The sequence below is a fragment of the Bactrocera tryoni genome, chromosome 2 (genome assembly GCF_016617805.1).
Source record: "Bactrocera tryoni isolate S06 chromosome 2, CSIRO_BtryS06_freeze2, whole genome shotgun sequence".
Taxonomy (NCBI): Eukaryota; Metazoa; Arthropoda; class Insecta; order Diptera; family Tephritidae; genus Bactrocera; species Bactrocera tryoni.
Genome location: NC_052500.1, coordinates 78,998,783 through 79,118,902, shown reverse-complemented (window position 1 = coordinate 79,118,902; position 120,120 = coordinate 78,998,783). Strand labels below are relative to the sequence as shown.

Below are 120,120 nucleotides of genomic sequence, written 5' to 3'. Positions count from 1 at the left end.
GACGAAGCCTATCGGTACCGCCCACATTAAGGAGAAAATACATATCTCGGAACTTACTTGATAAGTGGTTGATAAAATTCTACTTATTCTAATTATACTAATTCCTATACTAATTCCTATACTACATTGCAGAAATGGAAAGTTACACGCAAATTTGAAAAGGTGTTTCAGAGTGCTTGGAAGTGCAAAGCCAATTTTAACACGAGCTTCTTAAATATATTTTTATAGATAGATTTTTTCTCACAGATAAAAATCGATTTGTTTTACGAGAAACCGCCATTTTGTCAAAACATTTTATTACATTATTTTACATTACTTTAATGAAATCTGTTTGGTTTTCTAAATTTCAGAGGATTCAGTTCAGAGATAGAGTGGTCACCGCAAAACGTCTTTTCTGAGAGGAGCTTCCGGCGATCAGCTGTAGTTCCTTTCCAAATAAATATTTTTACTAATACTAAGTCTTAAAATACAGTTAAAAGATACCAGAATATGTATATAAATTGTTGGATCCATAAATCTAGCAATTTTCTCAGAAAATATTCTAGAAAATTCGTTTTTTTCGGTCTCCTAAGTGTATTTAACCCTTAATTGAGTATAAACCCTTAACTTACTCCTTTTTTCCTTTCAATTGCTGCCATACAACTTTTGCCTTATTTTCTACAATTACCAGGCAATTCGACTCGCTTACCATATTTTTGAATAAAAACACTCACAATTTGTTGTTTTTTTTTTAATTTTCATATCCTTTATTTCATGAAATACATCGCATTAATAAAAATATTACAACACTAAAGAAATAATTTCGTTTTTTGTTGTTTTCAAAAAGTATAAATAAGTTGAATTGCTAATAAAATGTTTAGATATATTATATAGTATGTAGTATGTTGCTTAACAAAAATGATATAGACACACCGTTATAGTGTTTGAGTAATATTTCTTATGAAATCGTGTTTACAAGATTTTTTATAATTTTAATTAATATAAAATTAACAAATTTCGTTACACATGCCACAATAAATTGATGAAATAATTCAAAATAAGCATAAAATGAAGGACTTAATTACAAAAAAAAAAAATAACTAAGAATACACAAGTAAAAGTATAATTAATAAAAAATGAGTTAAGAACAAAAAAGTGTTAGCGCATTTTTTCGTTGAGTTCTTCTTCTTCCTTTGCAAGTCGATATTTTTAATTTTATAAGATTTCATGTTTCGTTTAAAAATTGTTTACATTTTTAGCTCTGCTTTGCGGCGTTCGATAAGTTTCGTTACCTTTTTCAACCTGCCTTTGTTTTTATATGCTTCTGTTTGTTGTTGTTGCTTAATAATTATCGTTCTCCTTTGCAAATAAAAAGTTTAACATTTCAAATATGTTTCACCCCCCCTCAGTTAGCGTACAATTCAAACATCTGTTTTTGCTTAAGTTTTTAAGTGATTAATAATTCGTTATTCATAAACTGCCGTTAGTCCCCCCAAAAACTGTTTAGGGCTTATAATTATACTTCATCGCCAAACTCCAAAGTGTTAATGTCGTCTTAGTAAGCACTAATGTACTAATGTTGGACAAAAAATATATATAAACGAAATTTTTATTTCTTTATATTCATTTAAAAAAATCTATAACCAATTTCTATAAGAATGAGAAATAATTATAGATCTGATTGTCCAGGCCCTGAAACGAAAATGATAAAAAAGAAAAAGTAAAAACAAATTAGTGATTTTTTCATAAAATATCAAAGAGTCTACAAAATATGTATTCAAACATAAAAAGCTTATTTAAAAAGGTTGGATAAAATGTCAAGCTGCGCGGACAAAGACAGAGTGTAGGGTACAATAACGGTACAGGCGTGGATGCAGCAGCACTACGTTGGCACACAATGACAGTTAGAGAAATATAGTCCACGCTAGCGTAGTTTGTGCGTGCGCTTATGAAAATCTGACAGTTGTTTGACAGCTGTTTGATATTTCATAGTCGAAGACACCTTTTCGGTTTTATTTGTTGTCATAGACAATATTTTTGTTTATTTAATTTTCTGTTGAAACATACATCGTGGTAGAAATGTTGTGGCACAGATTTAAATATTTTAAAATTATTTTTAATTATTATTATATTAATGTACATATGTATGTATGTTTATTAAGGTGGATAAAACAACGAATATTTTTCTTCGCTTGTTACTCTAAAAACCAGGCACTTAGACAGCTCTACGAAAAGCTTTTCAAGTTTAAGAACATTATTGTTTCTACAAAATAGAATGAACTATTTTTTAAAGTAAATAGTTGGAGGTGAGTTATGAATTTATTTAACTGATAATAAGAAGAAAATTAAAGCCGTAAGTCGTTACAATTAAGAGCTCATAATTGGAGAAATTTTCGAAGCGGCGCCAAGAACCTATTTTTCGGAGTACCAAAGCAAACAAAATATTTGGGTTTCCTGGACCCACCCTAATGTATTTATGACCAGGGTTACAAGAAAACATTTTTAAAGTTTCAATTATAAACTTGAGATTATTATGTTTTTTTTTAGTTTTTAAATCTGTTATTGGATTTTAATTTTAATAATTTTTATTGTTAATTTGGTTTTTTTTTAGTTTTTGTCTTTAATTTTTCGGTTTTTAGAATTTAAAAATTATTTTTCGCTAATATTTTCAGTATAGCTTTCTAAAAATAATTTTAAGTTAAATTTTTATTCTATTATTATTTTTAAGCAATATTTGTAACCCTATACATGACAGTTTCTACAAATATATGTATATTTTTTAAAACTAAATTTTTAATGATATTATAATTAATTTTATCTAAATATTGTCAGTTCGTATTATATTTTCAATGACTTTTTATGTATATTTAATACTCTTTTTAATAGATATATTATATTTTTATTATAATTTAAATTTTATCTTATTTTTATTAAAGTTTATTTTAATATGCGTATATATTTTATTTATCTCTTTTTTGCTAAGTAATTTTTCAATCAGTTTTTCTTTAGATATTTTTTTCTTTCTTTTTTAGCTTTTTTAATATATTTTACATTTTATATATTATTTTCCTTGATTTCCTTAAAAAAAAAATTTTATTTAAATTTCATTTTTATTTTGTTAAGAGCATTTACATCTTTATACTTTGAGAGGTTCTTCAGTAGCAACGGAATTAAATTAATTAAATAATTTTTCTTTTTTATAATTTAATTTTCTTGAATTCTATTTATGATTTTTTGTTTGAAAACTGCATTTAATTAAATAAGTGCTTCAAGTGCTTCTAATTTTCAAAATTGTTTATTTTGATTTTCTTTTTTATTTTCTTTAATTTTATTTATGTTTTTAAAATTAGATCGGATTTTTTATATAATTTTTTATATGTATATGTTTTAAATTAAAACATAAATTGAAAACAATTGTATTTAATTAAAAAAATATTTTTCAAATTTTACTAATATATTTTTGTTGATTTTTTTATATTCTTAAATTTATTTTTTTTGTATATAATTTTTATTTTTTTTATTTTGAATACAATTGTATTTAATTAATTAAAAATATTTCAAGTATTTATAATTTTTCAAATTTTTTAAATATATTTTTTAATTGATTTTTCTTTAATTTTATTTATGTTCTTATAAATGTTTAATTATTATTTTTTTTTTTATTTTTTTATTTTTTTTTATTTTTAAATTATTTCGCTTTAATTTTATAATATTTTAATAGTACTTTTTAATTTTAAATTTTCTGCATTTTTATAAGTCATTTGTATAATTAAAAACAAAACTTAAATACTTTTTTTAACTTTAAAATAATTTTATTTAATTTTTTTTGTTTTAACAGTTCTGTAAAAATTAAAAATTTTTGTATTTCAATATTGTTTTTTATTCTTTTTAATTTTACAATATGAACTTATTATGAGCTTTTTAATAATTTTTTAATTTTGATTTTTCAAATTTTATAATTTTATTTATTTAAATATTTTTCTAACAGTACTATTGAGTTCACTGTATTAATGCTTTGCCAAGGGACTTTAAGGCACAGTGCGCAGTGTAAAGCCAAAGCGCATATAAAAATAAGCCAGACAAACAAAACAGCGACACGTAAATAAAGAGCTTTGTATGAGAGAAAACTTCACCTTTTTAATTTCATAAAATTATTATTTTTAAAATATTTGTTTTTGTTGTTTTTTTTTCATTATATATCTCGCACTTAATATAATACAAACATTATTGCCTTCATGTTCAAAAAAATACTCAAACAGTAAAGCCATTCACAGATAAAGAGAATAGAAAACCATTAGAGTTTATTATAAATAATTATATTAGAATTGTTATACTAAAATAGAATTAGAAGAAAATTAGGCGTTTATAAAAAAGTTAATCGGTTTTAGAAGGAAAACGTTGAAAAAATAATTAAAAAAGAAAACATTTAGAAAACGAACGAACGAGTATCGAATGCGGTTATATAAATCAAGTCAGAGTATAGTACAGTGTTTATTTTTCAATTATTTATATGAGGACTATAGAAAATTTCTAAAAAGAAAAATTTTTCATTCGTTTCGTCGGCAATTCAGTGAGATATTTTTTACAGTTCCTTTACGCATTTTCACGTACAGTAGCCAAAGGTGGAGCTCTTCTCTCCATACAACAACAAAAAATCATTTTTATTTGGGTAGAATTTTTTTCAATAATTACAAGAAGCATTATAAAAGCCTTTTTGCCTTAAGCAAAATATTTGCGATAAAATATGTAGACAATGACGTTTAAAAATAAAAATTAAAATATACAAAATTAGAGACTCTAAATGCCAATTTAATTGAATTTAAATCGTCACATTAAAGTGTTAATTACAGTACAGTTAGCCAAATAACAGTTCAATATTATACAAACCTTCAATTGAAAAATAAAATTCCAATTATTTTTATTTTTTATTTTTAACTTTAAATCTTTTTTTTTAATATTAATTTCAATTAGTAAAATAAATTTAAAGATGTTGGAGAAGAGTTCAAGAATTAATTTAATTAAAAGCATTGGAATTAATAGTTAAAAATACAAAATGATTTGATGTGTTTCTAATAACGATATGAGACTGACGATTTTTATGAAAGCTTTTCTTTTTTTCAAGTTATAGTAAAGTGGAAATTCTAGTCATTTGACGTTTCGCAAATATTTTAACTTTTTTTTGGAAAATGTGTTAAATTTAAAACATTGGGCCACACGCTGCAGCAGCTTAACGCGTAAGCTTGTTTTCGTAAGAGAGTCCACAGTAGGTAAAATGTTGAGAAAAAAGTTTATTAGCAGCTATAAAAAGTATAAATCGTCCGGGAGGAAAATAAAAATCAGAGACGGTAAAAAACACATTTAATTTTTTTTGATTTTCTAGAAACAAAATAGATTTTAAACATTTTGAGGCGAGGAAGTAATGAAGCAATAATAAAGTTTAGCTCCATAAAAACCCAGCGGTCATATTCAACATTAATAACTCTAACTTTTCATATTTATGCCTGAAAGTATGCAATGTTGATTACACGTAGATATTGCGCGCTAAGAGGTATACAACAATTTTATTGAAATGAAAGTTTTTTGAAATTTTATTTTAAAGATTTTTTAGACAACTCCTTCATGCCTTTTCGCATAACCAAATTAATTTAGTAGATTGAGATTATAATTAAGAAACCAGTTTTACCCTTTCGCATTGGCGACTACTCCATCAGCGATGGGCTCGAATAGCGATCAGCTGTTATATTTGCTTGTGTGCTTCATTTTGCATATTTTCAATTTATTTATTTTTTTATCAATGCACACAACCAATTTTACAGCCTAGACAACAACCGGCAGAGTTAAATACAGCGAAAATTTCAGTGTGGACAACAACCCGCCGAGTTTCAGATTTTGTATCGAAAAGTCGACCTAAATTAGCGCTATAGTCATGCAAACGTCGGTTAATTGATCAATTAACTCCTGTGCGAAAAGTCTATGAGGAGTTATATTCACTTATGAAATTTTTTAGAGCAGTTAATTTCTAATAAAATTTTTGCAATTTAAAATGTAAAAAAGTTACAAAATTGTTCAAAATAATTCGCCTTAAAATAATCAAACCTTAACCGTTAATAGCTTTCCGAAAAATCGTAAAAGACCATTTTGCAGAGCTTTCAATTTTCTATGAATTGAGCTATGTTTTCAAGTAGTTGGAAGCAAGCTATGATTTTTTCCTGATAATAAAATTTCCCGTAAAGATTAAGAACACATGCCTGGTGAGGTGCCTAAGAACCTACTTAACTACTACTACTTAAGAACCGAAAAACAAAATATTTGTTTTTTACACCCACTCTAATATACATATATGTATATACTACTATTTAAGAATACTCTGCGAAAATGTAGGTGTTGGTTCGTCAATTATATCGGAGATATGAGAGAATTTTTAATTAATGTAATCAGTGGCAAAAACTTTAAATGTGCTTTTCTCGAAATGCTGTTTTCAGAGTCTTTGAGGTAAAAGGCTGTTCCCTCGACGTGAAGTTTTCACACGATCTTCATAGATATATTTTTCTGGTATTAATCGAGGAATTTGGACTTTTGGCCAACTTCGAATAGTTTCTAGTTACCTGGAGTGCAAATGTTTTCATAAAAAACAAAATTTTTACTAGTCCTTAGCTCATTGCATATACTGATTTATGTTCATAAGACATTTTTTTGTGATTTTAGGATTTATGATAATTTTAAGCAGAAAAATCTGCTTCATTGCCAGACACCATTTTTTGAGGGTCCTGCTGGATATTGGCTTTGGGATTAGGCGAATCTAATTTTTTTGAAAACGATTAAATTTACAGATTTTTTATTTATTTATTAAAAAAATGCCTCTTCTCAAAAATCTAAAAAAAAGTGGTTTTCTGACCGGCAAGTGGATATAACATTTTAATTTAGTGAATTATCAAATTAGCGGCATTGCTAATTGACTCAATTAAGAGCTGTAGATTTAATCACAAAATGCCTCTTTATAAAAAAAAAAATAAAAATGTTTAATAATAAAAAAAAATTAAAAAAAACGTAGCATTCCCGACTTGTAAGTGGAGATAACCTTATAATTTAGTGTATCATCAAATTGCCGACATTGCTAATTGTCTAAATTACTCGCTGTGGATTTTCTCACGAAAACATTATTGGATGATTGGCACAGGGAAAAAAGCCAGCTTTGCGTAAACTATATATCTATGCAAAACAAAAATTGGAGAACAAAAAATAATGAAAAATTTTTTTTTCTTTTAGATACCTTAGGATTTTGAATGAGCTTGGCAAAATACTTTGTTCGTTGATGAAGAAAATTTTTGGTTTAACGTTTTATGATAAATTTTGGTTTCGCAATTTACAAAAGACGGCCGAATTGCTGTTTACGCGCTTTTTCTTTGTGCGTACGCTTGTGTGTGTGTGTTTGGCTGTTTACGATTGACCTACAATTTTTACACTTGACTGAGGTGTTTTTTGATTGCATGACTTGATTGGTTGGACGATTTAACGATATTTTCTCGATTTAGCTCTGTACATATTTACATAGAAGTATTTATGTAGTACGTGATTTTGCACGATATACACATGTGTGCATGTATGTGTGCTTGTATGAAGGCACTGAGGTAACGAACGAACGAATGAACGATTTTTTTCTTTGTTTTTTTGCTGGTCGACTGTATTATTGCCGGTGTTTTAGTTAATTTTTATATTTTTTGATTTTTTCTCGAAATGTTGCAGATTTTACAATTTTTATTTTTTATTTGCTGTTCATTTTTCTTATTTTTTTATTTTGCTGATTCGTTTGTTTTTGGCAGAAATGTATACTTTTTATGTTTGTATGATTTGTGTGACTGTGCGGCTGGTTGGGTTATTTTGAGAGCATGAATGATTCGGCAAAATGCAAAATCTGGCTGGCTAAATGTAAAATTCTGCTTACAAAAGTGTTTTGCATTAAAAAAAAAGATTAACGCGGCTATCACTTTATGTTTTTATGAAATATTTAAAATTACTTTTATTTACAATAAATTCAAAGTTGAGCACACTCTATGCGCCAACTTTGCTATGTTTAAACTTTTTCCATTAACTGAGTACAAAAAGGCAGTGTTTGGGTTGCTTGAACTGTGCGAGTTGGTGCTACCACCCAGCTAATAAAAAAACTAGTAAATTTATTAAATTGTTGGCTTGCATATGTGTGTCTCTTGCCTACAGCGCAGCTGTCGCAATGAGACATTTTTTTTTTTTAATTTTTGATTTTTTAGATTACTTTGGTGCCATGCACCAGAAGCGCATTCCGCCTTTCACAACAGATTTCATTTCAAATTTTTAATTTGCATCACCGTTATTTGTATTTTCCTACAACTATACTTTAAACAGCTATTTTACTTAAGCATTTACGATTTCCCCCAGTTTTGACGACGCTCGCCCGTTGTGTATGTGCCGCCACCCTAATGAGCTCGCTAAACTTTGCGCCAACGACTCACCGAGCCCTCGCGCGATTGCGAGAGACAGTCGGGACTTTTGCTATTTCGTGCGAAAATCTCCGGCGACTCGGTTACACGCGCCAAATCGCGATTTATCGTTTTCGAGCTGAGCACACGTGGACAACGCACGGACCAAGGACTACGCCGCTGCGCATCTTGCATAGCGCGATACGCTTTTGGGGGCATGCCGTCCACGACGCTGCCGTTCGCGTGCGTCCATGTATCATAGTAGTCGGCATAGCTTTTGTCGTTTTTGATGTCGTTTGGTGTGAGCGCCGGTGTCGTCTCGACCGATGTATTTTCCAATGAGTCCAGCTCCTCTTCAAGCACACGTTTGGCAGCTGCCTGCAGCTTTTCCATGGGCATTTGACGCAAATGGCTGCTATCGCGTTTCAATAGCAGACTCTGTACCAATTCATTGACTAGTTTATCGCTGACGCTAGTGTTACTGGACGGTTGTCCCATAATCGGTGAGGCTGGACTGTTGGGTGTCGAGGGATTATCCGCATCGATGCTGGTGTTTTTACGTAGTGGCAGTGAGAGACGTTCGCGTCGTTGTGTCATAGTTTCGGCATCGGCAAGCGCTTTCGGATTCTGCCGACGTGTGATGGATACATTGTGTACGATCTTGCGGCGGCTTGGTTTGAAGTGATATTCGTCGGCGAGCTCTTTGCTTAGTTTTTCGTCTTCGAGCGGATCGTTGTCATCTTGCAGCAGCTTAAAGAGTCTGGAATGTGTGGCGGCGCGTTGATAGCTGCTCATTTTACGCAGTTCGGGGAAGCTTTCGGATTCGGTGTCAGTTTCGGAAAGTGGTTTATTCATATCCGTAACACCCGAGTCATCCTCTTCAATTTCTGACTCGGAACGTTGTGAACTGTTACGTGACAGCGTTCCTCTGGGTGTGCAGCTCTCTACCGAGAGTGAGTGTGTTTTGCTATCGTCAGTTTTCTTCACTGTGGTTGGCGTTTCCACTGCACCAGTTTCGAAAGCAGAGATTCTATCGCGTACGGAAATCTTAACCTCTTCCTTCTTAAGACCCAAATCAGGTAAACCGTTAGGTAAAAGCTTTCTCTCTACAATGGGCTCCACATAAACCTCGGGTAAGGTCTGCTCGAAGTTTGTTGGTGTTTTATTGCGTTCCGTATACACTTCCGTGGTGTACGGTTCAGTATCAACATCTGTGTTCAGTGTATTACTTGTTATTTCCACACCTACACTTTTACATCTAGTCTGATTTATGGTTTGTTGTAGGCTATTTTCAGTACAGAAGCTGTCGAGCCCGACACTCTTGCCTCTTGCTGTGGCTTGTTCAAGGGTTTCTTTGTAATAGTTGTTTACTGCATTTTCGATGCTTTCTTTTTCATTTACATTCGCGTTTTCTGTCCCGACTAGCGAGTTTCTATTTGAAGATCGGCCTTTTCTTGGTTTTTTTTCGGCGTTCACTTCCTTCTGCTCATCAATAGACGTAGTGAAGAAGGCCATAGCTTTACGGTAATTATTGCGTTTGACATTTGCCTCATCTGTCTCTTCAACGCGTTCAGTTTTAGTGCGCTCCTCCGCCACCGGTTCGGTATTTTCATTATTATGTATCCATTGTTCGAGATCTTGGTATGGCTTGCTAAGCTCATTGGTGTCTACCGGTGGCGCCCAAACATTTGCCACAACAGGTTCGTGTAGAGATGCTACATCCCAAATGTCACTTGAGCTTTTATTAATATCTTCAAAGTTTTCTGCTTTATCTACTGCGCCTTCTTCCACTGGGATCTCATTAAATTGTGCTGCTAGAGCCTTCTCTTCCTCCACAGCTGGGTCAATGTATTCGGGTTCTTCACCTTTCGCGGCTTCTAATGCTGCCCATAGACCCACGTTTACAGTTGGCTCGTCGGGCAAGTTAGCGTGGAATGGTTTAGGCAGTACTTTAGAATAAGGTGTTTCATCGACAGAATTATGGCGCTCACGGTTGGCCCAGAAAGATGCAGATTTATAGAAATTAACATCGTCCGTGTCTTGATCTTTAGCTTCGATTTCAGCCCAGAAATCGATCTCTTCATCGGTATCAACTTCACGTGGTTCTTCGGGGTAAAGTGTGGGATCATAGATATGTTGAGGGGTCTGCGTTGTTTCGGTATTGTTTTCAATGTTTGCCCAGTAATTGCTTTCTTCTACAACGGCTTGTGTTGAAGGAGCCACTGCATTGTTGGTTATTGAATATGGTTCAGTTGTGGCAATTTGTTCTTTGTTATTTTTTATGTTGGCCCAGAAGTCGACTTCCTCAGCAACCGTTTGGGCTGAAGGAGTTTCTACGTTGTTGATTGCTGATACTTTTTTTGTTGTAGTTCTGTCATTCTTATTATTTTCAATTTCAGCCCAAAAGTCTACTTCCTCAACAATCTCTTGAACTGGGGAAGACTTCACATTATTATGGGTTGATAACTCATTCGTTGTAGTTGTAATATTCTTATTTTTTTCAATATCGGCCCAGAAGTCGACTTCCTCAACAACGGCTTGGACTGAAGGGGCCTCTACATTGTTGAATGTTGATAACTCATTCGTTGTAGCCGTAATATTCTTGGTCTTTTCAATGTCAGCCCAAAAGTCGATCTCTTCAACAACCGTTTGTGCTGATGGAACTTCTACTTTGTCGTAAGTTGAGTATTGTTTTGTTGTGCCAATTGCGGCTTTAGCTTTTTCCACAGAAGCCCAGAAGTCTTCCTCATCTTCTTTCTCCTCCACTGGTGCTTTTGGTTGAGACAGTTTTCTGCTAACATTCGCTTTTTCATACTGAACCTCTTCTTCATCTGCTTCTGAATCATCGTCCTCACTCTCGATTGACTCTTCTTCTACCTGTGGTGATGGAGGCGGTGTATACAAATCTGCTTGTAGCGCTGTTGGTAGAACCTTAGTGGATGACTTCATAGTGTTTGATCTATGCATAACTTCACTTATTTCTTTACGTTCGTATGCATTTTCTGTCTTGAGTTTGGTTTTCTTTTCAGTTGTCTTAGTTTCCTTGGATTTTTCGATCTCTGCCCAAAAGTCAACTTCTTCCGACTCGACTACAGTTTCTACCTTGTCTTTAATATCTACCGTGTCTCCAAATGTGACCATACGGCCAGCATGGACCTGAGCAGGGGCTTCATCCTTCTTGATATCTGTGTTTACCGACTTTTTTTCTACAACAACATCTTCTGCTTGCATTTCCTCATGTGTTTTTCGCGTTGCCGCCGCAAATGTGGACCAGAAATCGTCTTTAGCATCGGCTAATTTTAATTTCGGCACCGGCTTCGGTAAATCCTCGTTTCTATCAGCCCAAATATCATCCACCTCTGGGTCGGGCTCTGTTGTAGTTGAGACGACAACTTCCTCCTTTACTTCTTCCTTTTTGGGTTCCTCCTTTTCCTTTAACTTGCCCCAATAGTTCGCTGATGTCTCCATCATTTTCTGCGCTTGCAGCTTAGTTGCACGTAGTGTAGCAAAGAAGTCCAAATCGTCGGACGGAATTACTGGCGTAACTGATTCTTTCGCCACAGGCTCTTCTTTCATCACTGGCCCTTGTTTTATTTGTTTCGTACTTATATCTGGTTCCTTTATTTCTTGTTTTACTTTTTCCTGTATGGTCTCTTTGTGCGTCACACTTTTCAACATCGCTATATTATTGGTCACATCATCCCTGATAGTTTGACCCATAAATTTGTTGCGCGCATTTATTGAGAATGACACCGAAACGTTTTCGTTACTCGATGCTGCGCTTGGCGGCTCTGGTGTTGGTAGCTCTTCAATTGGATATGCTGCTGAGACGCGTCGTCCGTCGGGCTTGCGTTCCATTGAACTCGAACGTGAAGACCCACTCAAGCTTATCGTTACACTTACTTCACAATCATCATCGTACTCATAAGCTCCTCCTGCTTCATTGTCGGAGTCATTTTGAGGTTCCGCAATGACAAATGCAGTGCTGCGTTTACCTTCCGAAGACGTGCTATGGCGTCTTTCTTCAATTTGTGATTTGCCGACCTCCACAGTGGCTACATTCTCATCGTTGAATGAGAACTTTAATGGTAGACGTACGGTAACCGAGGTGGAGTCCTCCTCTGCGTCGTCATTGTTGTCATTCTCCTCAATTTGCTGCTCGACAGCGTCGTCACGCTCAACTGTTGTAGCATCACTGGCATTAGAACCATCACGTTGTATGATTGTATTCGGCTTATCGCTGCTATGTTCAATTTCACTCTCCTCTTCGTAGATGACACTCAGGTTATCATAGTCCATATCATCGTTTTCCTCAATATATTCATCCAACTCAAGCTCCTCAGCGACATCTTCTTCATTGTCTTCCTCATCGAAGATATCGCTCTCGCCGTCAGCCGTTGTCACATCGTCTTCATCATCGACTTCGTTTATGTTTATATTACCATTTTTGTAGATGTGTATATTTGTGACAGATTTTATTGCCTGCAAGCCATTCGTTTCGACACATTTGGGCGTCACATCCGAATCCTCATCACTGCTGCTTTCGGAGTCCGAACTCACTTCGGTCTCCGAAGCTAAAGTTACAATACCTACCGGTACTGGCGATGCGTTATCCGTCGGTGATTTTTCGCCGAAATCCTTATCACGCTCGCCGGCATAGTTCTTCTCGACATCTTTGCTCATATTTAGATTATGTTCGACAACTTTGGACATATTCGCCAAACGTTGTGACAACATATCAATAACGGAACCCTCACGTTGTTCGCGCCTCAACTCTGGCGGCCTCATCTCATTGTCACTCGTAGCGACCTCTTCGATCACGACAGCATCATTGCGCTTTGGCGGTTCACTTTTTTCGATTTTTATGTGATGTTGCAATATAACCTGTGAGGGCATATCATCCGTGCTGGGCGTAACAATGATGTCGGGCAATACACTGCTAGCGCGACTCGACGTCGTGCTCTGACTGTAGCTAGGCGCTACCGGGTAAGGGTATGGGTATGGCGGCACATAAGCGGGATATGCGGCGCTTGCATTGACTTCGTGATAAGCATTTTGCGAATCAAATTCATTTGGGGTTTGAGCACGGGGCGTTTGCATATAAGCATAAGGGTTGTGTGCTGGTGGCGGCGGTGGGGGATAGTAAGGATAATAGTAAGGATAGTGTGTGGCATATGGAGTATGCGACGCGGCATCGCCGCTTTGTTCATTAGTCTGTACCTGTGTTGAGGGTGGTGGTGGTGGTGGAGGCATGCTATATGGGTACGGCCATGCCGGATATGCCTCACCGTTAGTCGGTGGCATTGGCGGCGGATACCAGGGATATGGATATGCATAGCCATAGGCGGGGTAAGGATGTTTGGATATGGGATAGTTGCAAGAATCGGAGCTGAGCGATGATATAGAGGATGAGGATGATGTGGTGGATGGTGCATGTGTTGTGCTATGGGTATTTGTGGTTTCGGATGTGCCTTCATTATATTCATTCACATATTCAGTACAATTTTTATTTGAAATATTTTTGCTTTCATTTTCTTTGGCTTTCAAAGGGGTTTCGTTCAATTCAACACGATCTGTAGCTGCCAACTCGGCTAAAATATTTTTGATTATATTTTTTTTTTGTTTTTTTTTTGAAGTTTTGGGGAGAAAATTTAAGTCAAGTGAATGGAAAGGAGTAGAAAGAAGAAATAGAAAAGAGTATAATTAACATAATGAATGCTAAATAAATGTGTAAAAATGTATCGATTTTGAATTTCTTTTTTTTTTTGTTGATTTTTAATACTAAAAATAATTAACCAATATATGTAACATACAAACAAATGAATGCAGTTAACGTGTGCGTTGAATGTGCGAGTGATTGTATGATGGGAAAATGTAATGATTACTGGGTTATTCATTTTCTAACTCATACACGAAAAAAATCTAAAAATAAACCATTTAGGGGTATAACAAATGTTTGGGATACACTGTTTTTTATAAAAATTTTTAGGGGTTTCTTCACTATTGCTAATTTGTAATAATATTTTTTCTAAGTTTTCATTTTTAATCATGCCATTAATTACTGCAATTTTAATGTTCTTTTATACAAATTAGTTTGGAAATATTATTTATGTATAAAGTTTGGTTATGTATTTAATATTATTAATAAAAATTAATAAAAAATGTAGTATATATATTTATTTTTTCAATTTTACAACCCAAATGGATTAGTTTTAGATTTTTTTGCGGTGTAAATAAATATAAAAGACTAATGCATAAATATAAATTACAAAAGAATTAATTAAATGACAAACGTTCGAAAGATAAGCGCTTCATTTCTTAGTAATAACTTTAAGGCACAACAACGGTGTCAAATCTAGTAACATTAATATATTATACGTATATTTATATATGTATATTGATTTAAATAATAATTTATTGCAAAAAAAGGTGAAATTTCTCTTCAACTCATAAGAAGTTACTAAACAATTATATATAATAATAATAAAAATAATAGAAATAAGTAAATAATAGTTTATAGTCTAATGCAAAACAGTTAGTGTGTCTTTCTTGAATTATATTTTTTGTTTAATTCGTATGTATGTATAGTATTTTTATTGTTTATTTGTAAATGTTTGCTTTGTAAGTTTTTAATGTTCATATGTATATGTTTGATTGGTTGAGTGAAACGGCATCAGCAGATGAGGTCCTCAGGGAGAGAGGAAAAAAATTAATTTTCATTTGGAGCCATTTTTCTAATTATATGACGTCTCAGACTAAAAGTTTCAGGGAAAGTTAACATAACGAGTTATAGACACTCTGCCTGTCGCTACCTCTACACTACGCACAGAAATCCTTCAATGCTTCATAAAAATTAGTGTTTATAATCCCAAAACTTCGGTATTGTTTATAGTACACTATACCAATTCTCATGTTTCCGATAGAAGTCTTTTTTGACAGAAATTACTCTATATCTATTTTGATAACATGAACTGAAATTAACTTAAATATCGAGCTATCTTCCTAACTAAACAAGATCTTGGGTTAAAAGCTTTATGAAGAACATAAAAAATAAAATTACGAAAAAACAATATTTTTCAAATTAACAGTTGTCTAGCTTGAAAAAATGTAATTTAGACATTTTGAATTTCGATATATTTTGGGATTTGAAATGTGCACAAAACTAACAACTATGGGGTTTTTCAATAAGGACGCTACAAAAGTAATCCGATAAGAACAGCAAACGACGCCATATTTTTTTCAAGTAATTTAACATTTCTCCTCAGTAAAATTTGCCATTTCATCATGGAAAGATATACGATCCCACAACGAGTCGAAATTATTAAAATTTACTACCGAAATTCGGAGTCAGTGGCCTTAACTTTAAGAGCGCTACGCTCAATTTATAGTCGTCATAATCGCCCTGTCAGATTAACAATTAAGCTTCTAGTGAAAAAATTTGAATCCACAAGCACAGTACAAAACTTTCCCATGGCAGTGAGACAAAGAAGTGCCGGTAGTGTCGAGAATATTGCTGCCGCTAGCTAATCAATTGAGGAAGATCTAAATTCGTCTCTCACACGTCGTTCTCAAGCGTTGGGCATCTCTGTAACGTCGTTGTGGCGAATTTTGCGAAAAGATTTTGGCCTACATCCTTACAAGATCAAATTAACGCAAGAACTGAAGTCGCTTGACCACCAGAATCGTCGAAGGTTCGTGAATTAGGCTGCGCAACAACTTGAAAACTATCCGGATTTTCACGAAAAAAATCATCTTCAACGATGAGGCTCATTTCTGGCTGAATGTCTTCGTCATTAAACAAAATATTTGTTAATGGTCAGGCATCAATCCACACGTAGTCCATGAGTCACTATTGCATCTCGAAAAAATTACGGTTTGGTGCGGTTTATAGGCTGGCGGCGTTATTGGGCCGTACTTCTTCCGTGATGATCAAGACCTCCCGCTTCCGCGCAATGATAACTGAATATTTTTGGATCGAATTGGATGATATGGACGTGCGATCTGGCGCCGTTATACTAATTCCGGTGGGGCTACGTCAAGCCTATGGTCTATGCCAACAAGCCTGCGACGATTGATGAGCTTCATACGAATGTCGAACCTGAATTTGCAGCAGTATCGGCAAGCTTGCCGTGATGGCCTTGCAAAAGAAATCGTGTTCCATACATAATTACATCGAATGTACTTTTATAGGAATAAAGAATTTCTTTGATATTCCAAACATTAAAAGCTTTTGTAGCGCTCTTATTGAAAACCCCCTTAAAAACAAAAATTGTGGTATCTTAATATAAATGTAACATGTTTTAAGGGAATTTCTGAGTGATGTGGTCAACAGTTCAGCTAATCAATATAAGAATTCGTGGTAAATAAGACGTCATCAGCACCTTTTGGCGCTACAGCTCCTTGTGAGCTTTGGTCTCCCGCGCATGTGGACATCTAGTTCATTTGCTTTATAACTTTGTTTGCAAAGCTTCTTCATGTCTTCCTCGATTACGTCGATCCAACTTGATCGTGGTCTTCCCCTTACTTTAGTTCTGAATGCTTTGGCCTCTACAATTTTCTTATTGTGTCCATTCTCGTTACCTGATCGATTCATCTTTGTCGCTGCGCTTTGATAAAGTTTAGAATATTTTCACCTTTTACAGCATAAGCTGGTCTAGCTCATGGCTCCAACTTATACGCCACTCGTCACTATCTTTTAATGCTCCAAAGATTTTTCTTAAGATTTCACTTTCAAAGATTTTCAGTTCGATTTTGGCCCTTTCAAGTAGCGCTAATGATTCTGCTCCCTGGGACAAAACTGGTGGGAAATATGGTTTTGTATAGCGCCAGTTTACGTTGCCTATTGTTTCACAAAGTACTAAGACAAATTTTGTATAATCTAGTTTCGAGATCCAGAAAGGCTAATCTAGGATATTAAGGGACGAAATGACAAAAAAAATTTAAGGAGTTTGACGATCTCCGTTCGAAAATTCGATGTAAAAACCTCAGTACAGGATCCGAAATTCTTCTTCGCAGAATTCTTAGTATACGTAAATATCAGACTATATACTGTTAACAAGATTTTAAAGGATTAATTCAGACAGTTTGTTATTTGAATACGAATCCACTGTGGTTATTTTGGGTTTTGGTTATTTTGAAGTTGTCTTCTCAGATTTTGATTCTAAACCCCTAAATCCTGTTTAGGTACGTACGGTTCAAGCCAAAACTCAAAAAGCGTAGACTTCTTTGAGATTTCGGCTCTTCAAGTTTTGGTAAGGTCCGTACAGAAGTCACTTTCACTTTGTTTAAGAGTTCGGTTTTTAGAGTTTTGGCTAGATCTAGGCTCTTGTTATCTTAAAAGATATAGCATATACCTAAAATTTTGAGCCTTTTCCCCATTTTATTCCCACAATTCTGTCCAAACCTCAACCGCTGATCTCACCGTCTTGTAGTAGTTAGCATAAGTTATTTACGTTCGACACAGAGATTTAATGAATCAATTAGTTAATTAAATCAGTTATTTTTTTTATCAGAATTACAAATGTAATATCCATAAATTATTGATCAATGAGGGTGTAAAAGCACTTACCAGCATTTTCTGGTGTTGTCATCGCTTGCAAAATTTTAAACGATCGACTTGGTATTGCGCTACCGGTGTATTTTTTCGGTTCGGGTACTTGCTGTTCACTAGGGTGGATATATGGTTGTGGCATGTCTAAAATTATATAATTATTAAGTTTTCAAATGCACAGAATCACAAAAATAATATACAAAAACACATTTCGTCAACAAACTACAACAACACTACAGTCCAATAAGCTTGCAAAAAGCTCACCATTGTTATTGTTGTAAATGGTGTGCTGCTGTGAGCTTTTAAAAGCATTACCTAAAAGAAAAGAAATTAAAGACGCATGTAAATATATAATTTCAAAATGAGGGGGAGAGCGGTAAAATTTTGTTGGAAATATGTGTGTGTGTAAAAATGTGTGCAGTGGTGTAAATGTGTTTTGGGTAGTTGTGGTGTGCGTGTTAAGAATATTAATGTGCTTTTTATTAAAAAAAAGCTACAAATTTCCATTCACCAAAAACCATTAATAGTTTTATGAAGCTTAAATCAAAGGAAGCTTAATTAAGGAGGTAACAAGTGTATTCAAATTTAATTTTTTTTCTCATTTTCGTATTTCAGTAGTAAAAGAGTAGCTAACTCAGAAAACCGCAAGCTTTTTGAATAACAGCGCCTTAAAAAGCTTTGCAGCAATCAAATGAGTTTTAGGTATAAAAAAAGCCAATTATACTTGTTTCACCTTCCTGTTAAGACTCCCCACTTAGTTATTAAATTATTATACTATTTACAAAGTTATTGTGGTGATGGTGCCCCCAAACTTATACAACTTTTCTTAGTTGAGCTTTCATATAGCTCAGTTCACAAAAGCTTTCACCTTTAACTTCCACTTTTTCTTGTTTACATTTACTTCTCAACACCATCTTTACCGGTATCTGTGTGCCCTGTCGTTTTTTAAGCTTTTGCAGGGTTGTAACCCACCTTGATTCCATGCCTGTGGCGCTTGTGACTGTTGCTGTTGCTGCTGCTGCTGTGGTTCGGCGGCGATTTGCATGCGTCTCATTTGATCTACATTCGGTTGTTGACGCGCCTGTTGGGCGCTCATTTGTCTCGCGTATTGTGGTCGTTGTAATTGTGGCTCTACGTCGACATGGCTTTCTGCTTTCCTATCATCGCCGCTACCGTCGTCAATAGTGTCAGTGATTTTTTGCAAAATTCTAAAGGATTTCGATTGTATGGGTGACGAGCGTGGATCGCTAGAAGAAGTGGGCGAGTTGCTGGTTAGATGTTTTAGTGATGATGTCAATTAGTAGCGCATATTCTCTTGGTTAGTAGTAAAAGAATACAGACTTGTCGAACACAAGCGGTGATGCGATTAGGTGACAAAGAATCGTGTGGTGTGTGTCTAAGTTAACAGTGCTATCAATAATTATAAGTGCTCTGTGAAAGTTTCGACAAGTTTCCTAAACTCTTAATATTGGTTGGTACTATTCTTATTACACGTTTAGGAATATTGTTCTTTATAAAAACAAAATATGAAGCTTTATACTCAAAAGGTTATGTACTTAACTGAGCTTTCAAAAAGCTTTCGAAGAGTTTATTTATAATTTAGTAATTTTTTGATATTTTGTTTTCTACAAACAAAGCTTAAAAGCTAATACTCAAAAGCTTATGTGTTTAATTGAGCTTTAGAAAAGCTTTCGAAGAGTTTACTTGTAATTTAAATGATTTCTGATATTTGACGTGTTCTATAAACAAAACCTAATACTCAAAAGCTGTTGTGCTTAACTGATCTTTAAAAAAGCTTTCGAAGCGTTTACTTATAATTTAATTATTTTTTGACATTTTGGTCTACAAACACAACTAAAACCCTAATAGTCAAAAACTGATAAGCTTAATTGAGCTTTCAAAAAGCTTTCAATGACTTTACTTAGAATTTAAGTGATTTGTGATATTTTGTTTCCTAAAAACAAACCTAATATTCATACTCATAAGCTGATGTGCTTAACTGAGCTTTAAAAAAGCTTTCGAAATGTTTTGTGTGTTCTAAAAACAAAACATAAAACCTAGCACTCAAGAGCTGATGGCTTAACTGAGCTTTGAAAAAGCTTTCGAAGGGTTTATTTATAATTTAAGTGATTTCTCACATTTTGTGTGTTCTAAAAACAAAACATAAAACCTAAAACTCAAAAGCTGATGGGCTTAAATGAGCTTTCAAAAGCTTTCAAAGAGTTTGCTTATAATATATGTAAGTGATTTCTGATATTTTGATTAGCTTTAGCAGCTTAAGAATTTACTGAAAAGTATTGAAAGCTTTAAAGGCCTCAAACTTTTTAAGGACACAAAGTATCATGCTGACAATTTTTTAAAGGCCAACGAAAATTTTCGAAAGCTTTGTAGGCTTTCTGGCTTTCTTGAACTTTTAAAAAAGCTTTCTAGGCCTAGTGACTTTCTTGAACAATTGAAAATCTTGTTGTAATCTTTTTTTCTTGAAAAAAATTGAACTAGAATCGCTTGTATACCGAATTAGTAAAGAGTTTTAAAATATTAGACTTAAAACAATAATGAAATTTACAAGTTCTCAGGGCTGGGAGGAAATGTAATTGTTGGCTGAAATGAATTTCTGAAGAGTGGTATTGGTATTATAATCCTGCAATTCAAAGACATTTATTGTCAAAAATTTATGAAAAATTCAAATATTAATTGTAAGAACCCATTTTAGAATCAAACGTTGAAAAAAACTATGCTGCTGAAATTATTCAAAATTCAGTGATTTAAAATATGGTTTTAGGTTATTTATTTTTAGACTCATGAGCTCACGTTAAATATGATTTTGTGAAATTAAAACTTTTCAACTGTCAAATCAAGTGTTTGTTGACATTTTGTCATGCTAAACACACAAACTGTAACAAGACTGACACTTGACATATGACACAAGATACATACAATTGTTTTACATCTCACACGCTACCTGAGACGATTCATTCTGTACCGTATTTCCGCCTCAAGTGGACAATCGTAAACTACCAGATTGTAGTTTTCACTTGATCACCATTAGCAGAGGCAACAAAAAAATACCAAAACAAAGAATAAAAATGTTAATAAAAAGCGTAAAGTTAGTGAAAGCTTTCTAAAATATGTTTGGTTTACTAAAAAAAAAACTCGAATGAAAGAATATATGGAAATGCGTGCCATCGAAACAATGAGTAAACTGAGCCGATCGAATCGTCAAATAACGAACTTTAAAATGCGAGCTTTTTCACAAAGCTTTCACACAACAGCTTACACACTTACTTTTGCAAAACGATTGGTGATGGTGAAATGGGGCCACGTGTGCCCTCACCCTCCATAGCGATGGGTATGACGCGCGAGCGATTAGCGCCACCACCAGCGCCGTTATTGTTATTCGTATATTGCTGTTGTTGTTGTACAATGCGTGGAGCATTCAGTTGCTGTGTTGGCGACATCACACGCTGAGCTGATGGCTGTTGATTGGCGCCAGCTGAGGATGGGAAATTGTTGTAACCTTGATCAACGAATTGATTGGGCGAACGCACCACATAGCTGCTCGGTGCTGTGCGAGAGATTGCGAGTGCATAAAGCGATATTACATGTTATCAGAGGTTACTTACCAGTAGTGATGCCACCATAGCTGACATTGAAGTTCGGTTGCTGTGATGTAGTATTCGTCGGTGTCTGCTCCAACTGGATGGGTATGATGCGTTCCTGTGATAAAGAATAAATGTTTATTGTAAAACTACAAACAACAAAGTTTCGAAAGTCACTCACCCTTGGACCAGTTTGTTGAGTTGCCGCATTATTGACAATAGGGTTGGCATTGATTTGCAGACGTAAGCCAGTGCTGCCAATGCCATGGCTACCGAAATTCGTGGGTGCTGCTACAGCAAAACCGTTACCCTGCTCAGGCTGATAGCCGTAGAGCTGAGGTTGCGGTTGTTGTTGCTGTGGTTGTTGATAGTATACTTGCTGCTGCTGTTGTTGTTGTGACTGTGGTGGCGGCGGCGACTTAATGCGATTCAGCGACGAAGGCACCACATTGCCATTTTCCTCGGGACGCGCCCATTCTGGCTGATCGTTTGCCTTCGGCTTTGTGCTCAGCCAAGGCACCGTGGAGCGTAAAGGCTGTGCTTGTTGTTGCTGTGATGTTTGTTGTTGTTGGGGTATTTGACGAATTGGTGATTCGCGTGCTTGCTGTTGTTGTTGCTGAAATTGACGCACAACATTGGGTGCCTGCGGCTCAGTAGGTGCTGCCAGGGGCGCAATATAGAGCGAGCCGACATTGGACTGAAATAAATGCGGAATATAGAGGTGAATTATATGCTTAATAATCGTGAAAAGAAAGAGGAGTGGAAAATTCATATGTATGTATGTATATATTGTAGTTAGATACGAAAAAGTCGAGAGTGATTGCGAAAAACACCCAGATCCACGTTTTTGTCCAGCTATTGGCGACAAAATTTTTCTGGTCGTGATTACAGTACTATCTCAAGATTTGTTTACCTCAACAAAATAGCGATGATAATTCAACTGGTGAAGATTTTAAGAGAAAGGATAAAACAGGTCTATTCTAACTTTGAAAAAAATACTTGAGACGATGCCCCGTTACAATTCTAATCAGCTAACCTAAAATGAATCTGCAAAGTTTGAAAGCTTTTCCATGAAAAACTCTGCGATCTATAAAACTTCAAACTCTCTTCTGAAAAGCTTTTCGAGCAAAGCAGATTTTAAGAGAATAGATAAAACGGCATACGTCTTGCCAATTTTTAAAACTTTTGCTATTAATGGCAGTCTGCTGGACCCACACACCTTCAGACACTTTTCCTAAAAGCTTTTCGATCTCAGCAAATTTTGAAAGAAAGACTTGTTATGTGTCTATCCTAATTTTTGAAAGCTTTACTAAGGCTATGTTCATCAGCTCAAATTTTTTCTTCATTATCTGATTTCTAACCTAAAATTAACCTCCAAAGTTTGAAATTTTTTTTGTCAAAATCTTTCCGATCCACAAAGTTTAAAACTCGCTTCTTAGAAGCTTTTGTAAATTTTTCTGTGAAAAGCTTTGCGATTTACGAAACTTCAAATTCGCTTTTTAAAAGCTTTTCGATCTCAGAAGATTTTTAAAGGAAAGAAAAAACGACTTTATGCTAATTTTTGAGAGCTTTACTAAGAATGATGCCATAATACTTACGGTATATAATGTTTATCGGTTCACATTTTCCTTCAATATTTTCAATCACCAAAGTTTGAACATTTTTCTATGAAAAGCTTTCAAAATTACAAAGCTTCAAAGACTTTTGTTAAAAGCTTTTCGATCTCAGACAATTTTAAAAAGAAACATAAAACCGTTCTAAGCTAATTTTTGAAAGTTTTACTAGGGATGATGGCTTGCTGCAATATTCCAAGAAAAAAAAATTGTTTCCACAAAGTTTGAAAATACTTCTATGAAAATCTTGCGGAACTACAAAGTTTCAAACACCTTTATTAAAAGCTTTTCGACCTCAACAACGCATTCGGCTGTGGGACATTATCTGCTAAGAGCTAGACCTCTGAACTTTAAGGAATACAGTAAGTTGAAAGACGTCCACTGCCGCGATCTGGACCTAAAATGTTAAGAAAAATTCACGAAGATCCTCTATACGATCAAAATACACAAATTTTACTAATAAACCATCGCACAAAGCTTTTATCAAGTTACGTGAGCTTCAACCTAAAGAAAGCGAAAGTTGTATGACTCAATTTAACTGGAAGTGGTGTTATGTATAGTATCAACGACATTAACATTGTAAATATTTCTTTCATGCGCCAACAAGCACAATGCAGAAATCAATGAATCCAAATTTTTTTAAATAAGCACGTACAAAAGTGTTTGTTTGATTCAAGTGCCAATTGTCATAAAACCATCACATCAATTCCGATAATAATTGGTGACAACTACACCAAACTGTTCATGAGCTTTAATTAAGAACTACTAATAAGCATCCAAAAATACGATTGAATAATGAAATTATTGTCAAATGAATTTACAGCAGCTGCGTAGCTGTACATATATGTGAAAAAGCAAAAGAAAACAAATTCATAAAAATATCTGCGAAGAAATCTTCTTTAATTAGATTCTATATTAATGAACATACACACAGAGTGGAAATAAAAACCGCGCGCCATTGATAAAAATAGATGCTTCCGCAAGCTTTGCATTTGTCGACGCAAAAATATTCATGAATGTACCGCTATATTTTACACTATGTTATTGGGCCTATAACTATGTTCATGCATTTTCATATTTTATTTAGGAAAAACATATGGAAGAGTATTAGATATATGTAAGTACCCGAATGCAGCTGCATTTTGATAATTTGTGGATTTCACCAACAGAACTGACCCGACTTGGTGCCAAACCAATTTTTGATACCCTGTTCTGATGTGACCGGATACCAGTGAACCCGTTCTGCATCGACCAGAACATATGTGTAATATTCAGAAGAGGACAGGTCTGGAGTATAAAGCGCTTGTGGCAAAACTTCCCAGCTGTTGTTTTCCAAATAATTTTTCATTGGTCTTACAACATGTATCGAGCGTTGTCGTGTTAGAAAATTATTGCCTCGTATCTAGTTGCGAATATATAGACATATTCCAGCAATTGCTCGCTTTAATTTGATGAGTTATTGTCGGTAGTGTTCATTTCACCCGCTTGTAGATGCTCATAATGCAGCAATTCGCTGCTGACCCCCCAAAATCCAAACCATTACCTAGGCCTCATGGATATTGGGATTTGATTTTGATTTGGCTAGTTGGCCAGGTTTCACAAATGATTCCTTCCGTTTAAGGTTGCCGAAATATGCCCATATTTCATCATCAGTCACACTCTGATACATAAACGACTTTTCTGTAGCGTTCAAAAAGCATTTTTGACGCCTAAAGGTTCTATGATCTCTAATTGTGTTTGGCAACCATCTACATCGAGTAATGCTTCCCGTTTCTCATCCTTAAACTTTTTTGACCTCCAGTTCGTTTTTCGAAGCCAAAAGCAGGTGCAAGTTCTTCATATAATCCCACCAAAACTTTGAACTTCGCTTAAGATTTTCTTCTTACTAAAGTAATGAAGAAGAACTCCCCACAAAAAAACTTTTTCAGGCACAAAGCTTGACATACTACATAATTGAGGGGGACAAATTGTTATCATTTAAGCCTGAAATGAATGACATACTACTGTGATCAAATTGAAAGGTGAATTTTGTCCATTTCTCCTTCAAAGTAATCCCCCCGCTGCAATATACTTATGCCAACGAATTTTCCAGTCATCACATCACTTGGAAAAGTCCTCCGTCGTGATGGCCATCAGAATCTTCATCGATTCGGCTTTTATATCCTCAATTGAGTCGAAACGGTGTCCTCGGAGTGGTCATGTGAATTTGCTGAATAGCCAGAACTTACACGCAGGTAGATCAGGCAAATGCGGTAGTTGCGGTACGATATTAGTTGAAAATGTAGCGAAATAATCACGAATAAGATGGTGCATTATCGCACTTATTTGCTCAATAAATTCAGACATGGTAAAAATCGAAGCATTCACTTTTAGAGTCTCACAAAACGACGCGTATCTCACATAATAATGAATATTTTGAGGCGAAATTTAGCATAAATATCACTGAAAAAGTCAATCGATTCGAAAAACACGCGAAGTATAAATTAAAAATTCATCTTTCAATTTCATCACAGTATTATATATGTAGAAAAAAGCGTCCAAGGACAGTAGCTTTCCAACACATGTTCGGAATATTGGAGCAATGGAATAATAATCAAACTACGCCATCTCTTGACAAACCTTATGTTATTAATAGATATAGTTATAGACCAAATATAACCAACATTGTGGTATTGTGGGTGCTTTTCTGTGAAAGCTCAACGCTAAGTTTTTGGAAAAGTTTGTAAAAATGATCTCTCTAAAAAAATAAAGAAGAGGTACTAGATATTTTCATTAAGATCTTAGGGTTCGACTTAATCTAACTAGGGAGCTTTGAAGAAAATGTGTAATAATTTCATTTAATTGGAAAAATACTGTTATTTATATTATTAAAAAAAACTTTATTCGAGAGACTTTTCAAAAGAATATGATAAATTCTACGGCTATGATGTTCCAGGCTGACTACTGAGCCTGAAAATATGATTACGAAAATCGCACATAGACAGTGGTAGATCCGGTCTTTGTGCTACTAAAAAACACACTTCTAAAGTTGGTTCAAGCTTCCAGAATGTCCAAAAATCGGCATTAGCTAAGATCCTAATAAATTCTCGAGCATAATTTTATGTGTTAATATTTCACTTACCGGCTTGGGACCCTGATAGGCCGAAGCTGGCTGAGTTTGCTGCTGTTGTTGTGGCGAGACATTGTTATATATCGCAGTCGTTTGTGGCTGCGACTGTGGTTGTTGTTGTTGCGTCGGAGTACGTTGAGTGCGCCAGGGCACAGTTTGTGCCGCTGGCTGTGAGTTGGGAGAAGTGTTGGCTGTTGTTGGCTGTGCTGGGGCTCCAGCGCCGGTCGGTGATGAAGTATACAGCTTTGATGGTTGCTGCTGTGCTAGCGGTGAAATAGCTGGTGGCGCTCGTTGTTGTTGCGGTGGCTGCTGCTGCTGCTGTGGTTGTGGACCGCCATATCGGAAGGGACTATCGGTGGCGCGTTGTGGCGGTGTGCCACTTTCAGCACGTGGACTGTCCGTTTGACGCGTGTAGACATGGACACTTAGCGATTGTGGCGGTGCAACGCTACGGAACTCAGGGCGTGGCGATTGTTGTTGCTGCTGTGGTTGCGGTTGTGAAGGCGTTGCAACCGACAAGGGTGGTGTGATGTTGTTATATTGAGGCTGTTGTTGCTGTTGCTGCTGCAATGGCTGATAGGATGGTGAGTACGTGGGTTGAGGCGGTGTGTATTGTTGCTGTTGCTGCTGAGTGGAGTTATTGCTGTTGTAGTTAAGTTCAGGTTGCTGGGTAGTCGTTGTTGGTTTCTTATAACCTGTTGTATGATTGAGAAATATATATTAGATATTAGCGCCTCAGAAAAATATACTGTATTTTGAGGTTAGTTTTCGGAACCATTAGAATTCGGTTTGGTAAAGGATTAGCGTGTGACTTGTGAGAGTTAGCGGCGCCAGCACCATTTAAAGTGTTAGTGGACCCAATCGGTTTGCTGAAATACCATATTAATTAGTAGTAAACTTTGTAAACTCTTCCAAAAAGTGGAAACCATGTGTGTACCAATATCATACAAGTATATAAGTAGACCCGCAAAACCCAAAGCAAAAGTATTCTATTATATTAGCATGTGTCGGGCGTATTGTGGTTTCGAGGTCAACTAGGTCTTCCATGAACCCTTTTGCTTCTACATACTGAGTAGTTGTGTAATGTAAAATAACTTTTTAGTCGATGCAAAAACCACCAAACAAGGACCAAGGTTAAACCCATACAAAGCGTTGTTGATGTGTGGATGAAGTGATGAACCGTAAAATATATAGCGTAATTTTCTACGCGCATTTCTCACCATCGACATGTTCGTTGACATCGTTGTTGTTATTGTTTTTCACATTGTTGTTAAGACTGACCGTAGCTGGCTCACCGCAACCGGCGCTAACGGCATGACCATTAGCGGCGGTATTCGGTGAACTAGCACGATCATTTTCACCCACCATGGGACTCTTGGAGCGATCGCGCACATACTCATCCTTCCAGAAGGTATTCTTCTCCACCGGCGGTGGTACTTTGCGCAATGCCGCCATTGGATTTGGCGGTATTTTGATTTCCGGTCGGAAACCCAATGGTGGCGGTTCGAAACGTTGCGGTGTGGGCGACTTGCGTTGCGCGTTGGGCGAACCGGGCGCACTACCCGGTCCACCGCCATTCTGTGGTGGTGCTAATGTATTGGAGGAGCTAGGTGGTGGTGGTGGTGGCGGTGCCGATGTGCCATTCAATTTCTTACCCGCTACTCCGATTGGCGCTGGTGGTGGCGGCGGTGGCAGCACCTGGAACGGCATACCCATGCCGGCGGCGCCGATTTGCGAAGCAGCATTGCCGCCACTGCCTGGCGATTGCGGCTGTGTCGGTCTGTTTTGTTGTGAGGCGCCCGTGGCGCCTTCGGCTTGTGCGTTGCGCGCCAAACGCTTCGCCATGCGCTCCGATTTGATTTGTGAGAGATCAATGCCGCCCGGTGTGTAGGTGAATGGCTTCTTGTCTTTGGTCACCATTGCATTCTGTACGCAGGCGGGCGCTTCGTAGCCCCGTTGAGCGGAGCCGCCATACCTGTGAAGGAAATAAAGTGAAGAGAATTTGTGGTTAGAGAAGTGGTAATATTTTTGTTGAGAATATAGTATACATATAATATTTCAAAATAAATTAATACAAACTATTTTAACATAAGTAAATGTCCTAAAATGCCATTGTGATTAATTATTATCCGCAAACAAAATATAAATTATAGCTTTTTAATCTCTAAAAAAATATTTATGTAAACATGAGTTCCACTCATTACGTTCGTTGACGTCATAGAAGTTTCGAAAAACTGTGCACACGCTAAGTATTTCTTTTATACCACGCAGCCTCACATCTGACGCGTGAACTGTCAATTCTGTTTGTGCCAACTATTTCTTTCGATTTTTTTGAATTTTCCCCAGATAAATCAGCAAGTTTGGCTAAAAAGCGCAAACACGTGCGTTGCGGATGCGTTGGTCATTTCTTTTATTGTTGTTAAAATTTTTTGTCTTATTTTTTTTTACTTTTGTTTTGTTTTGTAAACTGCAAACCTTTGCGTTGTTAATGTTGTTGGTGTCAAAACATAGCGCTTTAGCTGTAGTCACCTAATACTTATGTTTAGTACAGTCAAAACTTCGACAATTTGTGCGACTTTATACTATTATGTTCTGACGCATTTTAACCAGACGACATGCATCCAAAAGTTATAGCTATTTGACAGGTTTGACATGAAAACTAATGCCATATGTTTGCGGTTTCAAAAGCATGATGGATTGGTTTTAAAGGATTGCAGTGATTTAAATTTTTTTTCTGAGTGGATTATATTACACTTTGTGATGTATTAACGGCACTTACTGCTTGTCTAGATGTTATTGACAGCCTTTGAACCCGTTTGAGGTGTGCGTTTTGAGGTTATCTCGAAAATCAAACGTCATTCAGCGCCTTCGTAGATGGTCGGTTGTACTTCTGTCGGAAATTCAAACGCAACTTTGAAATGTTCTATCAAAAAGCAAAAACTATTGTTTTGGTCGGTATCTGAAACCCTAGACCTTTTATTTTATTAAAAAATAAATATAAAATGGGGTAGTACACCCTCTATAACATCTCTAGTTTTTCTCCAGAACGTTAAAATGTTCCTTATGACATGTTTTAACAAAAGGTTGGTAACTGTAATTTCAAGTTTTTTTTTATTAGATGACAGTACATGCAGCGTCTAATACACTGGAAATTGACGACTTTTGAATAAATATAATTCAACTTTCATAGAATTCTTCACTAAATCGTCCCCTTGTTGTACGGGTTTTCATTCATACTTGTAAAAGGTATATTTCCTTTTTCTTGTTTTAATTATCGTCATTTTCATTTATCTCAAGGGGAACAGTCAAAAATAGTAATTTTTGGTGATTAAAAAATTGTTATTAATATTAGTAAATTATTTTAAAATCTTTTTAAAACAAAAAAATGTTTTTTTAATTTGTTTTGTATTTTTTTATTTGTTTTTCATCTGTTTTATTTTACAGGCGCTCGGACTCTTAATTAAGTATATAAGATTCATATAAAAGGCTTATTTTTGGATCATGGATTGCTTGTTCTCGAAAATATTCTCTTGGAAACTATTCGGATGCTTGGAGGATATAATTATTGTTGTAGCGAAGAATCTTCGACAAATAAAAAATTAAGGTTTTATAATTACTGAAATTTTAATATAAAGTAAGTTCATATTAACGATCAGCTATTATACTCGCTTGGGGTTTTCTTTTGGTATTTTTTCTAATGATTGACAGTCATCAGCTCATTGCTACTTAATCATTGCACACAACCGAATTTACAGTCTAGACAACAACCTGCAGAGTTGAACTTAATTAAATTTACAGTGTGGACAACAACCTGTAGAGTTTCATTACAGTTCCAGCTCGATTTGAATTCGAAATTAATATAGTAAAATGAGATTTAATTTTGTATTCCAAATCGAAGTCTAAATTAGCGCTTTTGTCGACCAAAAGAGGGTTAATTGATCAATTAAGCAGTTACATGGGTTTACGAGTTTCAAACAATCGTGTTTTTTATTATCTTATTAAATTCTGCAACACTTCTAGAAAATTACCTCAATTTTTAAGTTGACCCGAATAATAGTTTTGGAGATTCATCCTTGTGAACTTGTGACCCACTTTTATAGTCAATAAAGTCTTTAAACTCGTTTTTTTCAGAACTGTGTTTTTAAAGATTTCTCGAGAACTACTCAACTGATCTTCATTAAATTTTCCAGGTCTTTGAGATACAATTCTTAAAAACTTGGACGAAGTATTTTTTCCGATTACAACTATTTGAAAAAAAAAATGTTTCGAAATTTTCATTTTTTTTTTTGTAAAAATGTCTGCAAAAAATCCAATTTTCAGTTTTTTTCCTTCAAATTTTCATTTTAAATGATCCTGCCAACGCGAGTGAATCTTTTTTCGAGGAGTCACCGGAAATGGCGTCGCAATGTCAGAGTTTGAAATATTATTTTTTTTCCAAAAATATCAGAATTTCTTTGTTAATAGTATATGTTTGTTACAATAAAAAATTTTAATAAAATATTTCATTTCTTATGCAAGAAAAAAATTGCTGAAAAAAGCCTGTTTTCTACCCAAAGAAACTCATGTAAACCCTTAACTCCTGTGTTTCAAAGCTTCTAAAATGCTTCTTTCATTGGAAAATAATTAATTATTCCAATGCTACCATTAAATTTCCAATACTTCCACAATAATTTTTACATTTTAAAACATACATAATCGACTAAAACAACTTATATTTGCGCATATTTTACTCGCAGTTCAATATGACACAGCGTCATTAACGCAGGGTTAAATAGCACCAAACTCGTATTAAATTTGAGCCGCCACAAGACCACCTAACCAAAATATTGACATGCAACAGTTGCTTGTTTACCTTTTGCTCTAATTGGTAATTTGCTAATTTCGAAAAAATATGCGCAATTTAATGACTTTAACGAGGAAATTAGGTTTTTCTAACTGTTGCAAATCAAGAATTGCGGTGGCGCGTTTGTACAGCGCCGAAGTCTGCCACAACTACAACAAAAACAGTTGTGCGACAATTGGCATTACCATAAAATTATAGCAAGACAGCTAATGCGGGCGATAAAAAAAATAACTGTATGGAAATGAGTTGCAATGACCAGACAAGATATCGTAGGAAACCGCTAACCGCAAAACCGACAATTTTAATACAAATGTTAAGGTTGTGCGCTGAGTATATACATATTATATATATCCGTAGTATACTGCAGGGCTTAAGCTGTATGTATGTACATACATACTGTATTATCTATGTATGTAAATGAGTGAACTGAAATGTGGGCCGATTTGTAGGCTTTCATAGGTATTGTATATAAAAATGGTATATAAAACCTCTTTATATATTGTAAAAAATAATAAAAACCGTTATAAATAATAGTAAAAAAATATGCTTCAAACTCGACTTATGTTCATAAAACTATTATTTTTTATTAAGAAAAATCAATTTGAAAATATATTAATTTTTTTAAACGAAATATAAATATAAAATATTCCACACTTTGTAATAATTAAATAATAATAATTAGTAACGCAATTAAAAAGTGTAAATTAACGTCATTACAATTGCCATACACCTCAACGACGCCATGACGCGCCATAATTAATTACATATGAACAATTCAATGTCATAATAATCGCCAACTATCGGCAACTATATTTCACTGCTTCCAAATGCAGATAAATAATCCTGAACGAGCTGGCACTCATAATTCAAACACTAATACATACACATATTTTAATTCAATTTTAATTCGAATGTGGAAATTGCATAAATTAAACATGTTCCGCGCCCATTTATGGCTGTTTTGCGATATGATTTGACAGGTGTCACTGAAGTCAGTGTAGAGGAGGGAACTACTTGTACATACACATTGGTTCCACTCTACTGGGTATTTCCCGCTCAGCTGTGAAGTATGAAAGTTATTCCGTTAATCAAACGGGAGCCATATGGTGGCTATAGCTTTGACAATACTGGCGTCTGTGCAAGTGGATTTCGGACAGATATGGCAGCATGAATTTTATTTTACTGTGTACATACATACAAGTACTTACATATGTGTATGTACAAGACAATGCATGTGTTTATGGCATTTTTCCGTTAAATTTAATATAGAAATAATATAAATAACTTGAAAAAAAATTTCAATTTTGAATGTGGTTGAACTTGAACTAACGAAATAAGGAAGCTGAGAAAAGATGAGGTGGCATAAACATGGAACTGACTATAATTGGCGTTATGCGATGCTATCCTTATGTGTACATATACATATATTTCAATTAAGGCTTTTTTATGTTTTGATTAATTTTTATAAGAATGCTTGGGGGATTTTCAAAATATTTGTTAAGGAAATTAAGAATAATTATGAAAACTGAAGGACTGGGCAATGGGTGTCGCTGCTTACAATGTCAGGATTTCAAACTGGCTCCTGTCAGAATCGTTACATTGCGGCTCCTAGCTAAGACTGATGTATGATCCCAATCATTCCCTTATGATGGACTGCTTTATATCCATGCTCAGAAGTAGGTGAATGGTAATACAACGACTATTGCTAACGAGGTACCTGGCGGTAGGTATCAAACGCTAGAGGTAGAGACCACCGAATCATAAAACTCAACATGAAGGTCAATAAAAGAACGAAGCAGACTGGTATATCAGTCCAAACGTCGGTGGAAGAAGAGGCTGCTACCACCGGTGGGCACAGTGATCTTATGAGCTGTATCGTTTGTTTTGAAATTAAGGGTTAGGGACGCTTAGGGTAGCCATGAAATAGTATTTCTCACATGACGATTTTCTTCGTACAGTTTGCTACGAGCCTAAGATCGAAAAAATCAAAAAAATGGCAAAATAGCGACGTTTCAAAAAAGTTCAATTCTACCCGAAATTTTGATCACTTTTGGCCTGTTAAAACTCGATTTTTGATCTTATCAAATAACTGTTATTAACATTGTAGTGAAAACATCATTTGTCTCCGAGTAATCACTCAAGCAATATTTAATTACAGCTATTTAAACTGTATTTAGAATTACCAGAGCTCACACTTTTTCCCATTTGCCGCAAATACAGTTTAATAGTTGCCTAATTCGGTCAAACACATCGCAGGTGATAAAACTGGCAACCGTTCCAAGTATGACCAAGTTTAACCAGTCCCACGAGCTTTGCTTATGGCTACATATTTACATACATATATGCATATCTAAGCACCACGAAATCATAATCATTTAAATAAAGCACAGTATTAGATTTAATTTTCGCAAGAACGTAGGCAGACAAGCATATCAGCTCATTATTTTTTATGCGGTGCCGCATGCTCTTCATACATTCATAAATTCATATAAGGGGTGATCGAAGTAGAGATAGTTTTTTCAATAGCCTTTTTTGACAGATATCGTATCAAGCTGTCATCGGCTCGCTCTTTGGGCTCTTGAAAAATTTCAAGAAGGTCCGACGTTTTCGAGCAAAATTTTGTTCGGAGATTAGGCCCATTTCTGGCTCAACAGATATGTAAACAAGCCAAATTGAGGCATTTGAGACGAAGAGCAACCTGAAAAGATTCAAGACCTGCCGTTTCATTCAGAAAAAATAACGGTTTGGTGTGGTTTATAGGCTAGTGGAATCATCGGTCCATAAAAATGATGCCGGTGAGAACGTAACCGCCCCTAGCGACCGTCATCGAGCCATAATAACCGACTGTTAGATGGCTGAAATTGAGGCTCGTGATCTCGGCGACATTTGGTCTCAACAAGACCGCGCCACTCATCGAAAATTAAACACAACAAATGGACCATCTGAGACGTAGCCGCGGCCAACATTTGAAAGAGATAATCATCAAAAAATAAATGCCAAAGAATGTTCTTTCGAATAATAATAAACATTCCACATTAAATTTGAGGTTTCTGTGTTGTTTCCTTAAAGTAGTAGGAAACCTCGAAATGGATCACCCTATATATACTAACCAGTTTGTGCTTAGAACATTATGCAGTTGTAATTACGCGCTTTCACAAGCCGTTAAGCGTTTAAGTGGAAATGCGAGCGAAGCGCGGACAAATTTACTGCAGTTGACCATGAAATGAGTCTTCAAATATACATAAACAATATACATGCATACTTGTATATATTCTTATGTTAACTGCCATTATGTGTCGAGGTGCATATCTTCGTTTGATTTGTTACACTTGTTTAGCGTTGTAAACAGCCGGCTTTACTGGCTCTAAGCCAACAGGTTCTCAGACACATTTCGCAATTATTTCGCGCTTTTTTCACTCTTTCACACACATAAAAGTAGGAAAGTAGTTCTATCGTAAACTACTTGTAAGCGCAGACGGACACTTTGAGGTGGCAGCGCCACACCAAGCAGCAACCAGCTAGCTGCCACAGGCCACCGCTGTGAAGCGCGCCAAAGTTGTAGTTGCACACTTTTTCTAGGTAATGCTTTGGTGGCACCGAAAATTTGGGTCAACAGACTGGCAGCATCAGCTTTATAAAATTATTAATATACATGCATACATGCATACATATACACATATATACATACATACTATAAATAAAAATGTGGCAAACACTGCGCTGTGTGGCAATCACAATTTGTTTGCTGATTTTATGGTTGCCACCTGATGGCCAATGGCTTTAAGCGCCGCTTTAATAATAAGTTTTCATGGCGTTTAAGCAACAACTGTATTTATCGCACTTTTAATGAATATTTTTTGCAATTCCTATTCTTTTTTATGTGCTACAAAACAAGCTATTTTGAATAGTTTGCAGTTGATTAAAGCCACATAATTAAAAAATAAAATATTTGTATTTAAACAAGAAATAACGTTAACTACATTGGCACCGAAATAAAATAATACCCTACACAAGTGTTTTTTTTGAACCAAAAATTGTATAAAATATTGTTATATTGATTAGCATGGTTCCTTTGTATGACAGCTATATGCTAGAGTGACCCGAACCGAACAATTTGTTCCAAGATTGTACCGTTGCCTCTGTCGATGATCTACGCCAAATTTCGTGAAAATATCTCGTCAAATAAAAAAGTTTTCCACATAAGAACTTGATTTTGTCCTATCAGTTTGTATGGCAGCTGCTATAGTAGTCCGATCGAAAGAATTTTTTCGAAGAATGTATCATTAGATTTGGCAATCATATATGCTAAATTTAATAGAGATATCTTATGAAATAAGAAAGTTTTCCTTACACGAACTTGATTTCAATCGTACAGTTCGTAAGCCAGGTATATGCGATATCGATCCAATCTGACTAATTTGTTTTGAAGATTGTAGCTATGCCTTGGATAATTAGCCTTGACAAATTTTGAGCAGATACCTCATCAAATAAAAAAGTTTCCCAGACAAAGAGTTGATTCCGATAGTTCAGTTTGTATGGCAGTTAAGTGCTTCGTGGGAAGAAAAAGACCTGTGGAAAATTTTTGATCGATGTCTCAAAAACTCAGGTACTACTTTGCGTATATTGCGGAAGGACAAGCGGACATGGCAAAATCGACCCAGCTCATCACGATGATCATTTATATATACTTAATAAGGTCTTTGACATTGATTTCTGGTTATTTCTGTAAAATGTTGTTGGAAAGGCTACCACATAACTAAATTTAAGTCACAAAGGCTCACATAGCCCCAGAATTTTGATAAAGTAGAATATATTATATATAGGTAATAATAAATAAGGCCTTTATAAGTCGATTTCAAATCATCCATGTTAACTGACTCATAATCATAAAAAAACTTGCATATTTCCGTAGGAATCTTCAACAGTTTAATATTCTGATGCTGGGAGATATAAATCTGATATTTATTGAATGTTAACTTACATAAACAAGCCTCTAAGCCCTATCGGTATCATTTCCCTAAGCTTTCCTATTAGTTTTCTCTTTTTGCTGCCTAATATCACAGTTCTTTGAAAACATTAAGTTATTGAGAAGAACAAGTATTTTTGTGAAGAATATGCTCGATGAAAACTTTTATATTCCATTTCCAGTGATTTCGTAGCAATAGAAGATTGTATAAACGATAAGCTGGGGGTTTTAAGGATATTCCTGAAAACTAGAATTTCCTATATAGATATGGTCTAGAACCAAATCGAGTCGCAAAAGCGTTAATTTTATGATTTTCCTCAAGAATAAGTAAAACTAATTTGAAGCAAAAATAAAACAAGACGTAATACAAGCTGAAAAAGTTCATTTCTAAACTTCTCATTATTCCATTCGACCCTCAGAAATCCAGAGATGATAACCATAAAATATGATAATCAATGTTTTTCTCATGGATGTTCTGATGATGATTTAAGAAAACTCATGATTTTTGAGCAAAACATGGTATAAGAACTCAAAAAAATTTCTTTTTAATGGTTAGATCTGAGTATGATTTCAGAATACTCCCAATTTTTGAGCATTTTGGTTTATGATCTCAAAACAATAACAACAAAACACTTTACTTCCATCTAAGTCCCAACTTTGAAATAATTAATTTGATTAAATATGCATATAACAAAAAACAAGCAATCGTTTAAAAACATACTGGCATTTAGAACACATCGGTAATTAAAAAAGACAGCCGAGCAAAGCAAATAAATGCCTGAACCCTATTCGACCTCAATTTTAATCATCTGCCTGATTGCCTCCTCCACATAACCACCGAAGAGCACAGCGCAAAACATTTGACTCATACCTCGGTACATTTGTTGTTCTTGATTTAATATGAAGAATTTTGCAATTTATTTCTACATGTTTTTCTTACATTTGGCATGAGTAATAATTTTTCACCGCCACCATATTTCACGGACCAACAAAACAAAGTGAAATGGAAAAATAAATTGTTGCAACTGACTCTGCAACTGATGAAAGCAAATAGCCAAAAAAAAGAAAATAGCACAAAAAATAAAAACAAAAAAAAAATAAAAACAGAAAAAAAACAACAAAAGCATTAAGAAAATTAATTATTTGTGTTTTCGTCGAAAAAGTGTGGCAGCTGGCGTATAGAAGTATCAATATTATGCACTTTGCACTGTGGGAAGGTGTAGCCAGATATTTCCATTGGAATTGTAGCGAAAATTTGTAAGCAGATCGTACGTGTTCTTTTGATGGTTTTCCTTTCTGGTATGAGTAAATATTATTTCACTTTTTTCGTCTATTGTTTTGGTAGTCGATCTGTTTAGTCTGCCTTATGTTTGAGGCATTTCAACAACGCGCAGCGATTTCCTTAAGAAATGCCTTACACAATTCTTTACTCTTTGTTGATTTCAGTATATTTTTTTTTTTTCAAAAAAGATCCAGCCTTTTTGTTTTCTTTTTCGCGTTTTTTTGGTAATCAACAATCTCTGCTAACCTTGAACTTTTGAAAAAAAAATTATAACAAATATTTATTTGAAAAATATTAAAAATTATCGGAATATTGTAAAGGCATTCTGAGTAGTTTTTTGTTGTACATATATATGGCAACACAGAATTTTGAGTTACTCTACTATAGCTCTGAACAGATCCTCAAGGCAAAAGAATTTTTTTTGTCTCATCATCGAAAACTTCTTCAGTGATACATATAAGTATAAAAAATTCGTAGTTGTAAAGCGGAAGAATGAATCTTTCATCTTTCTATCAATACTATAGACTCTCTGATGTACTGAGATAACTTCACATACATGTCTAGGCTTTGATCTTCCCAGCGTAATTTTCTTTTTGTAAAATTGTGATAATCAGTAAAGTAACCTATGCATAGGTTATCAAATTTTATTTCGTCGATTTTTTACAACATAACTTATAGTTACAAAAAGGAGGAGGAGGGATGCTCTCCGAAAAGGCAACCGTTGCATTCTTGCGCTTAAAAATATCTGCGATTTTCTAGAACTTTATTTCACTAACGAACGAGGTTTTCAAGAATTGGCCATATTTGAGGATTAGTGGCAAAATTTAAAAATTACTGAAGTATATGTGTCTATTTCTTTCATAGATCACCATCTCAAGTGGAAACCCACAATAAAAGAGGGCACCAAAAGCTAAAGCCCCTCCATATTATTTTCCAACACATCTACATACTTTACGCTACCACTGTGCTGCTGTTCCTATTAACCGTTTCACTTCGCATGTCTTATGCAAATTAAAAAGACTACTTCATATCTTTTTTTTCCAAGCACTTCATTAAACATTTTTTATCCTCTTTCTATAAATTTCAGTGGCACACAGTATTGACATTTCTAATTTCTATGCGCCACTTCCTGCGGCTAACAAAACTCAAGTATCCGCTTTGACGGCCACTTTTTTGTTTTGAAAATCGCCAGACCCGTTATGAAGTGGTTTGAAGAGTGGATAATGTGCCAAGTGGTTGGGTGCTGTGCCGGTAGTATGCTGGGTACGAGCGTTCAAAAAGCTAAGACTGACGCAGCTGAGCACCAGGAAAAAGTAAACAAAGCCGAATGACACTTTTGACAGTTAAATTATGCAAATCAACTGATATGATAGGTGCTTGTGGTTTACAGAAATCAATTGAGTAGTGAAATGCTGCTTTGTTTGCCTAGAAAAAAAGTGAACAATAACGAAAACTAATATTGCACACTCATTGCTGAGTCAGTGTATTTGCTGTGACCTATTTTCTAGTGAGTTATCTATGTGTATATAAGTAGTATAGAGTATATATAGAGTTGTGTATACATATGTATTTGAAAAAAAATCTGAAATTAGTTTTGAAAACCACCGATCATAATTTTTGCTTTACATATTAAAAAGTAAAATGATTTATGTTTGTCTTTTATACACATATTATTTTTTTATATCCAGATATGTATTCATCATACAGTGTTGTCACACAAAAACAGTGCAATCTCTTGTATTTAAAAATAAATGCATCCAAATTATATTTAAAAACATCGTATATATTTCACACTTTTCGAAAATTATGTTCATTCAAGAGGTCAGCGCTGACTAATCAGCTTGAAGGCGACGTATGTGCTTTGTGCTTGTAAAGCTCCTCCCAAAACGGCACCACCCAGAAGAAGCGTCATGTCATTTGGCACGTCGCCTTATGACCAAAGAAATTTTGTATACTTATTTTTCATAATTTGTTTACTTTTATGTTTGCTCTGGAATTGCACTTAGAGATTCTTTATATATTCGAAAAAAAGGCAAATTTCTTTGGTGACATATGAATGACTAAATGTTGTTGACAAATACTATATGTATTTGTACCTAGGGTATACGATATATGGTATATGAGTACATATATCGATGTTCGTAAGTGTATGCCGTAAATATATAATATGTATATTCAATTCATTGTTGATTTACGACTCTCCGTTTGCGAATATGATTTCATAAATAGAAATCCACAATCACCAAGAAATTACGCCTTTCGAACAACTCATTCCTTAAACGTAGTATTTTCGGCTATTGCATTTTTATAGGTTTTTTTTGCCCTCTTGTTTAATATTTTGTCTTATGGCTAATTTCATTTGGAATAAATATCGCAAATTTGCCAGCTGGTGCTCTCTTGCTTTTGAAGAAAACCTTAATATTTGCTTTTAATTTTCTCCACGAAAAAAATACGTGAAGGTGTTTAAGAAAAATTTTTCTCATGTTTAAAAAAAGCTATTCAGTTTATAAAATCAATATCTATATACAATATAAGTCGATATAAATGAATGCACTATCGCCACAGTATGTGAATTTGTTACACCTCTTTACACGATCTTCTTCTTTATTGGCGTAGACACCACTCACTCGGTGATAACCTTAATTAAAGCAAAATTTTATCACCTAAAATGGACTAATGTTTATAGATGTGTAGTCTATTTTTGAGTACCTTACATTTTCTAATCTACTCTAATAACTGTTAATTGTTCAATTAACTTTGTCAAACAATTTAGCGAATTACCTTCCAATTAATACATATATTGAGCTTCTTGGAGAGAAAAGCACTTGGGCAAAATTTCAGATAAATTTTTGAGATATGGATCTGAATTTTTGACCAAGTCCTTTTCTCCCAAAGAAGGTGCTCATTTCTCAGAATCATCTAAATTGGACCACTATAACGCATAGCTGTCATACAAACTGATCGATCAAAACTATCTACTTGTACTTAAAACTTTTTTATTTGTCTAGATATATATCTTCACGAAATTTGGCAGGCTTTATTACTTAAGGCATCAGTGCAATCTCTGAAGAAATTGTTCAGATCGGATCAATATAGCATATAGCTGTCATGCAAACTGATTGATCAAAATCAAGTTCTTGTACGGAAAACTTTTTATTTGTCGAGATATCTTCACGAAATTTAGCACGAATTATTAACTAAAATAATTATTCAATATTCGAAGAAATTGTTCAGATCGGACCACTAAAGCGTATAGCTACCATACAAACTGATTGATTAAAATCAAGTCCTTGTATGGAAACTTTCTTATGTGATGAGATATATGTACGAAATACGGCTCGCATTCGTACTCAAGATAATACTATAATATCCGAATAAATTGTTCAGATCGGACCACTATAATATATAGCTGCCATACAAACTGAAAAATCGAAATTCAATCCTTATATGAAAAAACTTCTTTATTTGACGAGATATCTGCACGAGATTCGGCTCGGATTCGTGCCCAAGACAACGTTATAATCTCAGAATAAATTGTGCAGATCGAAGCACTATAGCATATAGCTGTCATACAAACTGATCGATCAAAATCAAATTCTTGTATGGATACTTTTTTATTTGAAGACATATCTTTTTGAAATTTGGCATCGATTATTGTTAGTTCAAACCAAAAAAATTTTGAGTTGAAAAGTCAGAATTTTATTTTGTAATTTTTGTTATTTTTGGTGATTTATTTATTATGATTTCATTAATTTCGCATTTTTTAAGTGCAACTCAATTCTAACCATTAGCTTGGAAAAATGTGCTTCATCTATAAATAAAATTACAACAACGCCGCATAGAGACTTCCACTTCCCTTACTCATCAAGTTTCGATTTTCTTCCCATACTTGGTCCTTTTGGTTGTGCTGCTGATTCCACAGAAATCTGTGATCGCTAAAAATAGTGCAGCGACACTTAAAAATACGACACTCAGTGATTGTGCGACCCATATGTAATACTGATTCGTCGTGCAATTATTTTTTCCACTCCTTTTTTCACAGCGACCAGCATCATCCACCATTTAATGAACGCCATTTAATCTCGTAACACTCACTACACTTCAAGTTGCATTTTGCTTGCCCAAACAAAGGCTGCAACAAAGAAATGCGGTATACTCGAACGGCCTGAGCCATAGCAACCGAGCAGCATATACATATAAGTGTATGTATATATATATATATATGTATATGTACTCATATATTTTCAAGTGTGTTCACATATGCATATACTATACATATACATACAAGTAGATATGTAAGCTTATATACATAAATAGATGTACACAGTAAAGCAAGTCATGACTGTAGAGCAACAACATGTTGCTGTTGCAGCTACTGCTCTTGGTGTTATTGTTGTTTGCTGCTGTCGTTGATTGGCATCACCCATTTGTTGTTTGCGCTTTTTTTGTTGGCGTTCACATTTTTTTCCTTTTTTTTGCCTTTTTAATGTTTCTTTCTTCTTGGAAGGCATTTTTAAGCGTTCAATGGCATTTCACTTAGTGTCGCTTGCAGTGAGGGGGCCGCCTTGGCGCTTTATAGCCCGCGAAACTTTTGCTTTTCTTTATTTTCCATCAAACACAAGACCACAGCGGCACCCTCCGCTTCACCCACTCACAGCCAACAACACTGACTCACAGCGATTTTTCAAGATCAAGGGCGTCATAAAAAAAGAAAGCGAATGCGTTGCTCAGTACATCTGTGTATGTATATGTGAGTGTGTTGTATGTATGTGTGGTGGGGGGTTAGAAGCAGTTGACTGTTGTGTCGCGCAAGCTATTGCATCTGCAGTACATGACATAATGACAGCATGCGTTGCTATAAATAGATGCACGTTAACAAGTCGGCGAAAAATGAGTGGCGAAACCACAAGATGGCGTTTTTGTGGTAGACTGGGGAGGGAGTGCACACATTCGGGAATGTAATATACAATATTCGAATAATAAATGGCACAAAGAATTAAAAAATAAAAATAATTTTCAAGAAAATAATGTTTGGTTTTATTATCAAGAATATTTTTTTTGGTAAAAGTTTTTCATACCACATTTATTCATAATTTTTGATATGAAAATAATTTGGCATATTTACGGAGACCTTTGGAAGAAGATATATTCCCTTTCCAAACTCTAAACTGTATTTTAATGTTTATTTGCAAATTTCAAATTTCATAAAAGTTTGCTTGCTAAGTGAAGAACTTAATCAGAAAACAGACTGTAAACAATCGTATCCATCCAAAATAATGCAAAAAAATAACAAATATAATATTATAGGTAAAGTTATTCATATTAGAAGAGGGTCGAAAAAGTCTTTTCGTATTTTGTCAGTAGATATCGTTGAAGACGTATATCACCGGTACCGATGCTACTGCTCAAATTGTGTTTTAAGCTTCATTTAAAAAAAGAAGCTCGATGTTTGGCTCGAACCATTTCTGAAGCGAATGGTGACAAGAGACGAAGGGTGGATCAAATACGACAATAATGTGCGAAAAATAGCATGCTCCAAGCGTGGTGAAGCTTAACAAATGGTCGCAAAACCAGGAAGGACGCCGCGAAAGGCTATGCTGAGTGTTTGGTGGGATTGGAAAGGAATCATCCACAATGAGCTACTCCAGCCTGGTCGAACGATTGATTCTACATTTTATTGTCAACAACTGTTGAGATTAAAGCAAGCATTCGAAAAAACGACCAGAACTGATCAACAGAAAGGGCTTCGTCTTCCATCAGGACAACGCTAGACCGCACACATCTCTGATGACTCGGAAAAAACTGGGAGAGCTTGGCTGGGAAGAAGCCCTGACCTTGCATCATCGGACTACCATTCGTTTTGGTCAATGTTGAACTCCATTAATGCAGTAAAGTTGGCTTCAAGAGAAGTCTGTGAACATTACTTGTCGCAGTTTTTCGCCGAGAAACCAGAAAAGTTTTACACTGATGGAATAACGTCTCTAGCGGAAAAATGGCAAAGAGTGGTCCACCAAAATGATAAATACTGATATTTGGTTCATTAAAGTTCATTACAAGTATACAAAAAAATAAGTTGAAGTTTGACTAGAAATACTAGAAATATGAAAAGGCTCTTTCGACTATCCTATATTATATTTTCAATTTTATAAACATTTTTCATTTTAATTTCGAACATTTTTTCTTCACTTAGTAATATATTTACATTAGTTGCTTATTTATTTATTCGAAATTTTGAGATAACTTTTGTTTAAAAAAAAAAAATTTATTAAAATTTATCATATTAATAATATTTTTCAATTTTTTCTCGAAAATGTTTTCTTCAGTTAATTTTATAGTGTTAAAAATAAAATAATTTATATTTAACAAAAATTTGTTTTTAAAAAGAGAAATAATTTGTTGCCTACTTTTGGTTAATATATTTAATTAATTTTCAGCTTTGCCTAAAATAGTAGTAAAATTAAAAAAAAAATAATTTAAATAAAATCACATAGTAGCAATAATTAATGTAATTAAAAAATATTAACTCATATTATTATAATAATTCAACTAATAATTTTATTCAAGTTTTTTTTATATTTGAGGAAAAGTTGAAAATGTTGTTTTTTGTTCTTTTCAATTAATTAAAAACTATTTTGTTTTTTTTTTTTGCTTCTCTGGTAATTACATAAATTATAAAAGTTATTGTTTTTTGCTTCACTTGTTCCGTAAAAAAAATTTTGGGCCCACCAATAATATAAAAAATAAAAATAAAAAAATTTTCATACCCACCAATTATCAACAAAATAACAGAATAGCAACAGAAATCAATCAAAGAAAATTTAAACATAATAATTCATTTACATTTTCCGCTAATTTTCATGAATACATCTTCACCACGAATAAATTGCACGAATTTAACAATAAAACCTTTAAACACATACAACAAACCCATACCCCCAATCTCAATCAAGTAAAATGTGCGCACTTACAATTCGCTCACACGTTCACCCTGTGCCGCTGCTGCTGCGGCCGCCGCCGCGGCCACTTGTCGTAGCAGCGCTGCCGCTGCGCAATTCGGTGGCGCCGTGCCATTCGTGTGTGCGGCTGGCGCTGCTGTGCCAGCAATTGTTGCTGTTATGTGCTGACTTGGCGGTGTAATTGTTGTTGTTGTTGATCTCGCTGGTATGCTTATAATGGTTTTCGACGCCACTGTTGCTGGCGCTGCCGCGGTTACTGCCGCAGTCACCGCGCTGTTGGGTTCACAATGGAAGCCGCGATCCTCGCGCACCATATAAGCGGGCAGCGTTTCGATAATTGCATTCGCCTTGTCGTTGTAGGAGCCCAAAAGTTCGCGATATTTCGAGTAGACAATGCGCTTCAGTTGCGGATTTGTGGCTGCATTCGCCGGCGCGGCACTCTGTTGCATTGTCGTGGCCATTTTCACACTTGTGGGCGTCGGGTGTGCTGAGTTTTCTTGCAATTAAAATTCACTAGACTTAAGCGTAGTTGTTATTGTTTTTAGCACTTGTTGTTGTGCGCAATTTCTCTTGCGTTCGGAAAATCACAATGAATTGTTTTTGTTGTTGATTTTGCGTGTGCAGTGCGTGCTTCAAAGTTCACTGTAGATCACTTATTTTGATTATGATTATTATTTCTTGTTGTTGTTGTTATTATTTGCCAGCGTATTCACACGTTGCTGACTTAATCACGTATTTAAATTAGTATTTTATGATTTTCTTTGTATTCCGGTTCAATTGATTTTATTACTTTATAATCACCTCCTAATTGTGCCGCCACTCATCACTGCCTTTATTGGTAATGCCTATAAATTTTATTATCAGTTACATATGTCCCAGTGTACGTGCGCATATCTAAGCGCTTCTAGAAAATGCATCGTCCGTCGTTATACACAATAATTAAAAAGTTGAAGTGTGGGTGCCGCCGGATTCCTTTGTTACAATAATATCGCATTTCAACGACATTTGAGCACAAAGCGTTCATGATTTTTTTAGAAATGCATACTTTAATATATATATATAAAGTGTTATATATGTATGTATATCGTTACCTAAAATGCAAAACAACGTATCATCAAAAGGAGCGAAATTGATTTTTTATTGCTTACGGTTCATAGCATAAAATTTTCAGCTGCCGCTGTCTGCTATAACCAATATATAACCATTTTATAACCAATACATATCCATTTTATAACCAGTATATAACCATTTTATAACCAAAACACAATTTTTTTCAATATGAGTGGTTTCTGTTATATCATTTTCCCTTCGCCTTTAAACTTATGAAAAGTGAAGTTACGTTATTTTGCATTTTACGTGACGATATATGTATATATATATTTTTTTTTTTTGAGAAATATTCATACATATGTATATACCGATAATTCAGCCATTAAAAGCGCTTGATGACAAAATTTTTCAAAACAAAAAAAGTACTAAATTTTGCAAGTAGAACTTTATGACTTTTGGTTGCCTTTATAAAGTCAAAATTATGAAAACATATACATATATTTTATTAAAAATTTTTATAATTTAAATTTTTATTGAGCTATTAATCGGTACAAATATAGCGTATTTTCGTATAATTATTTCTTTTGGCATATAAATTAATATTGTGTTTATTTCAAAAATAATTTTTTAAGCGCCTACAAATTGGTTTACTGCTAAAAATTATTTGGACACTTGTCTTGCCTTTGTTGGCACTGGTTCTTACTCAAATGACATTTGTATTTAATTTTAATTGTTTTAAATAAAAAATAACAAATAATCGAGAGATTAAAAGCATTGCTTGTTCTAGACCCAACTTGAAACTGCGCAAAAGCCAAAAAGTAAGTAGATGCAGTGAACTCAAATTGAAGCTTAACACAAAATGGTTCGAGTCGTCTCCCATACTTTTTAGGCAACTAAGCTTTCTACATTTACTTGTACTCAGCTTAAAATATTAGCTGAAAATGAGTCGAAAGCCAAAACTGGGTTCCAATCGGAAATTTTACCTGAGAAAAGTGCTAAAAGCCGAAACGGCGTTTCAGACAGAATTCATTAAGTTCGTTCAATACCATACCTTTCCTGTAACCCCAAGCTTTGAGATCACTTACTTTTGGCTATGATCTATCTCTTTGTATCTAGAATGTTTAAATATAACCATTTTGTTATAGAAAGCTAATGCGTTCAATCAGTTAGATTCCAAGGAAGATTAGTTTAGCTTAGAAGAGATGGCTGATTCCTTCACATCACGTAGGGATCACACTTAGACTCTTATGTACAGTCTATTGTAAAGCCAGATGATAAACTACCGTGATTGGATATCAGCTATCGACTATCAGGGTTAGATATTCAGAGCGCTTGAACCTATCACAAATCCCCTTAGGTGCTTTATTGCTCATTCCACTTTTTCAGCTGGATGTCTAAAGGTATGAGAACCGTGGTGTGTTTGCCTTGATCTTGCAAAGTGTTGAGTCGATTCTATCTCATCTTCTTCCAAATCGCTAATGCAACTGGTATCCGGTATAGTATTAAATTTCCGCATGAATACCCATTGTGCAGTGTCCAGTTAGAATTGCTGCAACCATTGAAAGGAGGGGGTTTGCTGAGGGTAAAAAGTGCACTCGATTTCCTCTGATTTACCTTCCGGCAGAAATGTCAGCATGGCTACTAGTAGAATACCAACTCAGAATTTAAGGGAACGCTAAGTTAACAATTTTATCTGTACGGGATGTCCCATAACAATTGCTTTAACCCAAGCAAGACTTCATACCGAATCACTTGGATCACGGACTCGCCAAACCGAGCTCCTTCTCAGCCCATATATCGGCGAGGTGTTGTGTGAGGGAAGAAGTCGTTGAAGAAGAGGGGCAGTGAGCCTCTTTGCGGATGGGTCAAAGCTTTGGGCGAAAGCTGGTGGAGGGATTTACTGTCAGGAACTCTCTATCAATTCCAGCTCTAGACTTCTTGGCTATTGCAGTGTTTTTCAAGCCGAGCAGTAGATTTACTGCTCCGAAGTGCAGCTTCCTTTAGAGAGTGTCCATGCACCCAGATGGCAGGGCGGCGATATTAGCCTTGAACTTATTTATAGTGAGTTCAGTGATGTTCAAGGATTGCCTAACCTCGCTATCGCCATCTCACTCCGAACTGGTGGGAATGGAAATTAAACGCCAGTGTTTCTATAGCTTCACAAAGGAGCCCAAATAGCAGTCCATGTGCGATCTCTCTATATCAACCATCTAACCTAATCTAACTTAACATAACCTAACCTAAAAAGTCTATACGATTAACTATATACTCCTGACAAAACCTTTCTTGCTGAAATTGCTGCTTTTCAGATAAACTAACGGTACTTTGCGATAATTTCTTAAATATCATACCAAAAATTTGTGAAACCATTGTCGGCAAGATCAGCAAGCCAAATGATCTTCATTACACGAAGTGATCTTTATGGTACATAAAATTGACAGCTGTCAATAAATAATACTTACAGCTGAATCAAATTACCAGCAGGATATCGCACTGTTGCTGCTTACAAATGGATGTAAAATTCACGGAAAACCATAACAAATGCGTGTAACGGCAACCAAAGCCTAACAAATGGTTAGGCAGCAAACGTAAAACGCATCATAAAAGCGTGTAATAAATTCGCACTCATACGGAGCTCAAACGCGGCAAAATACATACATACAACTCGTATAATAAGCGCATGAGGTAATAATAAGCTTAAAGCATTAAATACACTCGCCTGAGCAAAGAGGATCCTGACATGATCATTAATGAGGGAATATCAACATTTTATTGATTTGTGCGTGTGTGTGTGTTTTATAGTAATGCAGTATACTGTTTGGCCTCGTTTTTGTCAAATCTTCAATTTGCGGACATTCATTTTTGCGCTGACAAATAGCGCGAAATTGATCAGTATGATCGGCAATGATCATGCTATGTGATCTTCTTGAACCCCAAATAAAGCAAGTAACTGTGTTTGAACTCTAATTCAATTCAGCTAGCCATTTGAGGCTGTTCAAATTTGAGGAAATACTGCTGACTCATAGTATACGGTTGGAGTATGATTTCAAAGTGCCAGGCGACATACGCGCAACAGCTGATCGTCACACATATGTACCTATACGCACTGCGGTTTGCTTGCTTGTAAGTAAAGTGTGTGGGTATTTTTTATGTTTTCTTTTTTATCACAAAAGCGTACAAATTATTCATGATCACATCACGTCATAGTGCCCTGATCGCTTACCAAACCAAGAACAAAATGTAGAAAAAAAATACGAACTCAATTCAATGCGATCATGAAATGTTCTAATGAAGTAGAAAATGCGATAAACATTTTTGAGCGTGAGATGGAACCTTTTAGTGTGATTGGTCGCACATTTTTCATTTTTTTCTTCTGCTACTCGCTTTCAATGCCTTGTGGCAAGGCATGAATGTCTTGAGTGTCTGTCGGGCTGAACTTGGCTGGCATTTACTTAGTGGTTGCTTGCCTTTGGGCTAATAGGGCAGTCAGAGCAAACATTGTTGTTGTTGTTAGGTATGCTATGCATGTGTGTGTAGGTGAGTAGGTAGGTGGCGGCGTTTCTGGCACAAGGTGAATGCGGTTGCCAGCCGCCAGGAGGCCAAATACTCGAGTATTGAGTGCGGAGCGTGCGATCTATTACAAAGCGCTGATGTCTGCCAGGCCACATTCTTCTTAAATACAACAACCAACCAAGTATATAACTAAGTATATTTATGCAATACATATATATTTATTTATGTATGCCATTTGGGCCGCTCAATCGGCGGCACATTTAGTCGGTGCGTGTGGCGTACTTACACATACAAACATATGTATGAACATAGCTATGCATTTAGTGCCAAGCGGAATGATTCATCACGTCCATTCATATCAACAACACTGTGCTGCTGCCTGTAACGCTGGCCCGCCTGCTCGACGGACGCGCACTCAGTCATCCATTGTGCTTCCTCACCTCTATTATCGTCTTTTCAAGCATAAATACAGACAAGCAACAACAACACGCAATAAATAAAATTAATTTGTATGAAAAAGTGCAGTGCGGCGCTGAGAACTTCCACATACATACATACATGCATAGGTATAAGTACAATTATGCATAAACAACATCAACTACAAACTTCGTATCTGCGGGAAACTGCAGAAAGTGTTTTTTTTTTTCATTTTTCAAGTAGAAAATTTATTGCATGCACCCACACACACACACAAGTATATGTGCGCGCACCTTTAATAAACTCATGCATGCATTTATTTAAATAGTTTATGTGGAACATTTGCGTTCTCACGCAGCTAACCGCATTTTTCGTGATTAATGGGCATGAAAGCCAAGAGAAAATAAAAATTTAGAAGGAATTTGTGCTCTTTTTAAAGAAAATAAACAAAAAAAGTTTTACAAGTTTTCTTTTCACTATATTTTTTAGCATAGTGATTATGTGTTGCTAATTTGATAATCGATTTTTTAATAATAATAAAAAATTTAGCCAATAATTTCAAAATCTCGGCCCAAAAACAATATTTCTTTTTAGTTTTTGCAAGAAATGTAATACTTTTTTAGTAAATATAGCGAATACAATTTTTTCGAAAACTTTTTTTTTTATTTTGATAGAAAACTAATACTTTTTTTGAGAAAGTGTTCAACAATCTAATAGTTTTTGGGTAAATGTAGCAAAAAAAAACTTCGAAAATTTTCGAAATTGGAAAATTCGAAATTATTTTTCTTTGGGAAAAAATGTAATATCTTTTCCTGATTAACTCTTCAACTTTCTCAAAAACCGAAATAATAAACAGAACTAATTAATTACTTATACATATATATACATTTTTAATTTATGTTTATCCGTTATCTTTTATCGAATCATTATCATTTCTATTGGTGAATTTAGTGAAAATAATGAAGAAATTCGCTAAATTTTGAAATTTTTGTATAAAAAAGGGAAGAATGCTACGCAAGCCACCAATGAAACTTGTTAAGTTTACGAAGATGATGCTGTATCAGTTCGTGTAGCACAACAATGGTTCGCTCACTATCGTTCTGGAAATTTCGATGTGAAAGATGCATCTCACTGTGGTCGACCTATCGTTGAAAAAGTCGATGAAATTATGGAAAAGGTTGACCAGGACCATCACATAAGCAGTCATGACATCGCTAAGGAACTTAACATACATCCTCAAACGGTTTTGAACCATTTAAAAAAAGCCGGCTGCCAAAGGAAGTTCGATGGGCACTACATGAATTGTCTGTGGAAAATTTAATGAACCGAATTTACATCTGCGATTCTTTGCTGAAATGAAATGAAATCTAACCATTTCTGAAGCGAATGGTAAGATAAGACGAAAAGTGGATTAAATACGACAATAATGTGCCAAAAAGATAATAGTCCAAGCATAGTGAAGCTCAACAAATGGTCGCAAAGCCAGGATTGACGCCTCGAAAGGTTATGCTGAGTGTTTGGTGGGATTGGAAAGCAAACATCCACTATGAGATGCTCCAGCATGGTCGAACGATTTATTCTACATTTTACTGTCAACAATTGATGAGATTGAAGCAAGAAATCGAAGAAAGAAACGGCCAGAACTGATCAACAGAAACGGCTTCGCCTCCATCAGGACGACGCTAGACCACACACATCTTTGATGACTTGGCAAAAACTGGGAGAGCTTGGCTGGGAAGTTTGGATGCATCCACCTTATAGCCCTGACCTTGCACCATCGGACTATTATTTGTTTCGGCCAATGCAGAACTGCCTTAATTGAGTAAAGTTGGCTTCAAGAGAAACTTGTGAAAATTACTTGTCGCAGTTTTTCGCCGAGAAACCAGAAAAGTTCTACACTGATGGAATAACGTCTCTAGCGGAAAAATGGCAAAAAGTGGTCTACCAAAATGGTACATATTTGGTTCATTAAAGTTCATTATAAATATAAAAAAAGTTGAAATTTGATTAGAAATACGAAAAGACTTTTTCGACCACCAATATTTTTTATTTTTATTAAGTTTTTTTATTTCAAATACTGTTTGGTTTTAAAAATTATTTTATTATTATTCTTAGTTAAACAATATGTTCTTATTTTCTTTATTTTTTTATTTTTTTCTGACATTTATTTTGTTTTTTTTTTTGATTTCAGATATTTTTATTAAGTAAAATTATGTATTTTTATTTTACATTTTTTTTTATTTGTGTTTTGATATTTTCTTTTTTTATTTTCAGATATTGCTTTTTATCTACTTTTTCTGCTAAATGTTGTAAAACCAGAAATAATTTTTCATAGAAACGTTTATTATAAAAATATTTCTTTTCCACAAAAACATATACATACCTAAAATATGTAATATTTCAAAATTCGAATATTTGAACCATTTTTAAAACATATATTATTATTTTTGGTATTAAATTTAATATTTCAAATAAAATTATTTTTTAATATTATTTTTTAGTAATATTAATATTAATTCAATATGGTGAAGCATATTTAGTTTAAAAAAGAAACTACTTCAAATTTAATAAATATATAGTCCGTTTCTAAATTAATTTCCTCCAGATATTTTTTCTTTTTATAACAAACCAAAATTGTTTATATATGTATATTACTTATTTCATTTTGGGTTTGTTTTTTTACCAATATTTTTTATATTTAAAAAACAAAAAAATTATTTTATATCAAAAAAAAAATATTTTGTATAAAAATATATAAAAAATTTAAATATTCAAAAAGAAAAATTTTAATAATTTTTATAAAAATTTTTAATAATTAAAAAAACAAAAATTTAATAATTTGTTATACAAAATATCTTTTTTAAAACATGAAATAATTTTTTTGTTATTCTACTTTATTTATTTATTTAAAATTTCGCATGTACTGTGATATGTAATTTTTTGCTCAAATCATGACTTATTTATTAAACAAAATTATATTAATCATTTTTAAACATAAACTTCAGAGAAAGGGTTTTTTATCTTTACTTTTTTATACATGTACATATTATTATTCTTTTTTTAATATCATAAAATAAGGGACATTTTTCTATAATTTTGCCTTTTCCTGCGGTTCTATCTTATATCACTTGCAAAATGTGTGTATGTGCATTGGTTAAACACAAAATAAATCTCGACGTTTTAAATGAAAGTGCAAATAAAATAAATATTTCAGTTTCTTATTATTATTTTTTTGTTTTGGTTATAAAACACCAAAAATGTTATCACCGGGCAGCACTCACACACAATAAAATTTATCAGTCAACAGTCAAGTTGGCGAACAAAATTACTCTTACACAACTCGCAAAACGGTAATTTGCAATTTTTTCACAATCTCAAAAAACGCACAGCATTAAATAAACCAAATTTAAACAATTTCGCGCATTAAAGCGTCTTTTTTTTGGTTGCAAAAATCGCCCGACGAAGAATCGTGGTAAATTTTTAAATGATGTTGACACTTGAATTACGCGGACTTACGCGCTGCGACGACAAACATCAACAGCTGGCAAACAAAAAAGCTGAACTGAATTGCGAACGCAACTTAAACGAACTGGAGTGAAGTGGAATACCAGTAAAGAAGTACGGAAGAAAGACAGTTGAAGCGCGAAAAGGCGAACTGCACGCCGCGATGTGTGGACGCGCAATGAGCTGAGACGCGCGTCGAGCGTAGCGTCCAAGCGACTACGACGCCACAGTTGGGGCGCAGTGACGTTGAGACATATCAGCAGCAACAAAAGCAACAATACGAGAATCAACAACAACCATACGAGAGTCAACAACAACAATACGAGAGTCACACAACAAGTTGAAGCGCGTCTGAGCCGCAGCAAACGGCGTTACAAGCAGGGCTCACACACAACTTGGAATGTATATGGGTGTGTGTGTGTTTGTGTCGCTGAACGTTGTCAGTAGCTATGCGGGTTTTGTGTGTGTGGTTTCATTTCGTGTGCTCTGCGCTTGGCTATAAATTGATCTTGTTTTGTTGTTGTGCATTATTGGCGTTATTGATCATGTTGCAATTGCTGTTGTTGCTCTGGTTGCTGCTTGATGGTGACTCGAAATGTGGTTAGCTTTTTTTGTACCCATTTGAGTTGTGGTTGTGGCCGCTTTTAATTTCGTTTCAAAATCGTTATTGTTGCTATTTCCTTTATACATACGTACATATTGCTGGCTGGTGCGCTTCCTTTGTGGCAATGAGGCGCGCGATCACTACTTTTAGCAAACAGTCATGGACACAGCGCGCTGCATGATGACGCCAACGTCACGGCAGGAAAAGTGACCAAGCTGTTAAATGTTTGGTGTCCGGTAGACTTACACACACACACACATGCACGTATAAGCGCACACGCACACCCATGCAGGCGGTGGCAAAAAAGGCAGTGGAAGTGGTCGGACAGGCCGAAAGTGGCATGCAGGCGTGCAGACCAGACAGACGTCCATTGCTGGGCACGCAGCCGCCAGAAGTTGCAACAAAGCAGCAAATTGCTGTTGCTAATGCCCAAGTTGTGTGGACTGTCTGTCGTTGGCGTTGTGCGCTTGCAGAGATGTTGGTTGCGGCAACAGTTTTGGTCAACAGCTTAGGCTGCGCAGCACAAACGTCCCACTTGCTACAGCAGCGTTTGGTGTGGGCAATTGCAACTTGTTGCTGTGAATTGGGTTGGAGTTCTTGCATAAATTTGTTAAATAAAGAGTTTTATTTCCCTGAGTTGGCTTAAATTTTATTGAAATAAATAAGAGAGCGACACTTGTGCTCGAATCGGGTTTTTTAAGACCTAATATACATAGTGAGCGATTTTTATAGAAGCATAGAATAGATGTCTAAAATATATATGGTATATCATCAATCCATGAAAGTTAACAAGAGTTTGTTGTACGCTAGGCACTGTAGAAGTAAATGTTTTATTGAGTTCCGGAAATAGGAAAAAAATTATTATTTTAATTATAAAGAGCCATATCTGTCTATCACGGCGACTAAGCCAAGAATTTTGTATTTGATTGCTATCGTCTACTCCACATGCTAAATAGACAGCTAAAATGAGCTGCCTCGTCATATAAAAAGTAGCTGAGAGCAACTACCCTCTCTCTTCAATGTAAACATAAGAAATGCATTTGCAATTGATATATTTTTTTAAGCTGTAAGAAGGGTTTCAAATCGTCATGCTACTTGAGTGGTGTATCCACTAAAACACATTCCACTTTCTTTTATAGATTTTTCCTTACTCCAAGACCTTTCGTGTTACTTCAAAGCAAGGTTTCCAAGATGGAAAATTGCAGATCAGTTTCTACACTGCCTGCGTCCAGCGCTGTCTAATGCTTTGTAGCCAGCATCAAGCTGTTTGAATCACTTTCTATTGACTCGAATACTTTGAGGCCGCGGAGTGTTCATTCATATGCCAATTTAGATGTCAAGACCTTCGAATGTTATGAATGACGAAAAATTCAGGTATCGAGACCCTCAAATGTTATAAATGAAGACAAGTTTGGAAAATTATTTCGAAAATATTTTGAAATTTTTATAATTATGGAAATTTGTTCTATTTAATATTTTTCTTAAATAATTTGTATTTATTATAAATAAATTTTAGTAAGAAAAAATGAAATTTTAATTCTTTGTGTTATAGTTTGTGATTTATAATTATTTTAGACTTTTTTTTTCAGTATTTTAATATTTATTTTTAAATTATTTTCATATTTTTATATCGTTATTATAATTCCTAATTGTCGTTTTTTGTTATTAAATTATTATTATTCCTAATTTTAATTTCTGTTATAATAATATTAATTAATTACTTTGCGATATTTGTTGTTTTTTAATTTTTATATTTTTTATTTTGTTTTAATTTTATTATTATTATATTTTTTGTTTTTGTATTTAATTTTAATATTAAATTTTTCCTATTTCACATTTTACTTTAATTTACTTTAATTAATTGTTTAAGCATTTTTTAATTTTTTAATATATGTATATTATAAAATTACCTTTTTTTATTTCATTATTATAATTCCTAATTGTCGTTTTTTATTATTAAATTATTATTGTTTTGATGTATTTTTTTTAATTTCTTTAAAAAAATTTTATAATAATTGTAATAATTATTATTAATTTTAATTTTTATTTATTATTTTAATTATTTTGCGATATATGTTATTTTTTTTTTAATTTTTAATTTTTATTATTTTCAATCTTAATTTCTTTTAATATTAATTTATTATTTTAATTATTAAATTATTTTGTGATAGTTTAGTTATATATTTTTTAATTTTTATTGATATTAATTTATTTTAATTTAATTTTTATTATAATTTTTTTAATTATGGTACTTAATATTCTTGTTAATATTAAAATTTATTTTATTATATATTGGTATTTGAATTTTTTATTTATTTTTTTTTATGAATTTTAGTTTATTATTATTAGTATTTTGACGTATTTTTAATTAATCTTTATATATTTTTTTATTATTATCATTATATTATTTTTATTAAAACTTAATATATTTTTTTAATCAAAATTATATTATTAATTTTTTTTTTTTGGAATTCATTTATTTAATTAATTTTTTAATAACAATTTAGTCTTTTTTATCCATATATAAAATACAAGTTTTTTACGCACAATCTTCTACCCTTCCACTTCTCCAATATTCGCTGCCACCAATTTCAACCTTAAATATCTGTCAAATTTTCAATTTTTCAAGTGAACACGCTTCATTACAAGCAATTTAATTTTCAACTGCGTTTATGTTTTCTAATCTTTAACTTAGCCAAGCTATTTGGTGTTGTTTCCCTTTGTTGTTGCTGCCGTTTGTGTTACATATTGCTGTTTTTCTACGTTTTCAGTCACATAATTGCTGTTAAGCTTTTGTTTTGTTGTTTTTGTTTACTAGCTTTTCGTTTGTTAAATTCATAATTTCGCTATCACTTGAATTGTTTTGATTTCGTTTCATGTTTTTGTTTATTTGTTTCGTTTGCAAACTTATATTGTTAAGTTTTTGTTTGATTGCGCTTGTTGGTGTGTTTTTGTTTGATAAATTTCATTTATCTCTTGTGGCGTGTAGTTCCTTTATTTTCTCAACATTTCGCAAATGTAACGTTTATGTGCAACTATTTGATTGAATTTTGTAAAGAAATTGTGAAAGAGAAAATGAAAAAAAATTAAAATATTCATATTAGGGTGGGTCAAAAAAATTATTCATAATTTTTTATTTTTTAGAATAAGAAAAAAATAGGAAATTGCAAATAAAATTAAGAAACTGAAATATAATAATATTAATTCCTAATAATATGGAGAGCAGAATATAAAGTGTAACAAATTATCCTTTTTTTTTAACCACCCTAATACACATGCTATATATGTATGTTTAAGAAGAAACTAAAATATAGTAATATAAATTCCTAAAAATATGGATGGTAGAGTATAAAATGAAAAAAAAACGTTTTTTTTAAGCACCCTAATACACATACTATACATGTTTCAGAAGAAAGTGAAATATAATAATATTAATTCCTAATAATATGGAGAGCAGAGTATAAAGTGAAAAAATTAGTTTCGGGTTTTTTTTAATCACCCTAATACTTAATATATGTTTGTATGTTTGTCTAAAAAGTGATAATTTATCGCGCTTCGTCTCGAGACTGATTGAAGTAATTAATCACCTTTTTTGTGCACACAAATATGTTATATGCAGTTGTTGTTGTTTTTATTTATTTATTGTTATTAGGTGATTTGTAACAGTATTATCTGGCTATTACAACTGCGAGCGTCTATAGTAGAAAATTAATTAAGCCAGCTTTCGCTGGGCGCAATAGTTGGGAAGTGTGTTGTTACTAATTTATTTTTTTTTTTGTAATTTTGATATTTTTTATAATTTTTTTATATTTTTTTTCTTAAATTTAAAATTTTTTAAGTTTTTTAGGTTTTGTGTTTTTATGATTTTTATTTTTTATGTCTTTCACAATTATTATTTTTTAAATTTTTTTCTTTATTTTTAATTTTTTCATTTTTTTATAGAATATTCCGATCTAAATATAATATAAATAAAAAAAACATAAATTTAAACGATAAATATTTATATTTTTTGCTTTTGTATTTTTTTATTTTTAATATTTTTTGTAAACTCTTTTAATTTTTCCATTTTTCAATACATATTTTTTAGTTTCGAATTTCATTAAGGCAAAACAACAACAGCTGCTAAAGTGCACCCTCAACATGATTAATGATAAGAAGCTACAAGGTGTCACTAATTAGTTGGCAATCTCAACGTTAAATTCGCTTTTCGCAACAATTCCATAAATGTTGGTTTTTAAGACACCGCAATTTTTGGTATGACTTTCGCACATAATTGCGCTTACCTTGCAGCTGTATGTCAATTTGCCGCTTTCAAGCGTTATGAAATCACTGTCTCGCGGCCTTTCTTAGTTAAAGCAAAGTTCAAATATTTCCATTTATTTACTTATTTTCTTCGTTCATTTTGTACGAACTCAACTCCTTTTTTTATTTTTATTTGTTTATTTACTGATCTAACTGCGCTCAGACGCTGGATGTGTGGAGCAAGCTATTTTATCATTTGCCCTTCTAGGCATTAGCTAAGCTGTTACACTTTCATAGAAGTCATTTAAATGAGGTACACACAAGTAGATATTATGATCTAATATTTATATGGAAATAAACTTTGTCAACATCAAGCAAATTCCTCAGCGTGTGCGCAATTCTCGCAATTTTTCTTCATAACTACATTCCTATATTTGTATTATATATATACATATGTATGTATACATAGCTACTTCTGTACATTAAGTTTGAGAAATTAAGTAATTTGCTTTAGTAGTTCACTTAGTATGCTTGTATGTATGTTTACCGCTGACGAAAGGTAGTATACGCGGAATATAAAAATCAAATGAGAAAGCAAATATTTTGTTTTTTTGCCCAGAAAGTGCGAAACTTGCTTAAACGGGGAAGCGGCACTATGAAAAGTGATGAGTGATAAAATTCAAGAATTTTAAAACGTACACACGTATTTCAAATTCCAGCCAGTAGAGACAGAGGAAGAGTATTATACATTTACTCAATTTTATCTATCGGGTTGTCGAAAAAGTCCTTTCGTATTTCTAATCCAACTTCCACTAATTTTTTTTTATATTTATACTATTAAATAAATAAGTTTTGGTCGACCACTTTTTGCCAATCTTCCGCTTATTCCATCAATGAAAGACTTTTCTGGTTTCTAGGCAAAAAACTCCGACAAGTAATTTTTACAGACCGCTCTTTAAGCCAACTTTATTCCATGGTTTAAGGTCAGGAAACATTGCTTTTATATAAATTTTCTAAAATATATGAAATTGGAAGCAACTTGAAGCTTTGTTTTGAAAAAAATAATGTCTTAGTCTCATATACATATGTATGTATGGGTACCATAAATCCAAACCTATTACAAAAAGGTGTTATAAAGTTATTAAACCTTTCGAAGCTCATGAATCAACATATAACCTGTTTTAATCCACATTTGTTTCAAAAGTCAAACGGTGATTTTTTGTTGCTTTATCGGTAGAAAAAATTTTAAGAAGTCGATATGGATCGGTTTCGGTTACATAAATCTTACGCGTGGACTGGCTGTTGGTGATTGTCACTGTGAACAAAAATTTCATGAATTAACAGAAATTTCGTAACTTACAATTGTTTTCAGGGTAGAAGCGCTAAATTCACAACGAAAGCAAAAGTAATTTCGTTTTAGATGTGACCTTTGGACCTCCTCAACAAAATTTGGGATCAAAGTAGGTTTAATTCTTGAACCTTTTGCCGTTAATATTTGGCCAAACGTCAAGCAAGTTCTTAAAATAAGGATTGGAATTATAAATTTTTATTCCAAAAACAAAGTATATTTAAGAAAAATGTTATTCTTGGTAGTGTTACTAATTATATTGGGTAGTCGAAAAAGTATTTTCGTATTTTGTCAATAGATGTCGTTGCAGTCGTATATCTCCAGTGCTATCAATCACATATCCATATAGTGTTGAAGAGGTGAGATTTTACGCTTCGTTTAACCAAAAAAAAAAAAATTAAATTCGGGGAAGTTGAAAAAAAATGTTAAAAAACGAGTAAAAATAATGAAGAAATTCGCTATATTTTGAAAGTTTTGTGTAAAAAGGGGAAGAATGCCACGCAAAACCACCAATGAAATTTGTTATGTTTACGAAGACGATGCAGTTCGCTCGCTTCCGTTCTGGAAATTTCGATGTGAAAGATGCACCCCGCTCTGATCGACCTATCGTTGAAAAAGTCGATGAAATTATGGAAAAGATTGACCAGGACCGTCTCATAAGCAGCCATGACATCGCCTGGGAACTTAACATTCATCATCAAACGGTTTTGAACCATTTAAAAAAGGCTGGCTACAAAGAGAAGCTCGATGTGTGGGTACCACATGAATTGTCCGTGAGCAATTTAATGGACCGAATTAACATCTGCAATTCTTTGCTGAAACGAAATGAAATCGAACCATTTCTGAAGCGAAAGGTAACAGGAGACGAAAAGTGCATCAAATACGACAATAATTTGCGAGAAATATCTTGCTCCAAGCGTGATGAAGCTCAAAGCCAGGATTGGCGCCTAAGTGTTTGGTGGGATTAAAAAGGAATCATCCACTATGAGCTGCTCCAGCCTGGTCGAACGATTGATTCCACATCTTATTGTATTGAATATTGTATATTATTAAAGTAAGTAATCGAACAAAACGGCCAGAACTGATCAATAGAAAGGGCTTCGTCTTCCATCAGGACAACATCTTGCACCAACGGACTACCATTTGTTTCGGGCAATGCAGAACTTCCTTAAGAGTAAAGTTGGCTTCAACCAGAAAAGTTTTACACTGATGGAATAATGTCTCTAGCGGAAAAATGGCAAAAAGTGGTCGAGCAAAATGGTATCTTTACAAAGTATAATGACTGTTTACGTTTGAAGTTCATCTCTATTGCACCACCGCAGTGTTTCTCACAACACTATGTACACAGCCTAAACACGCCAAAACAAAACCATACATACATATAAATATAAATAAATTGTATTCTACATCGAAAGCGCTACTCAATTTCACTTTCATTTAAAAATAGCGCTTAACTCACGCACATAATTTTTCAAAACAAACAAATATATTTTCTTAAATTTTAAACATTGTTTCCTACTCTGAAATTTATTGCTTTTGCCCGAAATTCGCGCATAAAAAATACAACAAATCAGCCGAATTCTATGTAATTACTTTATTTATTAAATTAAATGTTTAAATACACGTATTTATACGCCCACAACAGACGGCCGCGCAAAAGGCGAATGAAATCAACACCAAAACGAAAACTAAAGCAAAAAGTAATTAAAGAGTGGAAGAAATTAACAACAAAGCACAAAGTAAAGCACCGTTCTTGATATTGTTGTACAAAAGTCATTTTGGTTATGATATACAATATGTATAGCATAAACAGTTTTCAAAAAAATTTATGAGTAAGGTGGTCTTGCTTTTGAAGTGGAGGTGATTTTAACTAAGTCTTTTGGTTCGCGGCCTCAAGAAACTTGGACTTTTAGCATCATTTTCTGACGGCAATTCAAAGTATTATTCTAATAAGCAACTTTTTTGTTTAAAATTGTTCTTCGAATACACTATTTTGCCATTTAGACTCTAAAGATTATTCGTTTTCTATATTTTCGGCCCAAAACTGTCTGGGAAATATACTCGACTCAGTTATTGTTCTTCATATACATTTCCTTAGTGGTTATTACTAAACAAAGCAACTAACAAGATTATAGCTCGTCATATTTATTATTATTTTTTTTTTTTTTTGTGATAGACTAAATTGTCAACAACATTTAATTTTATATTTGTCAATGACTCTGCACAACACCTGTTTGTCGTCGCATTCCGTCAAGCGCTTAACGAGTTATGTCTGCCTGTTCGTTTGCTTGTAAGTTTCCGGAATAGCAAGTGTTCCGCAGAAATCGCAAACGGTTGTGGTGTCTAATAGTCGTAGGCAGCCGTGGGCGTTAAAAATGTATCGATGCAGAACAGAATGTGGCGCTTTTCGACGCCTACCAACGCTGCTGACAGACTGCATTTTAATAACTCTGATTGCTAACGGCAATTTGTTGAGCAGTAGGTGCAAATACAATCAATTAAAAGTGTAAATTGAATGATTTTTTCCAGTAAAATATGCGATATGTTATAATAGAGAGATAAAGTTGATAAAAGTTAAGGCTATGAACAGATGGAGAGTTTGAGTTGAAGCATACATTTTGAGATAAAGTTAAGGTTGCAGTCAATGTTAAGACACAGATAAAGTTACTGCAGAGATAAGATTAAGTAGGTTGAGATTTTAGATCTAGAAATACGTTTATGAAGAGAGATTAGGGAAAGGTGTAAACTTTTATAAACTAGTAAGAAATGGTCGAAAACAAAAGAAGAGTAAAATAAAAATTAAAGACGCAAATAAAAGTTAGATAATTTAGCTAAATTATTATAGTAGTTCAAGGTAAAAAGATAGATCATGATATAGTTAAGTCATAGATAATGTCAAAAGATGAGATAAAGACGAAAGAAAACAGTTATTTAAATAAGAATTAATATATAGAGGAAAAAATAGTTAGAGAGAAAGAGAAAATAGAGAAGATGGAGATAATGAGCATATATAAATGTTTGTATATATAAATAACGGTATTGGTAGAGTTAGAGAGCTAAATTTTTAAAAGATAGCAATATAAAGAAAGTTAGTACAAAGAACTATATAAATTGCCCTAAAGATTTTGAAGATAGAGAAAGCTCGAGGGAGATAAGTATAGGCTTTGTAATAAAAGAAGTGGAAATAAAAGAGAAATTAGTAGAAGTGCAGCTACTCAAAAACTTAAATACTTAGGAGTAAAAATAAAGTTTAGCGCACAATAGAGCTAAGGTCGCGGTACATTCCTCATTTATCAATCTAATCTAAGGATAAAGTTTCTTACATTCTTAAGAAAAAATTATAACGAGTCTGCAATTAAAATATATAGATACGAAAAAATGCAGAAATGCTAGTTGAAAATTTAATAACCCTTGTTTGGTGTGCATGTGTGGTTTTCAATGAGGCAACACTTTATTCGGAGCTGTTCTCTTTGACAGCTGTAATTTAATTTATAACCACGTAAACGTTGTCTACGACAATAAAGAAGAAGAAGAACGTGATTTATATTCAGTTTGATTCGTCATTCCATAATATAAAAACTTACTCGGGAACAACGTTTGCAAATCGTGTAAATTTATTGCCAAAATAATGATTCGACTCGAGCGATATAATTTTCGTTCAACCATGAATCGGTTTCGCACCACGTTGACTGAAGTGGCTAATGCTTATACTCATACTGGATGAAGCAAATGAGTCTAGTAGTGAACGAGGGCAAGACGAAATACCTCCTGTTATTAAATAAACAGTCGTCGCCCTCGCGACTGGGCTTCCACGTCACTGTTGACAGTCATAACTTCGAAGTCGTAAATAAAAAATTTCGTCTATTTTGGAACCAGCATCGACACCAACAACAACGTCAGCCTCGAACTCCAATGCAGAATATCTCTTGAATGTTCTGCAGAAAATTTATGGTTTTTTGTGCTTTGGCAACGGCAATTATCGCATCCGATGGAACGATGAGCTATGCGAGTTATACGAGTTATACGACGACATTGACATATTTCAGTGAATTAAGAAACAACGGCTACGCTGGCTAGATCATTTCGTCCGAATGGATGAAAACATTCCAGCTCTGAAAACATTGGACGCAATATCCATTGGGGGAAGCAGAGGAAAAGATCAGGTGGGGAAGGACCTGGCTGCAATTGGTATCTCGAATTGGCACCAAATTGCGAAAACAAGAAAACACTGGCGCCCTGTTGTTAACTCGACTATAATCGTGTAAGCTGTGTCTACGACAGTAAAGCAGAGAAGAAGAGACGCCGTACAGTGCGCACGGTAGACGCTATTGCTGCCGTGCAGCACAGAATCAAAAAAAAATTCGAAAGAATCCATTTTTTGGTAGTATGCTTATGTTAATAAACAAAATTTTCGCATTTGGAGTGACGATGATCCGCAAGCTATTGTTGAGACGCCGTTATAATCACTGCTTAGCGTGCTCCATGGGCAGAGGAAATCATTGATACATATTTCTTCAGAAATGAAGTATGTAGATCATAATGTTACAGTCAAAGGGGAAAGATATATGTGGCGTGACCTCCAAGATCTTGGGGTTTAGACTATTTTTGTGAGGTTATGTAAAGTCGCTTGTATATGCAGATAAGTCTTGGAAGAGAATATTCGACGCGCTATTGCTGGCATGCGGTCTCAATTACTACAAAAAGTTGTCGAAATTTATTCGAGCCAGTCGCGGCAAACACTTGCCCGAAATAATTTCAAAAACATAATGTGTGTCATTATATATATTTATGACTAAGCAAATTTCATATTTTGAAAGCAAAAAAAATGTGCAATATTTTGGTTTAAAATAGTGCCCGTAGTGTCGAAAATATTGCTGCCGCTAGCCAATAAATTGAGGAAGACCAAAATCAGTCTCTAACAGGTTGTTCTCAAGCATTGGGTGACGATTTCTGTGACGTCGTTGTGGCGAATTTTTTGAAAAGATCTTGGCCTACATCCTTACAAGATCAAACTGACGCAACAATTGAAGCCGCTTGACCACCAGAATCATCAATAAAAAATTTAAATGAAATTGCAGCAGTATCGGGCGATTTGTGTTATTATACTATATACATCGATTACCAAATACATATCAATATATTTTTTGCGCAACACGTAAAATCTTTTCACATGTAGTATACTGAGTAATTGGTCTATATAATACTGTCGGACAACTGAATTTATTAGAATTAGAAGTTTAATTTATATCTACTTGTATAAATGTCTGTATTTTTATGAGCTTACCAAAGCTTAAATGCATAAATCTGCAATAATCCGTGTCACAACTGCATATTGTTTACCGCACAAAGCCCTACAATAATTCACATTAACTTTAAGAACAACAAAAAATATATTTTTGTTGACATTTTCATAGCCGTGCTAATTTTTGCGATTCATTTTGAGTGATTTATGATTTTGAACATAATTCATGGCCGCACGTTTAGCCATGATGATGGCGCTTGAACTTCGCCGGGACTATGCACAATGAAAATATATTTAAATATAAAAATAATATTATTTTAGGCAACAAGTAAAATGTTAATTTTTAAGTAAACACGGCGTATAAATATTGAAAAATGTATGGATTTACACACTTGCTAAGCGAAAATGACTACAAACGGCTGAAAAATTCCATAACTGCAGGCGACAAAAGTCAATAACAACAAGAAAAAAAACAGTAAATGTAAAAAATTTAAAGTAAAAAGTAAAAAGCGCGTTAGCATGCGCAGTGCTGGCCGCTCGTTTGGGAAGATTTTCACACATAAAAAATATGTTTTGCATGCCGCATGCGCGACTGCGCGCATTTAAATTGAATGTGTTTTTATTAAAGGAATTTATTATTGCATTTCTTGCGCTTACATATTCTTAGTACTTGTCTACATACAGCCACAGCGACTGTTGTTGTTGTTTACCTTACGAGTACACATTTTATGAGCGGTGTTAAGGTAATACAATACATCAAAATGTCGTAAAACGTAAATATTTGCAAAAGTTTACAAGATGCAATGACAACAAATAAAGGTGGAAGGTGGCTGCGCAAAGACGAGCTGTGAAAATATAAACCAAACTTCTCGCAAAAATACAATGTACATACCATACATACATACATATGCACATAGTATTACCACCATTCAAAGCGCTTGACGAATTTCATACCGAAAGTTCACGGCGTGAAATTATGCAAAGAAAAGAGCGAAAAAATATATTTCAAAACAAATACGCTAACAAAGCCAAAGCCGATATGTAAGTAAAAAAAATTATATTTGCACAACTTTAAGCGATCACGTGTCGCGGTCTAACTGATCGACGACAGGCCATATCATGGATCGCCTGCCCGAGCAGACGCTCGTTGCAATGACCAGAAAGTAAGCAGTCGCTCTACAACAATCCTTTCAGCTTGCGACGGATGAACGAGCTAGTCGCCGGACCATGTTCACTGTCGCAGCCTAATACCAATGCATACAAACCCTGTAGGAAATTTGATTGAGTTTTTGAAAATGTTGTGGATCTGAAGCTAGTACTATGGAGTCGCTTCTATTTATAAAAAAACTGTCTCAAAAAGTACAAAATTTATGATTAATTCGAACAAGCAACATAAAAAAGAGAGCTCTTAAAGTGTATAAAGCTAGCTTGTTAGTACTAACTTGATGACTGAATACAGGATACATTAAGTTTGCCAAGAAGTTTGTATCAACCATAAGGAAACGTCGGAGACCCTATAAAATATACGTTGTTGTTGTTGTTGTTGCAACGGTCCTAGTCCCCGTTAGGATTCAATAAGTTGTTATCGAGGTCATCCAGCGGTAGGCCCAGGAAACGTGGTGTTTCGACCGGGTCGTAGAGTTAGCAGGGCATGCAAAGAGGTGGTCAAGAACCTCCTGTTGCTCTAAGTAGACGGTTCCGCTACAAGCAGGTCACTGCAGGGATGATTTCTGCGAAAGGACCCCGGCGGAAACTGCTTGGAGAGGAGTTCATTATGATCGTTAACTGAAAGCATTCGGACCTCACTGTGAAGGTGTTCGATGGGAGATATCAAGAGGTATCCCATTGTAGTCTGGAGTACAGTGTTCTGACATGCCTGTAGCTTCCTCGTCTGCGCTTCACTGCATACAGGTGACCAAACTGGTGCGGCGTAGATAAGAACCGACCGATTACCTTGTATGTTGCCAACAATGTTTCTTTGACTTTTCCCCATATGCTAGCGGCTGGCGGCTTGAGAATTTTGTTGCGGCTCTGTACTTTGGCAATAATCGAGGTCGTGTGACTAGTGAAGGGACACAGGCTGTCGAATGTCACATCTAAAATCTTAGATTTATTGATTGTCGATATAATAGTGAAATGCGACTACAGTTTTCGAAAATATTTTTCGGATCGAAAGACTATAGCACATAGCTGTCATATAAACTGATCGACCAAACTTAAGTCCTTGTATGGAAAACTGTTTTATTTGATGAGATATCTTAAATTTGGTCTGGATTATTTCTTAAGGCAACTGTATAATCTCGGAAGAAATTGTTCAGATCGGATCACTATAGCATGTAGCTGACACACTATTTGTATTCAAACAGATCGAATAAAATAAAGTTCTTGAGTGGAAAACTTTTTCATTTATCGAAATATCTCCAAGAAATTTCGCATGGATTATTTTTTAAGGCAACGGTATAATTTCCGAAATATTTCTTCCGATCGAAATCAGCTATAGCATATAGCTGTCATACAAACTGATCAATCAAAATCAATTTCTTGTTTGAAAACTATTTTACTTGTGATGAACACAACACTTTTTGTTTTCATTAACTATAAATTTAAAATTTTTATTTCATATATCCACATCTTCCCTACAGGGTCGCTTTACAACCGTGACCATGCAATGTTGCGGTTATTACCACCGCCGCGCCATTTGTGCGGTGTAAAATTACGTTTCACCTTAACTTTTATTTGTTTTGAAGATTTTTATTTATTATATTTTGTTGTTGTTTCGCCACTTTTCTTGAACGAACGAACGAATAAAGCATCTCACTTGGCGCTAACCGCAATCGGACGCGCCGCTTCGCATCGCCGCAGAGATTCATCAAAAATTTACACTACATTTGCATTACATTACCACATTTATGCAAATTCCGTCGACACAAAAGAAGGCAAAAGCAAAGTGATCTTCGTCGTTGTCAATAAAAGCCGTTCGTTCAACGAGCCGCCGCCATACAAACACTTTGCAAATCGTCGCAATATTTGTGCGAACATTTACGACATTTGTGTTTTGATGAATGCTTTAATGAGTTATGGTGTAATGCTTGGCGGCAGCAATTTGCTCTTATTTATGGCGTTGTTATTGATGACAAACCGTGTGAGTTGCATTTTCGGAATTACTATTATCATAATTACAGTTATATTATGCAGTTATTTCTTTATCTGGCTGCGAATTCATGTTTGGAGTGGAATGCATGCATGCAGTGGTGTTCGGCGAAGCTGAGAACCTTTAAATGTTTTCACTTTGCTTCAGTTAAGCTCAGATGTGATAATACTTAAGGTCAAAGAAAGAGCATTACCGTTAATTACTTAGCTGGATAGAGTCTATACATATGTACTAATGACTTGACAATGGACGATGAAGTTTGTGCGGGAATATAATGTCCAGAGCTAGGCATAAGGCAACCTTTTAAGTTGCCAGACTACTGTAGTATATTTCAAGCTGAGGTCTTTGCGAAAGCAGCGGAGCTGGCCTATAATACACCTGCAGGCAATTCCAGAGTCAACATCTATGTAGACAGCCAAGCGGCAATCAAGCGAGTAACCTTATATCGCATATCGGCCAGAAGTGGCTTGGGAAGCACGGCAGCAATAGAAAGTGTTGTCAGAAGTAAGTAACTTCACTTCTAGACGGGATTGCAAAGAATGGTGTACAGCTAATATCCAAAAACGTGATCAACATTGGGAAACCCATGCATTGCCTCTACGACGATCTCGATAGAAGCATGATAAAGAAAATCAAAAAATTCTGATTGGCACTTGTTACAAGAGACTGTAGGAACATGATCGGAATACTAACTGGTCACTGTCCGGTGGCGACACACGCCAGCAGAATAAGGTTGTGAGATCTAGAAGACTGCAGCAAATGTCTTGAGTAGGGTACCAGGGAAACAATGGAATATTTCTTGTGTACTTGACCCGCATTGGCAAGACTACGCTGTAAGTATCTAGGGTCCCCACGGTTTGATACACTGGTAGAGGTATCGATAGTAAGGCCGCAGAGTCTGTTAAAGTTTGCTTCAAGCGCAGGCAGGATAACTACTTCTCTTGGACCTAGAAATTGAATGCCATCTAGTATCACAAAAGACCAAAACTGGTGTATGCGTGGTTCATTGGCGTACCTAATTTTATTAGAAAATTTAAACGTTAATCAAATGGGTAAACACTTACGATTACTCAGCTGTCCTCGAATAAGTAACTTGTGAACTCTATTTAGCATATTTTTTCTTACTCTAAAGTTTTCCGAAGTGTTGATTTTTAGTCAACCGCTCGAGCGGGTAATTCACGCTTAGTCACTTGTACACAACTTTTGTAAAGTAAGCTCAACTCTTGAATTAAAGTAGTGTAATGCAATTTTGGGAAAATATTAAGACCGAACTCCAACACACGTTGACGTAAGAGTTGATTATTCATACGCCGGCGATTATTCAATACTGCATTTTTCAATTCGAAAATGCTTCAATAACTCAATTTGTGCTAAATTTTTGCGCCGATAGCCTACCGCTTATGTAATTAGCATTCGACATCGGTTGAATGATTGCAACAACACAACTCGATTGGGCGAACAAAAGCGAATTAAGCACCAATTCAACGCAAATGAGGATGGAGTTTTGTATGAAACGCACATTTCCCTTGTTCGTTTGCAAGACAATGTGGCATTTGTCATCTCGCTGTTGTTACCGGCACATTGATTTGCCCATTCGTAATGAGCTCCACGCATGCGCATACGCATTGGCAACTAACAACCGTGACGGCCGCAACAAAAGAGGCTGCAGATGCGGGCCGCATTCAGCGCAAATAAACGAAATGAAAATAGTTACGCACAAAACACGATGGGGTGTGTTTCGAAGGCTAGCCAACTCTGGCTGTTTGGTCGGCTCCGCTGGTCTGGCTGATCAATGAACCACCGTGTTGCAGGCACATTTTTCATAGTACATAATCACCTCGCGACCGCGACTAGCTGCGCACATTTATTATGATTATTAATGTAACTCGCTGAATACTGATACGAGGCGATTGCAGCACAAAGTAATGATTGAAGTGCTGGGCTTTTTCGAGTGGACAGCCGACAACATGTGCGACAAGTATTTGCCAAGCCATCAGGCGATCAAGTCAACAGCTGTGCAGGCAACCTTTTAACCAACATACAGCCAATAACATCGGCAGTAAAATCATTAACATGGCATGTATGTATGTATGTATGTACCTTAGCGCCCAGCTTAAGTCGCTTGCGAAAGTTCATAAAGAGTGAAAGCTTCACGGTATTGGCGTCCGCCAAAAAGTGCAAAGTCGCGAAAATATAATACGAGTACCAGCATGTGTAAGCATGGCATAAATACATGTACATGTACATATGTACATATGTGTACATGTTTATTTGTTTTGAAAATAATACACAATCTGCTGGTTGATAGCGATTATAAATTAACGAAAGGAAAATCACTGCTTTACTTTTGGTGCATGTAGTTACAAAAACAAACAAGATGCTTAAATTTTTGACAGTATGCGCTATACATAGATTGTTGTTAACATTAAAAATTGCTAAACCCCAAAATTTCGGGATCCCGAAAATATTCGGTACTGGTCGAAAACTTACATATGTATATAGTTTCTTAAAAGATGTGAAAATGTTGATTACTAAGCTTAAAAGATAAAAAAAAATTTCGGGACTTGTGGGGAAACTATAATTATTTATAAGACATGAGCATCCATATGCCAATTAAGAAGAAAGAGAAGAAGATGAATATCTGTATGAGGGTCTGTCATTGTCGTTATTATTAAAAATTATTAAATCACGAAATTTCGGGGTCCCAAGAAACAAGAAACATACATATGTATATATTTTTAATATTAGAGGTGAACGATGTTGGTTATAACGCCAAAAATTGGAACAAAATCAAATTGGTAAATCAAAAACTAAAGAACAAGTGTTTTCATTTAGAAATCGTCCCCAGTCAATTAATCTCAAAATTTGTTTGGACCTCCAAAAAGTAATGAACAAAACGCATGCTTTTTAACTTCAAACAATAATTTCAGAATCCCGAAAAATTCGATACATATTTAAAATCACGTATTTGGTTGCATGTAAGCTTTTCCGTTCTCAATTATCATTATTATTTATTTTATTTAAAATTTCGGTACACTGAAAAATCGGGATTTTGTAATTTTTAATAATAACGGTAACGACAGACCGAAAATTTTTGAGATCTTTTAAGCTTAGTAACCAACATTTTCACATCTTTTAAGGAAATATATAAGTTTTCAATCAATCCCGAAAATTTTCGGTTCTCGAAATTTCGGGATTTGGCTATCCTAATATCAACAATAACTCCAGCATATAAACCTGTCCGTGCTCAATTGCTATATAATTTTTAACTCCATACAAAAATTTCGGGATCCCGAAAAATTCGGAATTGAAACGAATTTAAATGTTTTACTGCTTATAAGCCCCTCCGTGCCCAAAAGCTATTTATGCCCCCATTAAGCAACGATATTCAAGCAACATTGGTTGTTGTAATACATGTTACTTTCGTTGGCGCCACATACATACATATGTACACAAATGTATCGGCAACTCTGCAGCGCGCTGTATCTTATTGTATATTGAATCGAACATTGTGTGTGTGAGCTCATTTTATTTTAGTTTTTGATCGTTTCTTGTAAATTTATTTTTCAACTACAATTCGCTTAACTACCGACCACCGTTCACCCACCGGTTATTTATGTTGGCCAAAACAAGTATCGGTTACATCTACCACATTTATAGCCATTACCAGCGCATGAGAAATTGTCGTGGCTGATTAGGCGTGTCATTGCTCATTACTCAATTTGTTGCAGCATTATGTTGCATCCCGAAAAAATTTCACTTGCATGTTGCAGGCAGCTGTGGGAGCTGTGCCCAGCAGCAGCGAGGAAAATTTTGTAATTTAAAGGTAATGTAAATATGCATAATTATCCGTGTGATTGTTTCGGTCAAAAGTTTCGGTTCAAGGAGAAACTCGTGGCTGCGCAGTTATTTGTTTATGAATAAGATCAGATGATAAATTTAAAAATATGTTTTCTTTGTATATGTGGAAAGTGAAAACGACACTGAGAAGAGGTACGATGTAGATCATTTTTTGAAAGATTCTTCACATGAGGAAATTTGAAAAGAGCTGAAGTCGACTTAAGCTAAGTCAAACTGTGACCACAACTTTTTTTTCAAATACAAATCGGTAAATCTGCGACAGAGACGTTTGATATGATCAAGCATGCTTACCGAGATGTTGCTTTGGCAAGGAGTGGTGTGTTTCGGTGGCTCGAGACAAAGAGACAATCTTCGGAGTTATTCGAGTCCGACAAGACATTGCAGCCGATTGGAAGTTGTACCAAGACAACGCCCCGGTTCAAGCCGCCTTTCTTGTGAACAGCTACCGGTTAGCTGCTAATAGTAATACCCAGCCACCGACAAAGAGCTGCAGGCGAAGCTCAAAATGCCTCATGCGCCCAATGAACCTTTGGCGAACAGATGCCGCCTTTAAATAAGCGTCCACAATACGGTTTGCACCGAGGGGGCACCTACTCACGAGAGAGAGACAAAAAAGCGACATAGATCACATAACGACCAGCACCTAACATGCACAGTGGTCGAAGAAAGCCTTGGGCTCATCAGAATCGAGGACAGTAAGATTCTTATTATGGTGTACTGGAAACCCGAAATATATCAGACTGAAGCCGTTCTCATCTCCGTCTCGTTGAAACCTTGGCAGGCCTTTAAGTAAGTAATGAACGTCGCCGTATTTTTGGCCGTACAGGTTCAGGAGATGAACCCCTGATTAGTACCCGATCCCGACTTAGAACATAAGCTCCCATAAGCTCCCTGCTTACATAGTAATAGTATAATTTTACATTTCATTACATACATATATGTATATGATTTTTATTTTTTTCTTATTATTTTTATTATTTTTTATTTACACACAGTACACTCCCACACATTCTTGAGCGCACATTGCATTCCACTTCATTAAGCACACATTCACTTTCTTTGCACATTCACTTTTTATGCTGCGCCGTAGGTACATAAAAGTAGTATACACAAACGTATGCATATACAAATGTGTGTTTATATTCACTTGTTCTAAATAAATGCATTTTAATTCTTATGCATTGCACAAGTCAATTGGAACGTGGAAGTGCATGGATATCGAGCGTTAAGAATCAAGATCTGGGGCATCCAAGCCACTTACAAACGCACAGGCATATGTAAATATACAATACATATATGCTTTTACATACATATGTACGTTTTTATGCGTCTACAGTAGCAAGGCGAGATCGCTGAGTAAGTGCAACAGATCACACCCACATTTGATTACGTAAAGACTTATATATAACTTGACTTGTGCGAGTATATGGAATATACATACATACTACATATACAAGTATATATACATATGTATGTACATTTAATTTTCCTCTTATTTTTTCTTTGTATATTGTGTGTATGAGAACATCACTCATTTACTTGTTTTAAGTGTGTCTATGAAAACGCTACCAAACCAAAGTTGATTAATGTTTTGGTGTAAATCTGTTTCACATAATTATTTAAATTATTCATTTGAAAACACTTAACAAAGTTTTTAAAATGCAATCGAAATTCCCTGTAGAAAATTCGCTCGGGACCTGAAAATCACAACACTATATGGAAACTATATTGAAAGTGCGGGAACTTCTACATATGGAGGATGGAGCCATGTTTAGAAGTTCACGCAAGTAAGAAAAGTTCACTGCGTGTCACTCACGATTCTTTTACATATGGCTCAAGCAGCTCACGATTTCCGGTCTTAAGCCACGTACCCTCTGGGTAGCCAACAAAAGCATCTGTTTGAAGGCGAAACATCCCTCCCCAGGGTTGTGCGCTGGGTTTAGGACCCGCCACATAAGAAACATCCCCTAAGAAAAGAAGAAAACTGCCTCGGATAAGAGACCCTTTTTGATGACGACCACTGCAAACGTATTAAGGATTCCCGCAAAACTAATACCGTTGTGTAAACTGTAGTTGACCAATACGAAAAACTCCGTCAGGATCGGGAAGGACCTCTCCGCGTCATTCGACACCAAACGAGGTTTCAGGCAAGGCAACTTCCTATCGTGTAATGGTCTTCAATCTACGCCTAGAGAAAATAATTAGAGCTGCAGATTTAAATAGAGAACAGAGGTACAATATTCTATAAGAGTGTAAAGCCACTGACATATGCCAATAATATTGATATCATTGGCCTCAACAACCGCGCTGTTAGTTCTGCTTTCTCCAGGTTGGACAAAGAACCAAAGCAAATAGGTCCAGTAGTGAACGAGAGCCTACGATAATTACGTCTTCCTTGGAACCAGTATTAACAGCAACAACAATGTCAGATTCGAAATCCAATGCAGAATAACTCTTGCCAACAGGTGCTACTTCGCACTGAGTGGGCAATTTAGAGGTAAAGTAGCCTGTCGACGTACAAAGACCAAACTCTATAAGTCACTCGTTATTCCCGTCCTTCTACATGGTGCAGAGGCATGGACGATGACAACATCTGATGAGTCGGCGTTACGAGTTTTCGAGAGAAAGGTTCTGCGAAATATTTATGGTCCTTTGCGCATTGGCAACGGCGAATGCAGGAGTCGATTGAACGTTGAGCTATATGAGTTATACGACGACATTGACATAGTTCAGCGAATTAAGAAACAGCTACGCTTGCTTGGTTATGTTGTCCGATGGATAAAACCACGCCAGATCTGAAAGTATTCGACGCAGTACAGTATATTTATTCATGTACAGGTAAGTGGAAGATCCGATCGTACCAAGTCATTATAAGTTCATATTGCTTACACCCCGCACCACAGCGCGCTCAGCCTTAGAAGTTGATAGAATAACACATATTTTCAAAAACTTTTCGTGTTAATCGAAAGCAATTTAAGTATAGTCCAAAAGAAAATAAAAAAAAAACTATTTCTCTATGTATCTAGCTTAATGGTCTGTTTTGGTGCTTTTCTTGAAACATGTTGAAAGTTTTGTTTACAAAAAGTGAAAAACCGAAATTTGTTTACGAAACATGAGTCAATGAGTAGATGATTCACTCAAAGTATACAGAAAACATATGTAGCTATATAAAAAACTATATGTATACATATCGTAAACAAATAAATTAGTTAATGGTCAAATGCCTGCTGTGGAGATTATAATTAAGCAGGAAGTACTAAAAGTTGTTTAAAAACTAAAAGAAATGGTAAAAAGCAGGAATCGTAAAAAACTCGAATGAAAAACGAAAGTGAGAGTAATAAATTGCATTAGATTTACATATTAGGAAAGCTCTTGGGTAAATTTTGGGATTTTTTTTGAGTTTTCAGGAATCAAGTTTTTGGCTTTGAAGATTCTATGAAACACTTGCTTATAAAATGTTTATTGTAATGTTTAACTGTAATTGTGATCTCGGCGATATATGGTTTCAACAAGACGTCGCCACTTCCCACACATCGCATGAATCAATGGATTTACATATACTATATTTCGGCGAATAGATAATTTCATGTTTTGGGCCGGTCGATTAGCCACCAAGATCGTATGATATCAAACGGTTAGACTTTTTCCTGTGCGGATATGTAAAGTCTAAAGTCTATGTGGACAATCTCGCTTGAGGCCTTGGAGTAAAACATCACTCGTGTCATTCGTCAATTACCAGTCGAAATGCTCGAACGAGTCATCGAAAATTTTACTCAAAAGATAGGCTATTTGAGACGTAGCCTCCGCTAACATTTGAAAGGGGTAATCTTCAAAAAATAAATGCCAAGGAATGCTCTTTCGAATAATAATAAATATCACCCATTAAATTTGAAGTTTCTGTGTTTATTCTTCAAAAAAAAAAAAGGATATAAGGAATAGATCACTCATCTTTTTCTCTCATTTACCTCACGAAATTAGTTTCGTCATAACCCTGACCTATTTTATCTTTCACTTCCTTCCGCACGCTTAACATCACAGACCGTTTCTGTTTGTTCTAGTGACCTCTTTTAAACACTCATTTCCACGTGCAGACACTTTGATGCTTTCAGTATCGAAGTGTCAATTGTCAATATGCGAAATTTCTATCAAAATTTTTTTTCAAATCTCTCTGCAATCGTGTACGCTGGCTCATTGTCAAGACGCTGTGCATATGTTGATTTTATTTACTTAGACATTTTTATGACCTATTTTGCTTGGACAGCGAAAAATTAGCAAGTTATTTATGTTTTTTCTGCAAAGAGTCGAGAATAAGAATGACTAATACCGGTGCTTGTGTGCGTATGTATGTATGTACTTGTGCAAAAATAACAATTAGCGAAATTGAAACATTGCTTCAATAATTCAATTATCCGGCGAGAACTTTTGCTGTCATTCGCTCACTGACAAGTGTCAGTTGCCAAGTGTCATTATCTTGAGTGAAGTACCACAGCTGGTAGGGTTTTGTATAAGCCTTTGTGGTTTTTGAATATTTATATAATATTTATGCGCGTTTGAATGTTTTAGAGTATTATATATATATCTGAACTGCATTCCATTCGATATTTCACTGCTCACTATTTTGGACTGAATTGAATAATATGAACATCTCCAACTCATTACATACGTGTAAAGCTAGATCTCTACAGCAGACTTTTTAGGCCAGTTTTCTTTTAGTAACTATTCGGTTTAAGCTGATTAAAGCTTAAAAAGGTCAAAGCTCCTGAAAAGCTCAAGGGTCCTGAAACGCTTACCGTTGGAGTCACAGTCTCCTAATCGATTGTTATTCTATTTTTATTTAGCAAACCAGTCGTTTCGGCTTATACTAGATGTTTTTTCGATTAGACACTCCCAAGTTTGAATAACCGATTTGTTTTTATTATATATATATTGGGTTGTCGAAAAGTTTTTTCATATTTCTAAACAAACTTCAACTTATTTTTTCATATTTATACTAATAAATCAATAAACAAAAATGTACCATTTTGGTCGACCACTTTTTGCCATTTTTCTGTTGGAGACATTATTCCATCAGTGTAAAACTTTCATCAGCGTAAATCGAAATTTCCAGAATAGAAGCGAGCGAACTATTGTTGTGCTACCCAAATTGATCGAACAGCAACACCTCCTTAGACTTCACAAATTTCATTGGTGGCTTGCATGGCATTCTTCCCTTTTTTATACAAAAATTTCAAAATATAGCGAATTTCTTCATTATTTTCACTCATTTTTGAATAGCTGTAACTTTTTTTCAATTTCCTCGAATTTATTTTTTCTTCGGTTAAATGAAGCTTTAAACCTCACCTTTCCAACCCTACTACGACACAATGTGATTGGTAGTACTGGTGATAACGACTGCAACGACAACTATTGACAAAATACAAAAATACTTTTCCGACTAACCAATATGTTGGTTATATTGTTTATATTATTTTTTTAACATATTATACAGAACATTTTCGATTTTCAAAACTATAATCATTCATTCATGCTTGAGATTAACAGTTTGGATGACTAATCGAAAGTGAAATAGTTTTAGTTGAAATTTCTTTTTATATATTTTATTTTTAGTTATTTATTTTTATACTTTTTCCCAGCATTTTTTGTGTTTAAACTCGTTTTACTTTGAAAAGTCCCATATACTTTTTATTTTCAGTCTCTCTCCCACTCTCCATTGTTCTTAACCCAAAGGAAATTTGTATTTTATGTTGTTTTTAATGTTTCGAGTTCGTTTTCGCTTTTCTTTTTTGTAAACACGTGTAGATTAAAGAACAACTTTCTGCGCCAACTAAATTTTAATAGTTGAAGAAATTTCTTTCTTATTTTTAGAACTAATTTTCTTTTCAGATTTAATTTTTTTATTTTAGCATTCTCGTTGTGTAATAATTTGCTTAAATTATGTGACCTTGAATTCGCACTTCACCGGAGAAGTGAACTGGATTATATCTATATGATTCATCAATGGATTTTTAGAATAAACAAAAAACATGGAATATCAGAAAGACTAAGTTTATTATGAAGATAGATATTGTATTTTGAAGATCTGCAAGTAAAAGTGAATATATTTTATTATTTAAATTAAAAACTAAATTTTCTAAACATTTTTTTCCATTGAATAATAGCAACAAATATGTCATGGCATAATCAACTAAAAAAAATTATTTAGAAATTCTGGTTCAGGTCACAGTTATTTTTCAAAAATATTCCACTTGAAATATTTATAAATTTTTTTTTTATTTTTTTATTTTTATAATTTTTTTATGCCTTATTTACTTAATATTTTTTTTTTTTTTTACCATTTTTTTATTTCATGGTAAAAGCTCATTAATTTTCAGCAACTGAAAAATTAAAGCACAAAAACAATAATTATGAAACTGTCAGAATTTTAACGCTTCTTATTTGTTATTGACTGCTTTCAACATTTGCTAATTGTTTGCGAAAATAAAAACACTCACTAAGCACTGACCTAATTTAAATTGAGCACAAATATGCATATTGGTAATTTGTAGCAGCAAATTTTAAAAATAATTTTTGGTTAGAAATAGAAATGACGAGACATTAAATATAGATATAGTTTAAACACTATGATTTTTGTTTATTCTATTCGAATATATTTTTTCTTAATTTTGGAATATTGTTTGTTTTTATTTATAATTATTAATATTAATAGTTATGATTTTATAAAATATTTTTTAATTTGTTCAATTCACAACCTGTCGTAAAGCATCGTAAAATCGTAAAATTATAAAAAAAACAAGTGTAAAAATTTATAATTTTACAATTTTCCGATGCTTTACGACAGGTTGTGAATTGAACAAATATTTTTTGAGGTATATATATTTTCTTTTAATTAGAGTTGTTGTGGAATCCGATAGTTATGGGAATCGGAATTGAAACCGATAAAAAAAAGTAGTGGATGTCATGAATGCAGATCTTATTGATTTGATGTACGAAACAGAATTTGTATCATGGTGTCATAAAACCATTTTTTATCGGTTTTGATATCAGAAATAAAGCAAGAAGATAATCGCTAACAAATTTGCGTTGCTATTTCTGTGCGCTGTTAGGCGGTTGAAAAACGTCTACTCCCGTTGATATCCGTATGCCACCTCTGCTAAAAACCCGCAATATTGGTGCCAATTGAATTACAGGTGGAATCGTCGAGGCTTCATTCTGATGATATTTAACACCATAAGAAATGCATCTTTATTCAGTCGTTAATGTGATATGAATCGGTAAATTAAGCACGTATAGTAACACACAAGTAAATACAAGCTAAATTCCACTTACGATTCTACTTTCCTTTTAAGTTTTTCATTTTTTTCTGCTTCTAAAAAAAAATTAAAAATTGTCGAACTCATTGCAAATTTTTTTTTAAATTGCTTTGACAAGATTAGTTACATTAGTAAATAGCTCATTCGAATATTCGTTTTGCGTATGTTCGAAAAAACGAAAATCCAAAAGGTTTGCAATTCTGACAGCTAAGCAAATCTGTCTTGGATTCCACAACACCCCTGAATAATTTTTAAGAGAGTAATCTATTCTAGCGGACCGAATTCGACAATTGAAAAAATAATGAAATCGATATTTTTTACTATTCACTTTTATATCATTAGTTTATTCATATTTTGAGAGTACAATTCCGAATTTTTGATTAGTACAAGTGTCATCATCACAAAAACCTAAAAAATTTAAAAATATTGTTTTCATAAATGGGTGCCTACTCGAAATAAACTGCAGATTTTTTTACTCGTTTTTTTTACTTTCTGGAGTTGAAAAATTTCAGGTTTTACTGAATCATACATAGAGAGTTATTAAAAAGTGTCTAATATGTAAATAAAGACTAAACCGGCCCAGTTGCCACGACATGAAAACGGCTATAACTTGAATTTTAAATACCTTATAAAAATCCAGAGTAAAATATGGAAAAGTATTTTTCTAACTTTAACAATTTTTAATAAAATTCGGTAAAAAAAAGAAATGTTTGAATTCCTTTTAGGTTTTCATTTAAAAACGAAATTAATATTTTGACAAATGTAATGATTCTTCAAATAGAAGTTTTGCTAAGTATTAAAATTTAAAGCACTGAACTAAAATTTCAAAAATTCCGCGCCGTGTTTATCAGATAACAATATTTCGAATAATTGGTTTTTTGTGCGGAAAATTTGAAAATATCCGATAATTTTTTTTTATTCACTCATTTTCTGATTTTTGATATATATATGTAAATATGCACTTTAATAATCGATTAATCATTTCGAAAATTTTTAGAAAAAAATCACTATATTATGATTGTCGCAAATTTGACTTCAAATATTTTTTTTCTGCTGAAAATATAAAAAGATTTTTTGTTTTATTTTAGAGGATTATTTACTCGTTTTCTGTAAGTTTTCTGTAAGTTTTTTAAGGGTTTTTTTAAATTTTTTTTGCATAAATTTTTTGTATACTTTCATATTCGGTGAATCATTTGGAAAATTTTTGGATACCCTTAACAATTTATAAATTTATAAAAAAAAACTTATTTTTTTGAAGCACAAATGCTTTTAACAACATCCTTATAGTCACTTTTTCTTGTTCTACTGTTTTTGTATAAATGCTATAAAATTATTTTATTTAAAACTATAACTAAATATACCCAAAAATAAAGTAAACACTCCGCACTTTCTTATTATTAAATGTTTGAAATCTTTCAACAGTGAAATTCCAAAATTATTCAATGACATTTACTACAGAATTAGGTGCATTAGTAAATAAATTTGTTTGAAAAACTTTCTCTAGATTTTGTCATATTTTTAAAATTTTTTTTCATCAACAAGTTTTTATGTCGTTTTTTCATCAGAAAATTCACTTCTATGAAAAAATAGTTTCAATGAAATGTCAACATTTGGTAATAAGATTTTTTACTAAACCTCGTATATTACCGATTATATGGTGAACAAATTGGTTTTAAATTTATTTCCTAGATTTTTCCGCATTTTTATAAGTTTTTCTTTAAAAAATTATTTATATTATTTTATGAAAAAAATAGTTTAAAAATTAATTTCGACTTTTCTCCATACCATTTTATACCAAAATTCAGAAAAGTGTACTCAATACTTAATTTTAACTTACACGCACCTGTCACGTGCATAGAATCGTATATTTCAAAATCCGCCTACCCAAAGTTATCCACTCGCCGGCCATATTTCAATTAATTAATTGTTTATGCGACAGTTTTGCGCGAATAAAATTTTCCCATTTCAACATTTAACCGGTTGAGTTTAGGAAAACAAACTAAAATTTGCTATGGCATTGCCCTAAAACAAATTCACACACACGCACACACTTCAAGGTGGAAATGCAAACACAAAACTGAGGAGCGCGCAATTTTTAATGAGTGATATATGAGCGAGTGTGTGTGTGAGTGAAGACAGTTAAATGTCAAATAATGCACTGGCTGAGTGCAGTTGCCACTAAACATGCTAGCAATGGTATTTCCGGTGCGAAATAATGTGAAGAGAGAATAAAAATTAATTAATTGAAGACAAGGGTTGCGCTAATTAAATAAATTTTTAAATGCAAAGTATTCGGTAATTAAATATTTCCTAAAATGATTTTTGACAATGTGCGTAGTTATATCATAAATTTAATTAAAAAAAAATATTTAATTAAAAAATTTTAAATTTTAATTTAATTTTTATTTTTATTTTTAAATTTAATTATTTTAATTATATTTAATTTTTTAATAATTTTAATTTATTATTTATTTTTTTTTTAATTAATTTTAAAATTTTATAAAAAATTTTAATTTTTTAATTTTTACTTAATACTTTAAATTATATTTTAATTATAATTGAAATTTTTTAATTTAATTTTTTTTTAAGTATTTTATTTTCAAAATATAAATATTTTTTATTGCCCAACTTTCACAAATGTATGTCTTCCTGTTTATTTTTAATCACTTTTCATTTAATTTTTTAATGTCTTAATTTATTTTTATTTTGCTAAAACATCGGGCGCGCACACGCCGCCCATAAACCCACAATAGTTCGACACTTAGCCAGCGCAAGTTGGTCGGGCGGGGCCAGCTGACGCAACGCATTAACCGTCATAAACACTGCGCTGGCATGTCGGCGCTGGCGGCCCTGAGGTAGTGGGCGTTGTTGGCCTTCAAAGTGAAGAAAGCCACGACAAAAAATAAATATTATATAAAAATACAAGAACCTCACACAGTATTATTGGCAGCACTATTTGCCTCCTGTGTTGGCGTATGTGAGACGCGGCGCTCTTTACAGAACACACTTTGGAGGGTAAGAACTGCACAACTCGATATTGAGGTTTTAGTAAAATGTAATATAATTTTTAGGTTGAAAAAGAATGTGATAAACGATGAAAGGGAAGGTAAGTGGCAGTTAAAAGTATTAAATATGATTTTCTTATACTCTTCCCACTATTTTCATTAATATATTCTCTTTATAAATATATGTTTTTATTTTTTTTTAATTAAAATTTCCGCAACTATTCCGCGAATTTTGTATATTTTTCTTTTAATTTTTCTCCAAAATTTTTTTGAAAATTTTGATTTACTTTTTTCTTTGATTAAATGATTAAAAGTATTTTTTATAATTTACTCACCCCGCTGAATTCATTGCTGACCGGTTTGTTGTTGCTTCTAATATTTAGATGCGTTTATGCTGAATTTTTTTTACTCAAAGCAAAACTTTTGCCAAAAAATCGTTGTTTCACTGCTTTGGTCGGTGTTTGCGTCGATTTCGTTTTTGGTTGACAACAGTCAGCACAGTCCACCAGAGCAAGCACTTTTTCCTTCTTTCAGCCGTTTGCAGTTAATCTCACTTCGTTTGCTAGCTTTACCGCAATTTATCTTTCAAATAATCTCATTAGAATTCTAAGTACCGCAGCGTTGTTATTTTGCGTTACGTTTTTACTTAATTTTTTTTTAATATTTTTTTTATTTATATTATGAGCCGAAACTTATCACCAAATCACTGAAAATTCACAGGAAATATTATATAGAAATTCGCCAATAGTGGGCGTGAAATGTAAGAAACAGTTTGCAGGTTGCAAAATTGTCTTCAAACTATTTTGGGCGTTTTGTTTAAGTTTTTAGTTTTAAGTTAATGTGCTTTGTTGTTGTTTGTGCTTTTTTGGTGTATTTTATAACCTTAAATGTCGTTGATTATCAAGCCTCAGAAATACAATTGAAAGCCAAAAAGTACATATAAATTGCAAACACTTTTTCCTATAACTTTAAAATGCCTTTAAAAAGTTGTTGTTCACATAAAATCAAATTTCTCTTGTAATTCTCAACCGCTTTACAGATTTCAAATTTTTTTTTGTCATTTTCAACAGCTTTATAAATTTTTAAAAAGTAATTAGTATTGAAAAATTTATTTAATAATAAGAAAAACGTTCAATTCGTCTGCCAAGAAGCTGTAATATCCTTCACAAGTGAGTGAGTATTTTAAAAAATATTAAACTTGATTTTAAACGATCAGTTTGTATGGCAGCTATGTGCTAAAGTGGTCCGATCTGCACAATTCGCTCGGATGTTATAGCGTTGCTTTAGATAATAAGTTTTGTCCAATTTGGTGAAGATTCATTCTTAGGATGGTCAATTTGTATGACAGCTATTTTTTATAGGAGTCTGATTGAAAAAATGTGTTCAGAGATTGTAGCGTTGCCTTGGATAATAATCTATGGCAAATATCACGAAGATTATTTCTCAAATAAATAATTTGTCCACAGAAGAACTTCGTGGAAAACTTAATATGTACTTCAAGATGAAATTATGAAAAAAGGGAAAATATTTGTACAGTTGTATCAATGTTATACATTATTATTTTTGTTTTGAAGGATAAAGAACGGGATCATGTGTAAAAGTTCTCGCAAATACGAAAAGTTCTCTGAGCGCCATTTACTTGGGAGTGGCCAGAAACGATTATTTTACACAGTATGGTTCAAGCCGCTCACGATTTCCGGTCTTTGACCTAAGAACATCTGTTGGAAGGCGAGACAAAACATCCCCTCCACAGGGTTGTGCGCTGGGTTTCGGACTCGCTACGTAAAAAATATTACTAATGAAAAGAAGAAAACAGCCACAAAGGTGCAGGCTGCCGTGTTTTTGTTTTTTGTTTATTTTTTTCAATGATATATCTTAAAAAGGGTAATTGAAAAACATATTACTCCTATTAGAAAAATGATTTTGCCTATGAAAGAAGAATTTTAATTTTCAGGTATATTCTGAACTTCAATTTGGAATGAAAATGGATTTGCTGGTTTGAAACGTTTTTGGTTCCTAAATTGTTAGAAATTTAGTTTTTTTTATAAAAGATATCGTCTTTTCAAACCAATTCGTATGATACAGAACAAGTTAAAAGTGAAAATTATAATTTTCAGATTTCAAAAAATGTGTTCAAAAAAAATAAAATTAAATTTAAAAAAAATTTAGCCAAGTTCTTCTTCTGAATCTAACTTCATTCAAAAGTTTTAATTATATTAATTTTTTAGAAATCATTTAAAATTTATTTAAAAACTATAATTCAATGAAAAAAATATTTTTTTTAAATTTTTTTTAATGTTAGCTTTAAAAAAATTTTAAAATGATTTTTAATAAATTAATATAATTATAACTTAAAAAAATTTAATTAATTGAAAATGATTGAAATTAATGATTTTTTTTTTTAGTTTTAGTTTTAAAAAGAAATTTAAATATTTTTTTTATAAATTAATATAATTAGAACATAAAAAAAATATATTTTTTGAAATAAAAAAAATTTTCAAATAAAAAAATATTTTTTTATTAAATTACAGATTTTAAAAATATTTTAAATGAAAAATTATTTCATAATTTTTTTTTAGGTTTAGTTTTAAAAAAATTTAAATGATTTTTAATAAATTAATATAACTAGAGCTTTTGGATAAATTTAGATTCAAAGAAGAACTTGACTTAAAAAATGTTGAATTTTTGAAAAGAATTTTTTTATTAATTTGTATTTCTCTAATAAAAGTTTTTTCTTAGAACTTGTAGTATTATGAAAAAAGAGTTTTTTTTTGGAATTGAAATACTATAAGAATATTTTTTTTATTATAACATATTGTTATTTTTAGATTTTAAAAAAATCCGATTGTTTAATGTGTCATTTATTTATTATTATTATGTTTATTTTGAAAAACGTTATTTTTTAAATTAATTTAAATATGAATGTACATATTATCTGTTCACTGTAAATGTAGTTTCTGAATTTGTATGATCACCGAAACGATCACATCACAGTTTTCTTAAACTTAGTCAGCATACTTAGTTTTTCAAAGTTTCAAAGAAGCAATTTTCTTACTTTTTTTGAAAGGCGTTATTTAAAAAAAATATATTTGAGTATGAATGTACATATAACTGTTCACTGTAAATGTTATTTTTGAATTTGTATGATCCCTATAACGCTCTGATCACATTTTTTACACTTATTTAGTTTTTCAAAGTTTCAAAAACGCAATTTTTCAATTTTTTTTTAATTATTATTTTAAAATTTTTTACACCAATCTTCACAAGCACTTTCTTAATTAAATTTCACTGTTCAAGTTTTACTCCTCGCACTTTTACAATAATATTCTCGCACATCGCTTTGTTTTTCACACCCAAAACTCGTGTTCGAAATCAAAATCGTTAATATTTTTTGCACTTTACACACGAAATTCTGAAATTCTTATTTTAACCGTTCGCAAATCACATTAATGTGTTTTCTTGTAATTTTCTTGCAGCTATTTTTAACTTTATATATATGTATGTATATATGTATATTGTATATATGTATGTAAGTACATGCGACGGCACTTTACTTTTTCTCACACGTTGCAAGCAATTTGTGAATTCTTCAGCGAATTCGCACTTTTGATTACAATTTCAGATTTATTTTTTATTATTTCGATTATTGTGATTACTTTTTTGCAATTTTTCTTGTTTATTTAGAAATTGTTTAGCTTCAATTGATTTCTAAATGTAATATGTAATAATTCTTGTTCTTCTTCGGTCGTTCTTTGGTGATGGTTCTCACTCAGAAAACAACGCGTTTCTTCAAGTAGCCCAACTCGCACTGAATTCGCAGGAAAATTTTCCTCAACATTCTAGCCGAAAAAATGTTGAAACTTTGTGAAAAATTCGTGCGCTTCGGTCAAGCGGTAAATTTGCGCTTATGTATGTGTGTGTGTGTGCACGGTCGAACTGTATAAAAATATAAATTTCCTTGCATGTATCGGTGTTTTCCCATACATTTTGTGTCTGTGTATATATGTGTATGTGTGCCGTGTATTGGCCATGTTGGAAAACTCACGAATAATATGCTCGCGAGATTTTCGGCCGTTTTCGTTTAAATAAATAAAAGATTTCGGAAAATTCAAAACTAGAAAAAGGAAATCGGCGCGCACACACAGCAAGTGCATGAATATGCCGAAGTACATACATATGTACGTATTTGTATATAATATAAGTAATATATAGTATAGAATTTTAGGCGAAATTGCGTGTGTGCTACGCACGAGTCCGTTAATTCGGTTTCAATATATTCTCTTTTCGATTTTTTTCTGTCTTTGGGGGATTTTCAGTTTTGTTCTAAAATAAAAGGATGAGCAATGTGCTGTGCGTGCCAAGGCGAATCCCCGGAGTTTGGCAGATAAATTTTAATAGCGTGATTTGTTAGTTGAAAAACAAAAATAAACCTTATTTGCAGAATAATAATCACAAGTGTCGTGGAATAAAAACAAATGCACAAATTTATATATTCAACTATTTATTGCTTTTAAAATATTGGCATTTCAATGCCTGAAAAAAAATGCTAAGGGCAAAATAAAACGAGCTATTGATTTGAAACTATCCACACGTCCTCCTCTCACCAAGAGACGACTCATTTTGAAAAACCCAACTGACCGATAAAAGTCATGTCCTTCTACCCTTCTTGAAACTGGTTTTGATAACCGAAATGACAACATCTGTCTGTATAGACGCAACCTATTCAAACGGAGATTTAAAAAATCGGAATGTTAAAAATTATGTCCTCCTACCCTTCTTATACTTAGTTTTAATAACCGCAAGACCGGTTCGGACCTTATACATGGACTCTAATGCTTGCTACTTTGACAAGGCCCAACTCTGACTCCGAAAGGGTATTTTTAATATCAACCGTCTTATGAAAACGTCCTCTCTTGACCTTATCCATCGATGATAATGTTTCCTTCTTTGACTAGGTTCAACTATAATTGAGTTATGACTCCGAAAGATTATTTTTGACATCGACCATCATAAGAAAGTTTCCTCTTAATGAACAATTTAATATACTTGCACACCAAGACCGATTCTTGCCCTTTATCAGCCATCAACTACTTCGACTTGGATACTGGAAAACTTTAATATCATAATTTAGCACATTTTCTATGTTTCTATTCGCACTGTAGTTTATATTTGTGTATTTCATATATTGCCCAAAACTAGAGTTGTTTAAACCTATCCGTATACTGACAGATCGAAAAGAATGCAGAAAATATCTAGAGCAAGGCACCAGGGAAACAATGGAGCACTCTTGTGCACTTATCACGCATTGGCAAGACTGCGCTGTAATCTGTATCTGGGGTTCCCACGGTATGATACACTTCGCGTCAAGCGCAGGCAACCTAAAGTATGACTACTCTTCATGGACCTGATAACTGAACACCATCTAGTGTCGCAAGGGACCATAACTGGTCTATGCGTGGCTCATTGGCCTACCAGACGAACCTAAACCTATCCGCAATCGAATAAATTTGTTAATTTGTCCTTCATTGCCACAAAAAAGTGTCTCCTGAACTCAATTCATATTAAAATATATTCAGTTTGTTTTACATTAACTTAAACTTCAAGTAGAGCTACCTCTTAGTTTAAAGTCAGAAGGATAACAACTCTGGAATACATGTTTTTAAGCGACTGCTTCAAAGCTTGAAGCCAAAAGTGATTTAGCTTTGGTTGATTTTAACCTTTGTTCGAAAGATGATTTCCATATCGGTCCCAAAGGTGATTTCAATCTCAGTTCCAAATGTGATTTTGGTGTCCGTTCCAAATGTAATTGTGACCTCGGTTGCAAAGACGATTTCAACCTTACTTCCAAAGTGATTTCAACTTCAGTTCCAATGGGGATTTCAACGTTAATTTCAAAAATGATTTCAACGTCTCTTCCAAAAGTGATTTTGTCTCAATTCTAAAGGTGAGTTCAACCTCAGTTTGAAAGATGATTTCAATAACGGTTTCTAAAATGATTTCAATCTGTGTTACAAAGTAATTTAAACTTCAGTTCCAAAGGTAAGTTCAACCTCAGTTTTAAAAATGACTTTAATCTCAATTTCAGAAGTGATCTCAATCTCAGTTCCCAAGATGATTTCAACCTCATTTCCAAATTCTATTTTCCCCTAACTTAAGGAGCTGAATTCAACCTCTAAAGATGATTTTAATTTCTACTGCAAAAATGATTTCAAAACAAGTGAGTCGCAAAAAATTCCGCATCCGTTCTTAATTATGAGGAGTTCTCTTCCTCATCAGTACTCAACCGAAACAAAGCTTGTTGACACTTCAAGGTGTTGCAATTATGTCGCACTTCCCAACACATCCCTGATTTCATTATTGAAATGCGTAACACAGTTAGGGAAATGTCAACCAACACGTTCGGTCTATTTAGCATAACCTCCAAAACCATTCCTGGTGTTCAATCATAATCATCACCGCCGTCATAACAAAGCAGTGATCACTACTTATCATCTTTTTTCGTCCCGCTGACGTCTCCTGTCACTTACAAACCTTTCTAATACCAAAGAATTTCTTTTTTTCGCATTTTTTTGTAGACAACTGTAGAACTTGACATAAGCACAATTTTTTTTGGCCCATCCATTATCTATTTAACAATTTTTTGCCCGCATTCACAGCTGTTGATCAAATAAATACCACTTTACCCCCCACACGGGTGCGAGCAATGCCGACCAATGGTCACAACGACAACTAATGTCAAACCCGTTGCCGCTGCTGCTGCTGTTGGCGAACGCAGACAATAGATTTTTCATTTTTTCCCGATAGTTTTCCTGAAAGCTTTCACGCGTACACGAGCCCAACGACGATGAATGTATGTACGTACTTAACCATGTGTCTGTATGTGTGTGCGTGTTGGCATTTTGCATTTTTCACCCGTTTCGGCTTCCGAGCAGTTTGCGTTCGACGTTGAGTACCGCATGAATTTTGGCATGCGACCAATTTGTCTAAATCGCATACGAATCAAATGTGTATTGTATTTGAAGAGGAAAAGAAATGGAAGAAGAACAAGATTTTAACATAGAAATTAATTTAAATGAAGTATATAAAAATAAAAACAAAACAACTGAAATGATATAACAAAAAAATTGACTTTATTTATAGAATTAAGTTTATTACTGAAAGAAGTGAAATGTAAATCATAAATGCAGTATTTTTTCGACTTAACTAGCAAAAGCAGTTTCTATGATTGACAGTTCTTTCTCTATCTTTAGTTTTAATCGAAAATTGAACAATCAAGTTTTAAGAAAAATGCATTGAATGATCTCCGACCAGACTAGGATTCGACAATATTTTCCTTAATTACGAATTTATCTACACTTCAGTTAAAGTTTCTTCTTAATCAAACGTTTTTAGCCTCAATTTTTTATGGCTATATGGTTCAATAAATCTTTTCAGATGTAGCTGAATGTCAAAAGTCGTCAATCCCGTCTATGGAACTAAAATTAATCTCAATAATATATTCTTGAATAATGTAAATAATTTCTAGCGGTTACAAGATTGGTCTTTGATCTGCAAGTCTTTAAGGCGTTAAATCCACATCTTAGGTAGATCACTAAGTAGTTGATTTTTTCACAGCCAACTTCAGAACAAAGTCGTTGGTCAATACAAATGGAATAAGAACTCGAGAAATTGCTGAAAGACTTTCATAAAATGTTTTACACAATCGCGTAATTGTTTTTATTATTATTGTTGTGCGTAAATTGGAATTAAAAACGTAGTTACTTAGCGAACGACCAGCGAACAAGTCAGTTGCTACAGAGTATAATAGTTTAGTTCTCCTTACAAACGAAATCACTGAAAACTAAACGAGATAGATATAGGGTGACGAGAAAAGTTAAAATCCAGTTGACTGTCTGTCTGTTCGTCCGACCGCCCATGCAAGCTGCAACTTAAGTAAAAATTAAGATAGCTTGATGAAATTTAGTACGAGCTCGTAGATGGGCGTAGTCGGACTATTGCCATGCCCACAATTTGTGATATACATATATGTATAACTGAAATTAAAAAAATAATTCTTCTCGTATAATGGCATGTCTGTATCCCAAAAATGGACCAATACTTACCTCAGCCCCCATATACTTAAAATAAAGATTTTCGAACTTCCGAGCAATGACTTTGTACCGCATATATCGACCAATATGTGAGTTATCTTAGTGGAAATAAGAGACCTTATTTTACACATAAGAGTGTGCCTTTGTGCCAAAAATAGTTAAATTTGAGCAAAAACTTGGTCTAGCCCCCATATAACTAATATTAGGATTTTCGAACATACGGTTGACTTTACGCTATATGATTTTCTTTTACACCTTAAAGTATTTCCCCGGCTTTGGTTTTTGCAAGTTGCAAGAGTATAAAATGTTCGATTGCACCCGAACTTAGCCCTTCTTTACTTGTTTGTTATTATTATTATTTTTTTAGTTAAAATTTTTGATTATTGACAAAATGACAAAAAGTTTTTTTATGAAAAAAATTAAATTTCAGATCACCAGGCATGCAAAATCAAAATCGATATCAAACAATTTTATTCTTTGATCATTTCTGACAAATATACATATCTATGAAGGCCGTATGGAATTTTCAGCACGATCAGTTTGATTTAATAGTTTTTTTACAAATACACTCATATCCACGAAACTAATAGTCGGATCAACTTCAAGTTTGTAGATAATATTTTAAACTATTTGTACAATCAATACGAGTATATGTATGTAGGTATGGTATATGCAAAAACAAGAAAAAACGTTAACTTCGCCGTTTCACCGAAACTAAAATAACTTTTACAGATAAAAAATAGTTTTCATACAAAAATGGACTTCAAATCACTCACTTTGTATGACAGCAACTGTTCGGATCTAAAAAATATTCAGATATTGTTGTAATGATTTTTAGATAATCCGTGCCAAATTTCGCAAAAAAATATCTTGTCAGATAAAAAGGTTTTTTATATAAGAACTTGATTTCGATCGCTCACTTTGCATGAGAGCTCTAAGCTATGGTGGTCCAATATCTGCGGTTCCGATATACATATACATATATATATAAACAGACAGGAGGTGGCAAACTTAATATACCTTCTTCAGGCTATAATAATGCATGAGTCATTCAGCATAAGCCACAAATGTTGGGAAGAAAGACGAGCTCTCAAAAATAAGAATGGGTTTGATTAATTGTACTGCTTTACAGAGTAAATCTCGTAAGCACTTTGAACTTCTAGAAAGAGTCGAGAGTTTGTATAGCATTAATAGAACTCTGATATTTTCAATATCGTCCTTTTAAAATAAGTTTTTCGCACAGCCAACAAATTTTCTGAAAAAAAATAAAAGTTTCAAAATAATTTTTAATATTTGTGAAAAACAGCTGTCTGGTTAAATTTTTGGCTGCTTTAATTTTGCTGGCATCGCTTTAATTGCCTTTGTATGTTCATTCTAAAAATACAAAAACATAGTTGTTAATAAAATTATGATTTGTGTAGGAAAATATAATCAATCGTTTTCTAGTAGCATGTGGTATTTGTATACGCATGTAGGTATGAATATACTATATATAATATACGCTATAGTTTCAAAAATCACTTTGAAGAGTGTGAAATTATTATTTTGTGGCGCATAAAGTAATATCTTTGGCGTTCGCTTATTAAATTTTATTCGTTATACTCTATATATATTTTACATACATAAAAGTATCTAATAGACAGATATGTATATGCCTCCATTAAGCAAACTATATGTACATGTAGTGTTGTCTGATGTTAAACTTTGAAATGAACACGTGCCAACTTTGAAAACAATATTTTCTGGTGCTCATTGAACTCATGACTAATCTATCTTCCTTCACATGTATACAAATATATGCACATGTTCGTTTATATAGACACTTACGTATATATGTACATATGTATGTACTATATATAATAAAATTATTTGACACATCTGCGAAGAAAGCACATTTTATATATTTTGATATTTCTTTGCTAAAATCGCTCTCATTCTGCTAATAGCTTAGCAAAAATTACAAGATTTTTATTTCTTTTTTAAGTTTTTTAAGGGCAAAAAGATATGTATTCTTTAATTTACATGACAGTGAAATGTCTGACCTTCAACATGGCAGTTCAAGTGCACATGCTACGAATAAATACTGGTACTTAACACTCGACACTAAAAGATTATCTTGAAGAGCCTACATTATCTTCAAAATTAAAAATTTTTCTTTGATTTTTTTCACAAAAATGTATGTCAAAACAGAGCACTTTGTAGTCTCAAGTAGATACTTGGTTTTTATATGATCAACAAACAGTAAAATGAAGTCTCTTATTAGTTCAATAAACAAGCAACTACCGCCTTTGGACTGAATATCAAGAATTCGAAAGAGTTTTTCAAAAATTCTCTAAAAATTGTTATCCAAAAACATTGAAACTACATATATGTACTGTAGGAAGTTCTTAGAAGTTACTTGAAGTTTAAATTCAAAGTTTATTGATTTTGTTTAATTTTACAATCTATAAGTTCAGATTTTATACGAATATTTAAAATACGATTCGGCTGAGTCTGATTAGCCCTCTAAGAGAATGTACTATAAAACAGTCATCTTGCGATAGTGGCAACATCGGGTGGTGAGACCAAGTATTAGGTACGCAACTAAGTTCCCGCTGTTTGTCAATAGATAGCTCCAGCAGTTGGTAGTGGTCGATTGTTATGTATCCAAAACGTGATAAACTTAACCTGGACATTTGAAGAAGAAACTACGTTTTCACTTTAATGACTTTGATAATGAATCCTAAACTTTTGATTATGTGAGCATGCTCGATTTTTGGCAAATAATCGTGATTTTGGGAACCCCTAAAGAGTTTCGAAAGTGGTGCCCCAAGGTAAACTATATATCGTCACCTGAAATGCAAAATAACGTAACAACATTTTCGGAAATTTACAGTGGCATGAATGAAACACGAAATAAAATGGAACATGAGTGAAAAAAAAATTTTAATATTGGTTAAAACTGGTTTATATCTGAACGCAGAACGTGAAAATGTTGAACATATGTAATGTTATGTATGTAATTTGAAGTAATGAAGCGTAATCAATAAGACACTCAATATGATGATACGTTATTTTGCATATGGTCTGCAAAATATGCAGATAGTCTTCTTTGCCCATTATTCCATAGAATTTTGTAGGGGTACTACATGCCAGCGAAGGCAGCAGTAATCTGATACCATGACGGCCCTTCCACCATACTTCATTATTTGTGTAACATGGTTCCTTTGGATGGTCTCCCCAATGGCAACGTCAGCAATATTATTTGCCAACTGTTTGAAAATTATTAAAATATTTTGATTCGGCTGACCGGATTAAAACCTTCCAGTCATCTGCTATCTACATAATTTCGGTGCTCTCTGGCGAATTTCAAGTGTTCCTTAACATTATATACTGACAATACAGGTTTTTATGTTTTATGTTTTTGCTTATGAAATAAACATATTAACTATTAAAAAAATATTTAGATATTGACCGAGGAAATGAGGTTTTTCCAACGAAGATAATGTCATTAAACCTATTAAGTATTCATTTTCTTCACAAAAAATACTTTTTTAAGAAGTCAACATTTTGTCTAATGGCCATTATATCAATTTAAAGTTTTAATATTTTTTTGGCTTAAGATTCCGAGAGAATTTAAAGCAGAAAAATCTTCCTCACCGCCAAACACCTTTTTTCGAAGGTTCACCTATTATTTTATTATATTATATTATTTTTATTCTTTTTTTTAAATAAAATGCCTCTTCAAGAAAAGTGCACAAAAACGGTATTTTTTCTGAATCGTAAGTACAAGTAAACATAACCCCTTAAAATTTTCTCTTCTTTTTCATGTCTTAAGACATGAGATACAACTATTATTAATGAATAAGTTAATTTGCTAAAATTATTCTGCTCAATACATCTACTCACTCATATATTAAACTAAAATATATATGATTTAAAACATCATTTTCGTTTTCAATGGGGAATAGTAAATATGAGTTAGTGCAACAAATCGGAATTTCACACTTTTTCACCGTGAAAAACTAAAATTGTTCTTGCTGGCCTTTATTTTCACCGCTACACGCTACCTATGCGAATTTCCAACGCTCAAATACAATGACACAGATTAATGACCGAAGGCTGGAGCATCAAAAGCAATTACAACAAGAACAACAATACGAGCAATTAAAACCGTAACATAAACATAAGCAATTTGCAAATAAATGTGAAACCAAAATTACTAAAATTAGCCAAAAATCGTATAAATTTAGAACCAAACTCAGTTTACAACCGGCAACATTGAGTGAGGTGAGTGAGCAACAATAAAATTGAAAATAGTTGAAGAGTGCTCCCGAATGAATGAAGAAAATGCGTACACGAAAAAGAAATCAAGTGCTGCAGCTTGTCGGTCCACGCTCATTGGCTGTCCGGCTAACGAAACTATTAATTAAAAGATTTGTAACGCAGACAGTTTGCAGATCTGCTTTGCTATGCTTATGCTCCGCACTCGAATTCGTTTGCTGATTTTTTTCGTTTATTTTTTATTTGCCGCTAAAAATGTCAATGCTCGCTGCGCGGCAGAACTCAAATTGCCAACAGATTGCGTAAAAACACACATAATAAAAATCAGTCTTGAAAGGAAAACTTGAAAATGAAGCGGCCAGTTTGCTATTTTTGTGTAAAAAAAAAAAAAACAAGAAACAAAAAAAAAAACAATTTAAAAGTATAAAAAATGAACACAGTGGCTAAAGTCTGCATGTGTTTCTGGTTTAAGGAAAGCGTGCGAAAAATTCAAATTTCCGTTGACGCACACGAAACTCGTACATGCGCATTGAAAAAAGAGCAAATAGATAAATAATATATTTTTTGCGTAATGCAGCTGTTTTTTATAAATTTTTGTTGTTTTATGAAAATTTTAATTCTTTCCACTTTTGTGCACACATATCTTTTTAATACTTCAGCTGATATTTAGTTATGTGGAGCTCAATGAATGAGTTCAATAGGGTGGTCAGTTGCTTCTACGAAAAAAGTCACTTGAAAAATGGTTGAACATTGTTACTAGTTTTCCAAAATTTTATTGAAAATTTTATGTGTAGTATCTAATGTAACTCTTAAAAATGTCACGTTTTAAATTTTATAAATAGTTCTAGTATGATTTTGCTGCTAAATAAGCTAAAGGGTGATCCACTTCGAGGTTCCCAACTTTATTAAAGAAGAAACACAAAAGCTTAAAATTTAATGGAAATGTTCATTATCGTTCGAAAGAATATTCTTTGGCATTTATTTTTTGAAAACTATCTCATTCAAATGTTGGCCGCGGCTACGTCTCAGATGGTCCATCCGTTGAATCCAATTTTCGATGACTCGTTCGAGCATTTCGACTGGTAACCGGCGAATGACACGTGTGATGTTTTGCTTCAAGGTCTGAATCGAAGCGGGATTGTCCCCATAAACTTAAGACTTTACATATCCCACAAGAAAAATTCTAAAAGTCTTACGGTGTGATATCACATGATCTTGGTGGCCAATCGACCGACCCAAAACATGAAATTAGCTGCTCACTGAAGTGTTCTCTCCATAAATGTAAAATTTAAGTGTAAGTGGTTGATGTAAAGTGTGGGAAGTGGCGCCGTCTTGTTGAATGTCGCCGAGATCACGAGCTTTTCAATTCCAGACATCAAATAGTCGGTTATCATAGCGCGATAGCGGCCGCCATTGACGGTAACGTTCTCTCCGGCATCATTTTTGAAGAAATATGGACTGATTATTCCACCGGGCCACAAACCACACCAAACCAAACTAGTTGTAAGACTCTCGCGGAGAAGAAAAGCTTTTTAAGAAGGTTCATGGACCTATTATTTACAATATTAACATTAGTTTCAAGCTTCTTGACTTCTTCAGCGTTTCTTAAGACGAGGTCGCAGTCATTAAGGTAGCAGAAGATCCACTGAACTCAGTACCTACTGTGAAAGTAGGGAAGCGGTACTCACTCACTAACTCGGCTCACCAATCTTGCGTTTAAGCCTAGTTAAGAAATGCCGAACTTCTCTACCAATGGCATCGCGTCTCTTTGTGATAAGATTAATATGGAAGTCAGATCACAACAGAATCGTATGTAGGGTGATGAGCTGGTATAAAAAACAGCTTAGCACCGATTTCAATAGAATGGGCCGGATCAGAGCTTCGCTCTTTTCGTGCGTTCTGCTACTGAATAGTTGGAATTTGCAGGTACTTGGCCGTCGTCGGGTTGAGTTCTTCCGGTATCGCACGCTCTTTTTGGCATAAAGTTGATTGCAAGAGGTCTACTAAGCTCTTTACACTCAGTAAAGTTAACTTTTCGCAAGTTGTAGGAGTTCTTATTGGTCATTGCCCTATTGATGTCCACGTCGTAAGATTGAAAATTTTACTGGATATCAGTTTCTACAGCTGTTTCGAAGTAGATAAAATAGAAGACTCTCAACATTTTCTTATTATTTAACCCAGCTTTGCAAAATGAAGACTTAAACACCAGGGAGCTCACACTTCCTTTCTGTTGGAAATAAAAATAAAACGCTTGAGCAGATTTGTATTGTTCTCAAGGCGCTTTATCGACTAATAAGATCTGATTATAGGACTCGTATTTCATTTCTTACAAAGGACTGTATACAGTACTCCAAGTGCGATCTCTATCTTGACGATCCAAACCAAATTTTCACGATATCTATTCACGTTTTTTTTTTCGTTTTTGTTACGACCACTGAACTGAACATCCCTAATGCTTAAATTAATATTCGATTTACCATGCGTATTATCATATGTAGTATGTTTAGTAGTATGTAGAAGTATGTATCTGCCGGCTAATTGACAGATATTGGCTTGCCTAAAACATGAATTACCAATTCGGATACTAGGGGCGCTCAATGAATTTATTCCTCAGAAATTCATTTTCATTAATAAAATCTCAAAATATTTAATTAACAAACACTAACGGATTTGATGATATTTTGCCTTCTATAAAATAGCGAGCCATATAGCTTGTTCATTGAGAGATTTCGTAGATCAGGCAATTTGATGACGATTAACAAATATTTTTTTTAATTAGCTTAGAGATCCGCTAACAGTCACTATTGGAAAACTGATTTGATTCTGATTGCTAAGTTTGTATGACAGCTTTATGGTATAGTGGCCCGATATCGGCGGTTCCGACAAAGAAGCAGTTTCTTAGGGAGAAAAGAACGTATGCAAAACTTCAGATCGATATTTCAAAAACCGAGGGACTAAGTAGAATATGTACAGACAGACGGATATGGCTAAGTCGACTCAGATTTTCATACTATAATTTAGATATATATTTTATAGGGTATCCGACGTTTCCGTCTGAGTGTTACAAACATCGAGGCAAACTTAATATACCCTGTTCAGGGTATAAAAAGTACCTAAACCTTTCTGTATTTCCCTAACTATATATAGTGCACATGTTTTGTCAAAATATTTTTCTCCATTTACTTTTTTAAATATTTAATATAATATTTTAGTGCCAGATGTTTGTTCTACATTACTGTTAAAATTCGGGAAAACTCACACGAACACATCTATGTATAATAGAATTTGTATACACACATGTGAGTACAACGCTTAGATCAATAAAAAAAAAACGAAAAGTTTTCGACAAAATTAAAAAATTGTTATACTTTTGTGATTTTTATGTTGTTGAAATATTTATGTTTTTGCTATTAGCTTGTATTTAATTATTTTGCGCCGCTTTGAAAAGATGACTTGCCGTCATTTCCGAGAAAGGGATGAGTACAATATGAATGATGACAAGAGGTTAATGAACTTGGTTATTAAAAAAAATATTTGTAATAATTTGCAATTAGGGAATTGCTTTCTTTAAAGGCATAATTTGGCAATAATTTCATATTTGACTAATAAAATGTATATTTAAAACAGAAAAAGTTAACTTCGGCTGGACCGAAGCTACTTGCATACTACTTTTCACAGTTACAATAAGATGTATAAAGAGGTTTAAAAAGATTTGAATCTTGATATTCATCAACAATATGAAGATTGTAGCGTGGCCTTAGAAAATAATCTACACATGTTTAATTTCGTAAAGATATCTCTTAAAATAAAAATGTTGTTCATACAAGAACTTGATCACGTTGTATGGCAGCTAAGTACATACATATATCCAATAGATATCCGATATCGAGATTCTCGACAAATTAGCAGCTTCTTGAGCTGAAAAAATGGGTGCAAAATTTTAGAAATATACATCAAAAACTGAGGGTCTAGTTTGAGTAAATCATCGTACTATTCGCAACACCATCACTCACCTTGAGGCCCAGCATTCATTATTGGATAATACTCGTATTCGACCAAAGAGACCAGGTCCAGCACTCAGTGAAGGAAATATATGTAGCTGAAGACCGTGGAGACTCGATTGGGCACCGTTCGAAGCAACTCTGACTGACGTATGGATCGGTCGAGAGTCGAGAGTCGAGATCTTAAATTGAAAGCATACAAAATACAGCTTTTGCAAGAACTGAAGCCACTCCATCTTCCCAAGCGACATCTCTTCGTTCCATGGGCTCTTGAAACGTTCCCGGAAGAACTGACGTTTTCAATTAAAATTTTGTTCAGCAATGAGCAACCTGAAGAGTTTCAAGAACTGTCATTTCAATCTTAATAAAAATAAAACGGTTTTGTGTGGTTTGGGGTCCGGTGGCATCATCGGTCCATATTTCTTCAAAAATGCTGCCGGTGAGAACGTAACGGTTAATGGCGACCGCTATCGCACCATGTTATTAGACTATTTAATGCCTGGAGTTTAAGCTCGTTATCTTGGCGATTTTTGGTTTCAACAAGATAGCGCCAATTTCCGCACATCGCATCAAGCAATGTATTTATTGAGAGAACACTTAGGTGAGGAGATAATTTCACGTTTTGGGCCGATCAATTAGTCACTAAGATCATGCAATATCAGACCGTTAGACTTTTAGAATTTTTTTTTGTGGGGATATGTAAAGTCTTAAGTTTATGCGACAATCCCGCAACGATTCAGGCCTTGGAACAAATCATAACGTGAGTCATTCACCAGTTACCAGTCGAAATACTCGAACGAACCATCAAAAATTGGACTCAACGGAAGGATCAGCTTAGACGTAGCCGCGGCTAACATTTAGAAGAGATAATATTCAAGAGTAAATGCCAAATAACGTTCTTTCGAATGGTAATAAACATTCCTTATTAAATTTGAAGTTTCTGAATTTTTTCTTTAAAAAAGTAGGGAACCCTGAAATGGATCACCCTTTATAAGTATAATATAACATATAATACACCCCATTCACAAGAATACTTCGTCTAGTCTGTCAATGTAAAACAATCATTCATCTAATTATATGCCAAACATCAATCGCTGTACCCTCATTCCTAATGGGGTTAATGTGCAGGGTGACTCATAGGCAAATAATAAACTTTTAGACTTTAAACGCAGTCACACACAGTTTGTTTTTGTTTTTGGTTTTTTTATTTGGGAACAAAATAATCACTAGTTGAAATATGTATTATATAGTTGTCATGTGTTGGTAAATTGAAATAAAAAGTATATTTTAATAGGTAAACACAAATTAGGTTAACGTAATAGCACTTTAAGGTGCTTGCTAAGATAAAACAAAAAATATTTAAATACATATGTATGTACATGTTCTTGCGTGTTTTTAGGTGTTGAAAGATAATTATGGCATTAATGGTCGATAACGTCAATGTTTTGGTTGCTAAATATACAGGGTGATTTATTACGATAATAGATTTACAGTTTACTCTTAAGAATAACTCGATAAAAGTTTAAATGGGTTTTGGTTTAAAAAAACGTGATTATATTCTTTTCAATTTAAGAGAATTTATTTCTTTTAAATTTACTCTGATTAAAGAAGTCAACTACTCAGGTATAACGCTTGAAACCACGTCCAATTTATATGCTAAGATTCATCTCAACTTGTTCTTTGTCATTTTGGCATCATATAGTCCACCTTAAAAGTCGAGTTATTAGTCTAATAAACAAATATTACTTGGAAGAGTTTGAGAATTGAAACTAAGAATCCCAAAAATCTCAATCGCCTTCAAAAATATTTTTTTCGATTATAATGTAAAAACAGGTTAATAGTAATCAAAAAGTTACTCAAGTTCTCTCGGTGATATACATATATTCATGTTTTCTTGAAGGGATAGATGAGGAACTGTTTTGTAGGTGATGTTGTTTTTAGTAAAATAGTGGTACAATATATGTTCTATTCGTGTAGGTAAATATAAGCGACTCACGTATCAGACTATATAGCCTCAAGGTTAGATATCAAGAACATTTTCCGGGTGAGAATAAAAAGTTTTATAGAGGAGGATGAAACATAAATGGGAATTGCACAGCGACCTAAGTTCTATTGTGTCCAAGGAGGATGATGCTACCCCTATACATATGTATCGGCGGGTCTAAATTGTACTGCGGAGTAGGTGCCGGTATATACTCCAATGTTCTCTCTCTCTCTCTCTCTCTCTCTATCAACCAACAGTTTCTAAGCGGAAGTACTAGTAGTAGAGAATACATGTCCCGTTCTATTGAATGACTACGAGAGGATGAAGAAAGCAAGCATTTACATGGATAGCCAAGCAACTATACTATATACATACTTATATATGTATATATAGCCAAGAAACTCTGCTGACCTTGTGGACTTATTAATTTCAGCGTAATCAACAATTGCAGGAAGCTGAACCATTTCAGCAACGAAAAAGTAGACGAGTTGTGCAAGAAGCCTTTTTAGATGAATCCAAGGCGGAGCAAATACCATGCCCACAGGTGGAAAGCAATAACCAACTACAAGATAAAGAAGCAGAAATGGCCGAAGTATGATAAGGCTAGAACCATGGACTTACTACACAGTTCCAGGAATAGTATTTACAGACTTGCAGCTGCTAAAATGGGCACCGACCTTTTAGAGAACATGTGGTAACACCTATAACAATATTTGTCAAAGCTGCAAGTTATAAGTTGGAGGGAACAAGGAAACCGTTTCCACTCTGTTAAAGGCCAGTTGTAACACAAACTAGACACTGCATACCTGAAACACACCAGCCTTGAATGAGTGTCTACAAAAAGTATAACGTATATAAGTACTTTCATGAAGATAACCAAAAAGTTTCAGCGCAAAGATAAAATGAGCCTGTCGTAGAGATCATATATTAGGGCATCAAAATGTCACATCCAGCGCTAATTGAGTCCGAAATTCCTGCGTACCTATGTATATGTTTAGAGCCTCTTTCTTATATACACTTTATTGTTTTAGGTAGACTTATGTGTGTGAGCTCAGTACTCGCATTATTTTTGGAAAGTTCTTTTCGTTTTTCAAAACTTACTGAAGTAGTTAGTTTGAAAACACAATGGGCCTTCTTCACTCCATCCGGAAGGGTTAATGTTGAACTTTGTTACAGACAAAAAATGTTTAAGCTTATAATAGACAGTCGTTCGTTTAAGAGAGGAGCCTGCTTTAGAGGCTTCAAAAATTTTTCGGATGCGAATTCTTTAATATTCTGCCTTTGGGAAGCAATTGCCTGATGCCTCTCGCATGTGCATTTGCCGGACGGCGGGCAGGATGCACGTCGCAATTTCTATCTGAAGTCATTCGTTTAATGTCTAGTTGTCAAAAATGCTTTCTGAAATTTTACTAGTCTATGTTCCAATTACTTTCGCCATAAAATCAATCAACACAAAATATAATGTGCCAAAAATTATAAAACATGGTTTTTTGACCATCCTTTTTTTGTAAACGCTCACATTTTATAACAAAGCGATTATTTATGACAATATTATAGCAGCCGTCAGCCAGCTGAAAAGCAACTCTGAAACAAGAACAAAGTTAATAATTCTTGAAGCATGCAATTTATCATGGAAATATATTTTCGAAATATTCCATTAAAATTGTGCAAAACCGTTCAAGTGTTTTCCATTCGAGTTTTATAATTTGTTTTGTTGCATTTAAAATAAATAAAAAATGGGTGAAGCTGACAATACACATTATGTTCTAACTTAGCACTTCTATTGTATTTTTAAAATCTTTGAACAAACAACACCACTTAAATCAGTTTGCCGGCTAATTTATAGACCTTGAAAAAATATCCGCGATCGGTTGCATTTTCCGTAAGAAAAATATTATATACATCAAGGTGTCCGTTATTTACCAAATTGATTATTTTTGACGAGACGCCCCCTAAACTTTTAGTGTTCCATCTAAAAAAAATATCAGACCAAAAAAAGCCCTTAATTTTCATAATAAACCTTGTCCCAAACACGATACATTTCCCATTTAAATAACATGGGATTTTGCCACTTTTTACGAATATTTGTTTTTTCTTTGGAACTTTTTCGTTTGTAGGAATAAAAAAAGTCATATTCTTGTACAGAATTGAATGCTCTACAAAAGTCTTGACAATTTTTCGATATACTCACTCCTTTAAAAGTTATTTAAGGTTAAAGTTAACTTCTGGGTAATTTCTGGAATTTTCGAACTTTTATGGCATATTGAAATTTTTTTTGTAAAATTCAATTGTTTATTCTAAAAAATATATTATGCCTATAGTTTTAAGATAAAAAATAAGAAAAATTTGCAAATCAAATCAAATTTAAGCCATTTAAGTACATCAGATTTCCTTTATTCCTTTCTTAGTTACATTCATTCCTTAGTTACATTTGAATATTACCCAGAAGTTAACTTTAACCTTGAATAACTTTTAAAGGAGTGAGTATATCGAAAAATTGTCAAAATTTTTTTTGTAGAGCATTCAATTCTGTACAAGAATATGACTTTTTTATTCCTACAAACGAAAAAGTTCCAAAGAAAAAAAAATATTCGTAAAAAGTGGCAAAATCCCATGTTATTTAAATGGGAAATGTATCGTGTTTGGGGCAAGGTTTATTATGAAAATTAAGGGCTTTTTATGGTCTGATATTTTTTTTTAGATGGAAAACTAAAAGTTTAGGGGGCGTCTCGTCAAAAATAATCAATTTGGTAAATAACGGACACCCTAATATACATACATACATACATATTATATTATTTGAGTTGATTATAAATGTGACCAAAAATATGTTTAAATAAATGGATTTTGCAAATTAAATAAATTTGCTGATTTAAAAACGAAATAAAATCGTGTTTTTAGATGCAATATTTGTATGTTTTCCACCAAAGTCATGAAACATTTCAACCTTTGATATATTGTGTGTGGACATAAATATGGGTTTATAGGATAGAGACAAGTTGGCGCTGACGAAAAGAATTAGAAACATCTCCGAGATTGTTGCACATAAAGTTAAACAACTTAATTATTTTAATTTTTTGTTAAAAATTGATTTAAATATAAGTTTGTGGAATAGAGACAAGTTGGCGCTGACAAAAAGGATTTAAAACATCTTCGAGTTTATCGCGTATAAAATTAGACAACTTAATTATTATAATTTAGTTTCAAGAATTGATTTTTCAATATTTTTTTGGGGGGGAATTAGTTTTCAATTTTTTTTTTAAGAATTTCATTATTTTAGTTTGCTATAAAATAAAAGAAAACATAACAGAACATATGTGAAAGAGAAAATTCACCACGCAGATAACGTAAAAATATTTCTGCTCAACTCATACAAGTTGACCGAGTTTCACCGCAGCTAGCTCGGAAAGAGACATTTTAACAGTGATGCTTGAACAGAGTATATTTCTATTAAATAACGTTCTAATGTTTTTGCTTAAAGGTAAAACTGACAACCCCGCAAACTCGCAAAACACAGAAAAAAGTGGCATCATAGTTCATGTTGATTTAAAATATTTATCATTTCTAAAATATCTTTCTGTGGCTTACAGAAATCTGCGTCGATATGTATGCTCACTCATACACAAACATACTTACATATTTGCGATAGTTAAGGCTCCGCTGTTAGAGCGTTAAGGAAACCATTGACAATCGTCGGTCGTCTGTTTGTTTTTTCGGTATAGCTCGGACGGTAAAACATGGACGTTGGAGTATCATGGTATGGGCATGCTTTTCTTGGTAAGGTGTAGTACTCATTTATTGGATTGAGGAAAACACGACTGGTGATTCGTATGCCGAAATCCAGAAAACCATGCTACCGTATGCCAGTGAAGAAATGCCGCTTGTTTGGTCGCTCCAGCAGAACAATACTTAAGTAAAGTTGCTAAAAGGTGGTTTTAGAAAAGTAATGTGAAGGTAATAGAATATCCACGAAAGTCCCCTGGCATCAAACCCATTGAAAATTTGTGGACTGATGTTAAGGAGTCAATATCCCGATGTAAACCGATATCGACTGAGCAACTGTGTTTGGCTATACATGGGAGGCAAAGGTCATGCAACCAAATACGAGTATAGACAATATCCAATTTGAAAAAATAAAAATAAAAAAAATTTATTTGACTACCTTTTTGTCGATATTTCGCGTTTAATTTATTACACTACTAAGTTTTAGACACCGATATTCCTCATAACTTTTTCATATATTTATAATCCACTGAAATTAGTTAAACACTTAGTTTTTTTGAGATTTGTTTTACTTATTTACAATTAGCATTATTTTTCTCATTTAACACTGAAAATGCTCAATTCTGTTACTTTCTAGTCTCCTGCTGCAAAACTGTGATGAAACAGGCTAATTATTTTCTGTTGTCAAACCAGAGAACTTAAAACATACTTTACGTTCTCTGATTCATCTGCCAGAGAACGTAAAAGAAAATATACGTTCTCTGCATCAACAGACAATCAGCTGTTCTCAGTTTAGCGCCTAAAGGTATGCCACATTTTAGTTTGATCTCCATGATCAGTTGTTACACTGCCATACCGGCACCGATCTTCCGACAAATAAAACTGCTTCAACTCACGCACAGTACTTTATTCATTCCATTTATAAATACAAAAAAATACTACAGAAATCGATTTGTATATAAATTATCACTTTGTCTTCGTTTTTATTTCAAGCTTTATATATTATTCGTACTATTTGATATTTTTGTAAATCCACGGCAATAATGAAGTGATTCTCGTATACACGCCCGGATATTCGCCTTTGCCACAACCAATGCCCCAAGACACGATACCGACCTGCGTGTAGCGTCCGCCCTCATTCACGATCAGAGGGCCGCCAGAGTCACCCTGAAAGAGGTGAAAGTGAGTATTATTCATTAATATTTTCAACTAATCAGTAGACATTAGAAATGTGGAACTATATGATTGGACTTAAGTCGGTACAAACGAACGGAACGAAAGTCAAGTTTAAAGAGAAAAGTTAGTATTTTATATTCAGTATCTGAAAACTAAGAAGGGATATAAACTAGTTTAATTTTCTTTTGGGCCCATTCGTATTGTACTTAAGATAATACTCTCACGCATTTGCCTTAAAATTTCTATTTTTCTAACATGTACGAGATTTGCCGTTTTCAACTATGATCTGAAGTCCTTATGCGAATTTTTTCATACAAGCCTAGTCTAAGTAGGTTGGTAGAGCGATTGTCTCACCACGTATTTAGACCCTCAATCACAATCCTCACCTACTGTCTTCTTTCTGAACCACCCTTAGCTTCTTTACTCTGTGCTACCTCCGAAACGTTGGCATGAAACGATAGTTGCAATGTTTTTCCTATAAAGAGCTTTACAATCTCATAAAAGTTGTTTTGTAGTCTCCTTCTTTTCTACCTTCTAACAGCTTCTACAATAGTCATTATAAGACGTTCTTTGTCTTCTGGCATATCTGTCTATTCGACAGCGACTTCTTTGAGTTCCTACTCGAATTCTTTTATTATTCATTTTAATTTTTAATAGTCGGCATGTGCGACCCATAATCCTTTCATGTTACGTTTGTCTGACTATTAAGCCAGTCAGGTATATTCCACCGATACTCAGCTAACTTTATCAAACCTAGTCTAAAGGTCCATGAAATTTTTTTAAGCGGTCTCTATGAAGGTCGAAAATACCTCTCAAATCTTAAGTCGAAATAATAACTTTCTTCAAATTTCTTGTTAGATTTCACTTACACTACACGAATCTTTGGACGCCTGTCCCGCACAAACCATCGATTCGATGATGCCACCCGGTGCTGCACGTCCATATTTCCGCGCACAATCATGATTCGCCCAAATGGGTATCTGTACTTTCTGCAGAATTGATGGCTGCGGACCGTTCTCACGCAAACTACCCCAGCCTGCAACTGTTGCTACCTTACCACTGTAGCTACGACTCAGTTGACTGCTCGAGCTGGGCAGGCAAATGGGTTGGACCTCATAAGTGAATTTTATGGGTTCATTTACTGTCAATATGGCGATGTCGTTGTGCTAGAGAATACAAGAGAGAAAATAATATTGTCTCAGTAATCCCAGTGCAACTATTTCACTCACCAGCGTGCTGAAATCGAAGCCTTTGTGACGCACCAAACGCTTGATACGCCGTACAACATGTTGTACTTCGTAATTGGTCCGTATATCGTAGTCGCCGAGATGCGCTGTCATTGCCGCCACATCCCAAGAGGTCATTCTATAAATTTTTAAGGTTAATCATTATAAAAACTTTCATAAGTAACACCGAATTGTTTGTTTAAAGCAATACCCACCTGGAGACACAATGCGCCGCTGTCAAAATATGATTCTTCGTTATCACACTGCCACCACAAAACTGTTTGCCCGACTTGAATAACACCGCAATCCATGGGAACTCATTCGGACTCGCATTTGTGCCGCCCACAATACGTTCCTGGTCTGGCGCTGCCGGATTCTTAATGCCACATTGTGCAGGTAAGCCGTAATTCGACGAACCGCTTGAGATCGGTGTGGTCGGACGACGCGTTGTTGTCGTTGGCGCAGCGGTTGGACGATACGTCGGATAACTAGGATAATTTGGATAGCCAGGGTATGCTGGATAACTAGGATAGCTTGGACGGCGTGTTGTAGTTGTCACCGGACGTGGTGTAGTCACCGCTGTTGGACGTCTAGTAGTGGTACGACGTGTGGTTACCGAGGGCGAGCTTGCTGGCGTGCTTGGTTTTGTAGTCACCGAAGCGTGCGTTGGATAATGATGATTGGGTGGATGTGTTGGCAGTGGAGGCGGCCAAACTGCGGCCGATGGCGGATGTGTTGGCAATGGTGGTGGCCATTGATGTACGCTAGAGAATTGGTTAGCAAACTGGTTCGGCCATTGATAAGCGAATTCATTGTAGAATGTTGCCGGCTTTGCTGTCGTCGTTTCTGTTTTCTCTTCTACATCTTCTTTGATTGGATCGTAAACGACATTGGTGTCTGGCTTGTCAGCAGTTGTCGGCTCATGCAAAGGATCGACTAGTGGATCAACTTCTGTCGGGTGATCCAACTCAATAATATCTTCTTCATCCTTATCCTCTTCAAACTCCTCCTCTGGCTGCGCTGGCTGTGTGGGTGCTATCGGTTCGATTGGTGGTGTGGGCAGCGGACTCACACCGCCTGGATAGATGAATGGTGGAAACACACCAGCGCCAGGAAAAGCACCACCCATAAATGTGCCTGTACAGCAGATGCCCGTATTTGGACGTCCGAACTGGTCGTAAAAACTGCAGACGTCCTGTCCTATACTCGGCACTTGTGGCCACTGACGCAGATTAAGAAAATTAAACTGCCGTTTGGTGCGATAATACGGCTGACAGCTAGTAAAGCGCATACAGATGCCGGGATAACCGCGTGCAGTAATGCATTTGCCGCCTTCAGCGCCATAATTTGTAAGCAACAAAAGTGAGGGATCATAGAAAAGCTGACGTCGTCGACGTATTTGTTCTTCAGAGGGGTTGGTTACCGCTGTGTCCGAATACGTGGGATTCTCAGGCACTGCAAAGAAGAGTTGAAAGTTCCTTTAAATGGAATCTAAGAAGAAATGTACTCATAAAAGTGCTTTACCAAAATTTTTGCCCTCATTTTTTGTGACCCAATTTATTTATCTTGAGTGTGCCTTGAACTCGAAGTTAGACACTTAAAAATCAATTCAAGCAGCTTGAACACAATCAATTAAGCGCGTCTACTTTTATGGCAATAAAATGACAAATAAAGATGTAGATAAAATGAAGAGATCTAATCTATGTATTTCCAGTAGCTGCTTGAGCTTTTGCCAGTGGCTCATTAAAGAAGTCGTTAAATGGCTCGTGTGGGCTTACGTATATGGGTGAAGGAAAGACGGCAATTATGAATGTAAATTTCTTTCTAGCAACACATATTCGCTCGTTTCACTGAATTCTTTCTTACTTGTGAAGCCTTGGTTCTAAGCAATCATGTGGTTAATAATTGAGCTGTGATTTAATAGCTCAGGGCGAAGGGTTATACAATTTATTAGTTTGTCATACTCTGTAATTATATATAGTACATATCTCATTTTGACGAGCTTTCATTAACTGAATTTATAAGTCAGCTGTATTTTTGGCCCCAGGTAATTGATGATTATTTTGATATAATTTATCTCTCTCTTTAATAATTAATTTTTTTCTAATAAATGCATAATGTGCTCAGACCAAAGAGCGTATTCAAATTTTTTGAGATTACTTTGGATAATGAAGTTTTCCGTGATTGATTTTATGGTATACGACGTAAAATTGTTTGGTATCTGATTTGTAAAAGAGGAAAAGAGAAGCATTACAGTTGAAGTTCTGCACTTATCTTCCGTCCACGTTAATAAATATTTTGCAACGTAAGATTTAATTACATATTTAATTTCCACAATGGTTGTATTGCGCCACATATGCGAGGTTTATTCAAAAAGTTCTGAATTTTGTACTTCGTAAGGAAATTGTAAATAAAACGCAAAATATTTAATTATTCATTAAAATTTACATTTTCGCCTTCAAAGTAATCTTCACTAGATATATTACACTTATGCCAAAAATTGTTCGAAACACTTTTCATAAGCCTTTTCCTTGGGATGGCTTTCAGCCCATTCAGCGAATTTCGTATTATCTCTTCGATTGACTGAAAACGGGTTCTATTCCGTTTATTTTTGACTTGTTTGCATGTTAAACTCATAAACCCATGTCTCATCGGCATTTGTGATGCTTGCCATAAATGTGGGATCGGAATTCGCACGATCAAGCATGTCCAAAGAGACCCAGATGACTGATTTTTAAGCACCATATCCGACACTTGTTTAATATTTTCATCAGTTGACGATGTCGAAGATCGCCAAGAACGTGGCATGTCTTCAACGATCTCTCGATCGTCTTTGAAGGCTTCGTACCACTCGTAGTCTTGTAGTTTTTATAAAACTGAACCACTGTAAGCCTCTTTCATTATTCATAACGATTCCAAACACGAAATTTTGTTAGTAATACAAAATTAAAGACAAATTCTTTGTTCGATATTTGTATCTACTGTAACGCAACGCACTACTGATTTGGACCGACTTCAGCAGCTGTTTGGCATAGTAATTAAGGGCAGGTGTATTAACTTAGCAAAATACATTTTTTTCAAATCTCATTTACCCGGGGAATTTAATTGTAATTTCCGGGTGCTTTTTTGTCATAATAAATTTAACTTCTGACAGCGTTTCTTCCACAAATCCAATCGTTTATGACGGATTTCTTCGGGCAAATTGCGCATAACTTGCATTAATATATTCTTTATTGGCCGTACGACCCCTTGTCCAGAACTCATGATGACCAACGCCCCTGCAATCGAAAAAAACTGTTAGCAAAAACCTAATTTCCATCTAACGTGGCGCGATTTTTTCGGTTTTGGCTCATACGGCAGATTCCATTGGGATGATTGAGCTTTGGTTTCCACGTCATAACCATAAGGCCATGATTCCTCACCAGTGTTGCCGCTCTGGAGCAGATCTGGGTCGTTACGAGTCGTACGCTTGAGTCTAATATCTCCTGAGCAATGTAAACACGCGATGCTGTTTTTGGTCGAAAGTGAGCAATTTTGGCACCATTTTGGCAAAAAATCAGCTGTCATAAACTAACTTAACATTCATAATGGCCAACCTTGTCAGTATAAGAAAGGGATATGAGTACCAACTTAACGCAACAAAACCATCGATACTTTTTGTACAAACCTCGTAATATCGATTTTGGATATATTTGTGCTTACAATTTTGAAATCACTGAGTTGGAACGGGAGTATGCTATCTAGAGTTAGGCAAAAGGCAACCTTTTAAGCTGCCTGACCACTGTAGTATATTTCAAGCTGAGGTCTTTGCGTCAATGGCAATGAAATAGTATATGAGATTGCCAAGAATGGTGTAGGCTAAAATTCGAAATCAACGTTGGGAAACCCATGCATTGTCCATACGACAATCTCGACAGAAGCATAGTAAAGTAAACCAAAATCCGATGGAATGAGCTACCTAGTACGGAGTACTAACTGGTCACTGTCTGGTGGCGACGCCGGCAGGATGGAGCTGACAGATCGAGAAGACTGCAAGAAACGTCGAGAACAGGGCACCAGAGAAACAATGGAGCATCTCTTGCACACTTTTCTCGCATTGGCAAGACTACGCTGTAAGCATCTGGGGTCCACACGGCCGCAAAAATTGTAAAATTCGCGTCAAGGGCAGGTATCCTAAAGGATGACTACTCCTCTTGGTTCCAGAAACTGAATTCCATCTGGTATCGCAAATACCAAAACTGGTCTCTGCGTGGCTTATTGGCCTACCGGATTACTACTACTAAATAACTGAGTTCATTTTGAGGAAATAGCTTTGAAGTAGTCTTTTTACCATACCATTCACTCCCATTTGATTATATACACGATAATCATGAAAAGAGCAAATTTTAATGTTTTCAAGAATTTATTCATGAAATTATTTATTGAAAGATGTCCAGGGCAACAAAAAATATATAAAATATACAGAATAAGTATTTGTTTTTGTAGAGCTGTATTATAAAGAATCATTTGCGCGGTGAAACCACTTAGATATCTTTAGATTATTTCAAGGAGGAGCTTTCTTATCTGTATAATCAAATCAACCCAAGATGCGTATAGCTTATCCAAGGGCAGCTCTAGACTGATTAAAATGTACCATGTGAATGGTTAACTATTAAGCTCTGAAAGTACTATAGGTAGCATGAACTTAAGCTAATAGCGCACTCTGCATCTGAAATACCAGGCAGAGAAGAACTTGGATTCAATTGAAGTCTAGCTGATTAATTAAAAAATTTCTATAAACGAATGTTATCATACAAAACGTAAACTTTGGCACAGTTGTTTCAGTCCTGCGTCACTTTCGAAAGCACAGTTAATCAGCTGATCCATATATCTAGTTCAATGACCGCAGATGTATTTACTTTAGTGAAACAATTAAATAAACACTTTTACGTTAGACCGCAAACAAAAACATCGCCCTGTCTAAAAAAATATTGTCGAACGCGGTTGCCTTTGTTGGCATGAATTACTCAGTATTGACAGTATACTTAAATGGTCCGGCCGCCGGTGCCATGCTGAATGCCAAATTGCTGCTTGCGCCTACCCCACAGCGCACTGTCAAGTTTCTTCACCTTACACTATGCTTCTTTCCTGCATTAAGTTTATTATTATTCTTTCTTTTTGCTTGATAGTGTATGTAAATATGCACACGCTTCACAGATATTTCTTTTGTTTTACTTTTTGTATGCCTTTTTCATGAGGTTTCCTATCTTTTTCCCAAATTTCTGCAAATCAAACACTCAATTTATATTTACATTTGTATTCAGCTAGTTGTGAAACCATTTAGGTGTATTTGTCAAATAATTTGACAGCTACATAATTTAGAATCCCAATATATTATTTTGGTTTTCTCTCTCTCTCTCTTTCCCACTGTTCTAAGTTTGAGCCGTTAAATATTTTGGATTAGCTGAGTATTTGACAACTGAGTGAAACGTATTAACAAACACCCTAATACACAACAATATATGCAAGTATAAATATTGGAATTGTAACCTCCGTGACCTCTTAGATCAAAGCAATCGTGTCGAGAAATCGTTCTTGTTATATGCAGAATGCAAACTAACTAGAGATTTCAAAAATCATTATGGTGTTAGGGGTCTCAAATTGAATTGAAATTTAGTATATTGTGTTGTGGTTTAAATTAATATTTAAAATTGCCTTCACAGGAGCATTCCTTATAGCAGAAAAGGTGATAAAAATATATTTATCTCGATATTGGTCACTGTGAATGACAATTATATGCTAAAGTGGTCCGATCAGTAAAACTTATTCGGAGATTATAGCATTGTTTTGATGAATAATCATCAATCACAAAAAAATTTTCAATACAACGAAGAGAAAATCTCTTGGTTTTGGTGGCAACTATTTGTTCTACTGATCCCATATCGGCAGTTCCGACAGGTGAGCGTCTTCTAGTAGAGAAAGAAACTTGAAATTTCAGGTCGGTATTTGACACCTTGAACGGATCGCATATACACAAACGGAGAAACGGACACGGCTAAATAGATATTACAAACTTCGTGGCAAATTTAATGTACCCTGTTCAGAGTATAATAATATTTATTCTAAACGAAAAATTTTACTGTAATAGAAAGTCTTTCCAACTGAATGCCTTTTTCGCCATTTTTGAGAGCAGATTTTAGTAAGATCGAAAAGTTAATATTGAAAAAACAGTTTGAAGCTTAAAAATTCCAAGAAAATACTACTGTGATCAAATTGAAAGGTGAGTTTTGTCCATTTCATCTCCTTTAAGGTATGTAATCCCCTCCCGCTGCAATAAACTTATGCCAACAAATTTTCCAATCAACATAGGACTTGGAAAAATCCTCCGTCGTGATGGCCATCAGTGCCTTCTGCGATTCAGCTTTTATATCCTCAATTGACCGATTCGAAAACAACGAAGTATAAATTAAAAACTCACCTTTCAATTTGATCACAAAAGTATATATACGAGTATTTATATTTTTGTGTAGTCAGCACTCGTATATAAAAAAACCAAATTAAAGAAGAGTGAAACCAATTGAATAAGTGGGTCAGATGAGACAACGGTATTGAAAATCACCGCAAATTTAAAATGACACAACCTAAATGGGCTACAAAAAATATCAGTTTACAGAATATGCCAATTAATTTACTGTTAACCAGCATATTTAAATAAAATTTACATCGTTATTGTTTCTCACTGTCAATAATTACTCACCAATACATATACCTACATATGTACATATGTATATAGAAATATTCTCACAACCATATTCCAACGGTTTTTGCACTGATGTATTACAAGTCAAGACAAAAATGCAACAAATTCGGAGTGACTGAAAAACGACTTGAAAAAATACCGTAAGCATTCAAAAGAAAACGTGGACTGTCAAAAAAATAAAGCAAAGAGCACACCACAAAAGGCACCCAAAGGATGACAAATTTATATGTAAACAAAAAAATTCGATATTCTGGGTCACCGACAATATTATTACAGCAGACAGTTCGCGGGGAGCCACCGGTGGCTCCTAGAAATAAGAGATATTATATATAAGTTGTCTCGTGTTTGCTTCACATTCCAACATGTTTCACATGCGCTGCCCACTGGTGTTCTACCGGCATTAAACATACACAAATACACACATACAAATGGACATACATACATTCAGACAAATAAAAGAAGGTACAAAGTACGCAACAACCTGTCCACTTATGCGATTGCCAAGGCGCAAAAGCAAAAGAAGTACTTAAAGTGAAGGTAACGCACACATATGTATGTATATATTCACGCATATGTATGTATGTATTTGTAGATGTACGTTTAGCTGTATGGAAGTGAAGTCATTTTGTATAAAAAACCATTTCACACACAACTCTGGAGCGTGGCAGCACTCTAATTGGCAACATTTACGACTTTTGACTAAATTGTTTTTGAATTATTGTGGGCATGAAGAATCTAGCATTTTTTGCGTTTAGCCTTTATGTGTGTGATATGTATGTATGTATGTATATTCGCACTTGCACTACTTGTACATACTAAACAGCTAATCAATTTGCTCGCCTTGTCGCCGACCATAAAGAGCAGGAATCACATTAATTTGACACCTACGTAAGTTTTGCGAACTACTCGTATGCATGCTCGACGTCCCAGAACACTTGAGCAGAAGAAGTGTGCTGAAACTAGCAGCGTTGATGACTGAAGATTGGTGGACGCAGTAACCTGATGAAAGCTGAGTTTTGCGGCCAGAGTTTTGACTATGAAATTGTTGAATTACATTAAGGAAAGAAAATGAAAAATTTTGCAAAAAAAATACAGCTTATGAAAATCTAGTCAATTAACTTCTATTTATGATTAGACTGGCTTAGGTGCCTGGCCTCAGTAGAATTGCAGGAAACTGCAAGCCTGATGAGCCTGCCAGAACAGGTACTTCAGTCTCAATAACTGTGAAGGAGCTCCTTGGGCTTCTCGTGTATCGAACAAGCTCAGTAAGCGTTGGTCAAGTACCAGCAGCTGTGCAGTCGTAAGGTCCCTCTAGCCCGTGGTAAATCAGAAGAGATCTAGGGAGCTTTTTGCTTTCAGCAAGGTTCGACTTTCAATTTTTGTTGGAATTTCTGATCGGGATTCATGCAGAAATATTGAGCTCAACACTTTCTCCTCGAATGTCGTGCTTTTGCCAGATAAAGACAAAAACACTTCATAGGTGTTTAATTTCACCCGCGCCAGTTCGGTGGGATTTTTGAAGGTATGGGCTCCCAAATGTTTAAGCCTTGAGTACCAAACACGGGACAGTAAAGAAGGTAATGTCACTAGTAGATCACTAGATCTCTTGCGATCGATCTTGTGCCAAAAGGCTTTTGTGACAGTGCATTTACCGCAAAGCCCAGCTATCTAAAAGTAGAACACAAGTGTATAAGGAAGCACCGACCCGCTCCCATTCTAATAATAGCGGTTCTAGGGTGCCTTTCCGTGCTAGCTCAACAAGATTACAATTTACTACGATTCCGCTGTGACCTGGCACAAAGATACTCGATGCTATTGATGGCGAGGTTAGGCACTCCTTGACCAACCCCGCTCTTTTATCTGAGATGATGGTCATTTCTCTGAGGGAGGCTGCACTCTGGAGCAGTATATCTACAATAGACCCCTCTGCCAACCGTTCTTCCAAGCTTTGACTCATCCGTAAAGAAGCTCACTGCCTCTCTCCTCCAGCTTCTTCCCACCCACAACTCCCTCGCCGGTATGTAGGCAGAGAAAGAGCTGGCAGAGCTCGGTATGGCGATTCCATTATCCAAGTGATCCGGTATGAAATCATAGGGTGTCAGGATATCAGATTCTTTTAAGAACCCAGATTCTCTGAGTCTGATAGCAACTTTCATAGCCATACAACTTCCAACGATGTCTGTGGGCGCTATGCGCAAGATGGCGTTAAGTGTCATGTTTGTAATAGACTGTGAAAAAAATCGCTCTTTTTGGCCATCACACTAGGTATGTAAATAAAGTGTGATTGAGGAAAACAGTATTGCGATGATTAAAATTTCGGAATTGCTAATGTAACGTTAGCTCATGTAAATCTACATAAAATCGATTAATAGCTAATATATAATTGTTTACAAGCATTATTTGTCCATGTTCCACCCCACTTCACGCAAAATTTCCTGCGCCACTGTGCTTCAATGCAACAACAATTAGCCTGAAATTCGATTTTCAGGTTCAAGGTTTCCGAGACCCAATTGATGCTACTACGCAGCTACATAAAAAACATTGTCAAGATTTAAGATTATCACACTTTGACGACAAATCAGCGCTGGCTCAGCTGTAATTAAAGGTAGCTTGATGGCAGCTTATATTGAAGCTTACAACGACTTCTTACTTCGTTGGCTTTGCTGTCACCATCATTTATAAATGCATACACATGTCTATATATATATAAAGGTACATTTGGGTGCCTGTAATTTGTTTATCAGGGCGCATGCGCATGCTTATGCACTTCATTTGCTGTCAGCGTGGTTACTGAAGCCGGCACGTTCCAAGCCGCTTTCAGCTTTTGTTAAGCATCAACAGCCAATAAAAGACTATCAGCAGCTACTTCTTAACTGCAATTGAATGCGTTGTCGTAATAATAATCGGTTACCGGTTTTTTCCATTCATTCATGCCTGAAATCTTTGAATTATAAGCCATTTATGTAAATGGGCCATTTGCTGCTGTGAGACTGACATGAGAATTTATAGTTTAACTGGGTTTATGTAGGAAGGTGCGTGGCTGCATTGTATCGAAGAATTTTAATATAATGCAAGTATTGTATTTAATGTAAAGCTTGATTTTAACAGCAAATCTATGAATAAAAATATCTCCGATTTTCAAAAAACTTATTTCGCAAAACTTCCTTAAATTTGTAAATCATACACAATTGTTTGGATAAATGTTATAAATTCTAGTTGTTTTCATATTTGAAAAAATGTTCATAAAAAATAAATAAAAATTGTATATGCATATGTAATGAAAATATTATTGGTTTTACTTGAAATTTGTTTTGATAAATTATATAAATGATATACAACAGTATAAAAAAATTATATAAATTTTTATTATTTGGTACGTCCGAAAAAGTTCTCTGAATTAATTCAAAAATGTTTGGATAAATTTTGTAAATAGTTTATAAAAACTTTAATAAATTCTAGATGTTTTTCTTCGAAAAAGTTTTTAAAAAAATTAAAAATTAAAAACTAAATTAAACAAAATTTAATAACTTTTTACTCTTTATATGTTTGGAAAAGTTTAAAAAAAATCTTTAATTGACAAATAAAGAAGAACAAAAACTAATTAAACATTTAAATTTTATTAATTCAAAATTTTAGAAATGTTTATATTCGATTTTTTTTAATGGGAAACTGAATTAAACAAAAATTAATAAATTTGGATTGTTTGCTATGTTTGCAGAAGTTTCCAAAAAAATTCTTTAAATTGAATAAAAGTATAAATAATTTTTAAAATAATTATTTAAGTTGTGATCATTTCTTGTCATCGAAAATGTTTTCGAAAAATAATTCCGATATTCTTTTTCAAATACTTTATAAGCAAAATTTCTTTTTATTTCTTATCTTCAAAATAGTTTCCGAAAGAATTTTTTAGAATGAAAAGGCTTTTGATATTGTAAATTTTTTAAATAATTTATAAAAAAATTAAATAAATTCTGATTGTTTTTTATCTCCAAAAATATGTAAAATATAAAAAAATTATATAAATTATGATTGTTTCTAACTTCGAAAAAATTATCGAACTACGTATATAAATAGGTTGAAAAGTGTTTTGATAATTAATTTACAAATTCAAGAAGTTTTGATTTTTCTTATTTTCAAAAATGGCAAATAATTCTGATCAATTTTGGAAATAATTAAAAAAAAAATCAATAAATTACGAAAAATTTTTATCTACGAAAAAATTTCGAAAATATTTTCTAAAAAGCTTTTTGAATTTATGAAAAACTATTCTGGTAAATTTTGTAAATAATTTACAAAAACTTCAATAAATTCTGATTATTTATTATCTTCGCTGATATGTTCCAAAAGCTTTTTAAATCTATGGAAAATTATTCTGATTAATAAATAAACAAAACAATTCCATAAATTCTGAAAATTTTGTAACTTCGAAAAAATTTCCAAAGAGTTGGAAAAATTGTGTTCGTTGAAATTTTATAAATAATAAGCAAAACATTAAATAAATTCTGTATGTTTTTATCTTCGAAAAAATGTTTGTTGGAAGGTATTTTGATAAATTTGGTAAATGATTTACAAAAAAATTGAATAAACGTTACGTTAACTTCGAAAGATTATTCGAAAAAGTACGAAAAGTTATGAAGTGTTACTTTTTTAAATGACAAACAAAATAATTAAATAAATTCTGATTATTTTTATCTTCGAAAAAAGTTCTATAATCTGTTAAAAACGATAAACGATTGATAAATTCTGTACATCATTTATAAAAAGAAATAATTAAAAGTTATGAAGTGTTGAAAACTTTTATAAATGAAGAACAAAAGAATTAAATAAATCTTTGTTGTTTTTATCTTCGAAAAAAATAAAAATTTTTTATAATCTGTTGGAAAGCGTTTGGATAAATTCTATAAATCATTTATACAAAAAAATTAAATAAAAGTGATTTTCGAAAAAATTTCGAAAATTTTCGAAAAGTTAAAAAGTATGTTGATTTAAAAAAATTATTATACATAAATTACTAATATTTATTAAAATCTCATGAAAATCTAAAAATAATCATAATTTTATGAATAGGAATTATTAGTGAGGTACTGCACCGCGACTTAGGGTATATTGTGCCCTAATTTTATGAATAAAAACAAATATATAATTTTTTTTTTGTTTAATTTTGTGTCTTTGAGTACTTTTATTAAAATAAAATTGTATTTCTAAAAAGGTTTGCTATAGCAAAAAAAATTTAATTCCAAAAAACAGAGAATTAAGATATACTTTATAAAAGCAAAAAGTAAAATAAGTCGCAGAAACAAATTTACTTTTATCTTCGACATATCATCTTAAAACCATTTAAAAGATTACTCTATTTTGCTCTTTATAGTTATTTTTTATTCTTTCCATAAATTTAAGCTCAAAGGCCTTTCACATTTCAGAATTTAGCCCCCACACTATTGTTCATTAGTCCACTAACATAAACAGTTTAACGAAAATGCGCTCTTTCTATACTGCACTCTTTTCTACGAACAATCGGCCTGTCAATTTGTTAAATCACACGAAATCTCTTAATGCGATTACACTGACATGATTGGGGTGACAATTTTCGAACTCGAAAGCACAAGATGTATCGATAAGCGCAATTAGAATTGTAATGTGTGTGTGTAGGACAAGGCGCGTGCGCACATTTTCAAAGAGCAAAATGTAAAAGTGATCAACAAAAGCGGTCTAAACACATACACAAACACAGACACATATTAATTAGGCTTAAGTTTGCCTAAACGTGCGACGTTCAATAACACCTACGCGCTTTTTTTGCTGCCTCGTCTTGGTCTTCTTCTTCTTGGCTGTTAAACACTCCCGTGCGGCACGTCTTTGCAATCGGCGTGCTTTATGGTTGTTGCTTTTGTTGTCACTAGCTGAGTTCGTTACCATTTTCAAATGTAAACATTACCAAATTGCTTGTATGAGTGTCCAACAATAGCAACAGCACTTACATGCACACATACATATGTATATATATAAGTAAAGTTAGTTGTGTCATTGTCTTTCAATTTTCTCGCTGTGCGCTTTTTTACGACTTTTACTTGTATTGAAAAAGGCGCAAAAAATGTGAAATCAATTGGATCTGTTCAATTGATTTTTATTAGTGAAGGTCAAATTTAATATTCTATACTCTTCGGTGTATAGAATTTTAGCTTTTTGAATAGCAAAATGATTCAAAGGCATTATACGCGCCTTGTGATATGACTATCAAACACCCTGCGCTTTTGTGTGAGTAATCGGCGCTCGGCGTGTTAGATGAGGAGTCAACGAACTGCCAGCTTTCGATTTGATTTAATCGCTTGGCACAATATGTGGGTATTTGAAAGATATTTCCTGTGAGGATACGCGGTGTAATCTTTAAAAATTAATATTTCTTTCAAAAGATATTTCTAAAAGGATAATAAATTTGTGTGCAGGTTTTCTCAGGAGGAGGAAAGGGAGGTCTATTAATAGGTTTTCTTTTCCCTCCCTTTCAAAATAAAATTTCAATATTTTGTGTAACCAAATTGCACTAATACTGTCTTTGATATTCTGCTAAGGAGTTCCTAAATCCAAGCTTTTAGGAAGATCTGGATTACTTAAAGATAATAATATTTTTTTCCAATGTTAAGGACTCTGGGTATATTTTTTCAAATTTTTAAAAAGTTAAATAACTTCAAACAATAATATTTACAATCCAAGTCGTCTTTTGAGATTTCTGTGCCTGAATTCTGGTTCTGAAGATATTGTTTGGCCGAAAGCGCGTACCAAAATAGATAATAATCCACCTATTGGGGAGGTCTAAGGCTAAGATGACCCCAAACTCAGATTTGGTTCACATCATATTTATTTTGATTATTTTTTTCCAAAACATATACTAATCACCCAGCCGATTTACTTCGAAGTTTACAGAAGTTCTCTAAACTATTTGAAACAACATCCCATTTTTCTTCTTTGGTGGAAATGAAAAAAAAACTAAGGAAGTAAATTCGAGTATAACCTAACATTTCATACTCTTGCAACTTGCCTTTATCAAAGTGTGTGTGAAAGGGTTTATATGTTGTATGTAATATACAAGTAAGTCAAATTTTCACCCGATTTTTGCTGATATATGGATCTCAACAGAAAGTTCTGATCTAATTTCGTTACATTGAACTCATTTTTGACTTACAAGCATATTATTATTAAAAAAATTTCTACAATATGTCTCACAGATTGATCGATATTTTCGATAAAAAGTTCACGATCGCTACTTTGATCCACATATTCTGGGGACTTGGTCCGATTTGGACACATTTTTTACTCTAAGCAAGCA

The 120,120-nt window shown here is 34.1% G+C and overlaps 2 protein-coding genes across 10 annotated transcripts in view; both read right to left on the bottom strand.

The window, feature by feature from the left end:
* Nucleotides 1-7,782: 7,782 nt before the first annotated feature.
* LOC120767315 (protein piccolo) lies at nt 7,783-85,390 on the bottom strand. 9 transcript variants are annotated; one of them, XM_040093248.1, is made up of 12 exons: nt 85,254-85,390; nt 81,933-82,303; nt 27,524-28,278; nt 26,316-26,998; nt 21,763-22,278; nt 21,606-21,699; nt 21,268-21,547; nt 20,945-21,016; nt 18,955-19,229; nt 18,247-18,297; nt 18,001-18,126; nt 7,783-14,023 (listed from the first exon to the last, which is right to left on the bottom strand). In XM_040093248.1, exons 2-12 carry the CDS (start codon nt 81,944-81,946, stop codon nt 8,442-8,444), a joined length of 8,448 nt encoding a protein of 2,815 aa, XP_039949182.1. In that variant the 5' UTR covers nt 81,947-82,303; nt 85,254-85,390; the 3' UTR covers nt 7,783-8,441. The 9 variants fall into 9 exon arrangements, with proteins under 9 accessions (XP_039949182.1, XP_039949181.1, XP_039949180.1 ...); XM_040093247.1 differs by lacking the exon at nt 85,254-85,390 and adding an exon at nt 85,152-85,245; XM_040093246.1 differs by lacking the exons at nt 81,933-82,303; nt 85,254-85,390 and adding exons at nt 44,363-45,195; nt 52,666-53,013 and having other exon boundaries at nt 21,268-21,475.
* Nucleotides 85,391-104,669: 19,279 nt separating this feature from the next.
* Nucleotides 104,670-120,120, bottom strand: part of LOC120768547 (serine proteinase stubble) — a 17,025-nt gene continuing 1,574 nt past the window's right edge. The window contains exons 2-5 of the mRNA XM_040095289.1: nt 106,276-107,515; nt 106,064-106,199; nt 105,704-106,000; nt 104,670-104,825 (exon numbers count right to left, since the gene is read on the bottom strand). Coding sequence (XP_039951223.1) covers nt 104,670-104,825; nt 105,704-106,000; nt 106,064-106,199; nt 106,276-107,515 — 1,829 coding nt within the window. The remainder of the gene's footprint in view (nt 104,826-105,703; nt 106,001-106,063; nt 106,200-106,275; nt 107,516-120,120) is intronic.

Coding starts and splice junctions, on each gene's coding strand:
- LOC120767315 (XM_040093241.1), bottom strand. CDS start 44,811: ATGGCCACGACAATGCAACAGAGTGCCGCGCCGGCGAATGCAGCCACA. Junction 18,127..18,246: donor CATTTACAACAATAACAATG/GTGAGCTTTTTG, acceptor ATATAATTTTAG/ACATGCCACAACCATATATC. Junction 14,024..18,000: donor GACAACACCAGAAAATGCTG/GTAAGTGCTTTT, acceptor AAAATATTTTAG/CCGAGTTGGCAGCTACAGAT.